The sequence below is a fragment of the Phyllobates terribilis genome, unplaced genomic scaffold, assembly GCF_046119375.1.
Source record: "Phyllobates terribilis strain yellow unplaced genomic scaffold, ASM4611937v1 Scaffold_5__5_contigs__length_657084704, whole genome shotgun sequence".
NCBI lineage: Eukaryota > Metazoa > Chordata > Amphibia > Anura > Dendrobatidae > Phyllobates > Phyllobates terribilis.
The window spans coordinates 615,662,637-615,806,815 of NW_027362765.1; positions in this window are offsets into that span (position 1 = coordinate 615,662,637).

Consider the following 144,179-nt stretch of genomic DNA (forward strand, 5'->3'; position numbering starts at 1 on the left):
AGGGGCATTAAAACCATGTTGTTAAGCTACTGTGACCTCCACGTCTTTTCCACGGGGCATTGATATTTTCTTTTTATTCCACTGCGACCTCCACCACTCTTCCAAGGGGCATTGATATTGTCTTTTTATTCCACTGTTCCACTGCGACCTACACCACTCTTCCAAGGAGCATAAAAACTGTCTTTTTCAGCTACTGTGACCTCCACGTCTCTTCCATGGGGAATTGATATTGTCTATTTATTCCACTGCGACCTCCACCACCCTTCCAAGGGGCATTAAAACCGTCTTGTTAAGCTACTGTGACCTCCACGTCTTTTACACGGGGCATTGATATTGTCTTTTTATTCCACTGCAACCTCCACCACTCTTCCAAGGGGCTTTAAAACCGTCTTGTTCAGCTACTGTGATCTCCACGTCTCTTCCACGGGGCATTGATATTGTCTTTTTATTCCACTGCGACCTCCACCACTCTTCCAAGGGGCATTGATATTGTCTTTTTATTCCACTGAGACCTCCACCACTCTTCCAAGGGGCATTGATATTGTCTTTTTTCTCCACTGCGACCTCCACCACTCTTCCAAGGGGCATTAAAATCGTCTTGTTAAGCTACTGTGATCTCCACGTCTCTTCCATGGGGCATTGACATTGTCTTTTTATTCCACTGTAACCTCTACCACTCTTTCAAGGGGCATTAATATTGTCTTTTTATTCCACTGTTCCACTGAGACCTACACCACTCTTCCAAGGGGCATAAAAACTGTCTTTTTCAGTTACTGTGACCTCCACGTCTCTTCCATGGGGAATTGATATTGTCTATTTATTCCACTGCGACCTCCACCACCCTTCCAAGGGGCATTAAAACCGGCTTGTTACGCTACTGTGACCTCCACGTCTCTTCCATGGGGCACTGATATTGTCTTTTTATTCTACTGCGACCTCCACCACTCTTCCAATGGTCATTGATATTGTCTTTTTATTCCAAAGCAACCTCCACCATTATTCCAAGGGGCATTAAAACCGTCTTCTTAAGCTACTGTGACCTCCTCGTCTCTTCCACGGGGCATTGATATTGTCTTTATATTCCACTGAAACCTCCACCACTTATCCAAGGGGCATTAAAACCATCTTGTTAAGCTACTGTGACCTCCACATCTCATCCAAGGGGCATTAAAACCGTATTTTTAAACCACTCTGAACTCCACAGCTCTTCCAAGGGGCATTAAATCCGTCTTGTTAAGCTACTGTGACCTCCACGTCTTTTACACGGGGCATTGATATTGTCTTTTTATTCCGCTGCGACCTCCACTACTCTTCCAAGGGGCTTTAAAACCGTCTTGTTAAGCTACTGTGATCTCAACGTCTCTTCCACGGGGCATTGATATTGTCTTTTTATTCCACTGCGACCTCCACCACTCTTCGAAGGGGCATTGATATTGTATTTTTATTCCAATGCGACCTCCACCACTCTTCCAAGGGGCATTAAAACTGTCTTGTAAAGCTACTGTGACCTCCACGTCTCTTCCATGGGGCATTGATATTGTCTTTTTTTTCCACTATAACCTCCACCACTCTTCCAAGGGGCATTAAAACCGTCTTGTTAGCTACTGTGACCTCCACGTCTATTCCAAGGGGCATTAAAACCATCTTGTTAAACCACTTTGAACTCCACAGCTCTGCGAAGGGGCATTCTTGTTAGGCTACTATGACCTCCACGTCTCTTCCACGGGGCATTGATATTGTCTTTTTATTCCACAGCGACCTTCACCACTCTTCCAAGGGGCATTAACTCATCTTGTTAAGCTACTGTGACCTCCACGTCTCTTTCACGGGGCATTGATATTGTCTTTTTATTCCGCTGTAACCTCCACCATCTTCTTAAGCTATTGTGACCTCCACATCTCTTCAAGGGGCATTAAAACCATCTTGTTAAGCTACTGTGACCTCCACGTGTCTTCCACAGGGTAATGATATTGTCTTTTTATTCCACTGCGACCTCCACCACTCTTCCAAGGGGCATTGATATGGTCTTTTTATTCCACTGCGACCTCCACCACTCTTCCAAGGGGCATTGATATTGTCTTTTTATGCCACTGCGACCTCCATCACTCTTCCAAGGGGCATTAAAAACATCTTGTTAAACCACTCTGAACTCCACAGCTCTTCCAAGGGGCATTAAAACCGTCTTGTTAAGCTACTGTGACATCCACGTCTCTACCAGGTGGCATTGATATTGTCTTTTTATTCCACTGCGACCTCCACCACTCTTCCAAGGGGCATTAAATCCAGCTTGTTAAACCACTCTGAACTCCACAGCTCTTCCAAGTGGCATTAAAACCATCTTGTTAAGCTATTGTGACATCCACGTCTCTTCCACGGGGCATTGATATTGTCTTTTTATTCCACTGCGACCTCCACCACTCCTCCAAGGGGCATTAAAACAGTCTTGTTAAGCTACTGTGACCTCCACGTCTCTTCCACGGGGCATTGATATTGTCTTTTTATTCCTCTGCGACCTCCACCACTCTTCCAAGCTTCATTGATATTGTCCTTTTTCTCCACTGCGACCTCCATCACTCTTCCAAAGGGCATTTCTACCGTCTTATTAACCTACTGTGACCTACACGCATCTTTCAAGGGGCATTAAAACCATCTTCATAAACTACTCTAAACTCCACAGTACTCCTAAGGGGCATTAAAACCGTCTTGTTAAGCCTCTGTGACCTCCACGTCTCCTCCACAGTGCATTGATATCGTCTTTTTATTCCACTGTAACCTCCACCACTCTTCCAAGGGGTATTAAAACTGTCTTGTTAAGCTACTGTGACGTCCACGTCTCTTCCAAGGGGCATTAAAACCATCTTGTTAAACCACTCTGAACTCCACAGCTCTACCAACGGGCATTAAAACCGTCTTATTAATCTACTGCGACCTCCGCCACTCTTCCAAGGGGCAGTGATATTGTCTTTTTATTCCACTGCGACCTCCACCACTCTTCCAAGGGGCATTAAAACCGACTTCTTAAGCTACTGTGACCTCCACGTCTCTTTCAAGGGGCATTGATATTGTATTTTCATTCCACTGTAACCTCCACCACTCTTTCAAGGGGATTAAAACCGTCTTGTTAAGCTACTGTGACCTCCACGTCTCTTCCAAGGGGCATTAAAACCGTCTTGTTAAGCTACTGTGACCTGCACGTCTCTTCCACGGGGCATTGATATTGTCTTTAAATTCCACAGCTACCTTCACCACTCTTCCAAGGGGCATTAAAATCATCTTGTTAATCTACTGTGACCTCCATGTCTCTTCCAAGGGGCACTAAAACAGTCTTTTTAAGCTACTGTGACCTCCACGTCTCTTCCAAGGGGCATTCAAACCATCTTGATAAACTACTCTAAACTCCACAGCACTTCTAAGGGGCATTAAAACCGTCTTGTTAAGCTACTGTGACCTCCACGTCTCTTTCAAGGGGCATTGATAATGTCTTTTTATTCCACTTCGACCTCCGCCACTCTTCCAAGGGTCATTGATATTGTCTTTTTATTCCACTGCGACCTCCACCACTCTTTCAAGGAGCATTAAAACCATCTTTTTAAGCTTCTGTGACCTCCACGTCTCTTCCACAGGGCATTGATATTGTCTTTTATTCCACTGTAACCTCCACCACTATTCCAAGGGGCATTAAAACCATCTTGTTAAGCTACTGCGACCTCCACGTCTCTTCCAAGGGGCATTAAAACCATCTTGTTAAACACTGAACTCCACAGCTCTTCCAAGCGGCATTAAAACCGTCTTGTTAAGCTATTGTGACATCCACGTCTCTTTCACGGGGCATTGATATTGTCTTTTTATTCCACAGTGACCTCCACCACTCTTCCAAGGGGCCTTAAAACCATCTTTTTAAGCTACTATGACCTCCACGTCTCTTCCTCGGGGCTTTAATATTGTCTTTTTATTCCACTGCGACCTCCACCACTCTTCCAAGGGGCATTGATATTGTCTTTTTTCTCCACTGCGACCTCCACCACTCTTCCAAGGGGCATTAAAACCGTCTTGTTAAGCTACTGTGAACTTCACGTCTCTTCCATGGGGCATTGATATTGTCTCTTTATTCCACTGTAACCTCCACCACTCTTTCAAGGGGCATTACAACCGTCTTGTTAATCTACTGCGACCTATACGTCTCTTCCAAGGGGCATTAAAACCGTCTTGTTAAGCCACTCTGAACTCCACAGCTCTATCAAGGGGCATTAAAACCGTCTTGTTAAGCTACTGGGACCTTCACGTCTCTTCCACGGGGCATTGATATTGTCTTTAAATTCCACAGCTACCTTCACCACTCTTCCAAGGGACATTAAATCCATCTTGTTAAGCTACTGTGACCTTCACGTCTCTTGCGAGCGTCATTAAAAGAGTCTAGTCAAGCTACTGTGACCTCCACGCCTCTTCCACGGGGCACTGATATTGTCTTTTTATTCCACTGCGACCTCCACCACTCTTCCAAGGTGCATTAAAACTGTCTTGTTAAGCTACTGTGACCTCCACGTCTCTTCCAAGGGGCATTAAAACCATCTTGTTAAACCACTCTGAACTCCACAGCTCTTCCAAGTGGCATTAAAATCGTCTTGTTAAGCTACTGTGACATCCACGTCTCCTCCATGAGGCATTGATATTGTCTTTTTATTCCACAGTGACCTCCACCACTCTTCCAAGGGGCATTAAAACTGTCTTATTAAGCTACTGTGACCTCCACGTCTCTTCCAAGGGGCATTAAAACCATCTTGTTAAACCACTCTGAACTCCACAGCTCTTCCAAGTGGCATTAAAATCGTCTTGTTAAGCTACTGTGACATCCACGTCTCTTCCACGGGGCATTAATATTGTCTTTTTATTCCACTGCGACCTCCACAACTCTACCAAGGGGCATTGATATTGTCTTTTTTCTCCACTGTGACCTCCACCACTCTTCCAAGGGGCATTAAAAACATCTTGTTAAGCTACTGTGACCACCACGTCTCTTCCAAGGGGAATTAAACAGTCTTGTTAAGCTACTGTGACCTCCATGTCTCTTCCATGTGGTATTGATATAGTCTTTTTATTCCACGGCAACCTCCACCACTCTTCCAAAGGGCATTGATATTGTCTTTTTATTCCATTGCGACCTCCGCCACTCTTCCAAGCGGCATTAATATTGTCTTTTTATTCCACTGCGACCTCCACAACTCTTCCAAGGGGCATTAAAACCGTCTTGTTAAGCTACTGTGACCTCCACGTCTCTTCCACAGGGCATTGATATTGTCTTTTTATTCCACTAAAACCTCCACCACTCTTCCAATGGACATTAAAACCATCTTGTTAAGCTACTGTGACCTCCAAGTCTCTTCCAAGGGGCATTAAAAACATCTTGTTAAACCACTCTGAACTCCACAGCTCTTCCAAGGGGCATTAAAACCGTCTTGTTAAGCTACTGTGACCTCCACGTCTCTACCAGGTGGCATTGATATTGTCTTTTTATTCCACTGCGACCTCCACCACTCTTCCAAGGGGCATTAAAACCATCTTGTTAAACCACTCTGAACTCCACAGCTCTTCCAAGTGGCATTAAAACCGTCTTTTTAAGCTATTGTGACATCCACGTCTCTTCCACGGGGCATTGATATTGTCTTTTTATTCCACTGCGACCTCCACCACTCTTCCAAGGGGAATTGATATTGTCTTTTTTCTCCACTGCGACCTCCATCACTCTTCCAAGGGGCATTACTCCCGTCTTGTTAACCTACTGTGACCTACCCGTATCTTTCAAGGGGCATTAAAACCATCTTGATAAACTACTCTAAACTCCACAGCACTTCTAAGGGGCATTAAAACCGTCTTGTTAATCTACTGTGACCTCCATGTCTCTTCAAGGGTCATTAAAAGAGTCTAGTTAAGCTACTGTGACCTCCACGTCTCTTCCATGGGGCACTGATATTGTCTTTTTTTTCTACTGCGACCTCCACCACTCTTCCAAGGGGCATTAAAACTGTCTTGTTAAGCTACTGTGACCTCCACGTCTCTTCCAAGGGGCATTAAAACCATCTTGTTAAACCACTCTGAACTCCACAGCTCTTCCAAATGGCATTAAAATCGTCTTGTTAAGCTACTGTTGTAACGGGTCTGGGAGGCGGAACCTCTGAGCTACTATACAAGGGGGCGGTCCTTGTAAGGGAGCGGGTGGCGACCAGGCAGGCAGTCACAGCAGGTGACCGGGACAGTCTCTGGGTGTACGGGCAGGAGGTCACGGCAAGTGACCGGGACAGTCTCTGGATGAACGGGCTGGAGGTCACGGCAAGTGACCGGTGCAGTCTCTGGGTGAACGGGCTGGAGGTCACGGCAAGTGACCGGGGCAGTCTCTGGGTGAACGGGCTGGAGGTCACGGCAAGTGACCGGGGCAGTCTCTAGGTAAAGGGTAGGTACGACCTGTGATGGCTGAACCTCCAGGTAGGCTAGCAAGGCAGATGGAGGATGTGTGCTCCCAGGTGAGCAAGCGAGAGTCTCTGGAATAGCAGGTGGTCACAGCACGTGACGGCGAAGCCTCCAGGTAGGCAAGCAGGCAGGTAGCGGAGAAGCGCTCCCAGGTGAGCGGGCAAGAGTCTCTGGAATAGCTGGTGGTCACAGCACGTGACGGCGGAGCCTCCGGGCAGGCAAGCAGGCAGGTAGCGGAGAAGCGCTCCCAGGTGAGCGGGCAAGAGTCTCTGGAATAGCTGGTGGTCACAGCACGTGACGGCGGAGCCTCCGGGCAGGCAAGCAGGCAGGTAGCGGAGGAGCGCTCCCAGGTGAGCGGGCAAGCTGGTCCATAGACAGACTGACAGGAGTAGAAAGGCAGACCGTCGGACCTCAGGCTAGCAAGCAGGCAGGTAGCTGATGTGCGCTACCAGGTGAGCGGGCAAGCTGGTCCTTAGACAGACTGACAGGAGTTGTAAGGCAGACCGTCGGACCTCAGGCTAGCAAGCAGGTAGCAGGAATAACAGGCAGGAAACAGACAGCAAACTGGCAGGACTCTGGCAGGAATCAGGCAGGTAACTGGCAGGTAACTGGCAACGGGACCTGAGGGCTGAAGCAGAGTAGAACAGTGCAACAACATTGCTCGGGCACCTCCATTTTGGAGGAGGTGCCTTATATATGGTGAAGTCCTCCGGCCATTGGCCGGGGACTCCTTAGGACGGCGCGCGCGGCCCCTTTAAGAGGAAGGGAGAGCGCGCGCGCCCTAAGCACAGTGGCCGGGAAGGAGCGCGCACTGCCAGCAAAGCGGGAGGAGGACGCCGGGCACGGAGCAGGGAGGTGAGGGGAACAGCGTCCCTGCCTAGCAGAGGGCAGGGACCCCGGCGCTACAGTACCCCCCCCTTTAGGCCCCCCCTTTTTTAGGCCAGACAGAAATTTAGCAAGGATAAGAGGGGCATGGATGTTCTCCCGGGGCTCCCACGTTCTCTCCTCAGGACCAAACCCCTCCAATCTACTAGAAAAAAGGTCTTTCCTCTTACCCTTTTGGTGGCAAGAATGTTCTCTACCTCAAACTCGTCCTCAGCAGAAACCGGAGCAGGAGGCGTACCTGTAGACTTGGAAAAAGAGTTAAGTACCACAGGTTTGAGGAGAGATACATGGAAGGAGTTAGGGATCCGTAAGTTGGCCGGGAGTTTCAATTTATAGGCCACCGGGTTGATCTGACTGATGACCTCCAGGGGGCCGATGAACCGAGGCCCTAACTTGTAAGAAGGTATCTTGAGTCGGACATATTTAGATGAGAGCCAGACTTTATCTCCGGGACGAAATTGTGGAGGATCCAGGCGTTTTTTGTCAGCGTGTCTTTTCATCCGTTCGGACGACTGAAGGAGTGCGGATCGGGTACTCTCCCAAATGGAGGAAAATTTGCCAACGAGAGATTCCGCAGCCGGGTTGTCCACAGAGGTGGAGACAGGAAAAGGAATCCGAGCATGCTGACCGAAGACTACAAAAAACGGGGATTTGGAGGAGGATTCGCTCTCGTGATTGTTATAAGAGAACTCGGCCCATGGTAGGAGATCCACCCAGTCTGAATGATGGGCATTAACGAAGTGCCGGAGGTAACTGGTCAGGTTCTGATTGATCCGCTCCACTTGACCATTGGACTGTGGGTGGTAAGCGGAAGAGAAGTCCAGGGTGACGTCTAGCAGTTTACAAGTGGCTCTCCAGAAGCGTGAGGTGAACTGTACCCCACGATCCGACACGATGTGGAGGGGCAGGCCATGAAGACGGAAGATGTGACGAATAAAGTCTTTAGCTAGCTCGGGTGCAGACGGGAGGCCAGGCAGGGGAACGAAATGAGCCATCTTGGAGAAGCGGTCAGCGACCACCCAAATGACCGTACAACCGGCAGAGACTGGGAGGTCTGTTATAAAGTCCATTGCTATATGCTGCCAGGGGGCAGCAGGTACTGGGAGCGGAAGGAGGCGACCGGCTGGCAGATGTCTCGGAACCTTGTTGCGGGCGCAGGACACACAGGCAGAAACAAAGTCTATTACGTCCTTGTGCAGGGTAGGCCACCAGTAGTGCCGGGTAATAAGCTGGAGGGTCTTTTTCTGACCGGCATGGCCAGCCAGTTTAGACCAGTGACCCCAGTGAAGGATCTTCTCCCGATCAGGTACTGATACGAACGTCTTTCTGGGAGGGAGACGATTTAGACTCACGGGAGCCACCTGCATTACTCTGGCGGGATCGATGATGTGTTTCGGATCTTCCTCGAGATCAGACACCAGAAAGGATCGAGACAAGGCGTCCTCCTTGACGTTTTTGTCAGCCGGGCGAAAATGAAGAACAAAATCAAAGCGAGCAAAAAACAAGGACCACCGGGCTTGGCGCGGGTTAAGTCTCTGGGCATGCTGGAGATAAGCCAAGTTCTTGTGGTCAGTGTAAATTATTACCGGGTGAAGAGCCCCCTCGAGCAGGTAACGCCACTCCTCCAATGCCAGTTTGATGGCCAATAACTCTCGGTCTCCTATGGAATAATTGCGCTCTGAGGAGGAGAAGAGTTTAGAGAAGAAGCCGCAAGTTACCATCCTCCCGGAAGATGATTTTTGAGTAAGTACCGCTCCGGCTTCAGAGGAGGAGGCGTCAACTTCTAGGAAGAACTGCTTGTTGCCGTCCGGGCGATGCAGCACCGGGGCGGAAGAGAAGGCCTGTTTTAAGGAAAGAAAGGCCTCCTCTGCTTCGGGCGGCCACTCTTTGGGATTAGTACCCTTACGGGTGAGCGCGGAAATTGGGGCAGTCCGGGAAGAGAAGTGTGGTATGAAGAGGCGGTAGTAGTTGGCGAAGCCCAGGAACCGCTGAATGGCCTTCAACCCCTCCGGTCGAGGCCATTTCTCGATGGCAGACAGTTTCTCTGGATCCATTCGTAGGCCGGTCTGAGAAATAATGTAGCCCAAAAACGGAAGCGAGGTCTGCTCAAAGAGGCACTTCTCGTATTTAGCGAAGAGGTGATTCTGCCTGAGCCTGAGCAGGACCTGACGAACGTCCCTCCGGTGAGTCTGGAGATCCGGAGAGAAGACCAAGATGTCGTCCAGGTACACCACTACGCAGGAGTAGAGAAGGTCCCGGAAGATGTCATTGACCAACTCTTGAAAGACGGCAGGAGCGTTACAGAGACCAAAGGGCATTACCAGATATTCATAGTGGCCGTCCCGGGTGTTGAATGCCGTCTTCCATTCATCCCCCTGACGGATACGAACCAGGTTGTACGCCCCACGGAGGTCCAGTTTGGTGAAGATTCTAGCCTCTCTCAGACGATCAAATAACTCCGGAATGAGCGGAAGGGGGTACTTATTCTTCACCGTGATTTGGTTAAGGCCTCTATAGTCTATACAGGGACGGAGAGAGCCGTCCTTCTTTTTTACGAAGAAGAAGCCTGCTCCCGCCGGGGAGGTAGATTTCCGGATGAATCCCCTGGCCAGATTCTCCTCAATATATTCGGACATCGACCGGGTCTCAGCAGCGGATAATGGATAAATACGCCCACGGGGAGGAGTAGTACAGGTCGATAGGGCAGTCGTATGGTCTATGAGGGGGTAGTTTCTCTGCTTCCTTTTTATTAAAGACATCAGCATAAGACCAATAAGGAATCGGAAGTCCAGGTAGATTAGCTGGGGTAGGAGAAGGACGGATGGGATGGACGGGAACCAGACAGGTCTTATGGCAGTCCTGTCCCCAGCGAAGGACTTCTCCGGTCTGCCAGTCAAGCACGGGTGCATGTCTCTGGAGCCAAGGTAGGCCTAGCAAGAGGGCGTGAGAGAGTCCAGGCAGAACATGAAAGGAGATACTCTCAGAATGCAGCATTCCCACCTGTAGAGTAATGGATTCGGTGATGAGTTGGATGGGGCGTGGTAAGAGACCCCCATCCACGGCAGCAACAGACAAGGGTACAGCCAGAGGTTTGGTGGGGATGCGGTATTTCTCTACCAGGGACTGTGAAATAAGATTCCCGGCTGCTCCAGAGTCCAGTTGGGCTAGTTCGAAATAACGGTTCTCCCCGCAGACGATTGAAACTGACAGCAGCAGAGATGGAGAGGATTTATTCTTGTCTAGGTCGACCTCTCTGAGCGAACCTAGACACAGGCGTTTCCCGACCTCTCTGGACAGGCACGGATCCGGTGCTCCTTACTGCCACAGTAGAAGCAGCTCCCCTCGGCACGGCGTAAGTCCTGACGGGTTTTGACCATCTTGGTCTGGTCGACCTGCATAGACTCAGGAGAGTGTACCTGGGGAGAGACGGAGGGAGTGACGGGTTTCTGAAAGGTAGGAGCTAGACGTGGAAACCTCCTCTCACGGGTGACCTCTTTGGCACGCTCCTGGAACCGTAGGTCAATCCGGGTGGCAAGAGTTATTAGGTCATCGAGAGTGGTAGGAATGTCCCGACCGGCAAGTTCATCTTTAATACGGCCGGACAGACCCTCCCAGAAGACGGATACCAGAGCGTCGTTATCCCAGGCCAGCTCCGAGGCAAGGGTACGGAACCGTATGGCATATTGGCCCACGGTGAGACTTCCCTGACGGAGGCGTAGCAGAGATGATGCGGATGAGGTCTTCCGTCCGGGTTCGTCGAAGACTTTCCGGAAAGCCGTGAGGAAGGCAGGCAAGTCGGACACCAGGGGGTCTCCTCTCTCCCATAGAGGATTTAGCCAGGCCAGGGCCTCCCCGGTGAGATGGGACATGATGAAGGCAATTTTGGCCCGGTCGGAGTTAAACTGGTGGGACAATAGTTCAAAGTGCAGGGTGCACTGATTTATGAAGCCACGAGCCTGGGCGGAGTCGCCTCCGAAGCGAGGAGGTGCAGAAAGCCGGGGTCCGGGGTAGGATACCATGGTATTGGTGGGCAGCGGAGCTGCCGGGTTGCGAGTCATGGCACTGGCGGTGGTTGCTGGTGGAGCAGTCAGAGTATCAAGGCGAGAATTGACATTCCGCAGGTGACCCAGGATGGACTCCTGTTGGGACCTCTGACGGGACAGTTCATGACAGAGGTCCGAGAGCGAGGGAGCTTGGGTGCCACCGGGTTCCATGGCCCGAGCAAACTGTAACGGGTCTGGGAGGCGGAAACTCTGAGCTACTATACAAGGGGGCGGTCCTTGTAAGGGAGCGGGTGGCGACCAGGCAGGCAGTCATAGCAGGTGACCGGGACAGTCTCTGGGTGTACGGGCAGGAGGTCACGGCAAGTGACCGGGACAGTCTCTGGATGAACGGGCTGGAGGTCACGGCAAGTGACCGGGGCAGTCTCTGGGTGAACGGGCTGGAGGTCACGGCAAGTGACCGGGGCAGTCTCTGGGTGAACGGGCTGGAGGTCACGGCAAGTGACCGGGGCAGTCTCTAGGTAAAGGGTAGGTACGACCTGTGATGGCTGAACCTCCAGGTAGGCTAGCAAGGCAGATGGAGGATGTGTGCTCCCAGGTGAGCAAGCGAGAGTCTCTGGAATAGCAGGTGGTCACAGCACATGACGGCGAAGTCTCCAGGTAGGCAAGCAGGCAGGTAGCGGAGAAGCACTCCCAGGTGAGCGGGCAAGAGTCTCTGGAATAGCTGGTGGTCACAGCACGTGACGGCGGAGCCTCCGGGCAGGCAAGCAGGCAGGTAGCGGAGAAGCGCTCCCAGGTGAGCGGGCAAGAGTCTCTGGAATAGCTGGTGGTCACAGCACGTGACGGCGGAGCCTCCGGGCAGGCAAGCAGGCAGGTAGCGGAGGAGCGCTCCCAGGTGAGCGGGCAAGCTGGTCCATAGACAGACTGACAGGAGTAGAAAGGCAGACCGTCGGACCTCAGGCTAGCAAGCAGGCAGGTAGCTGATGTGCGCTCCCAGGTGAGCGGGCAAGCTGGTCCTTAGACAGACTGACAGGAGTTGTAAGGCAGACCGTCGGACCTCAGGCTAGCAAGCAGGTAGCAGGAATAACAGGCAGGAAACAGACAGCAAACTGGCAGGACTCTGGCAGGAATCAGGCAGGTAACTGGCAGGTAACTGGCAACGGGACCTGAGGGCTGAAGCAGAGTAGAACAGTGCAACAACATTGCTCGGGCACCTCCATTTTGGAGGAGGTGCCTTATATATGGTGAAGTCCTCGGGCCATTGGCCGGGGACTCCTTAGGACGGCGCGCGCGGCCCCTTTAAGAGGAAGGGAGAGCGCGCGCGCGCGCCCTAAGCACAGTGGCCGGGAAGGAGCGCGCGCTGCCAGCAGAGCGGGAGGAGGACGCCGGGCACGGAGCAGGGAGGTGAGAGGAACAGCGTCCCTGCCTAGCAGAGGGCAGGGACGCCGGCGCTACAACTGTGACATCCACGTCTCCTCCACGGGAAATTGATATTGTCTTTTTATTCCACTGTGACCTCTACCACTCTTCCAAGAGACATTGATATTTTTTCTCCACTGCGACTTCCACCACTCTCCCAGGGGGCATTAAAACCGTCTTGTTAAGCTACTGTGATCTCCACGTCTCTTCCATGGGGCATTGATATTGGCTTTTTATTCCACTGTAACCTCCACCTCTCTTTCAAGGGGCATTATAAATGTCTTGTTAAGCTACTGTGACCTACACGTCTCTTCCAAGGGGCATTAAAATCATCTTGTTAAACTACTGTGTACTCCACAGCACTTTCAAAGGGCATTAAAACCGTCTTTTTAAGCTACTGTGACCTCCACGTCTTTTCCATGGGGCATTGATATCGTCTTTTTATTCCACTGCGACCTCCACCACTCTTCCAAGGGGCATTGATATTGTCTTTTTATTCCACTATTCCACTGCGACCTGCACCACTCTTCCAAGGGGCATAAAAACTGTCTTTTTCAGCTACTGTGACCTCCACGTCTCTTCCATGGGGAATTGATATTGTCTTTTTACTCCACTGTGACCTCCACCACCCTTCCAAGGGGCATTAAAACCGTCTTGTTACTCTACTGTGACCTCCACGTCTCTTCCATGGGGCATTAATATTGTCTTTTTATTCTACTGCGACCTCCACCACTCTTCCAAGGGGCATTGATATTGTCTTTTTATTCCAATGCGACCTCCACCACTCTTCCAAGGGGCATTAAAACTGTCTTGTAAAGCTACTGTGACCTCCACTTCTCTTCCATGGGGCATTGATATTGTCTTTTTATTCCACTGTAACCTTCACCACTCTTCCAAGGGGCATTAAAACCGTCTTGTTAAGCTACTGTTACCTCCACGTCTCTTCCAAGGGGCATTAAAACCATCTTGTTATACCACTTTGAACTCCACAGCTCCACAAAGGGGCATTAAAACGGTCTTGTTAAGCTACTATGACCTCCATGTCTCTTCCACGGGGCATTGATATTGTGTTTTTATTCCACAGCGAACTTCACCACTCTTCCAAGGGGCATTAAAACCATGTTGTTAAGCTACTGTGACCTCCAAGTCTCTCCCACGGGGCATTGATATTGTCTTTTTATTCCACTGCGACCTCCACCACTCTTCCAAGGGGCATTAAATCATCTTGTTAAGCTACTGTGACCTCCACTTCTCCTTCACGGGGCATTGATATTGTCTTTTTATTCCAATGTATCCTCCATCGTCTTGTTAAGCTATTGTGACCTCCACATCTCTTCCAAGGGGCATTAAAACCGTCTTGTTAAGCTACTGTGACCTCCACGTCTCTTCCACGGGTTAATGATATTGTCCTTTTATTCCACTGCAACCTCCACCACTCTTCCAAGGGGCATTGATATGGTCTTTTTATTCCACTGCAACCTCCACCACTCTTCCAAGGGGCATTGATATTGTCTTTTTATTCCACTGCGACCTCCACCACTCTTCCAAGGGCATGAAAACCGTCTTGTTAAACCACTTTGAAATCGACAACTCTTCCAAGGGGCATTAAAATTGTTTTGTTAAACTACTGTGACTTCCAAGTCTTTTACACGGGGCATTGATATTGTCTTTTTATTTCACTGCGACCTACACCACTCTTAAAAGGGACATTAAAACCGTGTTGTTAAGCTACTGTGACCTCCACGTCTCTTCCACGGGGCATTAATATTGTCTTTTTATTCCACTGGGACCTCCACCACTTTTCCAAGGGGCATTGATATTGTCTTTTTTCTCCACTGCGACCTCCGCCACTCTTCCAAGGGGTATTAATACCGTGTTATTAAGCTACTGTGACCTACACATATCTTCCAAGGGGCATTAAAACCATCTTATTAAACTACTCTAAACTCCACAGCATTTCTAAGGACCATTAAAACCGTCTTGTTAAGCTACTGTGACCTCCACGTCTCTTCCACGGGGCATTGATATTGTCTTTTTATTACACTGTAACCTCCACCACTCTTCCAAGAGGCATTGATACTGTCTTTTTTCTCCACTGCGAACTCCACCACTCTTCCAAGGGGCCTTAAAACCGTCTTGTTAAGCTACTGTGATCTTCACGTCTCTTCCATGGGGCATTGATATTGTCTTTTTATTCCACTGTAACCACCACCACTCTTTCAAGGGGCATTAAAACTGTCTTGTTAGTTTACTGCGACCTATATGTCTCTTCCAAGGGGCATTAAATCCGTCTTGTTAAACCACTCTGAACTCCACAGCTCTATCAAGGGGCATTAAAACCGTCTTGTTAAGCTACTGTGAACTCCACGTCTCTTCCAAGGGGCATTAAAAACATCTTGTTAAACCACTCTGAACTCCACAGCTCTTCCAAGCGGCATTCAAACCTTCTTGGTAAGCTACTGTGGCCTCCACGTCTCTACCACGTGGCTTTGATATTGTCTTTTTATTCCACTTCGACCTCCACCACTCTTCCAAGGGGCATTCAAACCGTCTTGTTAAGCTACTGTGACCTCCACGTCTCTTCCAAGGGGCATGAAAACCATCTTGTTAAACCACTCTGAACTCCACAGCTCTTCCAAGTGGCATTAAAACCATCTTGTTAAGCTACTGTGACATCCACGTCTCTTCCATGGGGCATTGATATTGTCTTTTAATTCCACAGTATCCTCCACCACTCTTCCAAGGGGCATTAAAACCATCTTGTTAAGCTACTATGACCTCCACGTCTCTTCCTCGGGGCATTGATATTGTCTTTTTATTCCACTGCGACCTCCACCACTCCACCAAGGGGCATTGATATTGTCTTTTTTCTCCACTGCGACCTCCACCACTCTTCCAAGGGGCATTAAAAACATCTTGTTAAGCTACTGTGACCTCCACGTCTCTTCCAAGGGGCATTAAAACAGACTTGTTAAGCTACTGTAACCTCCATGTCTCTTCCATGTGGTATTGATATAGTCTTTTTATTCCACTGCGACCTCCGCCACTCTTCCAAGGGGCATTGATATTGTCTTTTTATTCCACTGCGACCTCCACCACTCTTCCAATGGGCTTTAAAATCGTCTTGTTAAGCTACTGTGACCTCCACGTCTCTTCCACAGGGCATTGATATTGTCTTTTTATTCCACTATAACCTCCACCACTCTTCCAAGGGGCATTAAAACCATCTTGTTAAGCTACTGTGACCTCCACATCTCTTCCAAGGGGCATTAAAAACATCTTGTTTAACCACTCTGAACTCCACAGCTCTTCCAAGGGGCATTAAAACCGTCTTGTTAAGCTACTGTGACCTCAACGTCTCTACCACGTGGCATTGATATTTTCTTTTTATTCCACTGCGACCTCCACCACTCTTCCAAGGGGCATCCAAACAGTCTTGTTAAGCTACTGTGACCTCCACGTCTCTTCCACGCGGCATTGATATTGTCTTTTATTCCATTGTGACCTCCACCACTCTTACAAGGGGCATAAAAAACTGTCTTGTTAAGCTACTGTCACCTCTTCGTCTCTTCCACGGGGCATTATTATTGTCTTTCTATTCCACTGAAACCTCCACCACTTATCCAAGGGGGCATTAAAACCGGCTTGTTAAGCTACTGTGACCTCCACGTCTCATCCAAGGGGCATTAAAACCGTCTTGTTAAACCACTCTGAACTCGACAGCTCTTCCAACGGGCAGTAAAACCGTCTTGTTAAGCTATTGTGACCTCCACGTCTTTTGCACGGGGCATTGATATTGTCTTTTTATTCCACTGTGACCTCCACCACTCTTCCAAGGGACATCAAAACCGTCTTGTTAAGCTACTGTGATTTCCACGTCTTTTCCACGGGCATTAATATTGTCTTTTTATTTCACTGCGACCTCCACCACTCTTCCAATGGGCATTGATATTGTCTTTTTATTCCAATTAGACCTCCACTACTCTTCCAAGGGGCATTAAAACCGTCTTGTAAATCTACTGTGACCTCCAAGTCTCTTCCATGGGACATTGATGCTGTCTTTTTATTCCACTGTAACCTCCACCACTCTTCCAAGGGGCATTAAAATCAACTTGTTAAGCTATTGTGACCTCCACATCTCTTCCAAGGGGCATTAAAACCATCTTGTTAAGCTACTGTGACCTCCACGTCTTTTCGACGGGGTAATGATATTGTCTTTTTATTCCACTGCGACCACCACCACTCTTCCAAGGGGCATTGATATGGTCTTTTTTTTCCACTGCTACCTACACCACTCGTCCAAGGGGCATTGATATTGTCTTTTTATTCCACTGCGACCTCCACCACTCTTCAAAGGGGCATTAAAACCGTCTTGTTAAGCAACTGTGACCTCCACGTCTTTTACACGGGGCCTTGATATTGTCTGTTTATTCCACTGCGACCTCCTCCACTCTTCCAAGGGGCATTAAAACTGTCTTGTTAAGCGACTGTGACCTCCACGTCTCTTCCACGGGGCATTAATATTGTCTTCTTATTCCACTGCTACCTCCACCACTCTTCCAAGGGGCATTGATATTGTCTTTTTATTCCAATGCTACCTCAACCACTCTTCCAATGGGCATTAAAACCGTCTTGTAAAGCTACTGTGACCTCCAAGTCTCTTCCATGGGGCATTGATGCTGTCTTTTTATTCCACTGTAACGTCCACCACTCTTCCAAGGGGCATTAAAACCATCTTGTTAAGCTACTGTGACCTCCACGTCTCTTTCAAGGGCACATTAAAATCATCTTGTTAAACCACTTTGAACTCCACAGCTCTACGAAGGGGCATTAAAACCGTCTTGTTAAGCTACTGTAACCTCCACGTATCTTCCACGGGGCATTGATATTGTCCTTTTATTCCACAGCAACCTTCACCACTCTTCCAAGGGGCATTAAAACCGTCTTGTTAAGCTACTGTGACCTGCAAGTCTCTCCCACGGGGCATTGATATTGTCTTTTTATTCCACTGCGACCTCCACCACTCTTCCAAGGGGCGTTAAAATCATCTTGTTAAGCTACTGTGACCTCCTCGTCTCTTTCACAGTGCATTGATATTGTCTTTTTATACCACTGTAACCTCCACCACTCTTCCAAGGGTCATTAAAACCAACTTGTTAAGCTATTGTGACCTCCACATCTCTTCCAAGGGGCAATAAAGCCATCTTGTTAAGCTATTGTGACCGCCACGTCTTTTCCACGGGGTAATGATATTGTCTTTTTATTCCACTGTGACCACCACCACTCTTCCAAGGGGCATTGATATGGTCTTTTTTTTCCACTGCGACCTACACCACTTGTCCAAGGGGCATTGATATTGTCTTTTCATTCCACTGCGACCTCCACCACTCTTCCAAGGGGCATTAAAAGCGTCTTGTTAAGCAACTGTGACCTCCACGTCTTTTACACGGGGCCTTGATATTGTCTTTTTATTCCACTGCTACCTCCTCCACTCTTCCAAGGGGCATTAAAACTGTCTTGTTAAGCATCTGTGACATCCACGTCTCTTCCACGGGGCATTAATATTGTCTTCTTATTCCACTGCTACCTCCACCACTCTTCCAAGGGGCATTGATATTGTCTTTTTATTCCACTGTAACGTCCACCACTCTTCCAAGGGGCATTAAAACCATCTTGTTAAGCTACTGTGACCTCCACGTCTCTTTCAAGGGCACATTAAAATCATCTTGTTAAACCACTTTGAACTCCACAGCTCTACGAAGGGGCATTAAAACTGGCTTGTTAAGCTACTGTGACCTCCACGTCTCTTCCACGGGGCATTGATATTGTCTTTTTATTTCACAGCGACCTTCACCACTCTTCCAAGGGGCATTAAAACAGTCTTGTTAAGCTACTGTGACCTCCAAGTCTCTCCCACGGGGCATTGATATTGTCTTTTTTTTCGACTTCGACCTCCACCACTCTTCCAAGGGGCCTCAAAATCATCTTGTTAAGCTACTGTGACCTCCACGTCTCTTTCACGGTGCATTGATATTGTCTTTTTATTCCACTGTGAACTCCACCACTCTTCCAAGGGGCATTTAAACCGTCTAGTTAAACCACTCTGAACTCGACAGCTCTTCCTAGGGGCATTAAAAACATCTTGTTAAGCTACTGTGACCTCCACGTCTCTTCCACGGGGTAATGATATTGTCTTTTTATTCCACTGCGACCTCCACCACTCTTCCAAGGGGCATTGATATGGTCTTTTAATTCCACTGCAACCTCCACCATTCTTCCAAGGGGCATTGATGTTGTCTTTTTATTCCACTGCGACCTCCACCACTCTTCCAAGGGGCATTAAAACCGTCTAGTTAAACCACTCTGAACTCGACAGCTCTTCCTAGGGGCATTAAAACCGTCTTGTTAAGCTACTGTGACCTCCACGTCTTTTACACGAGGCCTTGATATTTTCCTTTTATTCCATTGCGACCTCCACCACTCTTCCAAGGGGCATTAAAAACGTCTTCTTAAGCTAATGTGACCTCCACGTCTCTACCATGGGGCATTAATATTGTCTTTTTATTCCACTTCGACCTCCACCACTCTTCCAAGGGGCATTCAAACCGTCTTGGTAAGCTACTGCGACCTCCACGTCTCTTCCAAGGGGCATTAAAACCATCTTGTTAAACCACTCTGAACTCCACAGCTCTTCCAAGTGGCATTAAAACCGTCTTGTTAAGCTACTGTGACATCCACGTCTCTTCCACGGGGCATTGATATTTTCTTTTTATTCCACAGTATCCTCCACCACTCTTCCAAGGGGCATTAAAACCATCTTGTTAAGCTACTGTGACCTCCATGTCTCTTCCATGTGGTATTGATATAGTCTTTTTATTCCACTGCGACCTCCACCACTCTTCCAAGGGGCATTGATTTTGTCTTTTTATTCCACTGCGACCTCCGCCACTCTTCCAAGGAGCATTGATATTGTGTTTTTATTCCACTGCGACCTCCACCACTCTTCCAGCGGGCATTAAAACCGTCTTGTTAAGCTACTGTGACCTCCATGTCTTTTCCACAGGGCATTGATATTGTCTTTTTATTCCACTGTAACCTCCACCACTCTTCCAAGGGGCATTAAAACCATCTTGTTAAGATACTGTGACCTCCACGTCTTTTCCAAGGGGCATTAAAAGCATCTTGTTAAGCCACTCTGAACTCAACAGCTCTTCCAAAGGGCATTAAAACCGTCTTGTTAAGCTACTGTGACCTCCACGTCTCAACCACGTGGCATTGATATTGTCTTTTTATTCCACTGCGACCTCCACCACTCTTCCAAGGGGCATTCAAACCGTCTTGTTTAGCTACTGTGAACTCCACGTCTCTTCCACGGGGCATTGATATTGTCTTTTTATTCCACTGCGACCTCCACCACTCTTCTAAGGTGCATTAAAACTGTCTTGTTAAGCTACTGTGACCTCCACGTCTCTTCCAAGGGGCATTGATATTGTCTTTTCATTCCACTGCGACCTCTACCACTCTTCCAAGGGGCATTGATATTGTCTTTTTTCTCTACTGCGACCTCCACCACTCTTTCAGGGGGCATTAAAACCATCTTGTTAAGCTCCTATCATCTCCACGTCTCTTCCATGGGTCATTGATATTGTCTTTTTGTGATGCACGCGCCCGGACTGACTGGCGTGTGCGTGTATATGTAGTGATTCCACTGGACCGTACCTGAGAGTGAATGCCTGGAGGGGCGTAACTTAGTATCCACCCGATCCGACCAAGGTCGCACGACGGCATATGACGCCAGTGCACCAAGGAGGAACCGAGCAGAGGGACCAGGTGCTACTCCAGGTCAGACCCCAGACACGGCTGTTGACCCACACCGGGGAATACAGGAACAGGCAGGTCAGGCTGGCACACAGGTTGGTGGGTATAGGCAGACACGGCTGGTATGCAGACGGGTGGATGCTGGCAAGCACGACTGGTATTCAAACAGGGAGGTACTGGCAGGTACGGCCGGTATGCAGGCAGTTGGATGCTGGTAAGCACGACTGGTATGCATTCAGGGAGGTACTGGCAGGTACGACAGGTTGGAGCACAGAGTGGATAGGACCCAGTACAGACTGGGACTCAGGACCAGAACTGCAGAGGCGGTGGACAAACACAGCAGAGTGAGGCCACCCTGAGCGGCGAGCAAGAGCAGAGCAAGACAAGACCGCCAGGAGCAGAGAGCGAGAGTAGAGCAGGTTGAGGCCGCCTGGAGCGGTGAGCAAGAGTGGAGCAGGACGAGACTGCCAGAGCAGTGAGCAAAGGGTCAGAGCAGAGCGAGACTGCCGGAGCAGTGAGTAAAGGATCAGAGCAGAGCAAGACTGCCTGAGCTGTGAGCAAAGGGTCAGAGCAGAGCGAGACTGCCGGAGCAGTGAGAAAAGGATCAGAGCAGAGCGAGACTGCCTGAGCTGTGAGCAAAGGGTCAGAGCAGAGCAAGACTGCCGGAGCAGTGAGAAAAGGGTCAGAGCAGAGCGATACTGCCGGAGCAGTGAGCAAAGGGTCAGAGCAGAGCGATACTGCCGGAGCAGTGAGCAAAGCAGAGCAGAGCAGAAACCGCAGGAGCGGTGAGCAAGGCAGAGCAGAGCGGAAACCGCAGGAGCGGTGAGCAAGGCAGAGCAGAGCGGAAACCGCAGGAGCGGTGAGCAAGGCAGAGCAGAGCGGAAACCACAGAAGCAGTGAGCAAGGTAGAGCAGAGCGGAAACCGCAGGGGCGGTGAGCAAGGCAGAGCAGAGCGGAAACCGCAGGAGCAGTGAGTAAGGCAGAGCAGGCAAGAACCGCCGGAGTGGTGAGCAAGGCAGAGCAGGCAAGAACCGCCGGAGCGGTGAACAAGCAGAGCAGGCAGAAACCGCCGGAGCGGCGAGCAAGGCAGGGCAGAGGGGACAGGGCTCTGTTCACACGGAACAGACTGGAAGGGTAAGGCAGAACCAGATACACACAAGATACTTGCAATGAAGTAGCAAGTGGACTCTAAACTCACAAACGGAAGTACAGCGACAACGAGTAGGAGTTAGGTGCAGGTTCAGACGCTGCAGAAACAGGGAAGGTACGGACATAGAGAAAAACAGGAGACAGGTTAGGAGACAGTTCAGACAGGAACTGTTACTGCAACAAATACAGGAACGAGCCATGGTAAAGCCAAGTTCTGGTTCAGGCAATGCAGGAGGAAGGGAAGGTATGGACATAGAGAAAAACAGGAAGCAGGTTAAGAGACAGTTCAGACAGGAACTGTTACTGTAGCGAGATACAGGAGCGAGTCTGGGTAGGCGGGACGAACAGGCTAAGAGCGTGTTCACATGGGCCTGGAATTACTGCCTCCAGGAAAGGCAGAAAGACAGCTGGCTAGAGTGCACAGACAGGACACAGTTCAGACACGGGAACTGATACCGCAAGGCAGGTAACATAGACAGGACCTGGCACATCAGTGACAAAAAGCCAACTGACAGAACAAGATGCTCAGGCATGGATTCCAAGGAGGAGCTGGTTTAAATACCAGGTGACAGACAGCAATAGGCTGAGGAAGCATTAGGGGTGTGCCTGCAACAGCTACAAGAAACAGGAAGTTCAGCGGGCGTTGCCCTAAGCAGCCAGAGCAGAGCAAAGCAGACAGCATGGAAAGAAGCCAGAGTGGCAGTCTGAACTGGAAATCAAGTGCGCGCTCTTGCACATTGGGAGACGGACCACTATGCAAGGACGCCGCCAAGTATGTTACACTTTTTATTCCACTGTAACCTGCACCACTCTTTCAAGGGGCATTAAAACCGTCTTGTTAAGCTACTGCGACCTACTCGACTCTTCCAAGGGGCATTAAAAAAGTCTTGTTAAACCATTCTGAACTCCACAGCTCTTCCAAGGGGCATTAAAACTGTCTTGTTAAGCTACTGTGACCTCCACGTCTCTACCACGTGGCATTGATATTGTCTTTTTATTCCACTGCGACCTCCACCACTCTTCCAAGGGGCATTCAAATCATCTTGTTAAGCTACTGTGACCTCCACGTCTCTTCCACGGGGCATTGATATTGTCTTTTTATTCGACTGCGACCTCCACCACTCTTCCAAGGGGCATTAAAACTGTCTTGTTAAGCTACTGTGACCTCCACGTCTCTTCCAAGGGGCATTAAAACCATCTTGTTAAACCACTCTGAACTCCACAGCTCTTCCAAGTGGCATTAAAACCATCTTGTTAAGCAACTATGACCTCCACGTCTCTTCCTCGGGGCATTGATATTGTCTTTTTTTTCCACTGCGACATCCACCACTCTTCCAAGGGGCATTGATATTGTCTTTTTCTCCACTGCGATCTCCACCACTCTTCCAAGGTGCATTAAAACCGTCTTGTTAAGTTACTGTGATCTCCACGTCTCATCCATGGGGCATTGATATTATCTTTTTATTCCACTGTAACCTCCACCACTCTTTCAAGGGGCATTAAAACCATCTTGCTAAGCTACTGTGACCTGCACATCTCTTCCAAGGGGCATTAAAACCATTTTTTTAAACTACTCTGAACTCCACAGCTCTTTCAAGGGGCATTAAAACTGTCTTGTTAAGCTACTGTGACCTCCACGTCTTTTCCACGTGGCATTGATATTGTCTTTTTATTTCACTGCGACCTCCACCACTCTTCCAAGGGGCATTGATATTGTCTTTTTACTCCACTGTTCCACTGCGACATCTACCACTCTTCCAAGGGGCATTAAGACCGTCTTTTTCAGCTACTGTGACCTCCACGTCTCTTCCACGGGGCATTGATATTGTCTATTTATTCCACTGCGACCTCCACCACTCTTCCAAGGGGCATTAAAACCGTCTTGTTACGCTACTGTGACCTCCACGTCTCTTCCACGGGGCATTGACATTGTCTTTTTATTCTACTGCGACCTCCACCACTCTTCCAAGGGGCATTGCTATTGTCTTTTCATTCCACTGCAATCTCCACCACTCTTCCAAGGGGCATTAAAACTGTCTTGTTAAGCTACTGTGACCTCCTCGTCTCTTCCACGGGGCATTAATATTGTCTTTTTATTCCACTGAAACCTCCACCACTTATCCAAGGGGCATTAGAACCATCTTGTTAAGCTACTGTGACCTCCACGTCTCATCCAAGGGGCATTAAAACCGTCTTGTTAAACCACTCTGAACTCGACAGCTCTTCCAAGGGGCATTAAAACCGTCTTGTTAAGCTATTGTGACCTCCACGTCTTTTACACGGGGCATTGATATTGTCTTTTTATTCCACTGTGACCTCCACCACTCTTCCAAGGGACATCAAAACCGTCTTGTTAAGCTACTATGATCTCCTCGTCTCTTCCACGGGGCATTAATATTTTCATTTTATTTCACTGCGACCTCCACCACTCTTCCAAAGGGCATTGATATTGTCTTTTTATTCCAATGCGACCTCCACCACTCTTCCAAGGGGCATTAAAACCATCTTGTTAAGCTACTGTGACCTCCAAGTCTCTCCCACGGGGCATTGATATTGTCTTTTTATTCCACAGCGACCTTCACCACTCTTCCAAGGGGCATTAAAACCATCTTGTTAAGCTACTGTGACCTCCAAGTTTCTCCCAAGGGGCATTGATATTGTCTTTTTATTCCACTGCGACCTCCACCACTCTTCCAAGGGGCGTTAAAATCATCTTGTTAAGCTACTGTGACCTCCACGTCTCTTTCACAGTGCAGTGATATTGTCTTTTTATTCCACTGTAACCTCCACCACTCTTCCAAAGGGCATTAAAACCAACTTGTTAAGCAATTGTGACCTCCACATCTCTTCCAAGGGGCATTAAAACCATCTTGTTAAGCTACTGTGACCTCCACGTCTCTTCCACGGGGTAATGATATTGTCTTTTTATTCCATTGCGACCTCCACCACTCTTCCAAGGGGCATTGATATGGTATTTTTATTCCACTGCGACCTCCACCACTCTTCCAAGGGGCATTGATATTGTCTTTTTATTCCACTGCGACTTCCACCACTCTTCCAAGGGGCATTAAAACCGTCCTGTTATTCCACTCTGAACTCGACAGCTCTTCCAAAGGGCAATAAAACCATCTTGTTAAGCTACTGTGACCTCCACGTCTTTTACACGGGTCTTGATATTGTCTTTTTATTCCACTGCAACCTCCACCACTCTTCCAAGGGGCATTAAAACTGTCTTGTTAAGCAACTGTGACCTCCACATCTCTTCCACGGGGCATTAATATTATCTTTTTATTCCACTGCGACCTCCACCACTCTCCCAAGGGGCATTGATATTGTCTTTTTATTCCAATGCGACCTCCACCACTCTTCCAAGGGGCATTAAAACCGTCTTGTAAAGCTACTGTGACCTCCAATTCTCTTCCATGGGGCATTGATGCTGTCTTTTTATTCCACTGTAACCTCCACCACTCTTCCAAGGGGCATTAAAACCATCTTGTTAAGCTACTGTGACCTCCACGTCTCTTTCAAGGGGCATTAAAATCATCTTGTTAAACCACTTTGAACGCCACAGCTCTATGAAGGGGCATTAAAACGGTCTTGTTAAGCTAGTGTGACCTCCACATCTCTTCCACCGGGCATTGATATTGTCTTTTTATTCCACAGCGACCTTCACCTCTCTTCCAAGGGGCATTAAAACATTCTTGTTAAGCTACTGTGACCTCCAAGTCTCTCCCTCGGGGCATTGATATTGTCTTTTTATTCGACTGCGACCTCCACCACTCTTTGAAGGGGCATTAAAATCATCTTGTCAAACTACTGTGACCTCCACGTCTCTTTCACGGTGCATTGATATTGTCTTTTTATTCCACTGTAACCTCCACCAATCTTCCAAGGGGCATTAAAACCAACTTGTTAAGCTATTGTGACCTCCACATCTCTTCCAAGGGGCATTAAAACCATCTTGTTAAGCTACTGTGACCTCCACGTCTCTTCCACGGGGTAATGATATTGTCTTTTTATTCCAATGCGACCTCCACCTTCCTGACCGGAAGCAGCGGGACCGGAAGTGGGACCCCGTGGGGTGTGTGCACGTGGGCTGTGGTGAGCGGCGTGCGGCGTGGTCCGACTAGGCTTGCGGCCCTCTGGCGAGGGAGCCAGGCGGAGGTGACCGAGTGAACCGGAGGTGACCGGAGGAACGAGCGATAGAGAGCGCTGTGACAGCGTGCAGCGCCGGCCGGCGGAGGGCGCCAAGTGGTGGTGACCAGGAGGACCGGTAAGAGGCGACCGGAGGGACGAGCGCTGTGATAGCGTGCAGCGTCCCTAGAGGAGGTGAGTGAGGGGCAGGAGGCCGCGATAAGCCGCCCTACTGAACCCAAGTGGTGCTGTACGGTATTATATTTGTATCTGTATTGTAATTGTATTGTATTCCCCAGTCCATATTTAATTGATCACCCCCCCGTCCATATTTAATTGATCACCCCCGTTCATATTTAAATTGTTCCCCCTGATCACCCCCCGTCCATATTTAACTGATCCCCCTGACCACATTTAAATTGACCCCCCCGTCCTCATTTAATTGATCCCCGACCACCCCCCGTCCATATTAAAGTAATCCCCCTGACCACATTTAACTGATTGACCCCCCCAGCCCATAATCAATTGATCCCCCTTGTCCTATTTAATAGATTCCCCTTGTCCACTTTTACTGATCCCCAGTCCCTATCTATTTGCCTTATCCCCCACCATATTTAATTAACCCCTGTCCATAATTAATTGATTGATTTCCCAGTCCACAATTAATTATTTCCCCAGTCCATATTTATTTATATCATTGATACTTATTGATCCCCAGTTCTTAGTTAATTGATCCACCGTCCATACCTATTTATTTCCTTTACCCTTATCCTATTTAATTAACCCCTAGACCATAATTAATTGATTGATTCCCTAGTCCACAATTAATTATTTCCCCAGTCCATACTTATTGATCCCCAGTCCATAGTTAATTGACACACCGTCCATACTTAATTAATCCACCTGACCCACTCAGCTGATTCCCCCGTCCATACTTAATTGATAGTTAATTGATCCCCCGTCCATACTTAACTGATCCCGCGCCGATATCTAATCAATACACTTGAACATCCCTAATTGATCCCCGTCCATACACCTATATATAAATAATTGTGTTTTGTACTTGTACATATATACTGACTGTATCCCCAAATTTAGAATGACGTCCATGTTGGCCGGAGCCGTGCAGTGTACATCTTGCGCAGTGTATGCATTCCCTGAGCTACCGCTCAGGGATCCATACCGCTGTGAGAGATGTGAGCATATCGTGCACTTGGAAGCCCAAATCCTGGATCTAAGTGCTCAGATAGCGGTACTGAGGAGCATCGACAACATGGAACGGAGTTTGCTGCTCACCGAGCAGACACTCAATGGGTCAACACTGGGGGTGGAGCATAGTGGGGAAGTGCAGGCTGAACAGGCAGGGAGCTGGGTAACAGTTAGAAGGGATAGAGGGAAGAACTATAGGAAGGCTGGTTCAGAACCGGCATTACTGGAGCACGACAGATCCTCTGACCGCCGGGGGAGTGTATGCTCCAGTAATGAGGGGGAGGGGGGAAGTGTAGGGCAGGCTAGACAGGTCCTGGTAGTGGGTGACTCTATTATTAGGGGGACAGACAGGGCAATCTGTCACAAAGACCGGGATCGCCGAACGGTGTGCTGCCTCCCTGGCGCTCGAGTCCGGCACATCGCGGATCGGGTTGACAGGTTATTGGGAGGGGCTGGCGAAGACCCAGCGGTCATGGTCCACATTGGCACCAATGACAAAGTAAGTGATAGATGGAGGGTCCTTAAAAATGATTTCAGGGATCTAGGTAGGAAGCTTAGGGCAAGGACCTCCAAGGTGGTTTTCTCAGAAATACTACCAATCCCGCAAGCCACACAGGAGCGCCAACGGGAGGTTAGGGAGGTGAATAAGTGGCTAAAGAGTTGGTGTAAGGCAGAAGGGTTTGGGTTCATGGAGAACTGGGCCGACTTCGCGGTCGGCTACAGGTTCTACCGTAGGGACGGGCTGCACCTCAATGGGGAGGGTGCAGCAGTGCTGGGGAAGAAGATGACTAATTGGTTGGAAGAGTATTTAAACTAGAGACGGGGGGGGGAAACCAAGGAAATAGGTGGGATGTGAGGCAAGCAAGGGGGAAGGGGATAAGTGAATATAATGAGGGTGGAGAGGGGGGTGGGGATAGCACAGTTAGATCATTAGAGAAGAGTAGGATGCTAAATAACCCCAAAATTTTATCTTGCATGCTGACCAACGCAAGAAGCCTGACCAATAAGGCGGATGAGCTACGGGCGCTTATATCGAAGGAGAGGTATGACATCGTAGGTATAACAGAGACTTGGCTAGACGATAGCTATGACTGGGCGGTAAATTTATTAGATTATAATTTATTTAGAAGGGACCGGAAACAGGGGAAAGGCGGAGGAGTCTGCTTATATGTAAAGTCATGTCCAAAGCCCAGACTAAGGGAAGATATAGGAGAGGGAGAAGAGGGGGTCGAGTCCAAGTGGGTAGAGATAGAGGGAACTAAAAATAATAATAAAATATTACTGGGGGTCTGCTATAAGCCACCCAATATAGCAGAGGAGAATGAGAAGCTGCTATTAGGACAAATAGACAAAGTAGCAAAACATAATGAAGTGATTGTAATGGGGGATTTCAACTACCCGGATATTGACTGGGAAACTGAAACCTGTAGATCTCAGAAAGGAAAAAGGTTCTTGACAAATATTAAGGATAATTATCTCTCCCAACTAGTGCAGGAACCAACTAGAGTGAAGGCCGTGTTGGACTTAATATTGACTAATAGGCCTGATAGAATAACTGAGGTACAGATAGGGGGGCACCTAGGTAATAGCGATCATAATATTATCAATTTCAAAATGCCCTTCAGTAGGGTCATCAATAAGGGAACAACTAAAACATTAAACTTTAGGAGGGCGAAGTTTGACCAGCTGAAAGAAAGCCTTCAACTTATAGACTGGGACAAAGTTCTTAATCAAGGGAATACGAATAGTAAATGGGAAACCTTCAAAATAATTCTGAATACTCAGTGCGAGAGGTATATACCGTATGGGAATAAAAGGGCCAGAAATAAGAGGAAACCAATATGGTTGAATAAGAACGTAAAAGGGACGTTAAATAGCAAAAAAGAGGCATTCAAGAGATTAAAAAAGGAAAACAGTAAGGAGGCGCTAATGTGTTACAAGGAAAAAACGAGAACCTGCAAAAAACAAATCAAAATAGCGAAGGAGGAAACAGAGAGACGTATTGCTAGGGAAAGTAGATCAAATCCCAAACTGTTCTTTACGTACAGTACAGACCAAAAGTTTGGACACACCTTCTCATTTAATGATTTTTCTGTATTTTCCTGACTATGAAAATTGTACATTCACACTGAAGGCATCAAAACTATGAATTACCACATGTGGAATTATATACTTAACAAAAAAGTGTGAAACAACTGAAAATATGTCTTATATTCTAGGTTCTTCACAGTAGCCGCCTTTTGCTTTGATGACTGCTTTGCACACTCTTGGCAATCTCTTGATGAGCTTCAAGAGGTAGTCACCGGAAATGGTCTTCCAACAATCTTGAAGGAGTTCCCAGAGATGCTTAGCACTTGTTGGCCCTTTTGCCTTCACTCTGCGGTCCAGCTCACCCCAAACCATCTCGATTGGGTTCAGGTCTGGTGACTGTGGAGGCCAGGACATCTGGCGTAGCCCCCCATCACTCTCCTTCTTGGTCAAATAGCCCTTACACAGCCTGGAGGTGTTTGTGGTCATTGTCCTGTTGAAACATAAATGATGGTCCAACTAAACGCAAACCGGATGGAATAGCATGCCGCTGCAAGATGCTGTGGTAGCCATGCTGGTTCAGTATGCCTTCAATTTTGAATAAATCCCCAACAGTGTCACCAGCAAAGCCCCCCCACACCATCACACCTCCTCCTCCTCCATGCTTCACGGTGGGAACCAGGCATGTAGAGTCCATCCGTTCACCTTTTCTGCGTCGCACAAAGACACGGTGGTTGGAACCAAAGATCTTAAATTTTGACTCATCAGACCAAAGCACAGATTTCCACTGGTCTAATGTCCATTCCTTGTGTTCTTTAGCCCAAACAAGTCTCTTCTGCTTGCTGCCTGTCCTTAGCAGTGGTTTCCTAGCAGCTATTTTACCATGAAGGCCTGCTGCACAAAGTCTCCTCTTAACAGTTGTTGTAGAGATGTGTCTGCTGCTAGAACTCTGTATGGCATTGACCTGGTCTCTAATCTGAGCTGCTGTTAACCTGTGATTTCTGAGGCTGGTGACTCGGATAAACTTATCCTCAGAAGCAGAGGTGACTCTTGGTCTTCCTTTCCTGGGGCGGTCCTCATGTGAGCCAGTCTCTTTGTAGCACTTGATGGTTTTTGCAACTGCACTTGGGGACACTTTCAAAGTTTGCCCAATTTTTCAGACTGACTGACCTTCATCTCTTAAAGTAATGATGGCCACTCGTTTTTCTTTACTTAGCTGCGTTTTTCTTGCCATAATACAAATTCTAACAGTCTATTCAGTAGGACTATGAGCTGTGTATCCACCAGACTTCTGCACAACACAACTGATGGTCCCAACCCCATTTATAAGGCAAGAAATCCCACTTATTAAACCTGACAGGGCACACCTGTGAAGTGAAGACCATTTCCGGTGACTACCTCTTGAAGCTTATCAAGAGAATGCCAAGAGTGTGCAAAGCAGTCATTAAAGCAAAAGGTGGCTACTTTGAAGAACCTAGAATATAAGACATATTTTCAGTTGTTTCACACTTTTTTGGTAAGTATATAATTCCACATGTGGTAATTCATAGTTTTGATGCCTTCAGTGTGAATGTACAATTTTCAAAGTCATGAAAATACAGAAAAATCTTTAAATGAGAAGGTGTGTCCAAACTTTTGGTCTGTACTGTATATAAATAGTAAAAGGATTAAATCGGATAATATTGGACCGATAAAAAGTGATGAAGGCAAAATCATAGAGAAAGATGAGGATAAAGCTAATCTATTAAATAAATTTTTTTCGTCAACTTTCACAAAGGAAAGAGAACTAACAGGAGAAATGAGAAGTGACAAGCTTAATCCTCCACTAAGTATGACAAATCTAACCCAAGCTCGGGTACAGAAACGCCTCAGTAACATTAAAATAAACAAATCACCAGGACCTGATGGCATACACCCACGGGTACTAAGGGAACTAAGTAATGTGATAGACAGACCGTTATATCTTATATTTAAGGACTCTGTTGAGACTGGGTCTGTACCACTTGATTGGCGACAGGCGAATGTAGTGCCAATATTCAAAAAGGGAGCAAACTATCGGCCGGTGAGTCTGACGTCCGTTGTGGGCAAAATTTTTGAAGGCTTTATTAATGAGGCAATTATGGAGCATCTTGATGCTAATAATCTATTAACCCCGAACCAACATGGATTCATGAGGAATCGCTCCTGCCAAACAAACCTGATTGAATTCTACGAGGAGGTTAGCTCTCGATTAGATCAGGGGGACCCAGTGGATGTCGTGTATCTCGACTTCTCAAAAGCATTCGATAGCGTGCCACATAATAGGTTGGTATACAAAATGAGAATGATGGGGCTGGGGGAAAATGTTTGCAAGTGGGTATCTAACTGGCTAAAGGATAGAAGGCAGAGGGTGGTTATAAATGGAATATACTCAGAATGGGTAAGCGTCACTAGTGGGGTACCACAGGGGTCTGTACTAGGCCCAATGTTATTTAATATCTTTATTAACGACATAGTCAACGGGATAAATAGTAAAATATCAATATTTGCAGATGACACAAAGTTATGTAAAACAATTAATACAAAAGAGGATAGTGCAGACCTACAGAGGGACTTGGATAAGCTGGGTAGGTGGAGCATTAAATGGCAAATGAGGTTTAACGAGGAGAAATGTAAGGTCATACATATGGGAAGGAAAAATGGAAGCCACCAGTACTCACTGAATGGGAAATCATTGGGGAATTCAGAGATGGAGAAGGACTTGGGCATCTTAATTGATAGTAAACTAAATTGGAGTGCCCAAAGTCAGGCCGCTGCTGTAAGGGCAAACAAGGTAATGGGATGTATCAGAAGAGGTATAGCTGCAAAGGATGAGAACATTGTTCTTCCACTGTACAAAGCACTGGTCAGACCACACTTGGAATACTGTGCTCAATTATGGGCCCCAATATATAGAAAGGATATAAACAAGCTTGAAAAGGTACAAAGGAGGGCAACAAAATTAATAAGGGGAATGGAGGGACTGCAATACCCAGAGAGGTTGGCAAAACTAGGACTATTCAGCCTGGAAAAAAGAAGGTTGAGGGGGGATATAATAAATGTGTACAAATATGTTAGGGGACAGTATAGAGACCTTGCCAGGGATTTGTTCCAAAGGAGGGATATTACGGTAACAAGAGGGCACTCACTAAGACTGGAAGAGAAAAGGTTCAAGCACCAGCATAGGAAGGGGTTCTTTACGGTAAGAGCAGTGAAAATATGGAATTCACTGAGTGAGGAGACAGTAATGTCGGATTCACTAAACCAGTTCAAGCGGGGACTGGATGCATTTCTAGATACCAGGCAGATTTCAGCATATACTTAAAAATAGAATAAAATAGTAAGTTGATACAGGGATTTATTCTGACTGCTGGTTTCAGAGTCGGGAGGGAATTTTTCCTCAGGTGAAGATTGGCCAAATCATTTGGGGTTTTTGCCCTCCTCTGGATCAACTTTAGCAACTACATAACTTACAGGTCGAACTTGATGGACGCAAGTCTTTATTCGGCTTTACTAACTATAACTATAACTCTTCCAAGGGGCATTGATATGGTCTATTTATTCCACTGCAACCTCCACCACTCTTCCAAGGGGCATTGATGTTGTATTTTTATTCCACTGCGACCTCCACCACTCTTCCAAGGGTCATTAAAACCGTCTTGGTAAACCACTCTGTACTCGACAGCTCTTCCAAGGGGCATTAAAACCGTCTTGTTAAGCTACTGTGACCTCCACCTCTTTTACACGGGGCCTTGATATTGTCTTTTTATTCCACTGCGACCTCCAACACTCTTCCAAGGGGCATTAAAACCGTCTTCTTCAGCTAATGTCTTTTACATGGGGCCTTGCTATTGTCTTTTTATTCCACTGCGACCTCCACCACTCGTCCAAGGGGCATTAAAACTGTCTTGTTAAGCTACTGTGACCTCCACGTCTCTTCCACGGGGCATTAATATTGTCTTTTTATTCCACTGCGACCTCCACCACTCTTCCAAGGGGCATTGATTTTGTCTTTTTATTCCAATGTGACCTCCACCACTCTTCCAAGGGGCATTAAAACTGACTTGTAAAGCTACTGTGACCTCCAAATCTCTTCCATGGGGCATTGATGCTGTCTTTTTATTCCACTGTAACCTCCACCACTCTTCCAAGGGGCAATAAAACCATCTTGTTAAGTTACTGTGACCTCCACGTCTCTTTCAAGGGGCATTAAAACCATCTTGTTAAACCATTTTGAACTCCACAGCTCTACGAAGGGGCATTAAAACGGTCTTGTTAAGCTACTGTGACCTCCACGTCTCTTCCAGGGGGCATTGATATTGTCTTTTTATTCCACAGCAACCTTCACCACTCTTCCAAGGGGCGTTAAAATGGTCTTGTTAAGCTACTGTGACCTCCACGTCTTTTACACGGGGCCTTGATATTGTCTTTTCATTCCACTGCGACCTCCACCACTATTCCAAGGGGCATTAAAACCATCTTCTTAAGCTAATGTGACCTCCACGTCTCTTCCACGGGGCATTAATATTGTCTTTTTATTCCACTGCTACCTCCACCACTCTTCCAAGAGGCATTGATATGGTCTTTTTATTCCACTGCGACCTCCACAACTCTTCCAAAGGGCATTGATATTGTCTTTTCATTCCACTGCGACCTCAACCACTCTTCCAAGGGGCATTAAAACCGTCTTGTTAAACCACTCTGAACTCGACAGCTCTTCCAAGGGGCATTTTAACCGTCTTGTTAAGCTACTGTGACCTCCACGTCTTTTACACGAGGCCTTGCTATTGTCTTTTTATTCCACTGCGACCTCCACCACTCGTCCAAGGGGCATTAAAACTGTCTTGTTAAGCTACTGTGACCTCCACGTCTCTTCCACGGGGCATTAATATTGTCTTTTTATTCCACTGCGACCTCCACCACTCTTCCAAGGGGCATTGATTTTGTCTTTTTATTCCACTGTAACCTCCACCACTCTTCCAAGGGGCAATAAAACCATCTTGTTAAGTTACTGTGACCTCCACGTCTCTTTCAAGGGGCATTAAAACCATCTTGTTAAACCATTTTGAACTCCACAGCTCTACGAAGGGGCATTAAAACGGTCTTGTTAAGCTACTGTGACCTCCACGTCTCTTCCAGGGGGCATTGATATTGTCTTTTTATTCCACAGCAACCTTCACCACTATTCCAAGGGGCGTTAAAATGGTCTTGTTAAGCTACTGTGACCTCCACGTCTTTTACACGGGGCCTTGATATTGTCTTTTTATTCCACTGCGACCTCCACCACTCTTCCAAAGGGCATTAAAACCATCTTCTTAAGCTAATGTGACCTCCACGTCTCTTCCACGGGGCATTAATATTGTCTTTTTATTCTACTGCTACCTCCACCACTCTTCCAAGAGGCATTGATATTGTCTTTTTTCTCCACTACGAGCTCCACCACTCTTCCAAGGTTCATTGATATTGTCTTTTTATTCCACTGCGAACTCTACCACCCTTCCAAGGAGCATTAAAACCGTCTTGTTAAGCTACTGTGACCTCCACGTCTCTTCCACGGGGCATTAAAACCGTCTTGTTAAGCTACTGTCACCTCCATTTCTCTTCCAAGGGGCAGTAAAACCATCTTGTAAACCACTCTGAACTCCACAGGTCTTCCAAGGGGCATTAAAACCGTCTTGCTAAGAAACTGTGACCTCCACGTCTCTACCACGGGGCATTGATATTTTCTTTTTATTTCACTGTGATCTCCACCACTCTTCCAATGGACATTAAAACAGTCTTGTTAAGCTACTGTGTCCTCCACGTCTCTTCCACGGGGCATTGATATTGTCTTTTTATTCCACTGCGACCTCCACCACTCTTCCAAGGGGGATTAAAATCATCTTCTTAAGCTTCTGTGACCTCCACGTCTCTTCCACGAGGCATTGATATTGTCTTTTTATTCCACTGTAAACTCCACCAATCTTCCAAGGGGCATTAAAAACAACTTGTTAAGCTATTGTGACCTCCAGGTCTCTTCCAAGTGGCATTAAAACCATCTTGTTAAGCTACTGTGACCTCCCCGTCTCTTACACGGGTATGGATAATGTCTTTTTATTCCACTGCGACCTCCACCACTCTTCCAAGGGGAATTGATATTGTCGTTTTTATCCACTGTGACCTCCACCACAATTCCAAGGGGCATTGATATTGTCTTTTTATTCCAATGCAACCACCACCACTCTTCTAACGGGCATTAAAACAGTTTTGTAAAGCTACTGTGACTTCCACGTTTCTTCCATGGGGCATTGATACTGTCTTTTTTTTCCCACTGTAACCTCCACCACTCTTCTTGGGACATTAAAACCGTCTTGTTAAGCTACTATGACCTCCAAGTCTCTTCCACAGTGCATTGATATTGTCTTTTTATTCCACTGCGACCTCCACCTCTATTCCAAGGGGCATTAAAACCGTCTTGTTAAGCTACTGTGACCTCCACGTCTCTTCCACCAGGCATTGATATTGTCTTTTTATTCCACTGCGACCTCCACCACTCTTCCAAGGGGCATTGATATTGTCTTTTTATTCAATTTCAACCTCCACCACTCTTCCAAAGGGCATTAAAACAGTTTTGTAAAGCTACTGTGACTTCCATGTCTCTTCCATGGGGCATTGATACTGTCTTTTTATTCCACTGCGACCTCCACCACTCTTCCAAGAGGCATTAAAACCGTCTAGTCAAGCTACTGTGACCTCCAAGTCTATTCCACAGGGCATTGATATTGTCTTTTTATTACACTGTAACCTCCACCACTCTTCGAAGGGGCATTAAAACCATCTTGTTGAGCTACTGTGACCTCCACCACTCTTCCAAGAGGCATTAAAACCGTCTTGTTAAGCTACTGTGACCTTCACGTCTCTTCGACAGGGTATTGATATTGTCTTTTTATTCCACTACGATCTCCACCACTCTTCCAAGGGGCATTGATATGGTCTTTTTATTCCACTGCGACCTCCACCACTCTTCCAACGGGCATTGATATTGTCTTTTTATTCCACTGCGACCTCCAACACTCTTCCAAGGGGCATTAAAACCATCTTGTTAAACCACTCTGAACTCGACAGCTCTTCCAAGGGGCATTAAAACCGTCTTGTAAAGCTACTGTGACCTCCACGTCTCTTCCACGGGGCATTAATATTGTCTTTTTATTCCACTGCGACCTCCACCACTCTTCCAAGGGGCATTGATATTGTCTTTTTATTCCAATGAGATCTCCACCACTCTTCCAAGGGGCAATAAAACCTTATTGTAAAGCTACAGTGACCTCCATGTCTCTTCCATGGGGCATTGATACTGAATTTTTATTCCACTGTAATTTCCACCACTCCCCCTAGGGGCATAAAAACCGTCTTATTAAGCTACTGTGACCTCCACGTCTCTACCAAGGGGCATTAAAGCCGTCTTGCTAAGCAACTGTGACCTCCATGTCTCTACCACGGGGCATTGATATTGTCCTTTAATTCCACAGCGACCTTCAGCACTCTTCCAAGGGGCATTAAAATCCTCTTTCTAAGCTACTGAGACCTCCAAGTCACTCCCATGGGGCATTGATATTGTCTTTTTATTCCACAGCGACCTTCAGCACTCTTCCAAGGGGCATTAAAATCCTCTTTTTAAGCTACTGAGACCTCCAAGTCACTCCCATGGGGCATTGATATTGTCTTTTTATTCCACTGCGACCTCCACAACTCTTCCAAGGGGCATTAAAATCATCTTGTTAAGCTACTGTAACCTCTACGTCTCTTCCACGGGGCATTGATATTATTTTTTTATTCCACTGTAACATCCACCACTCTTCCAAGGGGCATTAAAACCAACTTGTTAAGCTATTGCGACCTACTCGTCTCCTCCAAGGGGCATAAAAACTGTCTTGTTAAGATAATGAGACCTCCACGTCTCTTCCACGGGGTATTGATATTGTCTTTTTATTCCACTGCGAACTCCACCACTTTTCCAAGGGGCATTGATATTGTTTTTTTATTCCTCTGCGACCTCCACCACTCTTCCAAGGTGCATTGATATTGTCTTTTTATTCTACTGTGTCCTCCACCACTCTTCCAAGGGGCAATAAAACGGACTTATTAAACTACTGTGACCTCCACGTCTTTTCCATGGGGCATTCCACTGTAACCTCCATCACTCTTCCAAGGGGCATTAAAATCGTCTTGTTAAGCTACTGTGACCTCCACGTCTCTTCCAAGGGGCATTAAAACCATCTTGTTAAACCACTCTGAACTCCACAGCTCTACCAAGGGGCATTAAAACCGTCTAGTTAAGCTACTGTGACCTCCACGTCTCTTCCACGGGGCATTGATATTGTCTTTAAATTCCACCGCGACCTTCACCACTCTTCCAAGGGGCATTAAAACCATCTTGTTAAGCTACTGTGACCTCCACGTCTCTTCCACGGGGCATTGATATTGTCTTTTTATTGCACTGTAACCTCCACCACTCTTCCACGGGGCATTACAAACATCTCGTTAAGCTGTTGTGACCTCCACGTCTCTTCCAAGGAGCATTAAAACCATCTTGTTAAGCTACTGTGACCTCCACGTCTCTTCCACGGGGCACTGATATTGTCTTTTTATTCCACTGCGACCTCCACCACTCTTCCAAGGGGCATTGATATTGTCTTTTTATTCCACTGCGACCTCCGCCACTCTTCCAAGGGGTATTGATATTGTCTTTTTATTCCACTGCGACCTCCACCACTCTTCCAAGGGGCATTAAAATCGTCTTGTTAAGCTACTGTGACCTCCACGTCTCTTCCACAGGGCAATGATATTGTTTTTTTATTCCACTGTAACCTCCACAACTCTTCCAAGGGGCATTAAAACCATATTGTTAATCTACTGTGACCTCCACGTCTCTTCCAAGGGACATTAAACCCATCTTGTTAAACCACTCTGAACTCCACAGCTCTACCAAGGGGCATTAAAACCGTCTTGTTAAGCTACTGTGACCTCCACGTCTCTTCCAAGGGGCATTAAAACCGTCTGTTTAAACCACTCTGACCTCCACGTCTCTCCCAAAGGGCATTAAAACCGTCTTTTTGAACCACCCTGACCTCCACATCTCTTCCAAGGGGCATTAAAACCGTCTTGTTAAACCACTCTGAACTCCACGTCTCTTCCAACGGGCATTAAAACCGTCTTGCTATGCAACTGTGACCTCCACGTCTCTTCCAAGGGCCATTAAAACTGTCTTGTTTAACCACTCTGAACTCCACGTCTCTTCCAAGGGGAATTAAAACCGTCATATTAAACCACTCTGAACTCCACGTCTCTTCCAAGGGGCATTAAAACCGTCTTGTTAAGATACTGTGACCTCCACGTCTCTTCCAAGGGGCATTAAAACCATCTTGTTAAACCACTCTAACCTCCACGTCTCTTCCAAGGGGCAATAAAACCATCTTTTTAAACCACTCTGAACTCCACATCTCTTCCGAAGGGCATGAAAGCCATGTTGTTATGCTACTGTGACCTCCAAATCTTTTCCAGGGGGCAATAAAACAGTGTTGTTAAACCACTCTGAACTCCTCGTCTCTTACTAGGGGCATTAAAACCGTCTTTTTAAGCTACTGGGACCTCCACGTCTCTTCCAAGGGGCATTAAAACCGTGTTGTGTAACCACCCTGTGACCTCCACGCCTCTTACAAGGGGCAATAAAACCGTCTTCTTAAACCACTCTGAACTCCACGTCACTTCCAACGAGCATTAAAATCGTCTTGTTAAGCTACTGTGACCTCCAAGTCTCTTCCAAGGGGCATGAAAACAGTCTTGATAAACCACTCTGAACTCCAAGTCTTTTCCAAGGGGCATTAAAACCGTCTTGTTAAGCTACTGTGACCTCCACTTCTCTTCCAAGGGGCATTAAAACCTTCTTGTTAAACCTCTCTGTGACCTCCACGTCTCTTCCAAGGGACATTAAAACTGTGTTGTTAAACCACTCTGAACTCCACAGCTCTACCAAGGGGCATTAAAACCGTCTTGTTAAGCTACTGTGACCTCGACGTCTCTTCCAAGGGGCATTAAAACCGTCTTCATAAACCACTCTAACTTCAACGTCTCTCCCAAGGGGCATTAAAACCATGTTGGTAAACCACTCTGACCTCCACGTCTTTTCCAAGGGACATTAAGACCATCTTGTTAAACCACTCTGACCTCCACGTTTCTAACAAGGGGCATTAAAACCATCTTGGTAAGCCATTCTGCGACCTCCACGCCTCTACCAAGGGGCATAAAAACCGTCTTGTTAAACAACTCTGAACTCCACGTCCCTTCCAACGGGCATTAAAATCGTCTTTTTAAGCTACTGGGATCTCCACGTCTCTTCCAAGGGGCATTAAAACCGTCTTGTTAAACCACTCTGACCTCCACGTGTCTTCCAAGGGGCATTAAAACCGTGTTGTGAAACCACTCTGTGACCTCCACGTCTCATTCAAGGGGCATTTATACCGTCTTGTTAGACCACTCTGAACTCCGCGTCTCTTCAAAGGAGCATTAATATCATCTTGCTAAGCTACTGTGACCTCGAAGTATCTTCCAAGGGGCATTAAAACCGTCTAGTTAAACCACTCTGAACTCCACGTCTCTTCCAAGGGGCATTAAAACCGTCTTGTTAAGCTACTGTGTCCTCCACGTCTTTTCCAAGGGGCATTAAAACCATCTTGTTAAACCACTCTGTGACCTCCACGTCTCTTCCAAGGGGCATTAAAACTGTGTTGTGAAACCACTCTGTGACCTCCACGTCTCTTTCAAGTGGTATTAAAACCGACTTGTTAAACCACTCTGAACTCCACAGCTCAACCAAGGGGCATTAAAACCGTCTTGTTAAGCTACTGTGACCTCCACGTCTCTTCCACGGGGCAATAAAACCATCTTCTTTAGCTACTGTCACCTTCATGTCTCTTCCAAGGGGCAGTAAAGCCGTCTTGTAAACCACTCTGAACTCCACAGCTCTTCCAAGGGGCATTAAAACCGTCTTGTTAAGCTACTGTGACCTCCACGTCCCTTCCACGGGGCATTGATATTGTCTTTTTATTCCACTGTGACCTCCACCACTCTTCCAAGAGGCATTAAAATCATCTTCTTATGCTACTGTGACTTCCACGTCTTTTCCACGGGGCATTAATATTGTCTTTTTATTCCACTGCGACCTCCACCACTCTTCCAAGGGGAATTGATATTGTCGTTTTTTTCCACTGCGACCTCCACCACTCTTCCAAGGGGCATTGATATTGTCTTTTTATTCCACTGCGTCCTCCACCACTCTTCCAAGGGGCATTAAAACTGTCTGGTTAAACCACTCTGAACTCGACAGCTCTTACAAGGGGCATTAAAACCGTTTTGTTAAGCTACTGTGACCTCCACGTCTTTTAAACGGGGCATTGATATTGTCTTTTTATTCCTCATCGACCTCCACCACTTTTCCAAGGGGCATTAAAACCGTCTTGTTAAGCTACTGTGACCTCCACGTCGTTTCCACGGGTCATTGATATTGTCTTTTTATTCCACTGCGACCTTTACCACTCTTCCAAGGGGCATTGATATTGTCTTTTTATTCCACTGCGACCTCCACACTCTTCCAAGAGGCATTAAAACCGTCTTGTTAAGCTACTGTGACCTCCAAGTCTCTTCCACAGGGCATTGATATTGTCTTTGTATTCCACTGTAACCTCTACTACTCTTCCAAGGGGCATTAAAACCGTCTTGTTAAGCTACTGTGACCTCCAAATCTCTTCCAAGGGGCATTAAAACCATCTTGTTAAACCACTCTGAATTCGACAGCTCTTCCAAGGGACATTAAAACTGTCTTGTTAAGTTACTGTGACCTCCACGTCTTTTACACGGGGCATTGATATTGTCTTTTTATTCCACTGCTACCTCCACCACTCTTCCAAGGGGCATTGATATTGTCTTTTTTCTAAACTGTGAGCTCCACCACTCTTCCAATGGGCATTAAAACTGTCTTGTTAAGCTACTGTTATCTCCACGTCTCTTCCATGGGGCATTTATAGTGTCTTTTTATTCCACGGTAACCTCCACCACTCTTCCTAGGGACATTAAAACTGTACTGTTAAGCTACTGTGACCTCCACGTCTCTTCCCCGGGGCATTGATATTGTCTTTTTATTCCACTGCGACCTCCACCACTCTTGCAAGGGGCATTGATATTGTCTTTTTGTTCCACTGTAACCTCCACCACCCTTCCATGGTCAACGAGGTGCCGAAGCAAAAAATACTACGAATATATGGCCAATATATTGGAAAAATAGAAAATCACTTTATTAGGAAAAACTTTTTTAAAAAATCATTATAGTCATACAGGACTACGGTGGCACAACATATGTCAAAAAGAAATTACACATAGGTAGTTAAAACATAATTAAAAACAAACACCAGGTGTCGCCACAGGGTGCAGATATCACATCCATTGTATATCATTATATTCAATTACATTTGTGTCACACAAGGGGACCATGTGAGGATTGCATGTATATGCATATATATGGGGGCTGGAAGGAGGTATCATAACACGGTATACATGGCCACAGATTGAGCCTCACACATAAACCTAAACCTAAAATCCACCCGCCATAGATGTAAATAGCCCATAGAAGACATATCAAAAAAAGAGAAGAAACATGATTCACCTTGTTTAAACGTAGAGGCTGCACGCTGTGTGGATCCCCGACGCGCGTTTTGGCGCTCCTGCCTTTGTCAAGGGGATGGCTGTGACTGGGAATGTGCAGTGCTTAAATACCCCCACTGAAATTAGTAATTAGATAGCATAAACCTGTCTAGGGGGCCGGAACTATGTAGTCATGTGACCATCACCATGGAAGCGCATGGTCACATGACCGTTACTATGGTAATGCCCGACGCTACCCACAATGCACCGCGACCTGGAAGTGACGCAGGATGCGTCCTTGCAACCCGGCAACAGACCACATCAGCGTCGCAGCAGCAAAGCTGCCCAGGGACACCGAGGGAGTCAGACGCCACGGAGCAGCGACGCATCTGCGTGCAGAGTCATAACGGTGAGTATACACACTACAAGGAGAGACTGAAAGAACTAAGGAGTAACATCTTATTTGTCTCAGAATTGCCTGCCAAAAACAGAGAGAGGAAGAGGGAGAAGGAAAAGAAAATGGAAGGGGAGAGAAAAGAAAATAGAGAAAAAAAAATAAAAATAGAAAAAAAAGGTTACAAGGAGAGGAGAAAAAAAAAAAGGAGGGGGGGCAAAGGAGGGGAGGGGGAAAGGGAAAGACGGGTAAGGAAGGGGGGCATCCCACATGCTGCAAATTGATATATCATCCTATAAATAGAGATCCCATATCTCCAATGTCTATCATAAGATATATAAATTAATCCCATAAGTAGCTCCCATATATAAAGAAAATAGTGTCGGTGTAAGGTGGTATTAAATAGCTAACTCATTCATCATAACCTCTAAGATTACCACTTGCTCTATTTAGATGCACCAACATAATTGCCTATTGTAAATCGCATCTTGCACCATCAATTTATCAGAATAATTTTATATAGAATCATACTAATATATATTATGTTATATTGGGCCAAACGCCAATGTACAATATGGTACACATACATTGTAAAAAGAACATTGTATCATGATGTTGTTAGCAGTGTTAAATCATTACTTAAATACACATATATTACACCACAAAAAATCATAAAGAGGGATAACAACTTGTGGAAAAGTATCATCCTCAGGAGAATATAAAACATGATTACATCAATAAATTGCAGCTACATTACATAGGGCAAAATGGCTACATATATACGTTCTTTCAATCCTTGTATTACGTAGCTTCCCAGCAGGGTTGGTATAGTATCATGTTGAAGCACGTAACATCCGAAGTAGGGATAGTCGGGTATATAAAGTGGGTGAAGAAACAATCTACACCTCCAGCCAAATCCAAAGATTCACAGCACCTGATAAAAAATATTATATACAATTAAAAGTAGAATGCACTCTATATATAATAACTGATGCATACGTAAGATGGAACACCAAGATAGGATCACAAATATGGGGCGAAACTATTATATTCATTCAGACCTCTCGGATGTATTGTTTTGAGGGTCCAAATCCACCTTGTCTCAATACGGGCAAGTCTTTGTGCAATAGGACCACCACGTATACCCACCTCTACCATATCGATCCCTTTTACCTCTAAGAGTTTGGGGTTGCAATTGTGATATCTTTTAAAGTGTCTTGGAAGTGTCTTTAAAGTAGATGTTTCATTCTGTTCAGAAGCCGCTATTATACCTAGGACATGTTCCCTCACTCGTGTCTTTAGGCAGCGTGTGGTCATCCCAACATAGATGAGGTTACAAGGACATGTAGCATAGTATATAATGTTCCGGGAATTACATGTTATACGTTTTTTAATCTCATATGAATATCTCCCCGTAGAGTCTACAAAATTAGTACTTCTCACTATGTTGGGACAGGCCACACACCGGCCACAAGGGGTAGATCCAAGACGACTATTAAAATTGTCAAGGAAGGTACCAATCCTTCCTCCTTCATAGTGACTCCGAACTAAATGGTCACGAAGATTTTTGCTACGGCGGAATACAATAGTGGGTTTGATCGTAATGTATTTCGCTAACACAGGATCAGCTCTAAGTACTGGCCAAGCTTTACTCAAAACCTTCCTAACTGCTGCTATTTGTGTGTGGAAGGTGGTATTGAACCTCACAACATCACTTTCTTTCCTAGCACTTGATTTATACAGGAGATCATGGCGGGATTAAAACCGTCTTGTTAAGCTACTGTGACCTCCACGTATCTTCCAAAGGGCATTGAAACCATCTTGTTAAACCACTCTGAAATCCACAGTTCTACCAAGGGGCATTAAAACCGTCCTGTTAAGCTACTGTGACCTCAAAGTTTCTCCCACGGGGTATTGATATTGTCTTTATACTCCACTGCAAACTCCACCATTCCTCCAAGGGGCATTAAAATCATCTTGTTAAGCTACTATGACCTCCACTTCTCTTCCACAGGGCATTAATATTGTCTTTATATTCCACTGCAAACTCCACCATTCCTCCAAGGGGCATTAAAATCATCTTGTTAAGCTACTATGACCTCCACGTCTCTTCCACAGGGCATTAATATTGTCTTTTTATTCCACTGTACCCTCCACTACTCTTCCAAGGGGCTTTAAAACCAACTTGATAAGCTATTGTGACCTCCACGTCTCTTCCAAGGGGCATTAAAACCGCCTTGTTAAGCTACGGTGACCTCCACAGCTTTTCCACAGGGTATTGATATTGTCTTTTCATTCCACTGCGACCTCCACCACTCTTCCAAGGGGCATTGATATTGTCTTTTTATTTCATTGCAACCTCCACCACTCTTCCAAGGGGCATTAAAACCATCTTGTTAAGCTACTGTGACCTCCATGTCTCTTCCAAGGGGCATTAAAACCGTCTTGTTAAACCACTCTGAACTCCACAGCTCTTCCAAAGGGCATTAAAACCATCTTGTTAAAACACTTTGAAATCCATGTCTCTTCCAAGGGGCATTAAAACCGTCTTGTTAAACTACTCTGAACTCCACGTCTCTTCCAAGGGGCATTAATACCATCTTGGTAAACCACTCTGACCTCCACGTCTTTTCCAAGGGGCATTAAGACCGTCTTGTTAAACCACTCTGACCTCTACATCACTTCAAAGGGGCATTAAAACCGTCTTGTTAAACCATTCTTTGACCTCCACGTTTCTACCAAGGGGCATAAAAACCGTCCTGTTAAACAACTCTGAACTCCACGTCCTTTCCAAGGGGCATTAAAATCGTCTTTTTAAGCTACTGGTACCTCCACGTCTCTTCCAAGGGGCAATAAAACCATCTTGTTAAACCACTCTGACCTCCACGTCCCTTCTAAGGGGCATTAAATCCGTGTTGTGAAAACACTCTGTGACCTCCACGTCTCTCCCAAGGGGCTTTAAAACTGTGTTGTGAAACCACTCTGTGAGCTCCACGTCTCTTTCAAGGGGCATTAAAACCGACTTCTTAAACCACTCTGAACTCCACGTCTCTTCTAAGGAGCATTAAAATCGTCTTGTTAAGCTACTGTGACCTCCAAGTCTCTTCCAAGGGGCATTAAAACAGTCTTGTAAAACCACTCTGAACTCCAAGTCTCTACCAAGGGGCATTAAAACCGTCTTGTTAAGTTACTGTGACCTCTACGTATCTTCCAAGGGGCATTAAAACTGTCTTGTTAAACCACTCTGAACTATACATCTCTTCCAAAGGGCATTTAAATCGTCTTGTTAAGCTACTGTAACCTCCACGTCTCTTCCAAGGAGCATTAAAACCGTCTTTTTAAACCACTCTGACCTCCACATCTCTTCCAAGGGGCATTAAAACCATCTTGTTAAACCACTCTGAACTCCACGTCTCTTCCAAGGAGCATTAAAACCGTCTTGTTATGCCACTGTGACCTCCACGTCTCTTCCAAGGGGCATTAAAACCATCTTGTTAAACGACTCTGAACTCCACGTCTCTTCCAAGGGGCAATAAAATCGTCTTGTTAAGCTACTGTGACTTCCACATCTCTTTCAAGGGGCATTAAAACCATCTTGTTAAACAACTCTGACCTCCACGTCTCTTCCAAGGGGCATTAAAACCATCTTGTTAAACCACTCTGAACTCCCCGTCTCTTCCGAGGTGCATTAAAGCCGTGTTGTTATGCTACAGTGACCTCCAAATCTCTTCCAAGGGGCAATAAAACCATCTTGTTAAACCACTCTGAACTCCACGTCTCTTACTAGGGGCATTAAAACCTTCTTTTTACGCTACTGGGACCTCCACGTCTCTTCCAAGGGTCATTAAAACCGTGTTGTGTAACCACTCTGTGACCTCCACATCTCTTTCAAGGTGCAATAAAACCGTCTTCTTAAACCACTCTGAAATCCACATCTGTTCCCAGGAGCATTAAAATCGTCTTGTTAAGCTACTGAGACCTCCAAGTCTCTTCCAAGGGGCATTAAAACAGTCTTGATAAACCACTCTGAACTCCACGTCTTTTCCAAGGGACATTAAAACCGTCTTGTTAAGCTACTGTGACCTCCACGTCTCTTCCAAGGGGCATTAAAACCGTCTTGTTAAACCACTCTGACCTTAACGTCTCTTCAAAGGGGCATTAAAACCGTATTGTTAAACCTCTCTGTGACCTCCACGTCTCTTTCAACGGGCATTAAAACTGTGTTGTTAAACCACTCTGTACTCAACGTCTCTTCCAAAGGGCATTAAAATCGTCTTGTTAAGCTAATGTGACCTCCACGTCTCTTCCAAGGGGCATTAAAATCGTCTTTTTAATCCACTCTAACTTAAACGTCTGTCCGAAGGGGCATTAAAACCATCTGGGTAAACCACTCTGACCTCCACGTCTTTTCCAAGGGGCATTAAGACCGTCTTGTTAAACCACTCTAACCTCCACGTCTCTTCCAAGGGGCATTAAAACCATCTTGGTAAACCATTCTGCGACCTCCACGTCTCTACCAAGGGGCATAAAAACCATCTTGTTAAACAACTCTGAACTCCAAGCCCCTTCCAAGGGGCATTTAAATCGTCTTTTTAAGCTACTGGGACCTTCACGTCTCTTCCAAGGGGCATTAAAACCGTCTTGTTAAACCACTCTGACCTCCACGTCCCTTCCAAGGGGCATTAAAACCGTGTTGTGAAACCACTCTGTGACCACCACATCTCATTCAAGGGGCATTAAAACCATCTTGTTAAACCACTCTGACCTTCAGGTCTCTTCAAAGGAGCATTAATATCGTCTTGTTAAGCTACTGTGACCTCCAAGTCTCTTCCAAGGGGCATTAAAACCGTCTTGTTAAAGCACTCTGAACTCCACGTCTCTTCCAATGGGCATTAAACCTGTCTTGTTAGACGACTCTGTACTCCACGTCTCTTCCAAGGGGCATTAAAACTATCTTGGTAAACCACTCTGACCTCCACGTCTTTTCCAAGGGGCATTAAGACGGTCTTGTTAAACCACTTTGACCTCCATGTCTCTTCAAAGAGGCATTAAAACCGTCTTGTTAAAGCATTCTGCGACCTCCACGTCTCTACCAAGGGGCATAAAAACCGTCTTGTTAAACCACTCTGACCTCCACGTCCCTTCCAAGGGGTATTAAAGCCGTGTTGTGAAACCACTCTGTGACCTGCACGTCTCATTCAAGGGGCATTAAAACCATCTTGTTAACCACTCTGACCTCCAAGTCTCTTCAAAGGGGCATTAAAACCATCTTGTTAAACGACTCTGTGACCTCCACGTCTCTTCCAAGGGGCATTAAAACTGTGTTGTGAAACAACTCTGTGACTTCCACGTCTCTTTCAAGGGGCATTAAAACCGTCTTGTAAAACCACTCTGAACTCCACGTCTCTACCAAGGAGCATGAAAAGCGTCTTGTTAAGATAATGTGATCTCCAAGTCTCTTCCAAGGGGCATTAAAACAGTCTTGTAAAACCACTCTGAACTCCACGTCTCTACCAAGGGGCATTAAAAGTGTCTTGTTAAGCTACTGTGACCTCTACGTATCTTCCAAGGGGCATTAATACTGTCTTGTTAAACCACTCTGAACTATACGTCTCTTCCAAAGGGCATTAAAATCGTCTTGTTAAGCTACTGTAACCTCCACGTCTCTTCCAAGGGGCATTAAAACGGTCTGTTTAAACTACTCTGTCCTCCACGTCTCTTCCAAAGCTCATTAAAATCGTCTTGTTAAGCTAATGTAACCTCCACGTCTCTTCCAAGGGGCATTAAAACGGTCTGTTTAAACTACTCTGTCCTCCACATCTCTTCCAAGGGGCATTAAAACCGCCTTGTTAAACCACTCTGAACTCCACATGTCTTCCAAGGGGCAATAAAATCGTCTTGTTAAGCTACTGTGACCTCCACGTCTCTTCCAAGGGGCATTAAAACCATCTTGTTAAACAACTCTGACCTCCACTTCTCTTCCAAGGGGCATTAAAACCATCTTGTTAAACCACTTTGAACTCCACGTCTCTTCCGAGGTGCATTAAAGCCGTGTGGTTATGCTACTGTGACCTCCAAATCTCTTCCAAGGGTCAATAAAACCATCTTGTTAAAACACTCTGAACTCCACGTCTCTTATTAGGGGCATTAAAACCTTCTTTTTACGCTACTGGGACCTCCATGTCTCTTCCAAGTGTCATTAAAACTGTGTTGTGTAACCACTCTGTGACCTCCACGTCTCTTTCAATGTGCAATAAAACCATCTTTTTAAACCACTCTGACATCCACATCTCTCCCATGGGGCATTAAAACCATCTTAGTAAACCACTCTGAACTCCACATCTCTACCAAGGAGCATTAAAACGGTCCTGTTATGCTACTGTGACCTCCACGTCTCTTCCAAGGGGCATTAAAACTGTCTTGCTAAGCTACTGTGACCTCCACGTCTCTTCCAAGGGGCATTAAAACTGTCTTGTTAAACCACTCTGAACTCCATGTCTCTTTCAAGGGGAATTAAAACCGTCTTGTTAAACCACTCTGAACTCCACGTCTCTTCCAAGGGGCATTAAAAACATCTTATTAAACAACTCTGACCTCCACGTCTCTTCCAAGGGGCATTAAAACCATCTTATTAAACCACTCTGAACTCCACGTCTCCTCCGAGGGGCATTAAAGCCGTGTTGTTATGCTGCTGTTACCTCCAAATCTCTTACAAGGGAAAATAAAACCGACTTGTTAAACCACTCTGAACTTCACGTCTCTTACTAGTGGCATTAAAACCGTCTTTTTAAGCTACAGGGACCTCCACGTCTCTTCCAAGGGGCATTAAAACCGTGCTGTGTAACCACCCTGTGACCTCCACATCTCTTTCAAGAGGCAATAAAACCGTCTTCTTAAACCACTCTAAACTCCACGTCTCTTCCAAGGAGCATTAAAATCGTCTTGTTAAGCTACTGTGACCTCCAAGTCTCTTCCAAGGGGCATTAAGACCGTCTTGTTAAACCACTCTGAACTCCACGTCTTTTCCAAGGGGCATTAAAACCGTCTTGATAAGCTACTGTGACCTCCACATCTCTTCCAAGGGGCATTAAGACCGTCTTGTTAGACCACTCTGACCTCCACGTCTCTTCCAAGGGGCATTAAACCTGTCTTGTTAGATGACTCTGAACTCCACGTCTCTTCCAAAGGGCATTAAAGTCGTCTTGTTAAGCTACTGTGACCTCCACGTCTCTTCCAAGGGGCATTAAAACCTTCTTTTTAAACCACTCTGACTTCAACGTCTCTCCCAAGGGGCATTAAACCTGTCTTGTTTGACGACTCTGTACTCCACGTCTCTTCCAAGGGGTATTAAAACTATCTTGGTAAACCACTCTGACCTCCACGTCTTTTCCAAGGGGCAATAAGACGGTCTTGTTAAACCACTCTGACCTCCATGTCTCTTCAAAGGGGCATTAAAACCGTCATGTTAAAGCATTCTGCGACCTCCACGTCTCTACCAAGGGGCATAAAAACCGTCTTGTTAAACCACTCTGACCTCCACGTCCCTTCCAAGGGGTATTAAAGCCGTGTTGTGAAACCACTCTGTGACCTGCACGTCTCATTCAAGGGGCATTAAAACCATCTTGTTAACCACTCTGACCTCCAAGTCTCTTCAAAGGGGCATTAAAACCATCTTGTTAAACGACTCTGTGACCTCCACGTATCTTCCAAGGGGCATTAAAACTGTGTTGTGAAACAACTCTGTGACTTCCACGTCTCTTTCAAGGGGCATTAAAACTGTCTTGTAAAACCACTCTGAACTCCATGTCTCTACCAAGGAGCATGAAAAGCGTCTTGTTAAGATAATGTGACCTCAAGTCTCTTCCAAGGGGCATTAAAACAGTCTTGTAAAACCACTCTGAACTCCAAGTCTCTACCAAGGGGCATTAAAAGCGTCTTGTTAAGCTACTGTGACCTCTACTTATCTTCCAAGGTGCATTAAAACTGTCTTGTTAAACCACTCTGAACTATACGTCTCTTCCAAAGGGCATTAAAATCGTCTTGTTAAGCTACTGTAACATCCACGTCTCTTCCAAGGGGCATTAAAACCGTCTGTTTAAACCACTCTGTCCTCCACATCTCTCCCAAAGGGTATTAAAACCATCTTTTTAAACCACTCTGACCTCCACATCTCTACCAAGGGGCATTAAAACCGTCTTGTTAAACCACTCTGAACTCCACGTCTCTTCCAAGGGGCAATAAAATCGTCTTGTTAAGCTACTGTGTCCTCCACGTCTCTTCCAAGGGGCATTAAAACCATCTTGTTAAACCACTCTGACCTCCACTTCTCTTCCAAGGGGCATTAAAACCATCTTGTTAAACCACTTTGAACTCCACGTCTCTTCCGAGGTGCATTAAAGACGTGTGGTTATGCTACTGTGACCTCCAAATCTCTTCCAAGGGTCAATAAAACCATCTTGTTAAACCTCTCTGAACTCCACGTCTCTTATTAGGGGCATTAAAACCTTCTTTTTACGCTACTGGGACCTCCATGTCTCTTCCAAGTGTCATTAAAACTGTGTTGTGTAACCACTCTGTGACCTCCACGTCTCTTTCAAGGTGCAATAAAACAGTCTTCTTAAACTACTCTGAAATCCACGTCTCTTCCAAGGAGCATTAAAATCGTCTTGTTAAGCTACTGTGACCTCCAAGTCTCTTCCAAGGGGCATTAAAACAGTCTTGATAAACCACTCTGAACTCCACGTCTTTTCCAAGGGACATTAAAATGGTCTTGTTAAGCTACTGTGACCTCCACGTCTTTTCCAAGGGGCATTAAAACTGTGTTGTGAAACCACTCTGTGACCTCCACATCTCTTTCAAGGGGCATTAAAACCGACTTGTTAAACCACTCTGAACTCCACGTCTCTTCTAAGGAGCATTAAAATCGTCTTGTTAAGCTACTGTGACCTCCAAGTCTCTTCCAAGGGGAATTAAAACAGGCTTGAAAACCACTCTAAACTCCACATCTCTTCCAAGGGGCATTAAAACTGTCTTGTTAAGCTACTGTGACCTCCACGTCTCTTCCAAGAGGCATTAAAACCGTCTTGTTAAACCACTCTGAACTCCACGTCTCTTTCAAGGGGAATTAAAACCGTCTTGTTAAACCACTCTGACCTTCATGTCTCTTCCAAGGGGCATTAAAACCATCTTGCTAAACAACTCTGACCTCCACGTCTCTTCCAAGGGGCATTAAAACCATCTTGTTAGACCACTCTGAACTCCACGTCTCTTCCAAGGAGCATTAAAATCGTCTTGTTAAGCTACTGTGACCTCCAAGTCTCTTCCAAGGGGCATTAAAACAGTCTTGATAAACCACTCTGAACTCCACGTCTTTTCCAAGGGACATTAAAACGGTCTTGTTAAGCTACTGTGACCTCCACATCTTTTCCAAGGGGCATTAAAACTGTGTTGTGAAACCACTCTGTGACCTCCACGTCTCTTTCAAGGGGCATTAAAACCGACTTGTTAAACCACTCTGAACTCCACGTCTTTTCCAAGGGACATTAAAATGGTCTTGTTAAGCTACTGTGACCTCCACGTCTCTTCCAAGGGGCATTAAAACTGTCTTGTTAAACAACTCTGAACTCCAAGCCCCTTCCAAGGGGCATTTAAATCATCTTTTTAAGCTACTGGGACCTCCACGTCTCTTCCAAGGGGCATTAAAACCGTCTTTTAAACCACTCTGACCTCCACGTCCCTTCCAAGGGGCATTAAAACCGTGTTGTGAAACCACTCTGTGACCACCACGTCTCATTCAAGGGGCACTAAAACCATCTTGTTAAACCACTCTGAACTTCACGTCTCTTCAAAGGAGCATTAATATCGTCTTGTTAAGCTTCTGTGACCTCCAAGTCTCTTCCAAGGGGCATTAAAACCGTCTTATTAAAGCACTCTGAACTCCATGTCTCTTCCAAGGGGCATTAAAACTGTCTTGTTAAGCTACTGTGACCTCCACGTCTTTTCCAAGGGGCATTAAAACCGTCTTGTTAAACCACTCTGACATCCAAGTCTCTTCAAAGGGGAATTAAAAACATCTTGTTAAACCACTCTGTGACCTCCACGTCTTTTCCAAGGGGCATTAAAACTGTGTTGTGAAACCACTCTGTGACCTCCACGTCTCTTTCAAGGGGCATTAAAACCGACTTATTAAACCACTCAGAACTCCACGTCTCTTCTAAGGAGCATTAAAATCGTCTTGTTAAGCTGCTGTGACCTCCAAGTCTCTTCCAAGGGGAATTAAAACAGTCTTGTAAAACCACTCTAAACTCCACATCTCTTCCAAGGGGCATTAAAACTGTCTTGTTAAGCTACTGTGACCTCCACGTCTCTTCCAAGGGGCATTAAAACCGTCTTGTTAAACCACTCTGAACTCCACGTCTCTTTCAAGGGGAATTAAAACCGTCTTGTTAAACCACTCTGAACTCCACGTCTCTTCGAAGGGGCATTAAAACCATCTTGTTAAATAACTCTGACCTCCATGTCTCTTCCAAGGGGCATTAAAACCATCTTGTTAGACCACTCTGAACTCCACGTCTCTTCTGAGGGGCATTAAAGCCGTGTTGATATGCTACTGTTACCTCCAAATCTCTTCCAAGGGGAAATAAAACTGTCTTGTTAAACCACTCTGAACTCCATGTCTCTTACTAGGGGCATTAAAACCGTCTTTTTAAGTTACAGGGACCTCCACGTCTCTTCCAAGGGGCATTAAAACCGTGCTGTGTAACCACCCTGTGACCTCCACATCTCTTTCAAGAGGCAATAAAACCGTCTTCCTAAACCACTCTGAACTCCAAGTCTCTTCCAAGGAGCATTAAAATCGTCTTGTTAAGCTACTGTGACCTCCAAGTCTCTTCCAAGGGGCATTAAGACCGTCTTGTTAAACCACTCTGAACTCCACGTCTTTTCCAAGGGGCATTAAAACCGTCTTGATAAGCTACTGTGACCTCCACATCTCTTCCAAGGGGCATTAAGACCGTCTTGTTAGACCACTCTGACCTCTACGTCTCTTCAAAGGGGAATTAAAACAGTCTTGTTAAATCACTCTGTGACCTCCACGTCTCTTCCAAGGGGCATTAAAACTGTCTTGTTAAACCACTCTGAACTCCACGTCTCTTCCAAAGGGCATTAAAGTCGTCTTGTTAAGCTACTGTGACCTCCACGTCTCTTCGAAGGGTCATTAAAACCTTCTTTTTAAACCACTCTGACTTCAACATCTCTCCCAAGGGGCATTAAACCTGTCTTGTTAGACGACTCTGTACTCCACGTCTCTTCCAAGGGGCATTAAAACTATCTTGGTAAACCACTCTGACCTCCACGTCTTTTCCAAGGGGCATTAAGACCGTCTTGTTAAACCACTCTGACCTCCATGTCTCTTCAAAGGGGCATTAAAACCGTCTTGTTAAAGCATTCTGCGACCTCCACGTCTCAACCAAGGGGCATAAAAACAGTCTTGTTAAACCACTCTGACCTCCACGTCTCTTCCAAAGGGTAATAAAGCCGTGTTGTGAAACCACTCTGTGACCTGCACGTCTCATTCAAGGGGCATTAAAACCGTCTTGTTAACCACTCTGACCTCCAAGTCTATTCAAAGGGGCATTAAAACCATCTTGTTAAACCACTCTGTGACCTCCACGTCTCTTCCAAGGGGCATTAAAACTGTGTTGTGAAACAACTCTGTGACCTCCACGTCTCTTTCAAGGGGCATTAAAACCGTCTTGTTAAGCTACTGTGACCTCCAAGTCTCTTCCAAGGGGCATTAAGACCGTCTTGTTAAACCACTCTGAACTCCACGTCTTTTCCAAGGGGCATTAAAACCGTCTTGATAAGCTACTGTGACCTCCACATCTCTTCCAAGGGGCATTAAAACCGTCTTGTTAGACCACTCTGACCTCCACGTCTCTTCAAAGGGGAATTAAAACAGTCTTGTTAAATCACTCTGTGACCTCCACGTCTCTTCCAAGGGGCATTAAAACTGTCTTGTTAAACCACTCTGAACTCCACGTCTCTTCCAAAGGGCATTAAAGTCGTCTTGTTAAGCTACTGTGACCTCCACGTCTCTTCCATGGGGCATTAAAACCTTCTTTTTAAACCACTCTGACTTCAACATCTCTCCCAAGGGGCATTAAACCTGTCTTGTTAGACGACTCTGTACTCCACGTCTCTTCCAATGGGCATTAAAACTATCTTGGTAAACCACTCTGACCTCCACGTCTTTTCCAAGGGACATTAAGACCGTCTTGTTAACCACTCTGACCTCCAAGTCTCTTCAAAGGGGCATTAAAACCATGTTGTTAAACCACTCTGAGACCTCCACGTCTCTTCCAAGGGGCATTAAAACTGTGTTGTGAAACAACTCTGTGACCTCCACGTCTCTTTCAATGGGCATTAAAACCGTCTTGTAAAACCACTCTGAACTCCACGTCTCTACCAAGGGGCATGAAAAGAGTCTTGTTAAGATAATGTGAACTCCAAGTCTCTTCCAAGGGGCATTAAAACAGTCTTGTAAAACCACTCTGAACTCCACGTCTCTACCAAAGGGCATTAAAAGCGTCTTGTTAAGTTACTGTGACCACAACGTATCTTCCAAGGGGCATTAAAACTGTCTTGTTAAACCACTCTGAACTATACGTCTCTTCCAAAGGGCATTAAAATCGTGTTGTTGATCTACTGTAACCTCCACGTCTCTTCCATGGGGCATTAAAACCGTCTGTTTAAACCACTCTGTCCTCCACGTCTCTCCCAAAGGGCATTAAAACCGTCTTTTTAAACCACTCTGACCTCCACATCTCTTCCAAGGGGCATTAAAACCGTCTTGTTAAACCACTCTGATCTCCACGTCTCTTCCAAGGGGCAATAAAATCATCTTGTTAAGCTACTGTGACCTCCACGTCTCTTCCAAGGGGCATTAAAACTATCTTGTTAAACAACTCTGACCTCCACTTCTCTTCCAAGGGGCATTAAAACCATCTTTTTAAACCACTTTGAACTCCACGTCTCTTCCGAGATGCATTAAAGCCGTGTGGTTATGCTACTGTGACCTCCAAATCTCTTCCAAGGGTCAATAAAACCATCTTGTTAAACCACTCTGAACTCCACGTCTCTTACTAGGGGCATTAAAACCTTCTTTTTACGCTACTGGGACCTCCACATCTCTTCCAAGTGTCATTAAAACCGTGTTGTGTAACCACTCTGTGACCTCCACTTCTCTTTCAAGGTGCAATAAAACCGTCTTCTTAAACCATTCTGAAATCCACGTCTCTTCCAAGGAGCATTAAAATCGTCTTGTTAAGCTACTGTGACCTCCAAGTCTATTCCAAGGGGCATTAAAACAGTCTTGATATACCACTCTGAACTCCACGTCTTTTCCAAGGGACATTAAAACCGTCTTGTTAAGCTACTGTAACCTCCACGTCTCTTCCAAGGGGCATTAAAACCGTCTTGTTAAACAACTCTGAACTCCAAGCCCCTTCCAAGGGGCATTTAAATCGTCTTTTTAAACCACTCTGACCTCCACGTCCCTTCCAAGGGGCATTAAAAACGTCTTCTTAAACCACTCTGACCTCCACGTCCCTTCCAAGGGGCATTAAAACCGTGTTGTGAAACCACTCTGTGACCACGACGTCTCATTCAAGGGGCATTAAAACCATCTTGTTAAACCACTCTGAACTTCACGTCTCATCAAAGGAGCATTAATATCGTCTTGTTAAGCTTCTGTGACCTCCAAGTCTCTTCCAAGGGGCATTAAAACCGTCTTGTTAAAGCACTCTGAACTCCACGTCTCTTCCAAGGGGTATTAAAACTGTCTTGTTAAGCTACTGTGACCTCCACGTCTTTTCCAAGGGGCATTAAAACCGTCTTGTTAAACCACTCTGACATCCAAGTCTCTTCAAAGGGGCATTAAAACCATCTTGTTAAACCACTCTGTGACCTCCTCGTATTTTCCAAGGGGCATTAAAACTGTGTTGTGAAACCACTCTGTGACTTCCACTTCTCTTTAAAGGGGCATTAAAACCGACTTGTTAAACCACTATGAACTCCACGTCTCTTCTAAGGAGCATTAAAATCGTCTTGTTAAGCTACTGTGACCTCCAAGTCTCTTCCAAGGGGAATTAAAACAGTCTTGTAAAACCACTCTAAACTCCACATCTCTTCCAAGGGGCATTAAAACCGTCTTGTCAAGCTACTGTGACCTCTATGTATCTTCCAAGGGGCATTAAAACTGTCTTATTAAACCACTCTGAACTATACGTCTCTTCCAAAGAGCGTTAAAATCGTCTTGTTAAGATACTGTGACCTCCACGTCTCTTCTAAGAGGCATTAAAACTGTCTGTTTAAAACACTCTGACATCCACGTCTCTCCCAAAGGGCATTAAAACCATCTTTTTAAACCACTCTGACCTCCACATCTCTTCCAAGGGGCATTAAAACCATCTTGTTAAACCACTCTGAACTCCACGTCTCTACCAAGGAGCATAAAAACGGTCCTGTTATGCTACTGTGACCTCCACGTCTCTTCCAAGTGGCATTAAAACTGTCTTGTTAAGCTACTGTGACCTCCACGTCTCTTCCAAGGGGCATTAAAACCGTCTTGTTAAACCACTCTGACATCCAAGTCTCTTCAAAGGGGCATTAAAACCATCTTGTTAAACCACTCTGTGACCTCCTCGTATTTTCCAAGGGGCATTAAAACTGTGTTGTGAAACCACTCTGTGACTTCCACTTCTCTTTAAAGGGGCATTAAAACCGACTTGTTAAACCACTATGAACTCCACGTCTCTTCTAAGGAGCATTAAAATCGTCTTGTTAAGCTACTGTGACCTCCAAGTCTCTTCCAAGGGGAATTAAAACAGTCTTGTAAAACCACTCTAAACTCCACATCTCTTCCAAGGGGCATTAAAACCGTCTTGTCAAGCTACTGTGACCTCTATGTATCTTCCAAGGGGCATTAAAACTGTCTTATTAAACCACTCTGAACTATACGTCTCTTCCAAAGAGCGTTAAAATCGTCTTGTTAAGATACCGTGACCTCCACGTCTCTTCTAAGAGGCATTAAAACTGTCTGTTTAAAACACTCTGACATCCACGTCTCTCCCAAAGGGCATTAAAACCATCTTTTTAAACCACTCTGACCTCCACATCTCTTCCAAGGGGCATTAAAACCATCTTGTTAAACCACTCTGAACTCCACGTCTCTACCAAGGAGCATAAAAACGGTCCTGTTATGCTACTGTGACCTCCACGTCTCTTCCAAGGGGCATTAAAACTGTCTTGTTAAGCTACTGTGACCTCCACGTCTCTTCCAAGGGGCATTAAAACCGTCTTGTTAAACCACTCTGAACTCCACGTCTCTTTCAAGGGGAATTAAAACCGTCTTGTTAAACCACTCTGAACTCCACGTCTCTTCCAAGGGGCATTAAAACCATCTTGTTAAACAACTCTGACCTCCAAGTCTCTTCCAAGGGACATTAAAACCATCTTGTTAAACCACTCTGAACTCCACCTCTCTTCCGAGGGGCATTAAAGTCGTGTTGTTATGCTACTGTTACCTCCAAATCTCTTCCAAGGGGAAATAAAACCGTCTTGTTAAACCACTCTGAACTCCACGTCTCTTACTAGGGGCATTAAAACCGTCTTTTTAAGCTACAGGGAACTCCGCGTCTCTTCCAAGGGGCATTAAAACCGTGCTGTGTAACCAACCTGTGACCTCCACATCTCTTTCAAGAGGCAATAAAACCGTCTTCTTAAACCACTCTGAACTCCATGTCTCTTCCAAGGAGCATTAAAATCATCTTGTTAAGCTACTGTGACCTCCAAGTCTCTTCCAAGGGGCATTAAGACCGTCTGGTTAAACCACTCTGAACTCCACGTCTTTTCCAAGGGGCATTAAAACCGTCTTGATAAGCTACTGTGACCTCCACGTCTCTTCCAAGGGGCATTAAGACCGTCTTGTTAGACCACTCTGACCTCCAGGTCTCTTCAAAGGGGAATTAAAACCGTCTTGTTAAATCACTCTGTGACCCCCACGTCTCTTCCAAGGGGCATTAAAACTGTCTTGTTAAACCACTCTGAACTCCACGTCTCTTCCAAAGGGCATTAAAGTCGTCTTGTTAAGCTACTGTGACCTTCACGTCTCTTCCAAGGGGCATTAAAACCTTCTTTTTAAATGACTCTGACTTCAACGTCTCTCCCAAGGGGCATTAAACCTGTCTTGTTAGACGATTCTGAACTCCACGTCTCTTCCAAGGGGCATTAAAACCATCTTGGTAAACCACTCTGACCTCCACGTCTTTTCCAAGGGGCATTAAGACCGTCTTGTTACACCACTCTGACCTCCACGTCTCTTCAAAGGGGCATTAAAACCGTCTTTTTAAACCATTCTGCGACCTCCACGTCTCTACCAAGGGGCATAAAAACCGTCCTATTAAACAACTCTGAGCTCCACGTCCCTTCCAAGGGGCATTAAAATCGTCTTTTTAAGCTACTGGGACCTCCACGTCTCTTCCAAGGGGCAATAAAACCGTCTTGTTAAACCACTCTGACCTCCACGTCCCATCCAAGGGGTATTAAAGCCGTGTTGTGAAACCACTCTGTGACCTCCACGTCTCATTCAAGGGGCATTGAAACCGTCTTGTTAACCACTCTGACCTTCAAGTCTCCTCAAAGGGGCATTAAAACCATCTTGTTAAACCACTCTGTGACCTCCACGTCTCTTCCAAGGGGCATTAAAACTGTGTTGTGAAACAAATCTGTGACCTCCACGTCTCTTTCAAGGGGCATTAAAACCATCTTGTAAAACCACTCTGAACTCCACGTCTCTACCAAGGGGCATTAAAAGCATCTTGTTAAGATAATGTGACCTCCAAGTCTCTTCCAAGGGGCATTAAAACAGTCTTGTAAAACCACTCTGAACTCCACGTCTCTACTAAGGGGCAATAAAAGCGTCTTGTTAAGCTACTGTGATCTCTACGTATCTTCCAAGGTGCATTAAAACTGTCTTGTTAAACCACTCTGAACTATACGTCTCTTCCAAAGGGCATTAAAATCGTCTTGTTAAGCTACTGTAACCTCCACGTCTCTTCCAAGGGGAATACGGCGCCGGACTACTGGCAGCCCATTGCAGCAGCAGAAGCTTCTACTTTATTTTAGTTACAGTTTTGTTACAGTTATTTTATTTTATTATTTTATTACCTTCTCTGGATTGCAACGTTCCTGTATACTCGTCTATTGGGGATGGAAGATACAACACTTCCCACACTATCAACTGCTGCTGGGCACACAGCACGAGATCTGCACCTGGATCTTCTTCCACCACTTACAAGTCTCCTGCAGGTACAGACACTCTGGGGCACGCAATACGGACCATCTCAGCTAATGCTACTGAAGGATGCATGCTGCTACCCACAGCCTGTGACAGGGATACAGCCATATGTGAGCGGTGGAGGTCACTGTATACGATTTGCCATGGAGAGGACTGGTGTGACGGGTGGAAATAATGACGGGATGGTGGACCCTAGGTCTGTTGCTAAACGAGCAGTGTATTCTAGGGATCGTCTTCTGGAACTGCGCAGGATAAAGTCTTCTCCAGCAGTGGCAATACTGAATGTTCCACGGGAAATAAGGAGACCTTTCAGAGGCTGCAGAGCAGGCAAGAAGATCAAGTCCTGGAGGAGAAGGTTTAAACCAGTGGTCCCATCCATTATCATGGGTAACGTACGATCGCTGGGAAATAAGTCGGATGAACTGCTGGCTCTGAGTAAGACCCAGAAGGAGTTTAGGGAATGCAGTCTCATGTGCTTTACAGAAACCTGGCTGCATGAGGAGGTCCCAGATTCATGTGTCTCGGTACCAGGGTTTCAAATGGTTCGGGCTGATAGAGAGAGAGTTAGATGCGGCAAGAAAAAAGGTGGAGGAGTGATACTCTACATTAACAACAGATGGTGCAATCAGGGGCATGTAACTGTTAAGGAGAAACATTGCTGTCCAAATATTGAACTGTTAGCAGTGGGCCTCAGGCCTTACTATCTGCCTAGAGAATTCACTCTTGTTATTGTAGTTGTGATGTATATACCACCATCTGCGAACCCAGAGGCTGCTGGGGATGTGTTGTCAGGGGTGATGGCCCGGCTTCAGACTAAACACCCAAACTCTCTAACTGTAATTTCTGGGGATTTCAATCGAGTAAAGATCTCATCTGCAATACCAAAGTTCTATCAATATGTCAAATGTCCTACACGGGACAACAACACACTGGATCTCCTCTTTGCTAATGTTAAGAATGCCTATTCATCGGCTGCATTACCCCCCCTGGGGAAATCTGACCACAACCTCATACTATTGTCTCCTGCTTACCAACCAGCCGTCCGCAAACAACCAGTGACAATTAAAAAGATAAGGAAGTGGTGTCCAGCAGCAGAGGAGGCGTTACAAGACTGCTTTGACTGTACAGACTGGGAGGTGTTGTGTACCATGAAAGAGAAATGTAATGTTAATGAGATTACTGGCAGAGTTACTGATTACATCAACTTCTGTATGGATATTGTAGTACCTGTTCAAGAGATTCGGTGTTATGCAAACAATAAGCCATGGATTACAAAAGAGTTGAAACATTTACTAAACATGAAAAAACTGGCTTTTAAAAGGAAGGACAAGGAGGCATTGAAAATTATACAGCGAGACCTAAAGGGGAAAATTAAGATTGCCCGTGAGGCATTCAGAGTTAAATTAGAAAATCAATTTGCACAAAAAAGCTCCAGAGAGGTGTGGGCTGGAATGAAGCTAGTGACTGGGTTTAAGGCAAGGTCGGAGCAGGGGGGTGGTGGACTTACAATGGCTAATGAAATGAATCAGTTCTTCAATAGATTCAGCAATAAAGGTGCGGTAGCAGCAGGGAAGGGGGAGGAGGCCGGGGAACAACTAGCTAAATTAACAGGGGGTGAAATAGATCATTTCTCGGTCTCCAAAAATGACGTGAGGGACCAGTTTAGTAAGCTGGCCATTGGCAAAGCAGCAGGGCCTGACGGTCTCAGTCCACGTGTCCTCAGAGTGTGTGCAAATGAGTTATGTACTGTCTTCCAGCATCTCTTTAACCAGAGCTTACAATCAAAGAGAGTACCAGTGCTATGGAAGACTTCCTGCCTGGTGCCGATTCCCAAGACTACCTTCCCGGCTTCCCCGGGGGACTATAGACCGGTGGCCTTAACATCGCATGCGATGAAGTCCTTGGAGAGAATAGTACTTGCTCACTTGTGTCCGAGGGTGATGGCGCATACTGATGCTCTTCAGTTTGCGTACCGGCAGGGACTGGGTGTGGACGATGCTGTAGCGTCTCTGCTACAAACAGTACATTCCTTTTTGGACAATGATGGAACCACAGTGCGTGCTTTGTTCTTTGATTTCTCTAGTGCGTTCAACACATTACAGCCACTCTTACTGCGAGGAAAGTTGATTAAAATGGCAGTGGATGAGGGACTTGTGAATTGGATAATTGACTACCTGTCGGATAGGCCACAGTTTGTTAGGTGGGGGACGGCTACATCAGATAGTGTACTGAGCAGTGTCGGAGCCCCGCAGGGAACAGTGCTGTCGCCATTCCTCTTTACATTGTACACAGCTGACTTTCAGTATAAATCAGACCGTTGTCACCTCCAGAAGTACTCGGATGACTCTGTGATAGTTGGCGGTATTGGGAAGGACCAGGACGAAGAGGAATATAGAAGGGTGGTTGCGGACTTTGTAGTATGGTGCCAGGCTAACCATCTAGAACTAAATGTTAAGAAAACCAGGGAGTTGGTGATGAGCTATGGAAGGTGCAAGAAGGTATGCCTACCTGTTACCATTGACGGTCAGGATGTGGAGATGGTGGACAGTTTCAAATATTTGGGGGTTTACCTGGATAGCAAGCTAGACTGGAAGTGCCACATGGAGAAGGTCTACAAGAAGGGGATGAGTAGATTGTACTTCCTAAGGAAGTTAAGGTCTTTTAATGTGTGTGGCAAAATGCTTGAGGTGTTCTACCAATCCATTGTGGCTAGTGCCACCTTTGCGGCAATAATTTGCTGGGGTAACAGTGTGCGTGTTGCTGACGCCAACAAGCTCAACAAACTTATAAAGAAGGCTAGCGCGACGGTGGGCCTACAGCTTGGGACTTTTGAAGAGGTGGTAGAGGATAGGATTAAGAAGAAGTGCAGAGCTATAATGGGCAACAACACACACCCGCTTTATGAACTGTTTGCGAAACAGAAGAGCACATTCAGCAATCGCCTAATACAACTAAGGTGTAAAAAGGAAAAATACAGGAGATCGTTTGTTCCAACAGCTATGGGGGTGTTTAACAAATGTCTGAAAAGCAATGTCTAAAGCATTCCAAATGTTTTGTTATCATATGTGTCATGTTCGAGATCTGTGTTCTGCTGCTGTGATACCGCAATTTCCTCCGGGATAAATAAAGTATATCTTATCTTATCTTATCTTATAAAAACCGTCATGTTAAACAACTCTGAACTCCAAGCCCCTTCCAAGGGGCATTTAAATCGTCTTTTTAAGCTACTGGGACCTCCACCACTCTTCCAAGGGGCATTAAAACCGTCTTGTTAAACCACTCTGAACTCCACAACTCTTCCAAGGGGCATTAAAACCATCTTGCTAAGCTACTGTGACCTCCACGTGTCTTCCAAGGGGCATTAAGACCGTCTTGTTAAACCACTCTGGCCTCCACATCTCTTCCAAGGGGCATTAAAACCATCTTGGTAAACCATTCTGCGACCTCCACGTCTCTGCCAAGGGGCATAAAAACCGTCTTGTTAAACAACTCTGAACTCCAAGCCCCTTCCAAGGGGCATTTAAATCGTCTTTTTAAGCTACTGGGACCTCCACGTCTCTTCCATGGGGCATTAAAACCATCTTGTTAAACCACTCTGACCTCCACGTCCCTTCCAAGGGGCATTAAAACCGTGTTGTGAAACCACTCTGTGACCACCACGTCTCATTCAAGGGGCATTAAAACGATATTATTAAACCACTCTGAACTTCACGTCTCTTCAAAGGAGCATTAATATCGTCTTGTTAAGCTACTGTGACATCCAAGTCTCTTCCAAGGGGCATTAAAACCGTCTTGGTAAAGCACGCTGAACTCCACGTCTCTTCCAAGGGGCATTAAAACTGTCTTGTTAAGCTACTGTGACCTACACGTCTTTTTCAAGGGGCATTAAAACCGTCATGTTAAACCACTCTGACCTCCATGTCTCTTCAAAGGGGCATTAAAACCATCTTGTTAAACAACTCTGTGACTTCCACGTCTTTTCCAAGGGACATTAAAACTGTTGTGAAACCACTCTGTGACCTCCACGTCTCTTTCAAGGGGCATTAAAACCGACTTGTTAAACCACTCTGAACTCCACGTCTCTTCTAAGGAGCATTAAAATTGTCTTGTTAAGCCACTGTGACCTCCAAGTCTCTTCCAAGGGGAATTAAAACAGTCTTGTAAAACCACTCTAAACTCCACGTCTCTTCTAAGGGGCATTAAAACCGTCTTGTCAAGCTTCTGTGACCTCTATGTATCTTTCAAGGGGCATTAAAACTGTCTTGTTAAATGACTCTGAACAATACGTCTCTTCCAAAGAGCATTAAAATCGTCTTGTTAAGATACTGTGACCTCCACGTCTCTTCCAAGGGGCATTAAAACTGTCTGTTTAAACCACTCTGACCTCCACATCTCTTCCAAAGGGCATTAAAACCGTCTTTTTAAACCACTCTGACCTCCACATCTCTTCCAAGGGGTATTAAAACCGTCTTGTTAAACCACTCAGAACTCCACGTCTCTAACAAGGAGCATTAAAACGGTCCTGTTATGCTACTGTGACCTCCACGTCTCTTCCAAGGGGCATTAAAACTGTCGTGTTAAGCTACTGTGACCTCCACGCCTCTTCCAAGGGGCATTAAAACCGTCTTGTTAAAAAATTCGTACCACCACTTCACTTCCAAGGGGCATTAAAACCGTCTTGTTAAACAACTCTGCGATATCCACGTCACTACCAAGGGGCATTAAAACCGTCTTATTAAACCAATCTGAACTCCACGTCTCTTCCAAGGGGCATGAAAACCGTCCTGTTTAGCTACTGTGACCTCCACGTCTTTTTCAAGGGGCATTAAAACCGTCTTGTTAAACCACTCTGACCTCCACATCTCTTCAAAGTGGCATTAATACGTCTCGTTAAACCACTCTGTGACCTCCAAGTCTCTTCCAAGGGGCATTAAAACTGTCTTGTTAAAACACTCTGAACTATATGTCGCTTCCAAAGGGCATTCAATTTGTCTTGTTAAGCTACTGTGACCTCCACGTCTCTTCCAGGGGCCATTAAAACCGTCTTTTTAAACCACTCTGACTTCCACCTCTCTCCCAAAGGGCATTAAAACCGCCTTTTTAAACCACTCTGACCTCCACATCTCTTCGAAGGAGCATTAAAACCGTCTTGTTATGCTACTTTGACCTCCACGTCTCTTCCAAGGGGCATTAAAACCATCTTGTTAAGCTACTGTGACCTCCACGTCTCTTCCAAGGGGCATTAAAACAGTCTTGTTAAACCACTCTGACCTCCACGTCTTTTCCAAGGGGCATTAAAACCGTCTTGTTAAGCTACTGGGACCTCCACGTCCCTTCCAAGTGGCATTAAAACTGTGTTGTGAAACCACACTGTGACATCCACATCTCTTTCAAGGGGTCTATAAAAAGATCTTCTTAAAACACTCTGAACTCCACGTCTCTTCCAAGTAGCATAAAAATCGTCTTGTTAAGCTACTGTGACCTCCAAATCTCTTCCAAGGGGCATTAAAACAGTCTTGTTAAACCACTCTGAACTCCACATCTCTTCCACGGGGCATTAAAACCATCTTGTTAAGCTACTGTGACCTCCACGTCTCTTCCAAGGGGCATTAAAACCGTCTTGTTAAACCACTCTGACCTCCACGTCTCTTCAAAGGGGCATTAAAACCGTATTGTTAAATCACTCTGACCTCCACGTCTCTTCCAGGGGGCATTAAAACCCTCTTGTTAAACCACTCTGCTGTCTCCAAGTCTCTACCAAGGGGCATTAAAACCGTCTTGTTAAACAACTCTGAACTTCACGTCTCTTCCTAGGGGAATTAAAACCGTCTTGTTAAGCTACTGTGACCTCCACGACTCTTCCAAGGGGCATTAAAACCATCTTGTTAAACCACTCTGACCTCCACTTCTCTTCCAAGGGGCATTAAAACCATCTTGTTAAACCACTCTGAACTCCACGTCTCTTCCGAGAAGCATTAAAATCGTCTTGTTAAGCTAATGTGACCTCCAAGTCTCTTTCAAGGGGCATTAAAACAGTCTTATTAAACCTCTCTGAACTCCACGTCTCTTCCAAGGGGCATTAAAACCATTTTTTTAAGCGACTGTGACCTCCACGTCTCTTCCAAGGGGCATTAAAACCGTCTTGTTAAACCACTCTGACCTCCACGTCTCTTCAAAGGGGCATTAAAACCGTATTGTTAAATCACTCTGACCTCCACGTCTCTTCCAAGGGGCATTAAAACCCTCTTGTTAAACCACTCTGCTGTCTCCAAGTCTCTACCAAGGGGCATTAAAACCGACTTGTTAAACAACTCTGAACTTCACGTCTCTTCCTAGGGGAATTAAAACCGTCTTGTTAAGCTACTGTGACCTCCACGACTCTTCCAAAGGGCATTAAAACCATCTTGTTAAACCACTCTGACCTCCACTTCTCTTCCAAGGGGCATTAAAACCATCTTGTTAAACCACTCTGAACTCCACGTCTCTTCCGAGAAGCATTAAAATCGTCTTGTTAAGCTAATGTGACCTCCAAGTCTCTTTCAAGGGGCATTAAAACAGTCTTGTTAAACCTCTCTGAACTCCACGTCTCTTCCAAGGGGCATTAAAACCATTTTGTTAAGCGACTGTGACCTCCACGTCTCTTCCAAGGGGCATTAATACCGACTCGTTAAACCACTCTTACCTCCACATCTCTTCAAAGGGGCATTAAAACCGTCTTGTTAAACCACTCTGTGAACTTTACGTCTCTTCCAAGGGGCATTAAACTCATCTTGTTAAGCTACTGTGACCTCCACGTCTCTTCCAAAGGGCATTAAAGCCGCCTTGTTAAGCTACTGTGACCTTCATGTATCTTCCAAGGGGCATTAAAATCGTCTTGTTAAAACACTCTGAACTCCACGTCTCTTCCAAGGAGTATTAAAACCGTCTTGTTAAAAATCTCTGTACTCCACGACTCATCCAAGGGGCATTAAAACCGTCTTGTTAAAGCACTCTGAACTCCACATCTCTTCCAAGGAGGATTAAAATCGTCTTGTTAAACCACTCTGACCTCCACGTCTTTTCCAAGGGGCATTAAAACCGTCTTGATAAACCATTCTGACCACCACGTCACTACCAAGGGGTATTAAAACCGTCTTGTTAAACCACTCTGCAATATCCACGTCTCTATCAAGGGGCATTAAAACCGTCTTATTAAACCACTCTGAACTCCACGTCTCTTCCAAGGACCATTAGAATCGTCTTGTTAAGCTACTGTGACCGCAATGTCTCTTCCAAGGGGCATTAAAACAGTCTTGTTAAACCACTCTGAACTCCACGTCTCTTCCAAGGGGCATTAAAACCATCTTGTTAAGCTACTGTGACCTCCACGTCTCTTCCAAGGGGCATTAAAACCTTCTTGTTAAACCACTCTGACCTCCACGTCTCCTCAAAGGGGCATTAAAACCGTCTTGTTAAACAACTCTGTGACCTCCACGTCTCTTCCAAGGGGCATTAAAACTGGGTTTTTAAACCACTCTGACCTCCACGTCTCTCCCAAGTGGCATTAAAACCGTCATTTTAAACCACTCTGACCTCCACGACTCGTCCAAGGGGCATTAAAACGATGATGTTAAGCTACTGTGACCTCCACGTCTCTTCCAAGGGGCATTAAAACCGTATTGTTAAACCACTCTCACCTTCACGTCTCCTCAAAGGGGCATTAAAACCGTCTTGATAAACCACTCTGTGACCTCCACGTCTCTTCCAAGGGGCATTAAAACTGCCTTATTAAACCAATCTGAACTCCACGCCTCTTCCAAGGGGCATTAAACTCATCTTGTTAAGCTACTGTGACCTCCACGTCTCTTCCAAGGGGCATTAATGCCGTCTTGTTAAGCTACTGTGACATTCATGTCTCTTCCAAGGGGCAATTAAACTGTCTTGTTAAACATTATGAACTCCACGTCTCTTCCAAGGAGCATTAAAACCGTCTTGTTATGCTACTGTGACCACCACGTCTCTTCCAAGGGGCATTAAAACCGTCTTGTTAAGCTACTGTGACCTCCACGTCTCTTCCAAGGGGCATTAAAACCGTCTTGTTAAACATCTCTGTACTCCACGTCTCTTCCAAGGGGCATTAAAACCGTCTAGTTAAACCACTCTGAACTATACATCTCTTCCAAGGCGGATTAAAATCGTCTTGTTAAACCACTCTTTCGTCCACGTTTTTTCCAAGGGGCATTAAAACCGTCTTATTAAACCATTCTGACCACCACGTCACTTCCAAGGGGCATTAAAACCGTCTTGTTAAACCACTCTGCGATATCCACGTCTCTATCAAGGGGCATTAAAACCGTCTTATCAAACCACTCTGAACTCCACGTCTCTTCCAAGGAGCATTAAAATCCTCTTGTTAAGCTACTGTGACCGCCAAGTCTTTTCCAAGGGGCATTAAAACAGTCTTGTTAAACCACTCTGAACTCCACGTCTCTTCCAAGGGGAATAAAACCATCTTGTTAAGCTACTGTGACCTCCACTTCTCTTCCAAGGGGCATTAAAACCGTCTTGTTAAACCACTCTGACCTCTACGTCTCTCACAAGGGGAATTAAAACTGTCTTTTTAAACCACTCTGACCTCCACGTCTTTTCAAAGGGGCATTAATACTGTCTTGTTAAGCTATTGTGACCTCCAAGCCTCTTACAAAGGGCACTAAACCCCTCTTGTTAAACCAACCTGAAATCCACGTCTCTTCCAAGATGCATTAAAACCGTCTTGTTATGCTACTGTGACCTCCACGTCTCTTCCAATAGGCATTAAAACCATCTTGTTAAACCACTCAGACCTCCACATATCTTCCAAGGGGCATTAAAACGATCTTGTTAAACCACTATGAAATCCACGTCTTTTCCGAGGGGCCTTAAAACCGTCTTATTATGCTACTGTGACCTCCACATCTCTTCCAAGGGGCAATAAAACCGTCTTTTTACACCACTCTGAACTACACGTCTTTTAGTTGGGGCATCAAAACCGTCTTTTTAAGCTACTGGGACCTCCACGTCTCTTCCAAGGGGCATTAAAACCGTCTGGTTAAACCACTCTGACCTCCACGTCCCTTCCAAGGGGCATTAAAATCATGCTGTGAAACCACTCTGTGACCTCTACGTCTCTTTCAAGGGGCATTAAAACCGTCTTGTTAAACCACTCTGAACTCCACGTCTCTTCCAAGGAACATTAACATCGTCTTGTTAAGCTACTGTGACCGCCAAGTCTCTTCCAAGGGGCATTAAAACATTCTTGTTAAACCACTCTGAACTCCACGTCTCTTCCAAGGGGCTTTAAAAGCGTCTTGTTAAGCTACTGTGAACTCCACGTCTCTTCCAAGGGGCTTTAAAACCGTCTTGTTAAACTACTCTGACATCCACGTCTCTTCAAAGGGGCATTTAAACCGTCCTGTTAAACCACTCTGTAACCTTCACTTCTCTTCCAAGGGGCATTAAAACTGTCTTGTTAAACCACTCTGAACTCCACGTCTCTTCCAAAGGACATTAAAATCGTCTTGTTAAGCTCCTGTGACCTCCACGTGTCATCCAAGGGGCATTAAAACCGTCTTTTTAAACCACACTGACCTCCACGTCTCTCCCAAGGGGCATTAAAACCGTCTTTTTAAAGGACTCTGAACGCCACGTCTCTTCCAAGGAGCATTATAACCATCTTGTTATGCTACTGTGACCTCCATGTCTCTTCCAAGGGGCATTAAAACCATCTTGTTAAGCTACTGTGACCTCAACGTCTCTTCCAAGGGGCAATAAAACCATCTTGTTAAACCTCTCTGTACTCCACGTCTCTTCCAAGGGGCATTAAAACCGTCTTGTTAAACCACTCTGACCTCCACTTCGCTTCAAAAGGGCATTAAAACCATCTTGTTAAACCACTCTGAACTCCACGTCTCTTCCAAGGGGCATTAAAATCGTCTTGTTAAACCACTTTGACCTCCACGTCTCTCCCAAGGGGCATTAAAACTGTCTTTTTAAACCACTCTGACCTCCATGACTCCTCCAAGGAGCATTAAAATCGTCTTGTTAAGCTACTGTGACTTCCACGTCTCTTCCAAGGGGCAATAAAACCGTCTTGTTAAACCACTCTGAACTCCTCGTTTCTACCAAGGAGCATTAAAACCATTTTGTTATGCTACTGTGACCTCAACGGCTCTTCCAAGAGGCATTAAAACCGTCTTTTTAAGATACTGTGACCTCCACTGCTCTTCCAAGGGGCATAAAAACCGTCTTGTAAAACAATTCTGCGAACTCTATGTCTCTACCAATGGGCATTAAAACCGTCTTGTTAAACAACTCTGAACTCCACGTCCCTTCCAATGGGCATTAAAAACGTCTTGTTAAACAACTCTGACCTCCACGTCTCTTCCAAGGGCATTAAAACCGTCTTGTAAAACGATTCTACGACTTCCACGTCTTTTCCAAGGGGCATTAAAACCGTCTTGTTAAACCACTCTCACCTCCACGTCTCTTCCAAGGGGCTTTAAAACCAACTTGTTAAACGACTCTGCGATCTCCATGTCTCTACCAAGGGGCATTAAAACCATCTTGTTAAACCACTCTCACCTCCACGTCTCTTCCAAGGGGCATTAAAACCGTCCTGTTAAACCACTCTGACCTCCACGTCTCCTCAAAGGGGCATTAAAACCTTCTTGTTAAACCACTCTGTGACCTCCACATCTCTTCCAAGGGGCATTAAAACTGTCTTATTAAACGAATCTGAACTCCATGCCTCTTACAAGGGGCATTAAAGCCATCTTGTTAAGCTACTGTGACCTTCGTGTCTCTTCCAATGGGCATTATAATCGTCTTGTTAAAACACTCTGAATTCCACGTCTCTTCCAAGGAGCATTAAAACCATCTTGTTATGCTACTGTGTCCTCCAACTCTCTTCCAAGGGGCATTAAAACCGTCTTGTTAAGCTACTGTGACCTCCACGTCCCGTCCAAGGGGCATTAAAACCGTCTTGTTAAACATCTCTGTACTCCACGTCTCTTCCAATGGGCATTAAAACCATCTTGTTAAACCACTCTGAACTCCACATCTCTTCCAAGGAGCATTAAAACCGTCATGTTAAACCACTCTGACCTCCACGTCTCTTCAAAGGGGCATTAAAACTGTCTTGTTAAACAACTCTGTGACCTCCACGTCTCTTTCAAGGAGCATTAAAACTGTCTTGTTAAACCACTCTGAACTCCACGTCTCTTCCAAGGGGCATTAAAATAGTCTTGTTAAACTACTGTGACCTCCAAGTCTCTTCCAAGCGGCATTAAAAACGTCTTTTTAAACCACTCTGACCTCTACGTCTCTCACAAGGGGAATTAAAACCGTATTTTTAAACCCCTCTGACCTCCACGTCTTTTCAAAGGGGCATTAATACTGTCTTGTTAAGCTATTGTGACCTCCACGCCTCTTACAAGGGGCACTAAAACCATCTTGTTAAACCACTCTGAAATCCACGTCTCTTCCAAGGTGCATTAAAACCGTCTTGTTATGCTACTGTGACCTCCACGTCTCTTCCAAGGGGCATTAAAACCATCTTGTTAAACCACTCAGACCTCCACATATCTTCCAAGGGGCATTAAAACCATCTTGTTAAACCACTCTGAACTCCACGTCTCTTCCGAGGGACCTTAAAACCGTCTTGTTATGCTACTTTGACCTCCACATCTCTTCCAAGGGGCAATAAAACCGTCTTGTTACACCACTCTGAACTACACGTCTCTTACTAGGGGCATTAAAACCGTCTTTTTAAGCTACTGGGACCTCCACGTCTCTTCCAAGGGGCATTAAAACTGTCTGGTTAAACCACTCTGACCTCCACGTCCCTTCCAAGGGGCATTAAAATCGTGCTGTGAAACCACTCTGTGACCTCTACGTCTCCTTCAAGGGGCATTAAAACCGTCTTGTTAAACCACTCTGAACTCCACGTCTCTTCCAAGAAACATTAACATCGTCTTGTTAAGCTACTGTGACCTCCAAGTCTCTTCCAAGGGGCATTAAAACAGTCTTGTTAAACCACTCTGAACTCCACATCTGTTCCAAGGGGCAATAAAACCATCTTTTTAAGCTACTGTGACCTCCACGTCTCTTCCAAGCAGCATTAAAACAGTCTTATTAAACATCTCTGAACTCCACGTCTCTTCCAAGGGGCATTAAAACCGTCTTGTTAAACCACTCTGACCGCCACTTCTTTTCCAAGGGGCATTAAAACCGTCTTTTAAAACCACTCTGCGATATCCACGTCTCTACCAAGGGGCATTAAAACCGAAATATTAAACCACTCTGAACTTCAAGTCTCTTCCAAGGAGCATTAAAATCGTATTGTTATGCTACTGTGACCGCCAAGTCTCTTCCAAGGGGCATTAAAACATTCTTGTTAAACCACTATGAACTCCATGTCTCTTCCAAGGGGCATTAAAAGCGTCTTGTTAAGCTACTGTGACCTCCACGTCTCTTCCAAGGGGCTTTAAAACCGTCTTGTTAAACCACTCTGACATCCACGTCTCATCAAAGGGGCATTAAAACCGTCCTGTTAAACCACTCTGTGACCTTCACGTCTCTTCGAAGGGGCATTAAAACTGTCTTGTTAAACCACTCTGAACTCCACGTCTCTTCCAAAGGGCATTAAAATCATCTTGTTAAGCTACTGTGACCTCCACGTGTCATCCAATGGGCATTAAAACCGTCTTTTTAAACCAAACTGACCTCCACGACTCTCCCAAGGGGAATTAAAACCGTCTTTTTAAACCACACTGACCTCCACGTCTCTTCCAAGGGGCATTAAAAAAGTCTTGTTAAACCACTCTGAACTCCACGTTTCTACCAAGCAGCATTAAAACCGTCTTGTTATGCTACTGTGACCTCAACGGCTCTTCCAAGAGGCATTAAAACCGTCTTGTTAAGATACTGTGACCTCCACTGCTCTTCCAAGGGGCATTAAAACTGTCTTGTAAAACAATTCTGCGACCTCTATGTCTCTACCAATGGGCATTAAAACAGTCTTGTTAAACAACTCTGAACTCCACGTCCCTTCCAATGGGCATTAAAACCATCTTGTTAAACAACTCTGATCTCCACGTCTCTTCCAAGGGTCTTTAAAACCAACTTGTTAAACCACTCTGCGACCTCCACATCTCTACCAAGGGGCATTAAAACTATGTTGTTAAACCACTCTCACCTCCACGTCTCTTCCAAGGGGCTTTAAAACCATCTTGTTAAACCACTCAGCGACCTCCACATCTCTACCAAGGGGCATTAAAACCGTCTTGTTAAACAACTCTGACCTCCAGGTCTCTTCCAAGGGGCATTAAAACCGTCTTGTTAAAAGATTCTGCGACCTCCACGACTTTTCCAAGGGGCATTAAAACCATCTTGTTAAACCACTCTGCGACCTCCACGTCTCTACCAAGGTGCATTAAACCATTTTGTTAAACGACTCTGACCTCCACGTCTCTCTAAAGTGGCATTAAAACCGTCTCGTTAAACCACTCTGTGACCTCCACGTCTCTTCCAAGGGGCATTAAAACTGTCTTGTTAAACCACTCTGAACTATACGTCTTTTCCAAAGGGCATTAAATTTGTCTTGTTAAGCTACTGTGAACTCCACGTCTCTTCCAAGGGGCATTAAAACCGTCTTTTTAAACCACTCTGACCTCCACGTCTTTCCCAAAGGGCATTAAAACCGTCTTTTTAAACCACTCTCACCTCCACATCTCTTCGAAGGAGCATTAAAACCGTCTTGTTATGCTACTGTGACCTCAGCGTCTCTTCCAAGGGGCATTAAAACCGTCTTGTTAAGCTACTGTGACCTCCACGTCTCTTCCAAGGGGCATTAAAACAGACTTGTTGAACCACTCTGTCCTCCACGTCTTTTCCAAGGGGCATTAAAACCGCCTTGTTATGCTACTGTGACCTCCACGTCTCTTCGAAGGGGAATTAAAACCGTCTTGTTAAGCTACTGTGACCTCCACGTCTCTTGGAAGAGGCATTAAAACATTCTTGTTAAACTACTCTGAACTCCACGTCTCTTCCAAGGGGAATTAAAACTGTCTTGTTAAACCAATCTGAACACCACGTCTCTACCACGGGCATTAAAACAGTTTTGTTAAACCACACTGACCTCCACGTCTTTTCCAAGGGGCATTAAAACCGTCTTGTTAAACCACTCTGACCTCCACGTCTCTTCCAGGGGATATTAAAACCATCTTGTTAAACCACTCTGCGACCTCCACGTCTCTACCAAAGGGCAATAAAACCATCTTGTTAAACCACTCTGAACTCCACATCTGTTCCAAGGGTCATTAAAACCGTCTTGTTAAACCACTCTGACCTCCATGTCTCTACCAGGGGGCATTAAAACCGTCTTGTTAAACCACTCTGCGACCTCCACGTCTCTACCAAGGGGCATTAAAACCTTCTTGTTAAAAAACTCTGAACTACACGTCTCTTCCTAGGGGCATTAAATCCATCTTTTTAAACCATTCTGACCTCCACATCTCTTCCAAGGGGCATTAAAACCATCTTGTTAAACCACTCTGAACTCCACGTCTCTTCCGAGGGGCATTAAAGCCGTCTTGTTATGCTACTGTGACCTACAAATCTTTTCCAAGTGGCAATAAAATGTCTTGTTAAACCACTCTGAACTCCACGTCTCTTACTAGGGGCATTTAAACCGTCTTTTTAAGCTACTGGGACCTCCTCGTCTTTTCCAAGGGGCATTAAAATCGTCTCGTTAAACCACTCTGACCTCCACGTCCCTTCAAAGAGGCATTAAAACCGCATTGTGAAACCACTCTGTGACATCAACGTCTCTGTCAAGGGGCAATAAAACGATCTTCTAAAGCCACTCTGAACTCCACGTCTCTTCCAAGGAGCATTAAAATCGTCTTGCTAAGCTACTGTGAACTCCACGTCTCTTCCAAGGGGCATTAAAACCATCTTGTTAAGCTACTGTGACCTCCACGTCTTTTCCAAGGGGCATTAAAACCGACTTGTTAAACCACTCTCACCTCCACGTCTCTTCAAAGGGACATTAAAACCATCTTGTTAAACCACTCTGTGACCTCCACGTCTCTTCCAAGGGGCATTAAAACTGTCTTATTAAACAACTCTGAACTCCATGCCTCTTCCAAGGGGCATTAAACTCATCTTGTTAAGCTACTGTGACCTCCACGTCTCTTCCAAGGGGCATTAAAGCCGTCTTGTTAAGCTACTTTGATCTTCATGTCTCTTCCAAGGGACATTAAAACCGTCTTGTTAAAACACTCTGAACTCCACGTCTCTTCTAAGGAGCATTAAAACCATCTTGTTATGCTACTGTGACCTCCACGTCTCTTCCAATGGGCATTAAAACCGTCTTGTTAAGCTACTGTGACCTCCACGTCTCTTCCAAGGGGCACTAAAACCGTCTTGTTAAACATCTCTGTACTCCACGTCTATTCCAAGGGGCATTAAAACCGTCTTGTTAAACCACTATGAACTCCACCTCTCTTCCAAGGAGCATTAAAACCGTCTTGTTAAACCACTCTGACCTCCACGTCTTTTCCAAACGGCATTAAAACCGTCTTGTTAAACCATTCTGACCACCACGTCACTTCCAAGGGGCATTAAAACCGTCTTGTTAAACCACTCTGCAATATCCACATCTCTATCAAGGGGCATTAAAACCGCCTTATTAAACCACTATGAACTCCACGTCTCTTCCAAGGAGCATTAAAATCGTCTTGTTAAGCTACTGTGACCACCAAGTCTCTTCCAAGGAGCATTAAAACAGTCTTGTTAAGCTACTGTGACCTCCACGTCTCTTCCAAGGGGCATTAAAACCATCTTGTTAAACCACTCTGACCTCCACGTCTCCTCAAAGGGGCATTAAAGCTGTCTTTTTAAACCACTCTGTGACCTCCACGTCTCTTCCAAGGGGCATTGAAACCGTCTTTTTAAACCACTCTAACCTCCAAGTCTCTCCCAACTGGCATTAAAACTGTTTTTTAAACCACTCTGACCTCCACGACTCGTCCAAGGGGCATTAAAACCATCTTGTTAAGCTACTGTGACCTCCACGTCTCTTCCAAGGGCATTAAAGCCATCTTGTTAAGATACTGTGACCTCCATGTCTCTTCCAAGGGGCATTAAAACCATCTTGTTAAACCACTATGAACCCCACGTCTCCTCCAAGGAGCATTAAAACCGTCTTGTTATGCTACTGTGACCTCCACGGCTCTTCCAAGGAGCATTAAAATCGTCTTGTTAAGCTACTGTGACCTTCACGTCTCTTCCAAAGAGCATTAAAACCGTCTTGTTAAACCACTCTGACTTCCACATCACTTCCAAGCGGAATTAAAACCGTCTTGTTAAACCACTCTGAACTCCAAGTCTCTTCCAAGGGGCATTAAATTCGTCTTGTTCAACCACTCTGACCTCCACGTCTCTTCAAAGGGGTATTATATACGTCTTGTTAAACCACTCTGTGACCTCCACGTCTCTTCCAAGTTGCATTAAAACTGTCTTATTAAACCACTCTGAACTCCACGCCTCTTCCAAGGGGCATTAAACTCGTCTTGTTAAGCTATTGTGACCTCCAATTCTCTTCCAAGGGGCATTAAAGCCGTCTTGTTAAGTTAATGTGACCTTCATGTCTCTTCCAAGGGGCATTAAAACCATCTTATTATGCTACTGTGACCTCCACGTCTCTTCCAAGGGGCATTAAAACCGTTTTGTTAAGCTACTGTGACCTCCACGTCCCTTCCAAGGGGCATTAAAACCATCTTGTTAAATAACTCTGTACTCCACGTCTCTTCCAAGGGGCATTAAAACCGTCTTGTTAAACCACTCTGAACTCCACATCTCTTCTAAGGAGCATTAAAACCGTCTTGTTAAACCACTCATACCTCCACGTCTTATCCAAGGGGCATTAAAACCGTCTTGTTAAACCATTCTGACCACCACGTCACTTCCAAGGGGCATTAAAACCGTCTTGTTAAACCACTCTGCAATATCCATGTCTCTATCAAGGGGCATTAAAACCGTATTATTAAACCACTCTGAACTCCATGTCTCTTCCAAGGAGCATTAAAATCGTCTTTTTAAGCTACTGTGACCGCCAAGTCTCTTCCAAGGGGCAATAAAACTGTTTGTTAAACCACTCTGAACTCCACGTCTCTTCCAAGGGGCATTAAAACGTCTTGTTAAGCTACTGTGACCTCCACGTCTCTTCCAAAGGGCATTAAAACCGTCTTGTTAAACCACTCTGACCCCCACGTCTCCTCAAAGGGGCATTAAAACCGTCTTGTTAAACCACTCTGACCTCCACGTCTTTTCCAAAGGGCATTAAAACCGTCTTGTTAAACCATTCTGACCACCACGTCACTTCCAAGGGGCATTAAAACCGTCTTGTTAAACCACTCTGCAATATCCATGTCTCTATCAAGGGGCATTAAAACCGTATTATTAAACCACTCTGAACTCCATGTCTCTTCCAAGGAGCATTAAAATCGTCTTTTTAAGCTACTGTGACCGCCAAGTCTCTTCCAAGGGGCAATAAAACTGTTTGTTAAACCACTCTGAACTCCACGTCTCTTCTAAGGAGCATTAAAACCATCTTGTTATGCTACTGTGACCTCCACGTCTCTTCCAATGGGCATTAAAACCATCTTGTTAAGCTACTGTGACCTCCACGTCTCTTCCAAGGGGCACTAAAACCATCTTTTTAAACATCTCTGTACTCCACGTCTCCTCCAAGGGGCATTAAAACCGTCTTGTTAAACCACTATGAACTTCACCTCTCTTCCAAGGAGCATTAAAACCGTCTTGTTAAACCACTCTGACCTCCACGTCTTTTCCAAAGGGCATTAAAACCGTCTTGTTAAACCATTCTGACCACCACGTCACTTCCAAGGGGCATTAAAACCGTCTTGTTAAACCACTCTGCAATATCCACATCTCTATCAAGGGGCATTAAAACCGCCTTATTAAACCACTATGAACTCCACGTCTCTTCCAAGGAGCATTAAAATCGTCTTGTTAAGCTACTGTGACCACCAAGTCTCTTCCAAGGAGCATTAAAACAGTCTTGTTAAGCTACTGTGACCTCCACGTCTCTTCCAAGGGGCATTAAAACCGTCTTGTTAAACCACACTGACCTCCACGTCTCCTCAAAGGGGTATTAAAGCTGTCTTTTTAAACCACTCTGTGACCTCAACGTCTCTTCCAAGGGGCATTGAAACCGTCTTTTTAAACCACTCTAACCTCCAAGTCTCTCCCAATTGGCATTAAAACTGTTTTTTAGACCACTCTGACCTCTACGACTCGTCCAAGGGGCATTAAAACCATCTTGTTAAGCTACTGTGACCTCCACGTCTCTTCCAAGGGCATTAAAACCATCTTGTTAAGATACTGTGACCTCCATGTCTCTTCCAAGGGGCATTAAAACCATCTTGTTAAACCACTATGAACCCCACGTCTCCTCCAAGGAGCATTAAAACCGTCTTGTTATGCTACTGTGACCTCCATGGCTCTTCCAAGGAGCATTAAAATCGTCTTGTTAAGCTACTGTGACCACCAAGTCTCTTCCAAGGAGCATTAAAACAGTCTTGTTAAGCTACTGTGACCTCCACGTCTCTTCCAAGGGGCATTAAAACCATCTTGTTAAACCACTCTGACCTCCACGTCTCCTCAAAGGGGCATTAAAGCTGTCTTTTTAAACCACTCTGTGACCTCCACGTCTCTTCCAAGGGGCATTGAAACCGTCTTTTTAAACCACTCTAACCTCCAAGTCTCTCCCAACTGGCATTAAAACTGTTTTTTAAACCACTCTGACCTCCACGACTCGTCCAAGGGGCATTAAAACCATCTTGTTAAGCTACTGTGACCTCCACGTCTCTTCCAAGGGCATTAAAGCCATCTTGTTAAGATACTGTGACCTCCATGTCTCTTCCAAGGGGCATTAAAACCATCTTGTTAAACCACTATGAACCCCACGTCTCCTCCAAGGAGCATTAAAACCGTCTTGTTATGCTACTGTGACCTCCACGGCTCTTCGAAGGAGCATTAAAATCGTCTTGTTAAGCTACTGTGACCTTCACGTCTCTTCCAAAGAGCATTAAAACCGTCTTGTTAAACCACTCTGACTTCCACATCACTTCCAAGCGGAATTAAAACCGTCTTGTTAAACCACTCTGAACTCCAAGTCTCTTCCAAGGGGCATTAAATTCGTCTTGTTCAACCACTCTGACCTCCACGTCTCTTCAAAGGGGTATTATATACGTCTTGTTAAACCACTCTGTGACCTCCACGTCTCTTCCAAGTTGCATTAAAACTGTCTTATTAAACCACTCTGAACTCCACGCCTCTTCCAAGGGGCATTAAACTCGTCTTGTTAAGCTATTGTGACCTCCAATTCTCTTCCAAGGGGCATTAAAGCCGTCTTGTTAAGTTAATGTGACCTTCATGTCTCTTCCAAGGGGCATTAAAACCATCTTATTATGCTACTGTGACCTCCACGTCTCTTCCAAGGGGCATTAAAACCGTTTTGTTAAGCTACTGTGACCTCCACGTCCCTTCCAAGGGGCATTAAAACCATCTTGTTAAATAACTCTGTACTCCACGTCTCTTCCAAGGGGCATTAAAACCGTCTTGTTAAACCACTCTGAACTCCACATCTCTTCTAAGGAGCATTAAAACCGTCTTGTTAAACCACTCATACCTCCACGTCTTATCCAAGGGGCATTAAAACCGTCTTGTTAAACCATTCTGACCACCACGTCACTTCCAAGGGGCATTAAAACCGTCTTGTTAAACCACTCTGCAATATCCATGTCTCTATCAAGGGGCATTAAAACCGTATTATTAAACCACTCTGAACTCCATGTCTCTTCCAAGGAGCATTAAAATCGTCTTTTTAAGCTACTGTGACCGCCAAGTCTCTTCCAAGGGGCAATAAAACTGTTTGTTAAACCACTCTGAACTCCACGTCTCTTCTAAGGAGCATTAAAACCATCTTGTTATGCTACTGTGACCTCCACGTCTCTTCCAATGGGCATTAAAACCATCTTGTTAAGCTACTGTGACCTCCACGTCTCTTCCAAGGGGCACTAAAACCATCTTTTTAAACATCTCTGTACTCCACGTCTCCTCCAAGGGGCATTAAAACCGTCTTGTTAAACCACTATGAACTTCACCTCTCTTCCAAGGAGCATTAAAACCGTCTTGTTAAACCACTCTGACCTCCACGTCTTTTCCAAAGGGCATTAAAACCGTCTTGTTAAACCATTCTGACCACCACGTCACTTCCAAGGGGCATTAAAACCGTCTTGTTAAACCACTCTGCAATATCCACATCTCTATCAAGGGGCATTAAAACCGCCTTATTAAACCACTATGAACTCCACGTCTCTTCCAAGGAGCATTAAAATCGTCTTGTTAAGCTACTGTGACCACCAAGTCTCTTCCAAGGAGCATTAAAACAGTCTTGTTAAGCTACTGTGACCTCCACGTCTCTTCCAAGGGGCATTAAAACCGTCTTGTTAAACCACACTGACCTCCACGTCTCCTCAAAGGGGTATTAAAGCTGTCTTTTTAAACCACTCTGTGACCTCAACGTCTCTTCCAAGGGGCATTGAAACCGTCTTTTTAAACCACTCTAACCTCCAAGTCTCTCCCAATTGGCATTAAAACTGTTTTTTAGACCACTCTGACCTCTACGACTCGTCCAAGGGGCATTAAAACCATCTTGTTAAGCTACTGTGACCTCCACGTCTCTTCCAAGGGCATTAAAACCATCTTGTTAAGATACTGTGACCTCCATGTCTCTTCCAAGGGGCATTAAAACCATCTTGTTAAACCACTATGAACCCCACGTCTCCTCCAAGGAGCATTAAAACCGTCTTGTTATGCTACTGTGACCTCCATGGCTCTTCCAAGGAGCATTAAAATCGTCTTGTTAAGCTACTGTGACCACCAAGTCTCTTCCAAGGAGCATTAAAACAGTCTTGTTAAGCTACTGTGACCTCCACGTCTCTTCCAAGGGGCATTAAAACCATCTTGTTAAACCACTCTGACCTCCACGTCTCCTCAAAGGGGCATTAAAGCTGTCTTTTTAAACCACTCTGTGACCTCCACGTCTCTTCCAAGGGGCATTGAAACCGTCTTTTTAAACCACTCTAACCTCCAAGTCTCTCCCAACTGGCATTAAAACTGTTTTTTAAACCACTCTGACCTCCACGACTCGTCCAAGGGGCATTAAAACCATCTTGTTAAGCTACTGTGACCTCCACGTCTCTTCCAAGGGCATTAAAGCCATCTTGTTAAGATACTGTGACCTCCATGTCTCTTCCAAGGGGCATTAAAACCATCTTGTTAAACCACTATGAACCCCACGTCTCCTCCAAGGAGCATTAAAACCGTCTTGTTATGCTACTGTGACCTCCACGGCTCTTCGAAGGAGCATTAAAATCGTCTTGTTAAGCTACTGTGACCTTCACGTCTCTTCCAAAGAGCATTAAAACCGTCTTGTTAAACCACTCTGACTTCCACATCACTTCCAAGCGGAATTAAAACCGTCTTGTTAAACCACTCTGAACTCCAAGTCTCTTCCAAGGGGCATTAAATTCGTCTTGTTCAAACACTCTGACCTCCACGTCTCTTCAAAGGGGTATTATATACGTCTTGTTAAACCACTCTGTGACCTCCACGTCTCTTCCAAGTTGCATTAAAACTGTCTTATTAAACCACTCTGAACTCCACGCCTCTTCCAAGGGGCATTAAACTCGTCTTGTTAAGCTATTGTGACCTCCAATTCTCTTCCAAGGGGCATTAAAGCCGTCTTGTTAAGTTAATGTGACCTTCATGTCTCTTCCAAGGGGCATTAAAACCATCTTATTATGCTACTGTGACCTCCACGTCTCTTCCAAGGGGCATTAAAACCGTTTTGTTAAGCTACTGTGACCTCCACGTCCCTTCCAAGGGGCATTAAAACCATCTTGTTAAATAACTCTGTACTCCACGTCTCTTCCAAGGGGCATTAAAACCGTCTTGTTAAACCACTCTGAACTCCACATCTCTTCTAAGGAGCATTAAAACCGTCTTGTTAAACCACTCATACCTCCACGTCTTATCCAAGGGGCATTAAAACCGTCTTGTTAAACCATTCTGACCACCACGTCACTTCCAAGGGGCATTAAAACCGTCTTGTTAAACCACTCTGCAATATCCATGTCTCTATCAAGGGGCATTAAAACCGTATTATTAAACCACTCTGAACTCCATGTCTCTTCCAAGGAGCATTAAAATCGTCTTTTTAAGCTACTGTGACCGCCAAGTCTCTTCCAAGGGGCAATAAAACTGTTTGTTAAACCACTCTGAACTCCACGTCTCTTCTAAGGAGCATTAAAACCATCTTGTTATGCTACTGTGACCTCCACGTCTCTTCCAATGGGCATTAAAACCATCTTGTTAAGCTACTGTGACCTCCACGTCTCTTCCAAGGGGCACTAAAACCATCTTTTTAAACATCTCTGTACTCCACGTCTCCTCCAAGGGGCATTAAAACCGTCTTGTTAAACCACTATGAACTTCACCTCTCTTCCAAGGAGCATTAAAACCGTCTTGTTAAACCACTCTGACCTCCACGTCTTTTCCAAAGGGCATTAAAACCGTCTTGTTAAACCATTCTGACCACCACGTCACTTCCAAGGGGCATTAAAACCGTCTTGTTAAACCACTCTGCAATATCCACATCTCTATCAAGGGGCATTAAAACCGCCTTATTAAACCACTATGAACTCCACGTCTCTTCCAAGGAGCATTAAAATCGTCTTGTTAAGCTACTGTGACCACCAAGTCTCTTCCAAGGAGCATTAAAACAGTCTTGTTAAGCTACTGTGACCTCCACGTCTCTTCCAAGGGGCATTAAAACCGTCTTGTTAAACCACACTGACCTCCACGTCTCCTCAAAGGGGTATTAAAGCTGTCTTTTTAAACCACTCTGTGACCTCAACGTCTCTTCCAAGGGGCATTGAAACCGTCTTTTTAAACCACTCTAACCTCCAAGTCTCTCCCAATTGGCATTAAAACTGTTTTTTAGACCACTCTGACCTCTACGACTCGTCCAAGGGGCATTAAAACCATCTTGTTAAGCTACTGTGACCTCCACGTCTCTTCCAAGGGCATTAAAACCATCTTGTTAAGATACTGTGACCTCCATGTCTCTTCCAAGGGGCATTAAAACCATCTTGTTAAACCACTATGAACCCCACGTCTCCTCCAAGGAGCATTAAAACCGTCTTGTTATGCTACTGTGACCTCCATGGCTCTTCCAAGGAGCATTAAAATCGTCTTGTTAAGCTACTGTGACCTTCACGTCTCTTCCAAAGAGCATTAAAACCGTCTTGTTAAACCACTCTGACTTCCACATCATTTCCAAGGGGAATTAAAACCGTCTTGTTAAACCACTCTGAACTCCACGCCTCTTCCAAGGGGCATTAAACTCGTCTTGTTAAGCTACTGTGACCTCCAATTCTCTTCCAAGGGGCATTAAAGCCGTCTTGTTAAGCTAAAGTGACCTTCATGTCTCTTCCAAGGGGCATTAAAACCATCTTATTATGCTACTGTGACCTCCACGTCTCTTCCAAGGGGCATTAAAACCATTTTGTTAAGCTACTGTGACCTCCACGTCCCTTCCAAGGGGCATTAAAACCGTCTTGTTAAATAACTCTGTACTCCACGTCTCTTCCAAGGGGCATTAAAACCGTCTTGTTAAACCACTCTGCAATATCCATGTCTCTATCATGGGGCATTAAAACCGAAATAATAAACCACTCTGAACTCCATGTCTCTTCCAAGGAGCATTAAAATCGTCTTTTTAAGCTACTGTGACCGCCAAGTCTCTTCCAAGGGGCAATAAAACTGTTTGTTAAACCACTCTGAACTCCACGTCTCTTCCAAGGGGCATTAAAACGTCTTGTTAAGCTACTGTGACCTCCACGTCTCTTCCAAGGGGCATTAAAACCGTCTTGTTAAACCACTCTGACCCCCACGTCTCCTCAAAGGGGCATTAAAACCGTCTTGTTAAACCACTCTGACCTCCACGTCTTTTCCAAAGGGCATTAAAACCGTCTTGTTAAACCATTCTGACCACCACGTCACTTCCAAGGGGCATTAAAACCGTCTTGTTAAACCACTCTGCAATATCCATGTCTCTATCAAGGGGCATTAAAACCGTATTATTAAACCACTCTGAACTCCATGTCTCTTCCAAGGAGCATTAAAATCGTCTTTTTAAGCTACTGTGACCGCCAAGTCTCTTCCAAGGGGCAATAAAACTGTTTGTTAAACCACTCTGAACTCCACGTCTCTTCTAAGGAGCATTAAAACCATCTTGTTATGCTACTGTGACCTCCACGTCTCTTCCAATGGGCATTAAAACCATCTTGTTAAGCTACTGTGACCTCCACGTCTCTTCCAAGGGGCACTAAAACCATCTTTTTAAACATCTCTGTACTCCACGTCTCCTCCAAGGGGCATTAAAACCGTCTTGTTAAACCACTATGAACTTCACCTCTCTTCCAAGGAGCATTAAAACCGTCTTGTTAAACCACTCTGACCTCCACGTCTTTTCCAAAGGGCATTAAAACCGTCTTGTTAAACCATTCTGACCACCACGTCACTTCCAAGGGGCATTAAAACCGTCTTGTTAAACCACTCTGCAATATCCACATCTCTATCAAGGGGCATTAAAACCGCCTTATTAAACCACTATGAACTCCACGTCTCTTCCAAGGAGCATTAAAATCGTCTTGTTAAGCTACTGTGACCACCAAGTCTCTTCCAAGGAGCATTAAAACAGTCTTGTTAAGCTACTGTGACCTCCACGTCTCTTCCAAGGGGCATTAAAACCGTCTTGTTAAACCACACTGACCTCCACGTCTCCTCAAAGGGGTATTAAAGCTGTCTTTTTAAACCACTCTGTGACCTCAACGTCTCTTCCAAGGGGCATTGAAACCGTCTTTTTAAACCACTCTAACCTCCAAGTCTCTCCCAATTGGCATTAAAACTGTTTTTTAGACCACTCTGACCTCTACGACTCGTCCAAGGGGCATTAAAACCATCTTGTTAAGCTACTGTGACCTCCACGTCTCTTCCAAGGGCATTAAAACCATCTTGTTAAGATACTGTGACCTCCATGTCTCTTCCAAGGGGCATTAAAACCATCTTGTTAAACCACTATGAACCCCACGTCTCCTCCAAGGAGCATTAAAACCGTCTTGTTATGCTACTGTGACCTCCATGGCTCTTCCAAGGAGCATTAAAATCGTCTTGTTAAGCTACTGTGACCTTCACGTCTCTTCCAAAGAGCATTAAAACCGTCTTGTTAAACCACTCTGACTTCCACATCATTTCCAAGGGGAATTAAAACCGTCTTGTTAAACCACTCTGAACTCCACGCCTCTTCCAAGGGGCATTAAACTCGTCTTGTTAAGCTACTGTGACCTCCAATTCTCTTCCAAGGGGCATTAAAGCCGTCTTGTTAAGCTAAAGTGACCTTCATGTCTCTTCCAAGGGGCATTAAAACCATCTTATTATGCTACTGTGACCTCCACGTCTCTTCCAAGGGGCATTAAAACCATTTTGTTAAGCTACTGTGACCTCCACGTCCCTTCCAAGGGGCATTAAAACCGTCTTGTTAAATAACTCTGTACTCCACGTCTCTTCCAAGGGGCATTAAAACCGTCTTGTTAAACCACTCTGCAATATCCATGTCTCTATCATGGGGCATTAAAACCGAAATAATAAACCACTCTGAACTCCATGTCTCTTCCAAGGAGCATTAAAATCGTCTTTTTAAGCTACTGTGACCGCCAAGTCTCTTCCAAGGGGCAATAAAACTGTTTGTTAAACCACTCTGAACTCCACGTCTCTTCCAAGGGGCATTAAAACGTCTTGTTAAGCTACTGTGACCTCCACGTCTCTTCCAAAGGGCATTAAAACCGTCTTGTTAAACCACTCTGACCCCCACGTCTCCTCAAAGGGGCATTAAAACCGTCTTGTTAAACCACTCTGACCTCCACGTCTTTTCCAAAGGGCATTAAAACCGTCTTGTTAAACCATTCTGACCACCACTTCACTTCCAAGGGGCATTAAAACCATCTTGTTAAACCACTCTGCAATATCCACATCTCTATCAAGGGGCATTAACACCGTCTTATTAAACCACTATGAACTCCACGTCTCTTCCAAGGAGCATTAAAATCGTCTTGTTAAGCTACTGTGACCACCAAGTCTCTTCCAAGGAGCATTAAAACAGTCTTGTTAAGCTACTGTGACCTCCACATCTCTTCCAAGGGGCATTAAAACCGTCTTGTTAAACCACACTGACCTCCACGTCTCCTCAAAGGGGCATTAAAGCTGTCTTTTTAAACCACTCTGTGACCTCCACGTCTCTTCCAAGGGGCATTGAAACCGTCTTTTTAAACCACTCTAACCTCCAAGTCTCTCCCAACTGGCATTAAAACTGTTTTTTAAACCACTCTGACCTTCACGACTAGTCCAATGGGCATTAAAATCATCTTGTTAAGCTATTGTGACCTCCACGTCTCTTCCAAGGGCATTAAAGCCATCTTGTTAAGATACTGTGACCTCCATGTCTCTTCCAAGGGGCATTAAAACCATCTTGTTAAACCACTATGAACCCCACGTCTCCTCCAAGGAGCATTAAAACCATCTTGTTATGCTACTGTGACCTCCACGGCTCTTCCAAGGAGCATTAAAATCGTCTTGTTAAGATACTGTGACCTTCACGTCTCTTCCAAAGAGCATTAAAACCGTCTTGTTAAACCACTCTGAATTCCACATCACTTCCAAGGGGAATTAAAACCGTCTTGTTAAACCACTCTGAACTCCAAGTCTCTTCCAAGGGGCATTAAATTCGTCTTGTTAAACCACTCTGACCTCCACGTCTCTTCAAAGGGGTATTATATACGTCTTGTTAAACCACTCTGTGACCTCCACGTCTCTTCCAAGTTGCATTAAAACTGTCTTATTAAACCACTCTGAACTCCACGCCTCTTCCAAGGGGCATTAAACTCGTGTTGTTAAGCTACTGTGACCTCCACGTCTCTTCCAAGGGGCATTAAAACCATTTTGTTAAGCTACTGTGACCTCCACGTCCCTTCCAAGGGGCATTATAACCGTCTTGTTAAATGACTCTGTACTCCACGTCTCTTCCAAGGGGCATTAAAACCATCTTGTTAAACCACTCTGAACTACACATCTCTTCTAAGGAGCATTAAAACCGTGTTGTTAAACCACTCATACCTCCACGTCTTATCCAAGGGGCATTAAAACCGTCTTGTTAAACCATTCTGACCACCACGTCACTTCCAAGGGGCATTAAAACGGTCTTGTTAAACCACTCTGCAATATCCATGTCTCTATCAAGGGGCATTAAAACCGTATTATTAAACCACTCTGAACTCCATGTCTCTTCCAAGGAGCATTAAAATCGTCTTTTTAAGCTACTGTGACCGCCAAGTCTCTTCTAAGGGGCAATAAAACTGTTTGTTAAACCACTCTGAACTCCACGTCTCTTCCAAGGGGCATTAAAACCGTCTTGTTAAGCTACTGTGACCTCCACGTATCTTCCAAGGGGCATTAAAACCGTTTTGTTAAACCACTCTAACCCCCACGTCTCTTCCAAGGGGCAATAAAAAAATCTTTTTAAATGACTCTGACCTCCACGTCTCTCCCAAGGGGCATTAAAACCGTCTTTTTAAACCACTCTGACCTCCACGACTCTTCCAAGAAGCATTAAAACCATCTTGTTAAACCACTCTGAACTCCAAGTCTCTACCAGGGGGCATTAAAACCGTCTGGTTAATCCACTCTGCGACCTCCACGTCTCTACCCAGGGGCATTAAAACCGTCTTGTTAGACACCTCTGAACTCCACGTCTCTTCCTAGGTGCAATAAAACCGTCTTGATAAGCTACTGTCACCTCCACGTCTCTTCCAAGGGGCATTAAAACAATCTTGTTAAACCACTCTGTGACCTCCACGTCTCTTCCAAAGGGCACTAAAACTGTCTTTTTAAATCACTCTGACCTCCACGTCTCTACCAAGTGCAATTAAAACCGTCTTTTTAAACCACTCTCACCTCCACGACTCGTCCAAGAGGCATTAAAACCATCTTGTTAAGCTACTGTGACCTCCACGTCTCTTCCAAGGGGCATTAAAGCCATATTGTTAAGCTACTGTGACTTCCATGTCTCTTCCAAGGGGCATTAAAACCATCTTGTTAAGCTACTGTGACCTCCACGTCTCTTCCAAGGGTCATTAAAGCCATATTGTTAAGCTACTGTGACCTCCATGTCTCTTCCAAGGGGCATTAAAGCCATTTTGTTAACCTACTGTGACTTCCACGGCTCTTCCAAGGGGCATTAAAACCATCTTGATAATCTACTGTGACCTCCACGTCTCTTCCAAAGGGCATTAAAACCGTCTTGTTAAACCACTCTGAACTCCACATCACTTCCAAGTCGAATTAAAACCGTCTTGTTAAAACACTCTGAACTCCACGTCTCTACCAAGGGGCATAAAATTTGTCTTGTTAAACCACTCTGACCTCCACGTCTCTTCAAAGGGGTATTAAAACCGTCTTGAGAAACCACTCTGTGACCTCCACGTCTCTTCCAAGGGGCATTAAAACTGTCTTTTTAAACCACTCTGAACTCCACGCCTCTTCAAAGAGGCATTAAACTCGTCTTGTTAAGCTACTGTGACCTCCACGTCTCTTCCAAGGGGCATTAAAGCCGTCTTGTTAAGCTAATGTGACATTCATGTCTCTTCCATGGGGCATTAAAAACGTCTTGTTAAAACACTCTGAATTCCATGTCTCTTCCAAGGAGGATTAAAACCGTCTTGTTATGCTACTGTGACCTCCACGTCTCTTCCAAGGGGCATTAAAACGGTTTTGTTAAGCTACTGTGACCTCCACGTCCCTTCCAAGGGGCATTAAAACCGTCTTGATAAACCACTCTGCAATATCCATGTCTCTATCAAGGGGCATTAAAACCATATTATTAAACCACTCTAAACTCCATGTCTCTTCCAAGGAGCATTAAAATCATCTTTTTAAGCTACTGTGACCGCCAAGTCTCTTCCAAGGGGCAATAAAACTGTTTGTTAAACCACTCTGAACTCCACGTCTCTTCCAAGGGGCATTAAAACCGTCTTGTTAAGCTACTGTGACCTCCACGTATCTTCCAAGGGGCATTAAAACCGTTTTGTTAAACCACTCTAACCCCCACGTCTCCTCAAAGGGGCATTAAAACCGTCTTGTTAAACCACTCTGTGACCTACACGTCTCTTCCAAGGGGCAATAAAAAAATCTTTTTAAATGACTCTGACCTCCACGTCACTCCCAAGGGGAATTAAAACCGTCTTTTTAAACCACTATGACCTCCACGACTCTTCCTAGGTGCATTAAAACCATCTTGTTAAGCTACTGTGACCTCCATGTCTCTTCCAAGAGGCATTAAAACCATCTTGTTAAACCACTCTGAACTCCAAGTCTCTTCCAGGGGGCATTAAAACCGTCTTGTTAAACCACTCTGCGACCTCCACGTCTCTACCCAGGGGCATTAAAACCGTCTTGTTAAACACCTCTGAACTCCACGTCTCTTCCTAGGGGCAATAAAACCGTCTTGTTAAGCTACTGTGACCTCCACGTCTCTTACAAGGGGCATTAAAACAATCTTGTTAAACCACTCTGTGACCTCCACGTCTCTTCCAAAGGGCATTAAAACTGTCTTTTTAAATCACTCTGACCTCCACGTCTCTCCCAAGTGCCATTAAAACCGTCTTTTTAAACCACTCTCACCTCCACGACTCGTCCAAGAGGCATTAAAACCATCTTGTTAAGCTACTGTGACCTCCACGTCTCTTCCAAGGGGCATTAAAGCCATATTGTTAAGCTACTGTGACCTCCATGTCTCTTCCAAGGGGCATTAAAACCATCTTGTTAAGCTACTGTGACCTCCACGTCTCTTCCAAGGGGCATTATAGCCATATTGTTAAGCTACTGTGACCTCCATGTCTCTTCCAAGGGGCATTAAAACCATCTTGTTAAGCTACTGTGACCTCCACGTCTCTTCCAAAGGGCATTAAAACCGTCTTGTTAAACCACTCTGAACTCCACATCACTTCCAAGTCGAATTAAAACCGTCTTGTTAAAACACTCTGAACTCCACGTCTCTTCCAAGGGGCATAAAATTCGTCTTGTTAAACCACTCTGACCTCCACGTCTCTTCAAAGGGGTATTAAAACCGTCTTGTTAAACCACTCTGTGATCTCCACGTCTCTTCCATGGGGCATTAAAACTGTCTTTTTAAACCACTCTGAACTCCACGCCTCTTCAAAGGGGCATTAAACTCGTCTTGTTAAGCTACTATGACCTCCACGTCTCTTCCAAGGGGCATTAAAGCCGTCTTGTTAAGCTAATGTGACCTTCATGTCTCTTCCATGGGGCATTAAAAACGTCTTGTTAAAACACTCTGAATTCCATGTCTCTTCCAAGGAGGATTAAAACTGTCTTGTTATGCTACTGTGACCTCCACGTCTCTTCCAAGGGGCATTAAAACGGTTTTGTTAAGCTACTGTGACCTCCACGTCCCTTCCAAGGGGCATTAAAACCGTCTTGTTAAATATCTCTGTACTCCACGTCTCTTGATATGCTTCTGTGACCTCCACGTCTCTTCCAAGGGGCATTAAAACCGTCTTGTTAAGCTACTGTGACCTCCATGTCTCTTCCAAGGGGCATTAAAACCGTCTTGTTAAACATCTCTATACTCCACGTCTCTTCCAAGTGGCATTAAAACTGTCTTATTAAACCACTCTGAACTCCACATCTCTTCCAAGGAGCATTAAAACCGTCTTGTTAACCACTCTGCGATAGCCACGTCTCTATCAAGGGGCATTAAAACCATCTTTTTAAACACTCTGAACTCCACGTCTCTTCCAAGGAGCATTAAAATCGTCTTGTTAAGCTACTGTGACCACCAAGTCTCCTCCAAGGGGCATTAAAACAGTCTTGTTAAACTGCTCTGAACTCCACGTCTCTTCCAAGGGGCAATAAAAAAGTCTTGTTAAGCTACTGTGACCTCCACATCTCTTCCAAGCGGCATTAAAACCGTCTTGTTAAACCACTCTGACCTCCACGTCTCCTCAAAGGGGCATTAAAACTGTCTTTTTAAACAACCCTGTGACCTCCACATCTCCTCCAAGGGGCATTAAAACCCTCTTTTGAAACCACTCTGACCTCCACTTCTCTCCCAAGTGGCATTAAAACCGTCTTTTTAAACCACTCTTACCTCCATGACTCGTCCAAGGGGGCATTAAAACCATCTTGTTAAGCTACTGTGACTTCCACGTCTCTTCCAAGGGGCAATAAAGCCATCTTGTTAAGCTACTGTGACCTCCATGTCTCTTCCAAGGGGCATTAAAACCCTCTTTTGAAACCACTCTGACCTCCACTTCTCTCCCAAGTGGCATTAAAACCGTCTTTTTAAACCACTCTTACCTCCATGACTCGTCCAAGGGGGCATTAAAACCATCTTGTTAAGCTACTGTGACTTCCACGTCTCTTCCAAGGGGCAATAAAGCCATCTTGTTAAGCTACTGTGACCTCCATGTCTCTTCCAAGGGGCATTGAAACCATCTTGTTAAACCACTCTGAACCCCACGTCTCCTCCAAGGAGCATTAAAACTGTCTTGTTATGCTATTGTGACCTCCACGGCTCTTCCAAGGGGCATTAAAACCGTCTTGTTAAGCTACTGTGACCTCCACGTCTCTTCCAAAGGGCATTAAAACCGTCTTGTTAAACTTCTCTGAACTCCACATCACTTCCAAGGGGCATTAAAACCGTCTTTTTAAACCACTCTGTACTCCACGTCTCTTCCAAGGGGCATTAAATTTGTCTTGTTAAACCACTACGAACTCCACGTCTCTTCAAAGGGGCATTAAAAAAGTCTTGTTAAGCTAATGTGACCTCCACGTCTCTTCCAAGGGGCATTAAAACCATCTTGTTAAACCACTCTGACCTCACGTCTCCTCAAAGGGGCATTAAAACTGTCTTTTTAAACAACTCTGTGACCTCCACGTCTCCTCCAAGGGGCATTAAAACGGTCTTTTTAAACCACTCTGACCTCCACTTCTCTCCCAAGTGGCATTAAAACTGTCTCTTTAAACCATTCTTACCTCCACGACTCGTCCAAGGGGCATTAAAACCATCTTGTTAAGTTACTGTGACCTCCACGTCTCTTCCAAGGGGCAATAAAGCCATCTTGTTAAGCTACTGTGACCTCCATCTCTCTTCCAAGGGGCATTAAAACCATCTTGTTAAACCACTCTGAACCCCACATCTCTTCCAAGGAGCATTAAAACCGTCTTGTTATGCTACTGTGACCTCCACGGCTCTTCCAAGCGGCATTAAAACCGTCTTGTTAAGCAACTGTGAACTCCACGTCTCTTCCAAAGGGCATTAAAACCGTCTTGTTAAACCACTCTGAACTCCACATCACTTTCAAGGGGCATTAAAAGCGTCTTTTTAAACCACTCTGAACTCCACGCCTCTTCCAAGGGGCATTAAACTCGTCTTGTTAAGCTACTGTGACCTCCACTTCTCTTCCAAGGGGCATTAAAGCCGTCTTGTTAAGCTAATGTGACCTTCATGTCTCTTCCATGGGGCATTAAAACCGTCTTGTTAAAACACCATGAATTCCACCTCTCTTCCAAGGAGCACTAAAACTGTCTTGTTATGCTACTGTGACCTCCACGTCCCCTCCAAGGGGCATTAAAACCGTCTTGTTAAATATCTCTGTACTCCACGTCTCTTCCAAGGGTTATTAGAACTGTCTTGTTAAACCACTCTGAACTCCACATCTCTTCCAAGGAGCATTAAAACCGTCTTGCTAAACCACTCTGACCTCCACGTCTTTTCCAAGGGGCATTAAAACCGTCTTGTTAAACCGTTCTGACCACCACGTCACTTCCAAGGGGCATTAAAACCGTCTAGTTAAACCACTCTGCGATATTCACGTCTCTATCAAGGGGCATTAAAACCGTCTTATTAAACCACTCTGAACTCCACGTCTCTTCCAAGGAGCATTAAAATCGTCTTGTTAAGCTACTGTGGCCGCCAAGTCTCTTCCAAGGGGCATTAAAACAGTCTTGCTAAACCACTCTGTACTCCACGTTTCTTCCAAGGGGCATTAAAACCGTCTTGTTAAGCTACTGTGACCTCCACAGCTCTTCCAAGGGGCATTAAAACCGTCTTGTTAAACCACTCTGACCTCCACATTGCCTCAAAGGGGCATTAAAACCGTCTTGTTAAACCACTCTGACCTCCACGACTCTTCAAAGGGGCATTAAAACCATCTTTTTAAGCTACTGTGATATCCATGTCTCTTCCAAGGGGCATTAAAGCCATCTTGTTAAGCTACTGTGAATTCCATGTCTCTTCCAAGGGGCATTAAAACCATCTTGTTAAACCACTCTGAACTCCACGTCTCCTCCAAGGAGCATTAAAACCGTCTTGTTATGCTACTGTGACCTCCACGGCTCTTCCAAGGGGCATTAAACCGTCTTGTTAAGCTACTGTGACCTCCACGTCTCTTCCAAAGGGCATTAAAACCGTCTTGTTAAAGCACTCTGAACTCCACATCACTTCCAAGGGGCATTAAAACCGTCTTGTTAAACCACTCTGAACTCCACGTCTCTTCCAAGGGGCATTAAATTCGTCTTGTTAAACCACTCTGACCTCCACGTCTCTTCAAAGGGGCATTAAAACCGTCTTCTTAAACCACTCTGTGACCTCCAAGTCTCTTCCAAGGGGCATTAAAACTTTGTTATTAAACCACTCTGAACTTCACGCCTCTTCCAAGGGGCATTAAACTCGTCTTTTTAAGCTACTGTGACCTCCACGTCTCTTCCAAGGGGCATTAAAGTCGTCTTGTTAAGCTACTGTGACCTTCATATCTCTTCCAAGGGGCATTAAAACCTTCTTGTTAAACCACTCTGTGACTTCCAAGTCTCTTCCAAGGGGCATTAAAACTGTCTTATTAAACCACTCTGAACTCCACGCCTCTTCCAAGGGGCATTAAACTCGTCTTGTTAAGCTACTGTGACCTCCACGTGTCTTCTAAGGGGCATTAAAACCGTTTTTTTATGCTACTGTGACCTCCACGTCTCATCCAAGAGGCATTAAAACTGTCTTTTTAAGCTACTGTGACCTCCACGTCCCTTACCTAGGGGCATTAAAACCGTCTTGTTAATCCACTCTGAACTCCAAATCTCTTCCAAGGAGCATTAAAACCGTCCTGTTAAACCACTCTGACCTCCACGTCTTTTCCAAAGGTCATTAAAACTGTCTTGTTAAACCATTCTGACCACCACGTCACTTCCAAGAGGCATTAAAAGCGTCTTGTTAAACCACTCTGCGATATCCACGTCTCTATCAAGGGGCATTAAAACCATCTTATTAAACCACTCTGAACTCCACGTCTCTTCCAAGGAGCATTAAAATCGTCTTGTTAAGCTACTGTGACCGCCAAGTCTCTTCCAAGGGGCATTAAAACAGTCTTGTTAAACCACTCTGAACTCCACGTCTCTTCCAAGGGGCATTAAAAAAGTCTTGTTAAGCTACTGTGACCTCCAAGTCTCTTCCAAGGGGCATTAAAACCGTCTTGTTAAACCACTCTGACCTCCACGTCTCCTTAAAGGGGCATTAAAACTGTCTTTTTAAACAACTCTGTGACCTACACGTCTCTTCCAAGGGGCATTAAAATCGTCTTTTTAAACCACTCTGACCTCCACTTCTCTCCCAAGTGGCATTAAAACCGTCTTTTTAAACCACACTGACCTCCACGACTCGTCCAAGGGGCATTAAAACCATCTTATTATGCTACTGTGACCTACACGTCTCTTCCAAGGGACAATAAAGCCATCTTGTTAAGCAACTGTGACCTCCATGTCTCTTCCAAAGGACATTAAAACCACTCTGAACTCCACATCACTTCCAAGGGGCATTAAACCGTCTTTTAAACCACTCTGAACTCCACGTCTCTTCCAAGGGTCATTAAATTTGTCTTGTTAAACCACTCTAACCTCCACGTATCTTCAAAGGGGCATTAAAACCGTCTTGTTAGACCACTCTGTGACCTCCACGTCTCTTCCAAGGGGCATTAAATCTGTCTTATTAAACCACTCTGAACTCCACGCCTCTTCCAAGGGGCATAAAACTCGTCTTGTTAAGCTACTGTGACCTCCATGTCTCTTCCAAGGGGCATTAAAGCCGTCTTGTTAAGCAAATGTGACCTTCATGTCTCATCCATGGGGCATTAAAATCGTCTTGTTAAAACACTCTGAATTCCACGTCTCTTCCAAGGAGCACTAAAACCGTCTTGTTATGCTACTGTGACCTCCACGTCTCTTCCAAGGAGCATTAAAACCGTCTTGTTAAGCTACTGTGACCTCCACGTCCCTTCCATGGGGCATTAAAACCGTCTTGTTTAACCACTCTGTGACCTCCACGTCTCTTCCAAGGGGCAGTAAAATCGTGTTTTTAAACAACTCTGACCTCCACGTCTCTCCCAAGGGGCATTAAAACCGTATTTTTAAACCACTCTGACCTCCACGACTCTTCCAAGGGGCACTAAAACCATCTTGTTAGGCTACTGTGACCTCCACGTCTCTTCCAAGGGGCATTAAAGACATCTTGTTAAGCTACTGTGACCTCCATGTCTCTTCCAAGGGGCATTAAAGCCATCTTGTTAAACCACTCTGTACTCCACGTCTCCTCCAAGGAGCATTAAAACCGTCTTGTTATGCTACTGTGACCTCCAAGGCTCTTCCAGGGGGTATTAAAACGGTCTTGTTAAGCTACTGTGACCTCCACGTCTCTTCCAAACGGCATTAAAATCTTCTTGTTATACCACTCTGAACGCCACATCACTTCCAAGGGGCATTAAAACCGTCTTGTTAAACCACTCTGAACTCCACGTCTCTTCCAAGGGGCATTAAAACCATCTAGTTAAACCACTCTGACCTCCACATCTCTTCAAAGGGGCATTAAAACTGTCTTGTTAAACCACTCTGTGACCTCCAAGTCTCTTCCAAGGGGCATTAAAACTGTCTTATTAAGCCACTCTGAACGCCACACCTCTTCCAAGGGGCATTGAACTCGTCTTGTTAAGCTACTGTGAACTCCACGTCTCTTCCAAGGGGCATTAAAAATGTCTTGTTATGGTACTGTGACATCCACGTCTCTTCCAAGGGGCATTAAAACCGTCTGGTTAAACCACTCTGACCTCCACGTCTTTTCCAAGAGTCATTAAAACCGTATTGTTAAACCACTCTGTGACTTCCACGTCTCTTACAAGGGGCATTAAAACTGTCTTGCTAAACCACTCTGAACTCCACGTCTCTTCCCAGGAGCATTAAAACCATCTTGTTAAACAACTCTGACCTCCACATCTTTTCCAAGGGGCATTAAAACCGTCTTTTTAAACCACTCTGACCTCCACGTCTTTCACAAGGGGCATTAAAACCGTCTTTTTAAACCACTCTGACATCCACGTCTCTTCCAAGGGGCATTAATACTGTCTTGTTGAGCTACTGTGAACTCCACGTCTGTTACAAGGGGTATTAAAATCGTCTTGTTAAACTACTCAGACCTCCACGTCTCTTCCAAGCGGCATTAATACAGTCTTTTAAAACCACTCTGACCTCCACGTCTTTCACAAGGGGCATTAAAACCGTCTTTTTAAACCACGCTGACCTCCACGTCTCTTCAAAGGGGCATTAATACTGTCTTGTTAAGCTACTGTGACCTCCACGCTTCTTACAAGGGGCACTAAAACCAGTCTTGTTAAACCACTCTGAAATCCACGTCTCTTCTAAGGTGCATTAAAACCGTCTTGTTATGCTACTGTGACCTCCACGTCTCTTCCAAGGGGCATTAAAACCATCTTGTTAAACCACTCAGACCTCCAAGTATCTTCCAAGTGGCATTAAAACCATCTTGTTAAACCACTCTGAACTTCACGTCTCTTCCTAGCGGCCTTAAAACCGTCTTGTCATGCTACTGTGACCTCAACATCTCTTCCAAGGGGCAATAAAACCATCTTGTTACACCACTCTGAACTACACGTCTCTTACTAGGGGCATTAAAACCGTCTTTTTAAGCTACTGGGACCTCCACGTCTCTTCCAAGGGGCATTAAAACCGTCTTGTTAAACCACTCTGACCTCCAGGTCTCTTCAAAGGGGCATTAAAATCGTCCTGTTAAATCGCTCAGTGACCTCCACGTCTCTTCCAAGGGGCATTAAAACTGTCTTGTTAACCACTCTGAACTCCACGTCTCTTCCAAGGAGCATTAAAATCGTCTTGTTAAGCTACTGTGACCGCCAAGTCTCTTCCAAGGGGCATTAAAACAGTCTCGTTAAACCACTCTGAACTCCACGTCTCTTCCAAGGGGCATTAAAACCATCTTGATAAGCTACTGTGACCTCCATGTCTCTTCAAAAGGGCATTAAAACCGTCTTGTTAAACCACTCTGACCTCCACGTCTCATCCAAGGGGCATTAAAACTGTCTTGTTAAACCACTCTAAACTCCATGTCTCTTCCAAGGGGCATTAAAACCGTCTTGTTAAGCTACTGTGACCTCCACGTCTCTTCCAAGGGTCATTAAATCCATATTTTTAAACCTCTCTGACCTCCACGTCTCTCCCAAGGGGCATTAAAAAAGTCTTTTTAAACCACTCTGACCTCCTCGACTCTTCCAAAGGGCATTAAAGCCGTCTTGTTAAGCTAATGTGACCTTCATGTCTCTTCCATGGGGCATTAAAAACGTCTTGTTAAAACACTCTGAATTCCATGTCTCTTCCAAGGAGGATTAAAACTGTCTTGTTATGCTACTGTGACCTCCACGTCTCTTCCAAGGGGCATTAAAACGGTTTTGTTAAGCTACTGTGACCTCCACGTCCCTTCCAAGGGGCATTAAAACCGTCTTGTTAAATATCTCTGTACTCCACGTCTCTTGTTATGCTTCTGTGACCTCCACGTCTCTTCCAAGGGGCATTAAAACCGTCTTGTTAAATATCTCTGTACTCCACGTCTCTTCCAAGGGTTATTAGAACTGTCTTGTTAAACCACTCTGAACTCCACATCTCTTCCAAGGAGCATTAAAACCGTCTTGCTAAACCACTCTGACCTCCACGTCTTTTCCAAGGGGCATTAAAACCGTCTTGTTAAACCGTTCTGACCACCACGTCACTTCCAAGGGGCATTAAAACCGTCTAGTTAAACCACTCTGCGATATTCACGTCTCTATCAAGGGGCATTAAAACCGTCTTATTAAACCACTCTGAACTCCACGTCTCTTCCAAGGAGCATTAAAATCGTCTTGTTAAGCTACTGTGGCCGCCAAGTCTCTTCCAAGGGGCATTAAATCAGTCTTGTTAAACCACTCTGTACTCCACGTCTCTTCCAAGGGGCATTAAAACCGTCTTGTTAAGCTACTGTGACATCCACAGTTCTTCCAAGGGGCATTAAAACCGTCTTGTTAAACCACTCTGACCTCCACGTCTCATCCAAGGGGCATTAAAACTGTCTTGTTAAACCACTCTAAACTCCATGTCTCTTCCAAGGGGCATTAAAACCGTCTTGTTAAGCTACTGTGACCTCCACGTCTCTTCCAAGGGTCATTAAATCCATATTTTTAAACCTCTCTGACCTCCACGTCTCTCCCAAGGGGCATTAAAAAAGTCTTTTTAAACCACTCTGACCTCCTCGACTCTTCCAAAGGGCATTAAAGCCGTCTTGTTAAGCTAATGTGACCTTCATGTCTCTTCCATGGGGCATTAAAAACGTCTTGTTAAAACACTCTGAATTCCATGTCTCTTCCAAGGAGGATTAAAACTGTCTTGTTATGCTACTGTGACCTCCACGTCTCTTCCAAGGGGCATTAAAACGGTTTTGTTAAGCTACTGTGACCTCCACGTCCCTTCCAAGGGGCATTAAAACCGTCTTGTTAAATATCTCTGTACTCCACGTCTCTTGTTATGCTTCTGTGACCTCCACGTCTCTTCCAAGGGGCATTAAAACCGTCTTGTTAAATATCTCTGTACTCAACGTCTCTTCCAAGGGTTATTAGAACTGTCTTGTTAAACCACTCTGAACTCCACATCTCTTCCAAGGAGCATTAAAACCGTCTTGCTAAACCACTCTGACCTCCACGTCTTTTCCAAGGGGCATTAAAACCGTCTAGTTAAACCGTTCTGACCACCACGTCACTTCCAAGGGGCATTAAAACCGTCTAGTTAAACCACTCTGCGATATTCACGTCTCTATCAAGGGGCATTAAAACCGTCTTATTAAACCACTCTGAACTCCACGTCTCTTCCAAGGAGCATTAAAATCGTCTTGTTAAGCTACTGTGGCCGCCAAGTCTCTTCCAAGGGGCATTAAATCAGTCTTGTTAAACCACTCTGTACTCCACGTCTCTTCCAAGGGGCATTAAAACCGTCTTGTTAAGCTACTGTGACATCCACAGCTCTTCCAAGGGGCATTAAAACCGTCTTGTTAAACCACTCTGACCTCCACATTGCCTCAAAGGGGCATTAAAACCGTCTTGTTAAACCACTCTGACCTCCACGACTCTTCAAAGGGGCATTAAAACCATCTTTTTAAGCTACTGTGACCTCCATGTCTCTTCCAAGGGGCATTAAAGCCATCTTGTTAAGCTACTGGGACCTCCATTTCTCTTCCAAGGGGCATTAAAACCATCTTGTTAAACCACTCTGAACTCCACGTCTCCTCCAAGGAGCATTAAAACCGTCTTGTTATGCTACTGTGACCTCCACGGCTCTTCCAAGGGGCATTAAAACTGTCTTGTTAAACCACTCTGAACTTCACGTCTCTTCCAAGGAGCATTAAAATCGTCTTGTTAAGCTACTGTGACCGCCAAGTCTCTTCCAAGGGGCATTAAAACAGTCTCGTTAAACCACTTTGAACTCCACGTCTCTTCCAAGGGGCATTAAAACCATCTTGATAAGCTACTGTGACCTCCATGTCTCTTCAAAAGGGCATTAAAACCGTCTTGTTAAACCACTCTGACCTCCACGTCTCATCCAAGGGGCATTAAAACTGTCTTGTTAAACCACTCTAAACTCCACGTCTCTTCAAAGGGGTATGAAAACCGTCTTGCTAAACCACTCTGTGATCTCCACGTCTCTTCCATGGGGCATTAAAACTGTCTTTTTAAACCACTCTGAACTCCACGCCTCTTCAAAGGGGCATTAAACTCGTCTTTTTAAGCTACTATGACCTCCACGTCTCTTCCAAGGGGCATTAAAGCCGTCTTGTTAAGCTAATGTGACCTTCATGTCTCTTCCATGGGGCATTAAAAACGTCTTGTTAAAACACTCTGAATTCCATGTCTCTTCCAAGGAGGATTAAAACTGTCTTGTTATGCTACTGTGACCTCCACGTCTCTTCCAAGGGGCATTAAAACGGTTTTGTTAAGCTACTGTGACCTCCACGTCCCTTCCAAGGGGCATTAAAACCGTCTTGTTAAATATCTCTGTACTCCACGTCTCTTGTTATGCTTCTGTGACCTCCACGTCTCTTCCAAGGGGCATTAAAACCGTCTTGTTAAGCTACTGTGACCTCCATGTCTCTTCCAAGGGGCATTAAAACCGTCTTGTTAAACATCTCTATACTCCACGTCTCTTCCAAGTGGCATTAAAACTGTCTTATTAAACCACTCTGAACTCCACATCTCTTCGAAGGAGCATTAAAACCGTCTTGTTAACCACTCTGTGATATCCACGTCTCTATCAAGGGGCATTAAAACCATCTTTTTAAACACTCTGAACTCCACGTCTCTTCCAAGGAGCATTAAAATCGTCTTGTTAAGCTACTGTGACCACCAAGTCTCCTCCAAGGGGCATTAAAACAGTCTTGTTAAACTGCTCTGAACTCCACGTCTCTTCCAAGGGGCAATAAAAAAGTCTTGTTAAGCTACTGTGACCTCCACATCTCTTCCAAGCGGCATTAAAACCGTCTTGTTAAACCACTCTGACATCCACGTCTCCTCAAAGGGGCATTAAAACTGTCTTTTTAAACAACCCTGTGACCTCCACATCTCCTCCAAGGGGCATTAAAACCCTCTTTTGAAACCACTCTGACCTCCACTTCTCTCCCAAGTGGCATTAAAACCGTCTTTTTAAACCACTCTTACCTCCATGACTCGTCCAAGGGGGCATTAAAACCATCTTGTTAAGCTACTGTGACTTCCACGTCTCTTCCAAGGGGCAATAAAGCCATCTTGTTAAGCTACTGTGACCTCCATGTCTCTTCCAAGGGGCATTGAAACCATCTTGTTAAACCACTCTGAACCCCACGTCTCCTCCAAGGAGCATTAAAACTGTCTTGTTATGCTATTGTGACCTCCACGGCTCTTCCAAGGGGCATTAAAACCGTCTTGTTAAGCTACTGTGACCTCCACGTCTCTTCCAAAGGGCATTAAAACCGTCTTGTTAAACTTCTCTGAACTCCACATCACTTCCAAGGGGCATTAAAACCGTCTTTTTAAACCACTCTGTACTCCACGTCTCTTCCAAGGGGCATTAAATTCGTCTAGTTAAACCACTACGAACTCCACGTCTCTTCAAAGGGGCATTAAAAAAGTCTTGTTAAGCTAATGTGACCTCCACGTCTCTTCCAAGGGGCATTAAAACCATCTTGTTAAACCACTCTGACCTCACGTCTCCTCAAAGGGGCATTAAAACTGTCTTTTTAAACAACTCTGTGACCTCCACGTCTCCTCCAAGGGGCATTAAAACCGTCTTTTTAAACCACTCTGACCTCCACTTCTCTCCCAAGTGGCATTAAAACTGTCTCTTTAAACCATTCTTACCTCCACGACTCGTCCAAGGGGCATTAAAACCATCTTGTTAAGTTACTGTGACCTCCACGTCTCTTCCAAGGGGCAATAAAGCCATCTTGTTAAGCTACTGTGACCTCCATCTCTCTTCCAAGGGGCATTAAAACCATCTTGTTAAACCACTCTGAACCCCACGTCTCTTCCAAGGAGCATTAAAACCGTCTTGTTATGCTACTGTGACCTCCACGGCTCTTCCAAGCGGCATTAAAACCGTCTTGTTAAGCAACTGTGAACTCCACGTCTCTTCCAAAGGGCATTAAAACCGTCTTGTTAAACCACTCTGAACTCCACATCACTTTCAAGGGGCATTAAAAGCGTCTTTTTAAACCACTCTGAACTCCACGCCTCTTCCAAGGGGCATTAAACTCATCTTGTTAAGCTACTGTGACCTCCACTTCTCTTCCAAGGGGCATTAAAGCCGTCTTGTTAAGCTAATGTGACCTTCATGTCTCTTCCATGGGGCATTAAAACCGTCTTGTTAAAACACCATGAATTCCACCTCTCTTCCAAGGAGCACTAAAACTGTCTTGTTATGCTACTGTGACCTCCACGTCCCCTCCAAGGGGCATTAAAACCGTCTTGTTAAATATCTCTGTACTCCACGTCTCTTCCAAGGGTTATTAGAACTGTCTTGTTAAACCACTCTGAACTCAACATCTCTTCCAAGGAGCATTAAAACCGTCTTGCTAAACCACTCTGACCTCCACGTCTTTTCCAAGGGGCATTAAAACCGTCTTGTTAAACCGTTCTGACCACCACGTCACTTCCAAGGGGCATTAAAACCGTCTAGTTAAACCACTCTGCGATATTCACGTCTCTATCAAGGGGCATTAAAACCGTCTTGTTAAGCTACTGTGACCTCCACAGCTCTTCCAAGGGGCATTAAAACCGTCTTGTTAAACCACTCTGACCTCCACATTGCCTCAAAGGGGCATTAAAACCGTCTTGTTAAACCACTCTGACCTCCACGACTCTTCAAAGGGGCATTAAAACCATCTTTTTAAGCTACTGTGATATCCATGTCTCTTCCAAGGGGCATTAAAGCCATCTTGTTAAGCTACTGTGAATTCCATGTCTCTTCCAAGGGGCATTAAAACCATCTTGTTAAACCACTCTGAACTCCACGTCTCCTCCAAGGAGCATTAAAACCGTCTTGTTATGCTACTGTGACCTCCACGGCTCTTCCAAGGGGCATTAAACCGTCTTGTTAAGCTACTGTGACCTCCATGTCTCTTCCAAAGGGCATTAAAACCGTCTTGTTAAAGCACTCTGAACTCCACATCACTTCCAAGGGGCATTAAAACCGTCTTGTTAAACCACTCTGAACTCCACGTCTCTTCCAAGGGGCATTAAATTCGTCTTGTTAAACCACTCTGACCTCCACGTCTCTTCAAAGGGGCATTAAAACCGTCTTCTTAAACCACTCTGTGACCTCCAAGTCTCTTCCAAGGGGCATTAAAACTTTGTTATTAAACCACTCTGAACTTCACGCCTCTTCCAAGGGGCATTAAACTCGTCTTTTTAAGCTACTGTGACCTCCACGTCTCTTCCAAGGGGCATTAAAGCCGTCTTGTTAAGCTACTGTGACCTTCATATCTCTTCCAAGGGGCATTAAAACCTTCTTGTTAAACCACTCTGTGACCTCCACGTCTCCTCCAAGGGGCATTAAAACCGTCTTTTTAAACCACTCTGACCTCCACTTCTCTCCCAAGTGGCATTAAAACTGTCTCTTTAAACCATTCTTACCTCCACGACTCGTCCAAGGGGCATTAAAACCATCTTGTTAAGTTACTGTGACCTCCACGTCTCTTCCAAGGGGCAATAAAGCCATCTTGTTAAGCTACTGTGACCTCCATCTCTCTTCCAAGGGGCATTAAAACCGTTTTTTTATGCTACTGTGACCTCCACGTCTCATCCAAGAGGCATTAAAACTGTCTTTTTAAGCTACTGTGACCTCCACGTCCCTTACCTAGGGGCATTAAAACCGTCTTGTTAATCCACTCTGAACTCCAAATCTCTTCCAAGGAGCATTAAAACCGTCCTGTTAAACCACTCTGACCTCCACGTCTTTTCCAAAGGTCATTAAAACTGTCTTGTTAAACCATTCTGACCACCACGTCACTTCCAAGAGGCATTAAAAGTGTCTTGTTAAACCACTCTGCGATATCCACGTCTCTATCAAGGGGCATTAAAACCATCTTATTAAACCACTCTGAACTCCACGTCTCTTCCAAGGAGCATTAAAATCGTCTTGTTAAGCTACTGTGACCGCCAAGTCTCTTCCAAGGGGCATTAAAACAGTCTTGTTAAACCACTCTGAACTCCACGTCTCTTCCAAGGGGCATTAATAAAGTCTTGTTAAGCTACTGTGACCTCCAAGTCTCTTCCAAGGGGCATTAAAACCGTCTTGTTAAACCACTCTGACCTCCACGTCTCCTTAAAGGGGCATTAAAACTGTCTTTTTAAACAACTCTGTGACCTCCACGTCTCTTCCAAGGGGCATTAAATTCGTCTTGTTAAACCACTCTGACCTCCACGTCTCTTCAAAGGGGCATTAAAACCGTCTTCTTAAACAACTCTGTGACCTCCAAGTCTCTTCCAAGGGGCATTAAAACTTTGTTATTAAACCACTCTGAACTTCACGCCTCTTCCAAGGGGCATTAAACTCGTCTTTTTAAGCTACTGTGACCTCCACGTCTCTTCCAAGGGGCATTAAAGCCGTCTTGTTAAGCTACTGTGACCTTCATATCTCTTCCAAGGAGCATTAAAACCTTCTTGTTAAACCACTCTGTGACTTCCAAGTCTCTTCCAAGGGGCATTAAAACTGTCTTATTAAACCACTCTGAACTCCACGCCTCTTCCAAGGGGCATTAAACTCGTCTTGTTAAGCTACTGTGACCTCCACGTGTCTTCTAAGGGGCATTAAAACCGTTTTTTTATGCTACTGTGACCTCCACGTCTCATCCAAGAGGCATTAAAACTGTCTTTTTAAGCTACTGTGACCTCCACGTCCCTTACCTAGGGGCATTAAAACCGTCTTGTTAATCCACTCTGAACTCCAAATCTCTTCCAAGGAGCATTAAAACCGTCCTGTTAAACCACTCTGACCTCCACGTCTTTTCCAAAGGTCATTAAAACTGTCTTGTTAAACCATTCTGACCACCACGTCACTTCCAAGAGGCATTAAAAGTGTCTTGTTAAACCACTCTGCGATATCCACGTCTCTATCAAGGGGCATTAAAACCATCTTATTAAACCACTCTGAACTCCACGTCTCTTCCAAGGAGCATTAAAATCGTCTTGTTAAGCTACTGTGACCGCCAAGTCTCTTCCAAGGGGCATTAAAACAGTCTTGTTAAACCACTCTGAACTCCACGTCTCTTCCAAGGGGCATTAATAAAGTCTTGTTAAGCTACTGTGACCTCCAAGTCTCTTCCAAGGGGCATTAAAACCGTCTTGTTAAACCACTCTGACCTCCACGTCTCCTTAAAGGGGCATTAAAACTGTCTTTTTAAACAACTCTGTGACCTACACGTCTCTTCCAAGGGGCATTAAAATCGTCTTTTTAAACCACTCTGACCTCCACTTCTCTCCCAAGTGGCATTAAAACCGTCTTTTTAAACCACACTGACCTCCACGACTCGTCCAAGGGGCATTAAAACCATCTTATTATGCTACTGTGACCTACACGTCTCTTCCAAGGGACAATAAAGCCATCTTGTTAAGCAACTGTGACCTCCATGTCTCTTCCAAAGGACATTAAAACCGTCTTGTTAAACCACTCTGAACTCCACATCACTTCCAAGGGGCATTAAACCGTCTTTTAAACCACTCTGAACTCCACGTCTCTTCCAAGGGTCATTAAATTTGTCTTGTTAAACCACTCTAACCTCCACGTATCTTCAAAGGGGCATTAAAACCGTCTTGTTAGACCACTCTGTGACCTCCACGTCTCTTCCAAGGGGCATTAAATCTGTCTTATTAAACCACTCTGAACTCCACGCCTCTTCCAAGGGGCATAAAACTCGTCTTGTTAAGCTACTGTGACCTCCATGTCTCTTCCAAGGGGCATTAAAGCCGTCTTGTTAAGCAAATGTGACCTTCATGTCTCATCCATGGGGCATTAAAATCGTCTTGTTAAAACACTCTGAATTCCACGTCTCTTCCAAGGAGCACTAAAACCGTCTTGTTATGCTACTGTGACCTCCACGTCTCTTCCAAGGAGCATTAAAACCGTCTTGTTAAGCTACTGTGACCTCCACGTCCCTTCCATGGGGCATTAAAACCGTCTTGTTAAACCACTCTGTGACCTCCACGTCTCTTCCAAGGTGCAGTAAAACCGTGTTTTTAAACAACTCTGACCTCCACGTCTCTCCCAAGGGGCATTAAAACCGTATTTTTAAACCACTCTGACCTCCACGACTCTTCCAAGGGGCACTAAAACCATCTTGTTAGGCTACTGTGACCTCCACGTCTCTTCCAAGGGGCATTAAAGACATCTTGTTAAGCTACTGTGACCTCCATGTCTCTTCCAAGGGGCATTAAAGCCATCTTGTTAAACCACTCTGTACTCCACGTCTCCTCCAAGGAGCATTAAAACCGTCTTGTTATGCTACTGTGACCTCCAAGGCTCTTCCAGGGGGTATTAAAACGGTCTTGTTAAGCTACTGTGACCTCCACGTCTCTTCCAAACGGCATTAAAATCTTCTTGTTATACCACTCTGAACGCCACATCACTTCCAAGGGGCATTAAAACCGTCTTGTTAAACCACTCTGAACTCCACGTCTCTTCCAAGGGGCATTAAAACCATCTAGTTAAACCACTCTGACCTCCACATCTCTTCAAAGGGGCATTAAAACTGTCTTGTTAAACCACTCTGTGACCTCCAAGTCTCTTCCAAGGGGCATTAAAACTGTCTTATTAAGCCACTCTGAACGCCACACCTCTTCCAAGGGGCATTAAACTCGTCTTGTTAAGCTACTGTGAACTCCACGTCTCTTCCAAGGGGCATTAAAAATGTCTTGTTATGGTACTGTGACATCCATGTCTCTTCCAAGGGGTATTAAAACCGTCTGGTTAAACCACTCTGACCTCCACGTCTTTTCCAAGAGTCATTAAAACCGTATTGTTAAACCACTCTGTGACTTCCACGTCTCTTACAAGGGGCATTAAAACTGTCTTGCTAAACCACTCTGAACTCCACGTCTCTTCCCAGGAGCATTAAAACCATCTTGTTAAACAACTCTGACCTCCACATCTTTTCCAAGGGGCATTAAAACCGTCTTTTTAAACCACTCTGACCTCCACGTCTTTCACAAGGGGCATTAAAACCGTCTTTTTAAACCACTCTGACATCCACGTCTCTTCCAAGGGGCATTAATACTGTCTTGTTGAGCTACTGTGAACTCCACGTCTGTTACAAGGGGTATTAAAATCGTCTTGTTAAACTACTCAGACCTCCACGTCTCTTCCAAGCGGCATTAATACAGTCTTTTAAAACCACTCTGACCTCCACGTCTTTCACAAGGGGCATTAAAACCGTCTTTTTAAACCACGCTGACCTCCACGTCTCTTCAAAGGGGCATTAATACTGTCTTGTTAAGCTACTGTGACCTCCACGCTTCTTACAAGGGGCACTAAAACCAGTCTTGTTAAACCACTCTGAAATCCACGTCTCTTCTAAGGTGCATTAAAACCGTCTTGTTATGCTACTGTGACCTCCACGTCTCTTCCAAGGGGCATTAAAACCATCTTGTTAAACCACTCAGACCTCCAAGTATCTTCCAAGTGGCATTAAAACCATCTTGTTAAACCACTCTGAACTTCACGTCTCTTCCTAGCGGCCTTAAAACCGTCTTGTCATGCTACTGTGACCTCAACATCTCTTCCAAGGGGCAATAAAACCATCTTGTTACACCACTCTGAACTACACGTCTCTTACTAGGGGCATTAAAACCGTCTTTTTAAGCTACTGGGACCTCCACGTCTCTTCCAAGGGGCATTAAAACCGTCTTGTTAAACCACTCTGACCTCCAGGTCTCTTCAAAGGGGCATTAAAATCGTCCTGTTAAACCGCTCAGTGACCTCCACGTCTCTTCCTAGGGGCATTAAAACTGTCTTGTTAACCACTCTGACTCCACGTCTCTTCCAAGGAGCATTAAAATCGTCTTGTTAAGCTACTGTGACCGCCAAGTCTCTTCCAAGGGGCATTAAAACAGTCTCGTTAAACCACTCTGAACTCCACGTCTCTTCCAAGGGGCATTAAAACCATCTTGATAAGCTACTGTGACCTCCATGTCTCTTCAAAAGGGCATTAAAACCGTCTTGTTAAACCACTCTGACCTCCACGTCTCATCCAAGGGGCATTAAAACTGTCTTGTTAAACCACTCTAAACTCCATGTCTCTTCCAAGGGGCATTAAAACCGTCTTGTTAAGCTACTGTGACCTCCACGTCTCTTCCAAGGGTCATTAAATCCATATTTTTAAACCTCTCTGACCTCCACGTCTCTCCCAAGGGGCATTAAAAAAGTCTTTTTAAACCACTCTGACCTCCTCGACTCTTCCAAAGGGCATTAAAGCCGTCTTGTTAAGCTAATGTGACCTTCATGTCTCTTCCATGGGGCATTAAAAACGTCTTGTTAAAACACTCTGAATTCCATGTCTCTTCCAAGGAGGATTAAAACTGTCTTGTTATGCTACTGTGACCTCCACGTCTCTTCCAAGGGGCATTAAAACGGTTTTGTTAAGCTACTGTGACCTCCACGTCCCTTCCAAGGGGCATTAAAACCGTCTTGTTAAATATCTCTGTACTCCACGTCTCTTGTTATGCTTCTGTGACCTCCACGTCTCTTCCAAGGGGCATTAAAACCGTCTTGTTAAGCTACTGTGACCTCCACGTCTCTTCCAAGGGGCATTAAAACCGTCTTGTTAAACATCTCTATACTCCACGTCTCTTCCAAGTGGCATTAAAACTGTCTTATTAAACCACTCTGAACTCCACATCTCTTCCAAGGAGCATTAAAACCGTCTTGTTAACCACTCTGCGATATCCACGTCTCTATCAAGGGGCATTAAAACCATCTTTTTAAACACTCTGAACTCCACGTCTCTTCCAAGGAGCATTAAAATCGTCTTGTTAAGCTACTGTGACCACCAAGTCTCCTCCAAGGGGCATTAAAACAGTCTTGTTAAACTGCTCTGAACTCCACGTCTCTTCCAAGGGGCAATAAAAAAGTCTTGTTAAGCTACTGTGACCTCCACATCTCTTCCAAGTGGCATTAAAACCGTCTTGTTAAACCACTCTGACCTCCACGTCTCCTCAAAGGGGCATTAAAACTGTCTTTTTAAACAACCCTGTGACCTCCACGTCTCCTCCAAGGGGCATTAAAACCCTCTTTTGAAACCACTCTGACCTCCACTTCTCTCCCAAGTGGCATTAAAACCGTCTTTTTAAACCACTCTTACCTCCATGACTCGTCCAAGGGGGCATTAAAACCATCTTGTTAAGCTACTGTGACTTCCACGTCTCTTCCAAGGGGCAATAAAGCCATCTTGTTAAGCTACTGTGACCTCCATGTCTCTTCCAAGGGGCATTGAAACCATCTTGTTAAACCACTCTGAACCCCACATCTCCTCCAAGGAGCATTAAAACTGTCTTGTTATGCTATTGTGACCTCCACGGCTCTTCCAAGGGGCATTAAAACCGTCTTGTTAAGCTACTGTGACCTCCACGTCTCTTCCAAAGGGCATTAAAACCGTCTTGTTAAACTTCTCTGAACTCCACATCACTTCCAAGGGGCATTAAAACCGTCTTTTTAAACCACTCTGTACTCCACGTCTCTTCCAAGGGTCATTAAATTTGTCTTGTTAAACCACTACGAACTCCACGTCTCTTCAAAGGGGCATTAAAAAAGTCTTGTTAAGCTAATGTGACCTCCACGTCTCTTCCAAGGGGCTTTAAAACCATCTTGTTAAACCACTCTGACCTCACGTCTCCTCAAAGGGGCATTAAAACTGTCTTTTTAAACAACTCTGTGACCTCCACGTCTCCTCCAAGGGGCATTAAAACCGTCTTTTTAAACCACTCTGACCTCCACTTCTCTCCCAAGTGGCATTAAAACTGTCTCTTTAAACCATTCTTACCTCCACGACTCGTCCAAGGGGCATTAAAACCATCTTGTTAAGTTACTGTGACCTCCACGTCTCTTCCAAGGGGCAATAAAGCCATCTTGTTAAGCTACTGTGACCTCCATCTCTCTTCCAAGGGGCATTAAAACCATCTTGTTAAACCACTCTGAACCCCACGTCTCTTCCAAGGAGCATTAAAACCGTCTTGTTATGCTACTGTGACCTCCACGGCTCTTCCAAGCGGCATTAAAACCGTCTTGTTAAGCAACTGTGAACTCCACGTCTCTTCCAAAGGGCATTAAAACCGTCTTGTTAAACCACTCTGAACTCCACATCACTTTCAAGGGGCATTAAAAGCGTCTTTTTAAACCACTCTGAACTCCACGCCTCTTCCAAGGGGCATTAAACTCGTCTTGTTAAGCTACTGTGACCTCCACTTCTCTTCCAAGGGGCATTAAAGCCGTCTTGTTAAGCTAATGTGACCTTCATGTCTCTTCCATGGGGCATTAAAACCGTCTTGTTAAAACACCATGAATTCCACCTCTCTTCCAAGGAGCACTAAAACTGTCTTGTTATGCTACTGTGACCTCCACGTGTCTTCCAAGGGGCATTAAAACCGTCTTGTTAAGCTACTGTGTCCTCCACGTCCCCTCCAAGGGGCATTAAAACCGTCTTGTTAAATATCTCTGTACTCCACGTCTCTTCCAAGGGTTATTAGAACTGTCTTGTTAAACCACTCTGAACTCCACATCTCTTCCAAGGAGCATTAAAACCGTCTTGCTAAACCACTCTGACCTCCACGTCTTTCCAAGGGGCATTAAAACCGTCTTGTTAAACCGTTCTGACCACCACGTCACTTCCAAGGGGCATTAAAACCGTCTAGTTAAACCACTCTGCGATATTCACGTCTCTATCAAGGGGCATTAAAACCGTCTTATTAAACCACTCTGAACTCCACGTCTCTTCCAAGGAGCATTAAAATCGTCTTGTTAAGCTACTGTGGCCGCCAAGTCTCTTCCAAGTGGCATTAAAACTGTCTTATTAAACCACTCTGAACTCCACATCTCTTCCAAGGAGCATTAAAACCGTCTTGTTAACCACTCTGCGATATTCACGTCTCTATCAAGGGGCATTAAAACCATCTTTTTAAACACTCTGAACTCCACGTCTCTTCCAAGGAGCATTAAAATCGTCTTGTTAAGCTACTGTGACCACCAAGTCTCCTCCAAGGGGCATTAAAACAGTCTTGTTAAACTGCTCTGAACTCCACGTCTCTTCCAAGGGGCAATAAAAAAGTCTTGTTAAGCTACTGTGACCTCCACATCTCTTCCAAGTGGCATTAAAACCGTCTTGTTAAACCACTCTGACCTCCACGTCTCCTCAAAGGGGCATTAAAACTGTCTTTTTAAACAACCCTGTGACCTCCACGTCTCCTCCAAGGGGCATTAAAACCCTCTTTTGAAACCACTCTGACCTCCACTTCTCTCCTAAGTGGCATTAAAACCGTCTTTTTAAACCACTCTTACCTCCATGACTCGTCCAAGGGGGCATTAAAACCATCTTGTTAAGCTACTGTGACTTCCACGTCTCTTCCAAGGGGCAATAAAGCCATCTTGTTAAGCTACTGTGACCTCCATGTCTCTTCCAAGGGGCATTGAAACCATCTTGTTAAACCACTCTGAACCCCACGTCTCCTCCAAGGAGCATTAAAACTGTCTTGTTATGCTATTGTGACCTCCACGGCTCTTCCAAGGGGCATTAAAACCGTCTTGTTAAGCTACTGTGACCTCCACGTCTCTTCCAAAGGGCATTAAAACCGTCTTGTTAAACTTCTCTGAACTCCACATCACTTCCAAGGGGCATTAAAACCGTCTTTTTAAACCACTCTGTACTCCACGTCTCTTCCAAGGGGCATTAAATTTGTCTTGTTAAACCACTACGAACTCCACGTCTCTTCAAAGGGGCATTAAAAAAGTCTTGTTAAGCTAATGTGACCTCCACGTCTCTTCCAAGGGGCATTAAAACCATCTTGTTAAACCACTCTGACCTCACGTCTCCTCAAAGGGGCATTAAAACTGTCTTTTTAAACAACTCTGTGACCTCCACGTCTCCTCCAAGGGGCATTAAAACCGTCTTTTTAAACCACTCTGACCTCCACTTCTCTCCCAAGTGGCATTAAAACTGTCTCTTTAAACCATTCTTACCTCCACGACTCGTCCAAGGGGCATTAAAACCATCTTGTTAAGTTACTGTGACCTCCACGTCTCTTCCAAGGGGCAATAAAGCCATCTTGTTAAGCTACTGTGACCTCCATCTCTCTTCCAAGGGGCATTAAAACCATCTTGTTAAACCACTCTGAACCCCACGTCTCTTCCAAGGAGCATTAAAACCGTCTTGTTATGCTACTGTGACCTCCACGGCTCTTCCAAGCGGCATTAAAACCGTCTTGTTAAGCAACTGTGAACTCCACGTCTCTTCCAAAGGGCATTAAAACCGTCTTGTTAAACCACTCTGAACTCCACATCACTTTCAAGGGGCATTAAAAGCGTCTTTTTAAACCACTCTGAACTCCACGCCTCTTCCAAGGGGCATTAAACTCGTCTTGTTAAGCTACTGTGACCTCCACTTCTCTTCCAAGGGGCATTAAAGCCGTCTTGTTAAGCTAATGTGACCTTCATGTCTCTTCCATGGGGCATTAAAACCGTCTTGTTAAAACACCATGAATTCCACCTCTCTTCCAAGGAGCACTAAAACTGTCTTGTTATGCTACTGTGACCTCCACGTGTCTTCCAAGGGGCATTAAAACCGTCTTGTTAAGCTACTGTGTCCTCCACGTCCCCTCCAAGGGGCATTAAAACCGTCTTGTTAAATATCTCTGTACTCCACGTCTCTTCCAAGGGTTATTAGAACTGTCTTGTTAAACCACTCTGAACTCCACATCTCTTCCAAGGAGCATTAAAACCGTCTTGCTAAACCACTCTGACCTCCACGTCTTTCCAAGGGGCATTAAAACCGTCTTGTTAAACCGTTCTGACCACCACGTCACTTCCAAGGGGCATTAAAACCGTCTAGTTAAACCACTCTGCGATATTCACGTCTCTATCAAGGGGCATTAAAACCGTCTTATTAAACCACTCTGAACTCCACGTCTCTTCCAAGGAGCATTAAAATCGTCTTGTTAAGCTACTGTGGCCGCCAAGTCTCTTCCAAGGGGCATTAAAACAGTCTTGTTAAACCACTCTGTACTCCACGTCTCTTCCAAGGGGCATTAAAACCGTCTTGTTAAGCTACTGTGACCTCCACAGCTCTTCCAAGGGGCATTAAAACCGTCTTGTTAAACCACTCTGACCTCCACATTGCCTCAAAGGGGCATTAAAACCGTCTTGTTAAACCACTCTGACCTCCACGACTCTTCAAAGGGGCATTAAAACCATCTTTTTAAGCTACTGTGACCTCCATGTCTCTTCCAAGGGGCATTAAAGCCATCTTGTTAAGCTACTGTGACCTCCATGTCTCTTCCAAGGGGCATTAAAACGATCTTGTTAAACCACTCTGAACTCCACGTCTCCTCCAAGGAGCATTTAAACCGTCTTGTTATGCTACTGTGACCTCCACGGCTCTTCCAAGGGGCATTAAAACTGTCTTGTTAAACCACTCTGAACTTCACGTCTCTTCCAAGGAGCATTAAAATCGTCTTGTTAAGCTACTGTGACCGCCAAGTCTCTTCCAAGGGGCATTAAAACAGTCTCGTTAAACCACTCTGAACTCCACGTCTCTTCCAAGGGGCATTAAAACCATCTTGATAAGCTACTGTGACCTCCATGTCTCTTCAAAAGGGCATTAAAACCGTCTTGTTAAACCACTCTGACCTCCACGTCTCATCCATGGGGCATTAAAACTGTCTTGCTAAACCACTCTAAACTCCATGTCTCTTCCAAGGGGCATTAAAACCGTCTTGTTAAGCTACTGTGACCTCCACGTCTCTTCCAAGGGTCATTAAATCCATATTTTTAAACCTCTCTGACCTCCACGTCTCTCCCAAGGGGCATTAAAAAAGTCTTTTTAAACCACTCTGACCTCCTCGACTCTTCCAAGGAGCATTAAAACCTTCTTGTTAAGCTACTGTGACCTCAACGTCTCTTCCAAGGGGCATTAAAACCGTCTTGTTAAACCACTCTGAACTCCAGGTTTCTACCAAGGAGCATTAAAACCGTCTTGCTATGCTACTGTGACCTCAACGGTTCTTCCAAGGGGCATTAAAACCGACTTGTTAAACCACTCTGAACTCCACATCTCTTCCAAGGAGCTTTAAAATCGTCTTGTTAAACCATTCTGCGACCTCTACGTCTCTACCAATGGGCATTAGAATCGTCTTGTGAAACCACTCTGAACTCCACGTCCCTTCCAATGGGCATTAAAACAGTCTTGTTAAACAACTCTGACCTCCACGTCTCTTCCAAGGGGTATTAAAACCGTCTTGTTAAACGATTCTGCGACCTCCACGTCTCTTCCAAGGAGCATTAAAATCGTCTTGTTAAGCTACTATGACCGCCAAGTCTCTTCCAAGGGGCATTAGAAAAGTCTTGTTAAACCACTCTCAACTCCACGTCTCTTCCAAGGGGCATTAAAACCGTCTTGTTAAGCTACTGTGACCTCCACGTCTCTTCCAAGGGGCATTAAAACCGTCTTGTTAAACCACTCTGACCTCCACGTCTCCTCAAAGGGGCATTAAAACCGTCTTTTTAAACCACTCTGACCTCCACGTCTCTCCCAAGGGGCATTAAAACTGTATTTTTAAACCACTCTGACCTCCACGACTCTTCCAAGGGCCATTAAAACCGTCTTGTTAAGCTACTGTGACCTCCACGTCTCTTCCAAGGGGCATTAAAACCGTCTTGTTAAACAACTCTGACCTCCACGTCTCTTCCAAGGGGCATTAAAACCGTCTTGTTAAACCACTCTGCGACCTCCACGTCTCTATCAGGGGGCATTAAAACCGTCTTGTTAAACAACTCTGAACTCCATGTCCCTTCCAAGGGGCATTAAAACCGTCTTGTTAAACCACTCTGACCTCCATGTCTCATCCAAGGGGCATTAAAACCGTCTTGTTAAACGATTCTTCGACCTCCACGTGTTTTCCAAGGGGCATCAAAATCGTCTTGTTAAACCACTTTCACCTCCACGTCTCTTCCAAGGGGCTTTAAAACCATTTTGTTAAACCACTCTGCGACCTCCACGTCTCTTCCAAGGGGCATTAAATCCATCTTTTTAAACCATTTTGACCTCGACGTCTCTTCCAAGGGGCATTAAATCCGTCTTGTTAAACGATTCTGCGACCTCCACGTCTTTTCCAAGGGGCATTAAAACTGTCTTGTTAAACCACTCTCACCTCCACGTCTCTTCCAAGGGGCTTTAAAACCATCTTGTTAAACCACTCTGCGACCTCCACGTCTCTCCCAAGGGGCATTAAAACCGTCTTGTTAAACAACTCTGAACTCCACGTCCCTTCCAAGGGGCATTAAAATCGTCTTGTTAAGCTACTGTGACCTCCACATCTCTTCCAAGGGGACTGAGTATGGACACCCGGCCGCTCCCTGGCGGCTGGGGACCAAGCATGGACACCCGGCCGCCGAGCGACTGGGGATTGAGTATGGATACCAGGCCGCCGACGCAGCCATGATGTGGTGGCCAGATTCCGCCTCCACATGCCTAAAAGGCCCAATTTCAAGTGCAAGCAAGCAAGCAGTATGGTATTGCAGCCTGGGAGTGGGTGGGTGGTTGGCTGCATACTTGCGCTTGCATTGCAAGGAATGGGGGAGGCACAATTGAACACTGCCCTGGGACAAGGACTTGCACGGGGATAGTTGCAAGTCTGCATCTTCTGATGCGGCAAGGATCACTTCTGATGGGCAAACTTTTAGGCAGTGACCTGGGTGTCAGAGATGCTTCCAGGGGTCTTCCCCATGCTGTTCCAATGTCTTTTCAGCACTGTATGCATGTGTCACACAGCACATGGCCAGATAAGGTTGTAAAATGTTAAAATGACATTTCCCGGTGAATGCATTTGTCACGGTTGAAAGCAATACAAAAGTGGAAAAACACATAAAAAATGCTACTTGTGAACATAGCCCAAGGTGTGGAGGAGTATTTTTGCTTTTGGTTATTTATTTTACCTTATACACAAGTCTTTACACTGGAAAGGATGTTCCTTAACATATTTCACAGGAAAGCAGTTTCAGTTTCGTTTTTGAACATTTTATTGTGAACCCGTAAAAGTGGCTTAATACCTCTGACCACGTTGTTGACAGCAGTGACCTGGGGGTCAGAAATGCTTCCGGGGGCGATCCCCATGCTGTCCCCATGTCATTTGAGCACTGTCGCTATCGTTTTGGGCACTTTTTAGGTTTTCTACAGACCGCCGGGGGTGCCACGGCAAAAATGCTTGGGTCTCCCATAGACTAACATTGGGCTTGTTGCTCGGGTCGAGCACCCGAGTATCACAGTGAGCTCGGCCTGAGCTTCGAGCATCCAAGCATTTTAGTGCTCACTCAACACTATTGCTAATATGGTGCAAGCTGTGCTAGCCCAGTTTGTCATTTTTTTGGGGGATGAACTTCAGCTTTATGAACAGTAAAACAAATATTTTTTTGCTCTTGCTAGCCGCTGTCCACCAAAGATTTTTTTGTGTCGCAGACGTGTTACACTCTGCTATAAGCCACCTAGTGCTTTTAGTGGTGGTGAAATTCATTTGTTTTCAGAGTAAAAAAAATAGATATTTTCTGTTGCTAGCCAGTGCCACAGTCCACCAAAGTCTTTTTTTATGTGGCAAACGTCATACACTCTGCTATACCTCAGCTACTAGGTTAGTGGCGGTGAACTTAAGCGGTTTTCCAAAAAGTTTTTTCTGTTGCTAGCCATAGTCCACCAAAGATTTTTTTTGTGTCGCAGACTTGTTACACTCTGCTATAAGCCATATAGTGCTTTTAGTGGCGGTGAAATTCATCTGTTTTCAGAGTAAAAAAAAATTATTTTTTCTGTTGCCAGACAGAGTCCAAATATATATATTTTTTTGCAAACGTGTTACGCTCTGCTATGAGCCACCTAGTACTTTTAGTGGCGGTGAAATTCAGCTGTATTCAGAGCTTGTGATGAATCAAAAAAATCTAGTTTTTGCTGTTGCTATTGTTATACAGCAGCCTAGATCTGAGTTTGAAATAGTTTGGAGAACATCTCTTATGTTATACAGGCCACATCCATAGTTAAAAAATACTTTGTTCGGTTGCTAACAATGTACAGCAGGGAAATCTCAGTTTGAAATAGTTTGGAGAATATCTCCTATGTTATACAGGAGTCATCACCAGTAAAAAAAAATACAGTGGGGGAAATAAGTATTTGATACCTTTCTGTTTTTGTAAGTTTGCCCACTGACAAAGGCATGAACAGTCTATAATTTTAAGGGTAGGTTAATTTTAGCATTGAGATATAGAATATCCCCAAAAAAATCAAGAAAATCACATTGTATAAATTAGATAGATTTATTTGCATTTTGCAGTGAAAAATAAGTATTTGATCCCCTAAAACCATTATGAGTTCTCTGGCTCCTACAGACCAGTTAGACGCTCCGAATCAACTCGTTACCTGCATTAAAGACAGCTGCCTTACATAAACAAACAAAGTAGCACACTGTAACGCTGAGTATGTAAATATGAAGTATGAAATATGAATAGCATTACTGCTGTAGAAAATAGAAATAAATGAGAAATTTTAGCGCATGTAAATATGAAGTATGAAATATGAATAGCATTACTGCTGTAGAATATAGAAATAAATGAGAAATCTTAGCGCATAAATTGGCCAATTCATGTGTACCTGACAGCCGCGGTAAGGCGTTTCTCGATGTCAGGACCTAACAATGTGAATACCTCTCTAAGGGACATCCGTCTGCTTATGTGTGGGAAAGTAAGATCCTGATGCAATTAAAACCACCTGCGGCATGGGGGTGGAGTGCTCAGTCAAAGCTTAAATCTAGTAACAAAGAAAATGACAGCACTTCCACTACAAGAAATAGGTGTGAACAGGTGCTTACTAAGAGGAGGTAGCTTTTGTAGTGGAAATGCCGTCATTTTCTTTGTTGTTAGCTGCCTTACATAGTCACCTGAATAAAAGACTCCTGTCCACAGACTCAAATAATCAGTCAGACTCTAACCTCTGCAACATGGGAAAGACCAAAGAGATTTCTAAGGATGTCAGGGACAAGATCATAGACCTGAACAAAGCTGGAATGGGCTACAAAACCATAAGTAAGATGCTGGTGAGAAGGAGACAACTTTGTGGTGCAATAGTAAGAAAATGGAAGAAATACAAAATGACTGTCAATCGACATCGATCTGGGGCAGTATGTAAAATCTCACCTCGTGGGGTATTCTTGATCGTGAGGAAGGTGAGAGATCAGCCTAAAACTACACGGGGGGAACTTGTTAATGATCTCAAGGCAGCTGGGACCACAGTAACCAAGAAAACCATTGGTAACACATTACGCCTTAAAGGTTTAAAATCCTGCAGTGCCCACAAGGTCCCCTTGCTCAAGAAGGCACATGTGCAGGCCCGTCTGAGTTTTGTCAATGAGCACCTGGATGACTCTGTGAATTATTGGGATAAGGTGCTGTGGTCAGATGAGACAAAAATTGAGCTCTTTGGCATTAACTCAACTTGCCGTGTTTGGAGGAAGGATGAGTACAACTCTAAGAACATCGTCCCAACCATGAAGCATGGTGGGGGAATCATTAGACCTTGGGGGTGCTTTTCTGCAAAAGGGACATGATGACTGCACCATACTGAAGGGAAGATGAATGGGGTCATGTATCGCGAGATTTTGGCCAACTACCTCCTTTCCTCAGTAAGAGCATTAAAGATGGGTCGTGGCTGGGTCTTCCAGCAAGACAATGACCCAAAACATACCGCCAAGGCAACAAATGAGTGGCTCAAAAAGAAGCACAGTAAGGTCATAGAGCGGCCTAGCCAGTCTCCAGACCTTAATCCCATAGAAAATTTATGGAGGGAGTTGAAGATCCGAGTTGCCAAGCGACAGCCTCAAAATCTTAATAATTTAGAGATGATTTGCAAAGAGGAGTGGACCAAAATTCCTCATGACATGTGCGCAAACCTCATCAACTACAAAAAACGTCTGACTGCTGTGCTTGCCAACAAGGGTTTTTCAAGCATTAAGTGTTGTTTGACAGAGGGATCAAATACTTATCTCTTACTAGTGTTGAGCGAGCACTAAAATGCTCGGGTGCTCGACCCGAACAACGAGCCCAATGTTAGTCTATGGGAAACCCCCCGAGCATTTTTGAGGCGGCACCACTGGCAGTCTGTAGAAAGCCTAAAAAGTGCCCAAAACGATAGTGACAGTGCTCAAAAGACATGGGGACAGCATGGGCATCGCCCCAGGAAGCATTTCTGACCCCCAGGTCACTGCTGTCAACAACATGGTCAGAGGTATTAAGCCACTTTTACGGGGTCACAAGAAAACGTTCAAAAACGAAACTGAAAGTGCTTTACTGTGAAATATGTTAAGTAACTTCCTTTCCAGGGTAAAGACTTGTGTATAAGGTAAAATAAATAACTAAAAACAAAAATACTCCTCCACACCTTGGGCTATGTTCACAAGTAGCATTTTTTATCCGTTTTTGCACTTCTGTATTGCTTTCAACCGTGACAAATGCATTCACCGGGAAATGTCATTTTAACATTTTACAACCTTATCTGGCCATGTGCTGTGTGACACATGCATACAGTGCTGAAAAGACATTGGAACAGCATGGGGAAGACCCCTGGAAGCATCTCTGACATCCAGGTCACTGCCTAAAAGTGTGCCCATCATAAGTGATCCTTGCCACATCAGAAGATGCAGACTTGCAACTATCCCCGTGCAATTCCTTGTCCCAGGGCAGTGTTCAATTGTACCTCCCCCATTCCTTGCAATGCAAGCGCAAGTATGCAGCCTGCCACCCACCCACCCCCAGGCTGCAATAGCATACTGATAGGTTGCTTAGGCATGTGGAGGCACACGCCGGCCACCATGTCATGGCTGCGTCGGCGGCCTGGTATCCATACTCAGTTCCCAGCCGCCCGGCAGCCGGGTGTCCACACACGGTCCCCAGCCGCCCTTATTTCTCCGCTGAACTTCCCCCACACTTTTCTTAGCCTGGCCTGCTTTAGGGCAGCATTGGACGAGCCCACCAGAGAACCAGACTACTCCGGTGGGCCCTGGTTTCTCCATCAGGGGAGTTGAGAATGCCAAGGGGAGGAGTATGATGATGATAGAAGTTAGCATCTGCTTTGTTTTATTGGAATGCAAGCGTAAGTGTGCAACCTGCCACCCACCCACCCCCAGGCTGCAATTCCATACTGCTAGCTTGCTTGCACTTGAAATTGGGCCTTTTAGGCATGTGGAGGCGGAATCTGGCCACCACGTCATGGCTACGTTGGCGGCCTGGTATCCATACTCAATCCCCAGCCGCCCGGCGGCCGGGTGTCCACGCTCGGTCCCCAGCCGGCCAGGGGCAGCCGGGTGTCCATAAACGGTCCCCAGCCACCCCTATTGCTCCTGTCAACTTCCCCCCACACACTTTTCTTAGCCCGGTCTGCTATAGGGAAGCATTGGACGAGCCCACCAGAGAACCAGACTCCTCCGGTGGGCCCTGGCTTCTCCATCAGGGGAGTTGAGAGTGCCAAGATGAGGAGCATGATGATGCTAGAAGTTAGCATCTGCTTTGTTTTCTTGGAATGCACGCGTAAGTGTGCAACCTGCAACCCACCCACCCCCAGGCTGCAATACCATACTGCTAGCTTGCTTGCACTTGAAATTGGACCTTTTAGGCATGTGGAGGCGGAATCTGGCCTGGTATTCATACTCAGTTCCCAGCCGCCCGGCGGCCGGTTGTCCACGCTCAGTCCCCAGCCGCCAGGGAGCGGCCAGGTGTCCATACTCGGTCCCCAGCCGCCCCGTGGCCGGGTGTCCACACATGGTCCCCAGCTGCTTGGGAGCGGCCGGGTGTCCATAAACGGTCCCCAGCCGCCCATATTTCTCCTGTTACCTTCCCACACACTTTTCTTAGCCTGGCCTGCTTTAGGGCAGCATTGGACGAGCCCACCAGAGAACCAGACTCCTCCGGTAGGCCCTGGCTTCTCCATTAGGGGAGTTGAGAGTGCCAAGGTGAGGAGCATGATGATGATAGAAGTTAGCATCTGCTTTGTTTGCTTGGAATGCAAGCGCATGTATGTAGTAGAGGCTAGGCCTGAGGTGGTCAGCGTTTTGGCACATATCCTACCTCCTCCGAGGATTGCTGGATGTTTTCCTGCCACTATCCCAGTTCTATGACTCCCGTTAAAACAAAACTTTAGGTGATAAATGATGGATGAGGTGGTGGCAAAGGAGAAAGAGCAGGAGGAACAGGGACAATTCACATCAATATCAGGCCAGTCAACCACACATGTCTTGTAGAATATGTTTCTGTACCAAAAGGAGCGGTTTGCTACACAGTTATAGGGCATACAGTGAGTGCAATGCCTACCAAAAATTTCGAGCCACTCCAATGTCCCTTGGAAGTGACATGGAGGTCAGAGGGCCTTAACTAAACCGTTTTTTCCATTTATAGCTACTGGGTCTCCTGTACACTGTTGGCCTAAGCAGTGAATGGAAGGCTTTCCAAAAATTATGAGGAACTGCAATTCCCCTTGAAACAGACGTGAATTACAGCGTACTAAAAACCTTCTAAACATTATTGGGGAGTGGGTCTCCCTTAGTTTTCGAAAATGCATTGAAAAGCAAAAGCTGCCTAAAATTAGGAGGAAATGCAATGCCCGTTGGAAGAATCGTGGAGGTTAGAGGTAATTAAAAACAACATTTCAATGCCCCTTGGAAGAGCTGTGGAGTTCAGAGTGGTTTAATAAGATGGTTTTAATGCCCCTTGGAAGAGTGGTGTAGGTCGCAGTGGAATCAAAAGACAATATCAGTGCCCCTTGAAAGAGACGTGGAGGTCACAGTAGCTTAACAACACGGTTTTAATGCCCCTTGGAAGAGACGTGGAGGTCACAGTAGCTTAACAAGACGGTTTTAATGCCCCTTGGAGGAGTGGTGGAGGTCGCAGTGGAATAAAAAGACAATATCAATGCCCCTTGAAAGAGACGTGGAGGTCACAGTAGCTTAACAAGACGGTTTTAATGCCCCTTGGAAGAGATGTGGAGGTCACAGAAGCTTAACAAGACGGTTTTAATTCCCCTTGGAACAGTGGTGGAGGTCGCAGTGGAATAAAAAGACAATATCAATGCCCTTGAAAGAGACGTGGAGGTCACAGTAGCTTCACAAGACAGCTTTAATGCCCCTTGGAAGAGACGTGGAGGTCACAGTAGCTTAACAAGATGGTTTTAATGCCCCTTGGAAGAGACGTGGAGGTCGCAGTGGAATAAAAAGACAACATCAATGTCCCTTGAAAGAGACGTGGAGGTCACAGAAGCTTAACAATATGGTTTTAATGCCCCTTGGAAGAAACGGGGAGGTCACAGTAGCTTAACAAGATGGTTTTAATGCCCCTTGGAAGAGACGTGGAGGTCACAGTAGCTTAACAAGACGGTTTTAATGCCCCTTGGAAGAGACGTGGAGGTCACAGTAGCTTAACAAGATGGTTTTAATGCCCCTTGGAAGAGTGGTGGAGGTCGCAGTGGAACAAAAAGACAATATCAATGCCCCTTGAAAGAGACGTGGAGGTCACAGTAGCTTAACAAGACGGTTTTAATGCTCCTTGGAAGAGACGTGGAGGTCACAGTAGCTTAACAAGATGGATTTAATGCCCCTTCGAAGAGTGGTGGAGGTTGCAGTGGAATAAAAGGACAATATCAATGCCCCTTGAAAGAGATGTGGAGGTCACAGTAGCTTATCAAGACAGTTTTAATGCCCCTTGGATGAGACGTGGAGGTCACAGTAGCTTAACAAGAGGGTTTTAATGCCCCTTGGAAGAGAGGTGGAGGTCGCAGTGGAATAAAAAGACAATATCAATGCCCATTGAAAGAGACGTGGAGGTCACAGTAGCTTAACAAGACGGTTTTAATGCCCCTTGGAAGAGATGTGGAGGTCACAGTAGCTTAACAAGAAGGTTTTAATTCCCCTTGGAACAGTGGTGGAGGTCGCAGTGGAATAAAAAGACAATATCAATGCCCCTTGAAAGAGACGTGGAGGTCACAGTAGCTTCACAAGACGGCTTTAATGCCACTTGGAAGAGACGTGGAGGTCACAGTTGTTAGAACCTTGCTCTTAGGTTTTTTCTGTTGCTGGTCACATGACCTTGTTGGCCTATTTAGTCCTGCTCCGCCCTTCTGGCTTTGCTGGACTTCATTGTATTACTACTCTTTAGCTAGCCTGTGCTCAGTATCTAACTCTGTTAGTTTGCTTGGTCTCCGGACCTCTGTGTTCTATATATTTTGTTTGTTCGTCTGTCTGCTACTATTTCTGTTAGGAGGTGTCCATTTGCTCCCAGTCCCTAGTACTTGTAGGGATTCCTTCCCCACATCTATAGGTCTCCGTACAGACTAGCTGAGGACTTTAGCAGGTCTGATCGCAGGATCAGGTTCCCTGTTACATCGTAGGGATCAAGCTGAGTTCTATCGTAGGGACAGATCTCCTCTCTTTCCTTAGCTCTGGTAGCAGAACATAACAGTAAGTCCAGCCCGCAAATTCTCTAAGGAAAGATTTTTCTGTTCCATCATGGTGTCGGTTCAGGATTTGGCTCAACGCCTGCAGGGACTCTCTCTGGAGGTGACCGAGCTCCGTCAGCACGTGAGTAACTGTCCTGGAGCACATTTCTTGGAGCCTAAGGTACGTTTGCCGGATTTATTTTTTGGTGAACACCAAGAATTTTTTTCATTTAAAAATGCTTGCTTATTGTATTTTCGTTTGAGACCCATGTCCTCTGGGGATGAATCCCAGCGCATAGGGTTCATAATGTCACTTTTGCGCAAAGTGCCTCAGGAGTGGGCCTTTTCTTTGCAACCTAGTGATACATGCTTTAGATCAGTGGATAGTTTTTTTTCTGCTTTGGGGCTATTATATGATGATCCTGACCATGTCTCATCAGCTGAGACTGAGTTGAGACGTTTGAGACAGGGATCAGGTAATGTGGAAAAATATTGTACTCATTTCCGTAGGTGGTCTACTCAAATAGGGTGGAACGATTCTGCTCTGAAAAGTCTGTTTCTTGCTGGGCTCAGCGAAAGGGTTAAAGACCTGCTAATTGCTTATCCTACACCTGAAGATTTGCAACAGGCTATGCAATTAGCTATACGGGTGGATAGGAGACTGCGTGCAAGGGTTAATGAGAGCAAATCCTCTGCTATGTCAGTTTCTGGTCATGAGAATGTGTGCACTAATAGTGGAGAGCCGATGGAGATTGGAGCGATGGCACCTCGCTCTCAAGAAAAGGACCGCAGATTTTCTGAAGGTTTGTGTTTCTATTGCGGAAATTCTGGTCATTTCATTAAAAGCTGTGTGCTTCGTATGAAGAAAGAAAAAAAAATGGTCAGTCATGCCCGTATTGCCTGTTTAAATTCCAAGGGTGTATTTTTAGCTGCTTCCACGATTGCTCAGGAAAAATTAATGGAGTTTCGGGTGTTTGTCGATTGTGGGTCTACTCTGAATGTAATTGATGGGGGATTCTTGGAAAAACTCAATTTAAAACCCGAACCTTTATCATCCCCCATTGCTGTGGTTTCTGTGGATGGCTCCCCTTTGAAGAATGTTACTCTCAAGGTCTGTGAATTTCCTCTCACTATTAATGGTGTTCACCATGAGAAATTGGATTTGGTAGTTTTGAATAACTTGCCTTCTCCGGTGGTTTTGGGATTGCCCTGGTTAAAATTGCACAATCCTGTACTGGATTGGTCTACCAATGAAATTAAATCCTGGAGCCATAAATGTTATGACAAGTGTTGTAACGGGCGTATTGCAGCTGTGGATAGGGGGGAATTGCCTGTTCCTATTCAGGATTTTTGGAGAGTTTTTTCTGAGAAGGAATCGCAGGTTTTGCCTCCCCATAGAGACTATGATTGTACTATTGAATTTGTCCCTGGAGCGACTCTTCCTAAGAGTCGTTTATTTAATCTTACTATTCCTGAGAGAAAGGCTTTGGAGGAATACATACAGACAAGTTTGGCCGCCGGTCACATTAGGCCCTCTAAGTCTCCTGTGGCGGTTGGATTTTTTTTTGTAAAAAAAAAGGACGGCGGTTTACGTCCTTGTCTGGATTTTCGTGAGATTAACAAAATTACTGTACGCAATCCTTACCCACTGCCATTGATTCCTGATCTGTTTAACCAGTTAGTGGGGGCCAAGTGGTTCTCTAAAATTGACCTTCGGGGGGCATACAATCTTTTGCGCATGAAGGAGGGTGACGAATGGAAGACTGCTTTTAACACTCCTGTGGGTCATTTTGAGAATTTGGTTATGCCTTTTGGTCTTACTAATGCTCCTGCATTTTTTCAGAATCTTATTAATGACATCCTTAGACCTTTGACCGGGAAAAATGTGGTTGTGTATTTAGATGACATTTTGATTTATTCGCCCGATCTGGAATCTCATTGGCGGAGCGTACGTGAAGTATTACAGTTATTAATTGACAATTCGCTTTTTGCTAAGCTGGAGAAATGTGAGTTCGCTGTACAGAGAATTAGTTTTTTGGGCTACATTATCTCCAGCGAAGGTTTTGAGATGGACCCGGTTAAAGTTCAAGCTGTGCAGGAATGGCCTAGGCCTATTGGTTTGAAATCGATACAGAGGTTTTTGGGTTTCGCCAATTATTACAGAAAATTCATAAAAAATTTTTCTATTATTGTCAAACCTCTGACCGATCTCACCAGGAAGGGTGCTGATGCGGTTCAATGGACTTCTGAGGCCATTGAAGCTTTTGTGTATCTCAAGGAGAGGTTCACCTCTGCTCCAATCCTTATGCAGCCTGATGTGACTAAGCCGTTCTTGGTTGAGGTTGATGCTTCTTCGGTGGGGGTTGGCGCAGTATTGTCTCAGGATAACGGGGATGGAGTACATCCCTGTGCCTTTTTTTCAAAAATATTTTCGGAGACTGAACTGAATTACGATATTGGTAATCGGGAATTATTGGCTATTAAACTCGCATTTGAACACTGGCGCCACCTCTTGGAAGGTGCTGAATTTCCCGTTCAGGTTTTTACGGATCATAAAAATCTGATATATCTTGATGCTGCCAAGCGCCTGAATGACCGTCAGGCTAGGTGGGCACTGTTTTTCTCGCGGTTTAATTTTTCCGTTACTTACATCCCAGGTACCAAGAATGTTAAGGTGGATGCCTTGTCTCGCAGTTTTTCTCCCATAGTCGGTGCTGAGAAAGAGGAGAACATTTTACAAGAAGGTGTTGTGATAGCTGCTTTGGACTCCGTTTTGGAAGATGAGATTCTTAAAGCACAGGAGAATGCCCCATCTAACACTCCCCATGGGAGGTTGTTTGTGCCTGGGACCTTTAGGAGAGATTTGTTTGTTGAGTGTCACGAATCTCGTTTGGCAGGTCATCCCGGAATCTCTGAGACCAAGAGACTGGTGGGTCGCAGTTTTTGGTGGCCTGGATGGCAGAAGGAAGTCATTAAGTGGGTGCGTCAATGTACTATATGTGCTAGATCTAAGTCCTCACATACTCCTGCTGCGGGGTTACTTTGCCCTCTGGAGGTTCCCAGTGCTCCTTGGACACATTTGGCTATGGACTTTATAACTGACCTTCCCCCCTCTGAGGGTTTTACTGTCATCTGGGTGGTCGTGGACCGTTTTAGCAAGATGTGTCACTTGGTTCCCTTCGTCAAACTGCCCTGCGCTAAGACTCTCGCTAAGGCCTTTGTCAAGGAAATTGTCAGACTTCATGGCGTTCCTACTGACATTGTTTCTCATAGGGGACCTCAGTTCGTGGCTCGTTTTTGGCGCGCTTTTTGTGACAGGTTGGGAGTTCATTTGTCGTTCTCATCCGGATATCATCCTGAATCTAATGGCCAGACAGAAAGGAAAAACCAGGATGTTGAGCAGTTCTTGCGTTGTTTTGTGGCAGACAATCAAGAGGGGTGGTCTGAGTTTCTGCCACTTGCTGAATTTGCTCTGAATAATCATACATCTTCTTCTGCTGGTTGTTCGCCTTTTTTTTGTTGTTCTGGGAGACATCCGTCGTTTGGGTCGTTCTCCAAGTTGGTATCTGTCGTACCTGAGGAGGAGAATTTTTCCGGCGATTTGGAGAGAGTTTGGACGGATGTGCGTGGTAATCTTCAGGAGGCTAACAGAAAATCTAAAGACTACTTTGATAGGAAACGACAGGAGGTTTTGTTCGCTGTTGGTGACATGGTTTGGTTGTCCTCTAGGAATCTGCGGTTGAGGATTCCTTCTAAGAAATTGGGTCCCAAGTTTGTAGGGCCCTTTGAGGTGCTTCAGGTTGTCAACCAATCTGCTGTTAGGTTGGAGGTTCCTACCTCCTGGAGAATTAATCCGGTGTTTCATGTCTCTCTGTTGAAAAGAGCTGTTGTGTCGGATTGTGACGCCTCTGCCTCTGTTCCTCCGGTGGTGGAGGACGGGGAATATGAAATTTCTCGCATCCTTAATTCTAGACGGTATAGAGGTAGTTTGCAGTATCTCGTGGCCTGGAAAGGTTTCGGATCCGAGGATAACTCATGGGTGAGGTCGGATGATGTTTCCGCGTCCAGACTTATCAGAGCGTTTCACAGGAGATTTCCTGATAAGCCTGGTCCTAGGGAATCCGGAGGATCCTCTTAGAAGGGGGGTACTGTTAGAACCTTGCTCTTAGGTTTTTTCTGTTGCTGGTCACATGACCTTGTTGGCCTATTTAGTCCTGCTCCGCCCTTCTGGCTTTGCTGGACTTCATTGTATTACTACTCTTTAGCTAGCCTGTGCTCAGTATCTAACTCTGTTAGTTTGCTTGGTCTCCGGACCTCTGTGTTCTATATATTTTGTTTGTTCGTCTGTCTGCTACTATTTCTGTTAGGAGGTGTCCATTTGCTCCCAGTCCCTAGTACTTGTAGGGATTCCTTCCCCACATCTATAGGTCTCCGTACAGACTAGCTGAGGACTTTAGCAGGTCTGATCGCAGGATCAGGTTCCCTGTTACATCGTAGGGATGAAGCTGAGTTCTATCGTAGGGACAGATCTCCTCTCTTTCCTTAGCTCTGGTAGCAGAACATAACAACAGTAGCTTAACAAGATGGTTTTAATGCCCCTTGGAAGAGACGTGGAGGTCACAGTGGAATAAAAAGACAACATCAATGCCCCTTGAAAGAGACGTGGAGGTCACAGCAGCTTAACAAGATGGTTTTAATGCCCCTTGGAAGAAACGGGGAGGTCACAGTAGCTTAACAAGATGGTTTTAATGCCCCTTGGAAGAGACGTGGAGGTCACAGTAGCTTAACAAGACGGTTTTAATGCCCCTTGGAAGAGACGTGGAGGTCACAGTAGCTTAACAATACGGTTTTAATGCCCCTTGGAAGAGTGGTGGAGGTCGCAGTGGAACAAAAAGACAATATCAATGCCCCTTGAAAGAGACGTGGAGGTCACAGTAGCTTAACAAGACGGTTTTAATGCTCCTTGGAAGAGACGTGGAGGTCACAGTAGCTTAACAAGACGGTTTTAATGCCCCTTCGAAGAGTGGTGGAGGTTGCAGTGGAATAAAAGGACAATATCAATGCCCCTTGAAAAAGACGTGGAGGTCACAGTAGCTTAACAAGACGGTTTTAATGCCCCTTGAAAGAGACGTGGAGGTCACAGTAGCTTAACAAGATGGTTTTAATGCCCCTCGGAAGAGACGTGGAGGTCACACTAGCTTAACAAGACAGTTTTAATGCCCCTTGGATGAGACGTGGAGGTCACAGTAGCTTAACAAGAGGGTTTTAATGTCCCTTGGAAGAGTGGTGGAGGTCGCAGTGGAATAAAAAGACAATATCAGTGCCTCTTGGAAGAGACGTGGAGGTCACAGTAGCTTAACAAGATGGTTTTAATGCCCCTTGGAAGAGAGGTGGAGGTCGCAGCGGAATAAAAAGACAATATCAATGCCCCTTGAAAGAAACGTGGAGGTCACAGTAGCTTAACAAGATGGTTTTAATGCCCCTCGGAAGAGACGTGGAGATCGCAGTAGCTTAACAAGACGGTTTTAATACAACTAGGAAACGTGGTGGAGGTCACAGTAGCTTAACAAGACGGTTTTAATGCCCTTTGGAAAAGTGGTGGAGGTCGCAGTAGCTTAACAATACAGTATTAATGCCCCTTACAAGAGCCATACAGTACAGCATCTTAAAAATATTATTCCCATTATTGGGGAGTGGGTCTCCCACAGTCTTTCCTTTTGCCTTCCAAGCAAAAGCTGACAAAAATAAGGACGGAGGAACTTTCTATAATGCCAACACGGACCATGGTCACACTGGTGGTATAGTGATGGTGGAGGCTGAGGATAAGGAGAAGAACATAAAACAGACGAAATGAGGAAGCGCATACCCATGTGTGGGTGTGAAGCGGTGCATGTGAATACACCTCCCAAAATAACACAGTGGATTTGACTTTATATTACTCTGCTGTCATTTGGTGGTGATGAGAAGTCTGGCCCAATCCAGCCCTTGTTCATTTTGATAAGGGTCAGCTTGTCAGTTGACAGGCGAGTGCGCTTATCAGTTATAATTCCCCAACGGCGGCACTAAAAACACGCTAGCGGCAGGGCAGGCCAGGACCTCCAAGGCGTACAGAGCGAGTTCATTCCAAGTGTCCAGCTTGGATACCCAATAATTAAAAGGCACAGAGGAATCACGGAGGATGCTGCTACGGTCGGCAAGGTACTCCCTCACCATCTTTTGAAACATTCCACTCCTTGTGAGAGTACCCCATGCCTCAGGGTCTGTCCGAAGGGAGGGTCTGAGAAAACTGTCCCAGAATGTTGACAGTGTTCCCCTGCCTCTGCTGGATTGGAGTTGCGTCTCTCTTGCATGTACGCCTTGGTTGGGCAACGAACTGTGACCTCTGCCGCTAGCGTGTTCAGATGGGAATTTTTTTAACAGTTCTGCAGCAAGGGCCTTCTTGTACTGCCCCATTTTTGTAGACCTCTCCACCTCAGGAATAAGAGAGTGAAAGTTCTCCTTGTAGCGGGGGTCTAAAAGTGTCACCAACCAGTAATAACTGTCACCCAACATTTTGACAAAGCGAGGGTCACGGTTAAGGCAGCATAACATAAGGCCAGTCAGGCGTGCCAGACTGGTAACGGGCAAGACTTCCGTGACCTCACCAAGATGACGACTGACCATGCTCTCCTCCTCCCTCCTGTCCTCAGGCCACCCACGCTGAACCGACGGTATGACAGTTGTACAGGTACTACCGTCTACAGCGCATGATACAAGCTCCTGTTCTTCCTCCTCCTCTCCCTCATTGTCCCCCAATGCACGTTGGGATGAGATGAGGCTGGGCTATGTGTAATCGACCGCTACGGCTTCTTGATCCATCTCATCATACTCTGGCTGCAATGCCTCCTCTTTAATTCTCTGCAGAGAGCATTGCAAAAGACAGACAAGTGGAATGCTGACGCTAATGATGGCGTCATCGCCACTCACCATCTTGGTGGACTCCTCAAAGTTTGTCAAGATGGTACAGATGTCAGACATCCAGGTCCACTCCTGAGGTCTTATGTGTGGAGTCTGACCTGAATATCGATGGTCTTGTTGCAGCTGGTACTCCACAACTGCTCTCTTCTGCTCACAAATCCTTTGCAACATATGGAGGGTAGAATTCCAACGTGTGGGGACATCGCACACGAGTCGGTGTGACTGAAGCTGCAAACGCTGCTGCAACATAGCAAAGGCAAAGGAAGCTGTAGCCGACTACCGAAAATGAGCTGACTGGCAGCGCACTTTGATGAGCAGATTTGGCAACTCGGGGTACGATTTAAGAAACCGCTGAACCACGAGGTTAAGCACATGAGCCAGGCATGGTATGTGTGTGATCTCGCCTCACCTCAGTCGCCACCAGGTTAAGGCCATTGTCACACACGACCATGCCTGAATGTAGGTTCAGCGGTCTCAGCCACAGGTCTGCCTGCTCTTTCACAGCTGTCCACAACTCACCTAAGATTATGAGTTTCAGCACAGCCTGTTGCCCGCTTGGCGGAGGCAGTACTGCAGTGCTTCCAGCTTGTAACTAATGTGGCGATATCTGAGATGGAGGCTGAACATGAGGAGGAGGATGATGCGCAGGAGCTGTACACTGTGCGGGCAACTCTGGCTGACATAGGGCCCGCAATCCTCGGTGTGGGGAGGATGTGTTCCGTCCCAAGGTCCGACTGGGTCCCAGCTTCCACTATGTTTACCCAGTGTGCCGTCAGGGAGATGTACCTTCCCTGGCCACAAGCACTTGTCCACGTGTCCATTGTCAGGTGGACTCTCCTAGTAACTGCGTTGTTGAGGGCACGGCAGATGTTTTGGAAGACGTGCTTGTGTAGTGCAGGGATGGCACACCGGGCAAAATAGTGTCGGCTGGGGACCGAGTACCGAGGGACGGCCACCGCCATAAGGTTGCGGAAGGATTCAGTCTCCACCAGCCTAAAAGGCAGCATTTCCAATGCAAGCAGTTGTGAAATGTGCGAATTTAGGATTGTGGCTTGTGGGGCGTTGGCTGCGAATTTACGTTTTCGTTCAAAGGTCTGGGATATGGACAATTGAACGCTGCAGTGGGAAGTGGACGTTGATGCGGTTTCTTGAGAAACTGCCATAACAAGTGAAGACTGAGAGGAGGGGGCATCTTTGCATGCAGTATGGACAGGGGATTGCCTTGCACACACAACAGGGGGTTATATTGCACACACAACAGCGGAAGAAGCAGTGGTGACACCCGCTGACACTGGTCGTGGACCCTGGGATTCACCCCACAAAGTCAGGTGCTTTACTGCCATGTGCCTGATCATGCTGGTGGTGGTCAGGCTGGTAGTTTTGTCACCCGTGCTAATGCTGGCATGGCAGGTGGTACAAATGGCCTTTTTGGGGTTATCAGCAGAGTCTTTAAAAAAATTCCAGACTCTGGAAGACCTACAGGTTGTACTGGCAACATCCCTCGTGTTGGTATTACGGGGAACTGTTGCCTGCCTTCTGTGTGCGGCCACCACACTGCTTCATCCTGCCTGTTGTGGTACTCCGCCTCCCTCACCCTGTGTGCTGCTGGCCTCGCTCTGCATGTCCTCCTGCCACGTTGGGTCAGTTACTAGATCATCCACCACCTCCTCCTCTTCCACTTGCACACCACGATCCTCCTCCTCACTTCCTGGCAATTGTGTCTAGTCATCGTCCACCTCTTGTGACAAATTGCCAGCGTCGACTTCCTATGGCCGTGGCTGTTCAAATATTTGGGCATCGCTACATGGGATCTCCTCTTCCACCACTTCAAGCGGAGCAGGCGAGGGGCACAAATATGGAAATGTACCAGTGAACAGCTCTTCAGAGTGTCCAAGTGTGGAATCAGTTGCTGTTTGACGACACTCGGCATGGTGGGAGGAAGGAGCATCAGGGTGAGGAGGAGTATGCGGTTGAGACTCACGGCTACTAAGATTTGACCGTGTGGAAGACAGACCGGAGGTGGTGGTGCTTAGGTAACTGGAAGTATTATCTGCTATCCAATTAATAACCTGTTCACATTGATCAGTTTGCAATACTGGTGTTGTTCTGTGCGTCCCTAGTAATTCGGTCAAGAAGTGGGAGCGAGAAGATGTGGCTGTTGGTTGTGGCACATTTTCACTTTGGCCACGGCCTAGTCCTCTGCACACACCATCACCAGAACGTCCAGTTCCACTTCCCTTGCCACGCGCCTCGCCCATTGTAAAGGAAGTAAAATAGCTTACACTCGCACTATCAATGGAAAAAGGGTAATAAAAAGTAGATTAGAACCGTGGAAGAGGAAAACCACAGTTCTATTTATCTGGCCTACACCCGACTCTTTTAAACAATCTGAACAATCAGGGAGAAACTATTACTGTTTTTCTTTACGGAAAAAAATACCAAAAGCTGAATAATAGAGATTTTTTACCGTGGAGTGGAAAAACCACAGTTATTGTTTACTGGGGTATACTAGACAATTTTAAATAGATATATTTGCGGCTGAACAGTGAGTGACACACTCAAACTGGTTTTTTTTAGGTAAAAATGGCCCAAAAGTGGATAATACAGAGGTTTGAACCGTGGAACTGCAAAACCACACTTCTGTTTCTCTGGCCTACACCAGACTATTTTCAACAGATATATTTGTGTCTGAACAATCAGGGAGACACTATTACAGTTTTTTTTTTTTTACGGCAAAAATAGTCAAAAGCAGGATAATAGAGATTTTTTACCGTGGAACAGCAAAACCACAGTTATAATTTACTGGTGTATACCAGACTTTTTTAAATATATATATTTGAGGCTGAACAGTGAGCGACACACTCAAACTGTTTTTTTTTAGATACAAATGGCCCAAAAGTGGATAATACAGAGGTTTGAACCGTGGAACTGCAAAACCACACTTCTGTTTCTCTTGCCTTCACCAAACTATTTTCAATAGATATATTTGTGTCTGAACAATCAGGGAGACACTATTAATTTTTTTTTTTTATGGCAAAAAATGCCAAAAGCAGGATAATAGAGATTTTTTACCGTGGAACGGCAAAACTACAGTTAGAATTTACTGGTGTATACCAGAGTTTTTTAAATATATATATCTGCGGCTGAACAGTGAGCGACACACTCAAACTGTTTTTTTTAGATACAAATGGCCCATTAGTGGATAATACAGAGGTTTGAACCGTGGAACTGCAAAACCACACTTCTGTTTCTCTGGCCTACACCAGACTATTTTAAACAGATATATTTGTGTCTGAACTGTCACAGACACACTTTTTTTTTGGGGGGGGGGGACACCAAAAGGTTAATAAGACGGGTATTTGTACAGTGTGAAGGAGGAAAAAAAAAAGAGGATTTAGATGAAAAAAAAGGATTTTTCCTGGCCTCCGAGACTTGGAGCTAAGTCCAGCAATTTCAGCAACAAGAGCACATAGGACTGTAATGCAGTGTTTGCTGGTATAACCACTGCGTCTATACAGCCTGCCTGATATCTGGGATGGATATTAGTCCTGAGAAGCACTGTTTGTTTGATCTGGCAGCCTTTACAGACCCTACACTAACTATTTCGCAGTATGTATCTCTCCCTAAATTAGCAGCGCTGTCCCGACACTGTCTGATCCCAGCCGTCAGTGTCCAAGATGGCGGCGCCCGGTTTTAAATACTCGAGGTGACGCTGTGCGGCCAGCCAATAAATGTAATGCCCACAACCAACATGGCTGCGGAATTACAGTGACTGGCTGGCAGTCCCTGCATGTTCATTGGCTCTGTAAAGAGCGCCAAACATGCAGGGCGGAGACCCGAGCTCCCGCCCGAGTAACCCGGAAATGCGCGGTGCTCGCCGAACATCCCGAGTAGCATGATGCTCGGGCGAGTACCGAGTAGTGTCGAGCATGTTCGCTCAACACTATTTCTTACTGCAAAATGCAAAAAAACAAGATTTAATTTATACAATGTGATTTTTTGGGGGGATATTCTATCTCTCAATGTTAAAATTAACCTACCCTTTAAATTATAGACTGTTCATGTCTTTGTCAGTGGGCAAAATTCCTTCACTGTACTTTGTTCGGTTTTTAACACTATACAGCAGGAACATCTGTTTGAAATAGTTTGGAGAAAATCTATGTTATATAGGCGTCATCCACAGTAAAAAAAAGTACTTTGTTCGGTTATTAACGTTATACCGCAAGCCATATTTTACCTTGTCATTAAGTTCCGCTGAAGTTCAGGTGTGTGCAGAGCTGTTGCACAGGAAAAAATCTAATTTTGTTATGCTAATAGCGTTCTCCTACTACAGTATCTGAGCAACATGAGTGGGAAAAAGAGAGGTCATGGTGGAAGGGGGAATAGGCTTGGTGTTCAAGGTATAGGTGGGGTAGGTGGTAATGTTAGTGAAAGCACTAGTGAGCACCCCAATTACCCTTGCTTCCCCCCATGTCACAACTGTCCAAGTGCCCAACTGACTGTAGTGAACCACAGATGGTTGAGTCTGTAGAACTGTTCACCCATTCTATACCATGGGCATCAGAAGTGTACTCCAAACATTCAGAGTCAAGAAAAGGAGGAAAGCATCTGCACCGATGTCCAAAATTTTTTTATGTTGGATTCGGAGCAGGACGGAGTAGGATCCGAGCAGGTTCCTGATCCTCGTCACCAGACGTTAACCACCGGGGAGGGAGGTGATCCAGGTGAGACTAGATACCTGAGGCTCATGCGGACTCTATTGTGCTGTCAGGGAAACAAGAGGAGAAGGTTCACTCTGAGGACGAGTAATGGGATAACATATTGGATGATGACAAGGTTGAATATCCTACTTGGTGTGAACCCAGAGTCACGCAGCCACGTCGCTCATCTGAGCAGGTGGAGGAGGAAGACGAGGAGGTTATCTTCTGCTCTATGGCGCAGACACAGAGTAATGCAAGCACGAGGAGCACTGCATCCTTAGCCACATCTGTGGCTGTGGCCAGCAGCGGTCACAGGTCTGCAGCTTGCAGGGGTGGTAAGGGTTGCCTAGCCTGGGCCTTTTTTGAGACTGCAAAGGATGAGCCAACTCACGTTATCTGCACACTTTGCAACAAAAACCTCAGTAGAGGGAAAAAGTGCAATAATTTGACTACTACATGCATGAACCTTCACATGCGCACACAACATGTGTTACTCTGGGAATCTCGCTGCGCTAAAATGCAGACCAATGAACCTTAACCATCAGCTGTCCCATCAACCGCATCCGCTGCTTCTTCTTCCCACTCCTCGGTTACTGTGCCAAGTATTGGCACGCAGGTCTCCCACCTCAAAATTTCTGGTTCCCTACCTGCTATAGTCAGGCTGAGTGAGAGCCCGTCAGCTGTAACGGAAGCGGACATGCCTGCTGTGTTTGTTTCACTGAGCACACCACACTTTTCTCAATCCACCATAACATCTGCACCTAACTCACAGTCCAGCAGATTGTGGGTGTCACCGTACTCCGCCCTCTCTTAGCACCGCAGCCAGCCCTCGGTCCCGCAGTTGTGGTCACGTAAAAGATAGTTTCATCCTACACATGACAAAGCTAAGAGGTTGAACTTCACCATCTCAAATCTGTTGGCCATGGAAATGCTGCCTTTCCGCCTGGTAGATACAGATGTTTTCCAAAAGCTGATGGCCATCGCAGTCCCACAGTCACCATTACTTCTCTAAGAAAGCTGTTCCTGTGCTACACCAGCATGTCACAGACATCTCCCATTCCTTGACTACATCTATATCTGCCAGGGTGCATTTCACCACAGACACCTGGACAAGTAAGCATGGCCAAGGGTGTTACATTTTGCTGACTGGGCACTGGGTTACTCTGGTGGCTGTGGGGACATGCGGGGAAAGGGAATCTCCACAAATCTTGGAATCTCCAAGGCTTCCAGAACAAACCTCTGTATTTCACACTTCCTCAACTGCTTCTGCGTCCTCCATCTTCTCTAGGGACTCCACCTGCGCAATCAACCTCTGTCTTAACGAGACACCTGTTCCAACAGTGCAGAGCGAATCCACACCACCTCTGTACTGCGCAGCCAGGGCTCACCGCAATCAGGCAGTCTTCAAATTAATATGCCTTGGAGATCTCAGTCATACAGCTGAAGAGTTGTGGACAGATCTTCAGGCTGTTTCAGCAATGGCTGTCTCTGATGAACCTGGAGCCAGGGAAGGCCATGTGTGATAACAGTGCAAACCTGTTGGCGGCCCTACGCCGAGGCGAACTCACACACGTGCCTTGCATGGCTCACGTCTTCAATCTGGTGGTACAGCGATTTCTCCGCCACTATCCCGGCCTAGATGAGCTGCTTCAGAAAGTACAGAAGCTGTGTACTCACTTCCACCATTCTCATCCCTCATGTCATCGACTTGCATCGATCTCTGTCCTTTTCCATGCCAGTTAACAGGTTGATCTGTGATGCGCCAACGCGTGTTAGCCTTCAGGTGCCTCACAGGAATTCTTGTAGTGTAGAAGGAAATGCACTCTTCATTATTAGTGTGGAAGGAAAAAATTAACATTTAACTTTTTTCACAAAAATTTTACTTTGAACCCAAATTTCTTTATTTTCACAAGGGTAACTGGAAAAAATGGACTTCTATTTTTTTTCCGCTGAAGGAGCTATATAGTGGCTTGTTTTTTTGTGGGACAAGATTTTATTTACATTCGACTTTTTGATTGCGTTTTATTCCACATTTTGTTTGGCGGTATGATGATAAAGCATAGTTTTTTATTTATTTTTTTTACTGTGTTCACTGAATGATTTAACTAGAGGGACAGTTTATAGGTCAGGTTGTTCTGGACGCGATCCCAAATACGTGTACTATTTGTGTACTTTTTTATGTTTATATTTGTTATTACATAAATGAGTAACATTTTTTTCTACAATATTTTTTCTAAACTCTTTTATTCTTTCCCAATATGGGACATCAAATTTCCACTGACTGATCTCTGATCTAATACTCTGCAATGCTTTTGCATTGCACGGCATTAGAACAGTGCAACTCAGGCAGGGAGGAACAGTGTTAGCTCCTCCTCTGAGCAGGAGCTACCAGACCACCATCCCTGGCTGACCCCACAGCCATCTTAAAGCCCGGGGTCACCATGGAGAGCATTAGCACAAAGCAATCACACTCGTGTTGTCGATGGGAGCACAGAGGGAGCTCCCTACCTCTGCGATGCCCATCGATGTTGCTGTCACTACTAACAGCGGCATCAGAGGGGTTAAACGCCTGAGATCGGTGCTAACACTGATCGTGGGTGTTGCTGCAGGGTGTCAGTACATATAAAATCCACATAACAGGCCACACATAGCCTTCCCTTTGCTATTGCAGTGGCATCAGAGCACACCCTTTCTCGTTGGCGTGCCACTGTACTACACCCTTTGCCATTTCTGTGCCACCGGAGCACTCCCTTTCCCGTTGGCGTGCCACTGGAGCACACCTTTTCTCATTGGTTTGCCCTCGGAGTATACCTTTTCTCTTTGGCGTGCCACTGGAGCACACCTTTTCTCATTGGTGTGCCACCGGAGCACACCCTTTCCCGTTGGTGTGCCACCGGAGCACATCATTTCCTAGTGGCATGCCACCGGAGCACATCTTTTACAGTTTTTTCACATAACCCTTCATTCAATATAAGGGGACCCATATATCCCTCCATTATAATACACCCTACATAGCCTTCCCTTTAATATAATGGGATCAACAAAAGCCTTCATTTAATATAATGGGCCCCACATATCCCTAAATGTAATAAAATGGGTCCCACATAGCTCAATATTCAATATAATGGGCCCCACATAGCTTTACATATAATATAAAGGGCCCTACAAAACCCTCCATTTAATACAATGGGCCCCATGTAGCAATGCAATTATTATAATGGGTCTCACAAAGAATACCATTTAATATAATAGGACCTATATAGCTTTCTATTTATTATAATGGGCAACACATAGCTTTACATATAATATGGGCAGCACAAAACCACTTAATTTAATATATGAAGCCTTCCATTTAATATATGGGCCCCACATAGCCCTATATTTAATATAATGGGCCCAACATAGCCTTCCATTTAATATAACCAAAAACATCCAAATGACCCGGATCAAAAGTTCACATACCCCAGTTCTTAATACCATGTATTGCCCCCTCTAACACCAATAACAACTTGAAGTCTTTTGTGGTAGTTGTGGATGAGGTTCTTTATTTTCTCAGATAGTAAAGCTACCCATTCTTCTTGGCAAAAAGCCTCCTGTTCCTGTAAATGCCTGGCCTGCCTAGCATGAACTGCGCGCTTGAGATCTCCCCAGAGTGGCTCAATGATATTGAGGTCAGTAGACTGAGATGGCCACTCCAGAACCTTCTTTGTTCTGCTGTAGCTAATGACAGGTCGACTTGACATTGTGTTTTGGATCGTTGTCATGTTGGAACGTCCACGTACATCCCATGCGCAGCTGATGAGTGCAAATTTGCTTCCAGTATTTGCTGATAACATGCTGCATTAATCTTTCCTTTAACTTTTACCAAGTTTCCTGTGCCTTTGAAGCTCACGCATCCCATCATCAACAATCCACCTCCATGTTTTACAGTAGGAATGGTGTTCCTTTCATCATAGGCCTTGCTGGCTTCTCTCCAAATGTAATGTTTATGGTTGTGGCTAAAACGGTAAATTTTGGTCTCATCACTCCAAATTACCTTGTTCCAGAAGTTTTGAGGATTGTCTCTGTGCTGTTTGGCGTATTGTAGGCGAGATACTTTGTAGCATTTGCACAGTAAGGGCTTTCTTCTGGTGACTTGACCATGCAGCCCATTTTTCTTCAAGTGCCTCCTTATTGTGCATCTTGAAACAGCCACATCATTAGTTTTCAGAGAGTCCTGAGTTTCAGCTGATGTTATTTGTGGGTTTTTCTTTTGCATCCAGAATAATTTTCCTGACAGTTGTGGCCGTAACTTTTGTTGGTCTACCTGACCGTAGTTTGGTTTTTACAGAGCCCCTGATTTTCCATTTGTTAATCACAGTTTGAACGCTGCTGACTGGCATTATCAATTCCTTGGATATCTTTTTGTATCCCTTTCCTGTGTTATACAGTTCAACTACCTTTTCCCGTAGATCCATTGACAATTATTTTGCTTTCCCCATGACTCACAATCCAGAAACGACAGTGGCTGGTTGAAAGATGCAAGAGTCTGTCTGGATCCCAGAAACTCACTCAGTTTTTATGCACACACACTGATTACAAGCAAACAGGTCACAGGAATTTGTGTCACATTCTGTGCATGGTTTCAGGCCAAAATCACCAGGGTATGTGAACTTTTGATTAGGGTCATTTGGATGTTTTTGGTTGTCATTGAGATTTAAAAAGAGAAAACACAGTAGTTTCAATAAATGGTTTCACTCAACCAATAACCATGAGTGGAGAAAAAGTTTTTTTGTTATCATTCATTCTCTGATACAAGGCCAAAAAAGCAAAAATTCTGCCGGGGTATGTAAACTTTTAAACACAACTGTAGCTTTCTATTTATTATAATGGGCACCACATAGCTTTACATATAATATGGACCCAACAAAACCCTTCATTTAATATGAGCCCCACATAGCTATCAATTTAATGTATTGGCCCCACATAGCCCTCCATTTAATATAGTGAGTCCAACATAGCCCTCCATTTAATATAATGGGCCCAAAAGGTCTTCTATTTAATATAATAGGCCCCACATAGCCATCCATAATATATCACGGGACCCACATAGCCCTCCATTTAATATAAGGGGTCACATATACAGTTATATGAAAAAGTTTGGGCACCCCTATTAATCTTAAGCTTAATGTTTTATAAAAATTGGTGTTTTTGCAACAGCTATTTCAGTTTGATATATGTAATAACTGTTGGACACAGTAATGTTTCTGCCTTGAAATGAGGTTTATTGTACTAACAGAAAATGTGCAATCTGCATTCAAACAAAATTTGACAGGTGCATATGTATGGGCACCTCACCAGAAAAGTGACATTAATAATTAGTAGATCCCCCTTTTGCAAAAATAACAGCCTCTAGTCGCTTCCTGTAGCTTTTAATGATTTCCTGGATCCTGGATGAAGGTATTTTTGACCATTCCTCTTTACAAAACAATTCCAGTTCAGTTAAGTTTGATGGTCTCCGAGCATGGACAGCCCTCTTCAAATGATCCCACAGATGTTCAATGATATTCAGGTCTGGGGACTGGGATGGCCATTCCAGAACATTGTAATTGTTCCTCTGCATGAATGCCTGAGTAGATTTGGAAGGGTGTTTTGGATCATTGTCTTGCTGAAAGATCCATCCCCTGCATGACTTCAACTTTGTCACTGATTCTTGAACATTATTGTCAAGAATCTGCTGATACTGAGTGGAATCCATGCGTCCCTCAACTTTAACATGATTCCCGGTGCCGTCATTGGCCACACAGCCCCAAAGCATGATGGAACCTCCACCAAATTTTACTGTGGGTAGCAAGTGTTTTTCTTGGAATGCTGTGGTTTTTTGCCGCCATGTATAACGCCTTTTTGTATGACCAAACAACTCAATCTTGGTTTCATCAATCCACAGGACCTTCTTCCAAAAAGAAATTGGCTTCTCCAAATGTGCTTTTGCATACCTCAGCCGACTCTGTTTGTGGCGTGCTTGCAGAAACGGCTTCTTTCGCATCACTCTCCCATACAGCTTCTCCTTGTGCAGTGCGTTGTATAGTTGACCGATGCACAGTGACACCATCTGCAGCAAGTTGATGCTGCAGCTCTCTGGAGGTGGTCTGAGGATTGTCCTTGACTGATCTCACCATTCTTCTTCTCTGTCTTTCATAATGTTTTTCTTGGCCTGCCACTTCTGGCCTTAACAAGAACTGTCCCTGTGTTCTTCCATTTCCTTACTATGTTCCTCACAGTGGAAACTGAAAGGTTAAATCTCTGAGACAGCTTTTTGTATCCTTCCCCTGAACAACTTTGTTGAATAATCTTTGTTTTCAGATCATTTGACAGTTGTTTTGAGGAGCCCATGATGCCACTCTTCAGAGGAGATTCAAACAGGAGAACTTGTAAGTGGCCACTTTAAGTAGTTTTTTCTCATGATTGCATACACCTGGCTATGAAGTTCAAAGCTCAATGAGGTTACAAAACCAAAAAAGTGCTTTAGTAAGTCAGTAAAAAGTAGGTAGGAGTATTTAAAACAAGAAAATGATAAGGGTGCCCTTACTTATGCACCTGTCAAATTTTGTTTGAATGCAGATTGCACATTTTCTGTTAGTACAATAAACCTCATTTCAAGGCAGAACCATTACTGTGTCCAACAGTTATTGCATATATCAAACTGAAATAGCTGTTGCAAAAACACCAATGTTTAGAAAACATTAAGCTTAAGATTAATAGGGGTGCCCAAACTTTTTCACATAACTGTAGCCCTCCACATAATATAATGGGTACCACATAGCTCTCCATTTAATATAAAGGGCCCCACATAGCACTAAATTTAATATAACAGCCCCATATACCCTTTCATTTAATATAATGGGCCCCATATAGCCCTCCATTTAATGTAATGGGCACCACGTAGCACACAATTTAATATAATGGGTCTCACATAGCCCTTCAATTAATGTAATGGGCACCACATAGCTTTACATATAATGTAATGGTCCCCATGTAACCCTCCATTTAATATTATGGGCTCCACATAGATTTTCTCATAATACACTGCTCAAAAAAATAAAGGGAACTCAAATAACACATCCTAGATCTGAATGAATGAAATATTCTCATTGAATACTTTGTTCTGTACAAAGTTGAATGTGCTGACAACAAAATCACACAAAAATCATCAATGGAAATCAAATTTATTAACCAATGGAGGCTTGGATTTGGAGTCACCCCCAAAATTAAAGTGGAAAAACACACTACAGGCTGATCCAACTTTGATGTAATGTCCTTAAAACAAGTCAAAATGAGGCTCAGTATTGTGTGTGGCCTCCATGTGCCTGTATAACCTCGCTACAATGCCTGGACATGATGTCCCAGATGTGCTCAATCGGATTCAGGTCTGGGGAACGGGCGGGCCAGTCAATAGCTTCAATGACTTCATCTTGCAGGAACTGCTGACACACTCCTACCACATGAGGTCTAGCATTGTCCTGCATTAGGAGGAACCCATGTCCAACTGCATCATCATATGGTCTCACAAGGGGTCTGAGCATCTCATCTCGGTACCTAATGACAGTCAGGCAACCTCTGGCGAGCACATGGAGGGCTGTGCGGCCCTGCAAAGAAATGCCACCCCACACCATTACTGACCCAGACAAACCGGTCATGCTGAAGGATGTTGCAGGCAGCAGATTGCTCTCCACAGCATCTCCTGACTCTGTCACATGTGCTCAGTGTGAACCTGCTTTCATCTGTGAAGAGCACAGGGTGCCAGCGGCAACTTTGCCAATCCTGGTGTTCTGTGGCAAATGCTAAGTGTTCTCCACGGTGTTGGGCTGTGAGCACAACCCCCATCTGTGGACGTCGGGCCCTCATACCACCCTCATGGAGTCGGTTTCTAACCTTTTGTGCAGACACATGCACATTTGTGGCCTGCTGGAGGTCATTTTGCAGGGCTCTGGCAGTGCTCCTCCTTGCACAAAGGCGGAGGCAGCGGTCCTGCTGCTGGGTTGTTACCCTCCTACGGCCCCCTCTACGTCTCCTGGTGTACTGGCCTGTCTCCTGGTAGCGCCTCCAGCCTCTGGACACTACACTGACAGACACAGCAAACCTTCTTGCCACAGCTCGCATTGATGTGCCATCCTGGATGAGCTGCACTACCTGAGCAACTTCTGTGGGTTTTAGAGTCTGTCTCATGCTACCACGAGTGTGAAAGCACAACCAACATTCAAAAGTGACCAAAAAAATCAGCCAGAAAGCATTGGCACTGAGATGTGGTCTGTGGTCCCCACCTGCAGAACCACTCCTTTATTGAGGGTGTCTTGATAATTGCCAATAATTTCCATCTATTGTCTATTCCATTTGCACAACACCATGTGAAATTGATTGTCAATCAGTGTTGCTTCCTAAGTGGACAGTTTGATTTCACAGTTTGATTTACTTGGAAGTTATATTCTGTTGTTTAAGTGTTCCTTTTTTTTGAGCAGTGTATATTAGGACCCACATAACCTTCCATTCAACATAAGGGGTCCCATATAGCCCTCCATTTATTATAATGCGCCCTACATAGCCTACCATTTATTATACTGTGACTCACAAAACCCTTTATTTAATACAATGGGCCCCACGTAGCCCTGCAATTAATATAATGGGTCTCACAAAGAACTCTATTTAATATAATGGGACCTGCATAGCATTCTATTTATTATAATGGGACCCGCATAGCCCTTCATTTAATATAGTGGACCCCACACAACCCTCCATTTAAAATAATAGACCCCACACAGCCTTTCATTTAATATAATGGGCGCCACACAGCCAGCCATATAATATCACAAGACCAACACAGCCTTCCATTTAATATAAGAGGTGACATATAGGCCTCCACATAACATAATGGGCCCATGGCACTAAATTTAATAACGGCCCCAGATACCCTTTCATTTAATATAATGGGCCCCACATAGCCCTCCATTTAATGTATTGAGCACCACATAGCCCTCAATTGAATATAGTGGGTCCAACATAGCCCTTCAATTCACCCCTTAAGGACCAGAGCTTTTTCCGTTTTTGCTTTTTCGTTTTTTGCTCCCCTTGTTCCCAGAGCCATAGCGTTTTT